General features: G+C 41.7%; 1 protein-coding gene and 1 long non-coding RNA gene across 5 annotated transcripts in view; one reads left to right on the top strand and one right to left on the bottom strand.

Moving 5' to 3' along the window:
• Gm42253 overlaps positions 1-4743 on the top strand; it is a 5923-nt gene extending 1180 nt beyond the window's left edge. For 2 of the 3 annotated variants that reach the window (XR_881099.1, XR_881098.1), the window contains 3 exons: positions 1-47; positions 621-703; positions 4128-4743. The exon at positions 1-47 is cut by the window's left edge. This is a non-coding gene — a long non-coding RNA (predicted gene, 42253). Of the gene's footprint in view, positions 48-167; positions 326-620; positions 704-4127 lie in introns of those variants that run through there. The other variant, XR_881104.1, reaches the window with a different exon arrangement.
• Positions 4744-35964: 31221 nt separating this feature from the next.
• Rab2a (RAB2A, member RAS oncogene family) lies at positions 35965-108198 on the bottom strand. Of its 2 annotated transcripts, NM_021518.3 has the most exons (8): positions 107759-108023; positions 82444-82515; positions 71074-71141; positions 65630-65712; positions 65104-65196; positions 61174-61285; positions 39225-39293; positions 35965-37259 (listed from the first exon to the last, which is right to left on the bottom strand). In NM_021518.3, exons 1-8 carry the CDS (start codon positions 107802-107804, stop codon positions 37164-37166), a joined length of 639 nt encoding a protein of 212 aa, NP_067493.1. In that variant the 5' UTR covers positions 107805-108023; the 3' UTR covers positions 35965-37163. The 2 variants fall into 2 exon arrangements, with proteins under 2 accessions (NP_067493.1, XP_006538189.1); XM_006538126.4 differs by lacking the exons at positions 35965-37259; positions 39225-39293 and adding an exon at positions 41467-54272 and having other exon boundaries at positions 107759-108198.
• Positions 108199-144179: the final 35981 nt, after the last annotated feature.

The raw sequence follows: 144179 nt of genomic DNA, 5'->3' as shown, positions 1-144179 counted from the left end.
AGCTTGAGGTGACGTTTCTACATCTGCCTTCTGAGTTCTATGGCCAGGTTAGTGTACCTCCACAGTTGACCCTTGGTCATCCATGCTTTCTGGTTGGCTTTTGTTTCTTTGTTTTAAAGAAGTTTGTTTTATTTTCTTAGGGCTGTGTGTGTGTGTGTGTGTGTTAGTCCATCTGTACACACACACACACACACACACACACACACACACACACGCCAGCAGTGAAGTTACAGGTGATTGTGATCCATCCAGTCTAAGTTCTGCTATCTACATTTACTTCCTCAGAAAGCAGCAAGTGCCCCTAACAGCTGAGCCGCCTCTCCAGGTTCGTTGGTTTGTGTGCTGAGACAGGGTTTTATGCAGCTCAGGCTGACGTCAGTACACAGCTAAGGATGACCCTGATTTCACAGGGTTACAAGCGTACACCACACCCTCAGCCTGCAAACATCCATGTCATTTTGTGTACAGGGATTCCCTTCAGACTAGAATTGTCTAAGGTCTTCGGGCACATAGCTCATTGGCATGAATAGAGGCACACACATTAGTCTTCTTGGTGTCTGGTCACTTTCCCACCCTCTTCCTGAAGACTTTTCTCCCTCTCAGTATTTTCTCCTTTCTAGGCAACTGCTGTATGGTACCTGTTCCTCCAGGTCATGCTGTGGCTGGTGCAATCCCATCATTCAGTGTAGGCCAGTGCTCACAGGTAACCTTTCAGAAGATGGAGAAAGGAGGAAGAGCCAGGTTTGCTAGGAAGGAGTTTGGGGACTATTTGCATTAGCAGACAACAAACATATTTCAGTTGACAAGAGTATTGTCTTTTTTTTTTTTTTTTTTTTTTTTTTTTTTTTTTTGAGACAGAGTCTCTTGGATCCCAGGCTGGCCTAGAACTCACCATATGGTGCAAGCTGCCCTTGAAATTCCCATTCCCTACTGCAGTCTGCTGAGTACAAGGGTTACAGACTTGCATCACAAGGCCCAGCATCCTTTTTTATTGTTGGCTTGCTTTATTCCACGTGTCCCTTTGACTAAGTGGCATGTCCCTGGTGACCAGTCTAGCAGCAGCTGTGCCTGTATTTCTTTGGTCTGTCATGCTCATACAAGGCTCCACCACAGATGGAGTGAAAGAGGTAGTCAGCCCGTCATGGTGGTTACATGTTTGCAGGGTGTTCATTACCCATAGCTGTGATAAAATTCCTCCACAAGAGCAGTTTAGAGGAGAAAGAACTTACCTTGGCTCACAATTCCAGGTCCATCATTGCAGAGAAGTCAAGGCAAGAAGAGCTTGAACATCTTCACATCCCCCATCCAGAGCACATGCTCACTCATGCTCTCTCCTCCCCCTCCCCCTCCCCCTCCTCCTCTTCCTCTTCCTCCTCCCCCTTCCCCTCCTCCCCCTCCTCCCCCTCCCCTCCTCCTCCTCTTTTCCCTCTTCCTCCTCCTCCTCCTCCTTCTCCTTCTCCTCCTCCTCCTCCTCCTCTTCTTCTTCTTCTTCTTCTTCTTCTTCTTCTTCTTCTTCTTCTTCTTCTTCTTCTTCTTCTTCTTCTTCTTCTTCTTCTTCTTCTTCTTCTCTCTCTCTCTCTCTCTCTCTCTCTCTCTCTCTCTCTCTCTCTCAATATAGTACAGAATCTTCTGCCTGGGGAATGGGTCTTCTCACTTCAAATAGTAGAATTAAGACAATCTCCCACAGATGTGTCCACAGGACAACCTGATCTAGACAGTCCCTCACTGAGACTCTCTCCAGGTGATTTAAGATGGTGTCAAGTTGATAATTACAAGTAACCATCACTGTCCGTACCTTAATACAGAACCGACTTCAACTGACTTTTTCTTGTCCCTGAAGTCTCATGTTTATTGTATAATACAGTCCAACTTTAAAAGTTGCAATAGTCTTTAAACATTGTAATACATTAAAATTAAACTCCCAGGGCCTGGAGGGATGGCTCAGTGGTTAAGAGGACCAGCGTTTGGTTCTCACCTCCCACACTGGCTGGTTCATAACCACGCGTAACTGCAGCTCCAGGGAAGGGGAAGGGGATGAGAGGTGGGGGTTGACTCCCTCTTCTGGCCTCTGAGGGAATCTGAGGAGATTCAGATACACATACACATGCCCAGAAATAAAAAGATTGTTTTCATTTTTAAAGTTCAAATCCCTTAACCACAAGAACCTATAAAATAAAAACTAAGTGACATCATTTCAACATATAAGGTCACAGAGAAAACTTCCTTGTTCCAAAAGGAAAGAACTTGGCATAAAACAATCACATCAGAGTTAAAACAAAGCAGGGTAAATACACATTCCAGAATACCATGTCCAGCATCTGGGGCACAGGATATAGTTAGCTGAGTTCCAAAAGGCTTGGACAAAAGGCAGTTCCAACTCTATCTCTGCTAGCTAAAGTACACACAATTTCTCTCTTAGGCCTAAGCCAACTCCACTCCAAATTGCTGCTTTCCTTGTACGATGTCTGAGTCCTAAGATCTCCAATATTCTTCTTTCTCCGACTGTAGGCCTCTCCATAGGAGTTTGAGCCAAGCCACATAATGTCTGTCCTTAACTGTACTCTTTCTTGCATCTTTCATGCCTTCAAAATCACATGGACAATATTTATGGCATCACCCGGTTCTGTCGTCAGATGAAGATGTAGCCTGGACCACAAAGGCTAGTGTGGCATCAACTTCTGCTACTGACCCCAAGAAAACACTTTTCTAGGCAGTAGATTTTGAGGACCAGGGAACTCCTTTAGCCTAGGCATTCTGACATCTTTCTTTCTTTCTTTCTTTCCTTCTTTCTTTCTTTCTTTCTTTCTTTCTTTCTTTCTTTCTTTCTTTCTTTCTCCCCTTTTGTAAAGATTTATTTATTTATTTATTTATTTATTTATTGTAAGTACACTGTAGCTGTCTTCAGACACTCCAGAAGAGGGCATCAGATTTCAGTACAGATGGTTGTGAGCCACCATGTGGATGCTGGGATTTGACCAAGACCTCTGGAAAAGCAGTCACTGCTCTTAACCACTGAGCCATCTCTCCAGCTCGAGGCTACACTTCTGAAGAAGAATTTTCTCTTTTCCCCAGGAACTAGTAACTTCATAAGATCCTGGACTGGGGCATGAACCCCTTGCCCCTCCATGGCAGGGTGTCTATAGACCCAGTCTTCTGCTAACCATAGCTTCTGATAACCATAGCTGTTAGAAGCCAAGAGTGCTATGGCCATGTCATTCCTGGAAGAGTTTTCCACAACACTCCACCCTATCCTCGTGCAGACTTTCCCCACCCCTTTCTGCCATGTTCCCCAAGTTTTAGAAGAGGTGATACACGTCCCATTATTATAGACGAGCACTCAGTAGTCACTTATCCTCAACACCTTGGCAAGTTATGAGTCTCTGCAGTTACTGCAACTGCCAGCCTTGTGAAAAGAAGCAACACTAGTGACTCTGACCAGAGTCAACAGCACTACTAATCTTTGGGGCTAAAAACAATTATTTAGAAGGAGTTTTGACAGGTACATTGTATCTGGTTAGCAAACAACAGCAGTAGCTTCCTCTCTGGATATATGCTCTCTCGGCCATAGGCTTTTGACCAAGTTTACAATACGAATAGTTGGCACTTTGGACAGGGTTTTACTGTATACGCCAGGATAGCCTTGAACTCAGGGTAGGGTAGACCTGGTTGGCCTAAAACTCAAAAGAGATCCACTCTGTCCCCAGAATGCTGGAATTAAAGGAGTGTGTTACTACCCAGGGCTAGCATTTTTTATTAGTGGCTAATAAATGGCTTATTAGCCTTCTGAAACTCTGACAAGGAAATATACAGAGAAGCAATGGGGATGGGGGCAGCAACTACCAAGCCTGATCAAGCTACATTGCACCGCTTCATGACTGATATCAGTGCTCAGTGCTGACACTCAGGTATCCTGATTCTTGGGCCAGAATACAGAGAGTTACCTGACCCCAGATCAGTTAGTTGTTGGGTCTAACACAAACAACAACAATAGGAAAAGCTAATTACTATCTGATATTTCTCAGATCTAAGCACTGACTTACGGTGGGTGCTATCCCAGAACCCCATGGGTTTTGTTTTCTGTTTTTGTTTGTCGTATTTTATTTTCAAGGCAGGCTTTCTCTTTGTAGCCCTGGCTGTCCTGGAACGCACTCAGTCCACCAGACTGGCCTCCACTGCAAGGTGATCCTTGGAAGCCCCTGCTTCCCAAATGGTGGGATTGCAGGTGTGCACCGCCATCACAGGCTATCCCAGATCCCCAAGGTAAGATGAAAACGCCTCAGCCAAAGTCACATTCATGTATGTGAGCTACTGATCACCAGAACTCTTCTGGCTATCATTTATGTGGCTGTGATAAAAGGTCCACTACCGAGGCACTTTGTAAAGAAAGACTTGATTTATTCGGGATTATGGTTCCAGAGGAAAAGCGTGCCAAAACAGAGACAGAAGTTGAAGTTTCTGGAGGCTTTGAACTCCCAAGGACCACCTCCATGATGTACATCCTTCAGCAAGACTACACCTCCTAAACCTCCCCAAACAATGTCACCAAGTGGAGACCAAGGGTTGAAAGCTCATGAGACATTCCTCATTCAGAAATCACAGTAGCTAAGCCTGGCCCTCCTTTAATTTACACTCATCCGCGGTGGAACAAGATAATCCAAAACAAAGCCTATTTTATAATAAACTTAAAAAGAAAGGATTTATTTATTTGTTTTATTTATGTGAGTACACTGTTGCTGTCTTCAGACACACCAGAAGAGGGCACCATATCTCATTACAGATGGCTGTGAGCCAGCATGTGGTTGTTGGGAATTGAACTCGTGTCCTCTGGAAGAGCAGTCAGTGCTCTTAACCCCTGAGCCATCTCTCCAGCCCTATAATAAATTTTTATTTCTGATGCAATTTCAATTAGTAAGTGAAAGACAGCCCATCTGTGAGCAGGACTGTGTACCCCTGTCATTGAGAAACCTCAAGTGACCCATGGTGAGTGGCTGTCCTAAAATTTCTTGCCAATGTGTAAAAACATTTAAAACATAATGTCAAGCATGTGCTTTTACACATTGGGTTTCTCTCATTTCTTAGTGCTCATAAGATGGCCACTTTATTTCATGACTCTGGCACGGGCTTGTGTTTTAATATTTTGAAATTATTATTGGGAGTAGGGGTGGCTTTTCTCTGTTGTTGGTCTTGGACATTCATTTCATGTAACCCACGTGGCCTCTACCTTCCAAGTGCTAGGATTACAGGGAGGCACGGTACAACACGCGACATTGATATATTACTGAAGATTGATGCATGTTAGATAAGCAGTCTACCAACTTAACAACACCCAGCTGTAATGTGTAGCTTTTGCAACCCCGCTTTAAGTTTTGGGAATGGGCCATGCTACCAGCCCTCACTCAGATTCCCTGGATCCATGGATGAAAAACACAGACAGACAGACAGACAGACAGATACACACACACACACACACACACACACACACACACACACACACACACACACGTTGCTCAATTTCAACCTGCCTTATTGGCTCAATTGCTGGGCACTACTAATCTCCCTCGGCTAGTGTACCCTTCCCAGTACTCTTAGTTAACACCTCTCAACCTGCCCTAGCTTCAGTTCCTCAGTTACCTTTAGTCCCAGCTCTACACTAACCTCCCACCTTGAGAAGTGGCCTGTGGCTGCTCTACCTGAGATCTCACATGACTGGTTGGCTTTTCTTCCTCTGAAGCATGGCAAAAGCTCCTTTCCTCTCTCCTGCATCTGCTAGCTTGCATGCTGGGACCCAGAGGTCCTGCCTATTCTGTCCAGCTCATTGGTCACTAGCATCTTTATTGGTGGATCAAGAACCAATTGGGGAACAGGACCTTAGCATGAGAAACTCCCCTATACCAGCCCCAGATTCCTAATTTCTGCACATGTTCTAAGTCTTTTCAAAAATCCATAATGAAGGTTCTTTTATTTTCCTTTTTGAGTGGTGCCTGAGCAAGACAGCCCCCTCTTCTGCCCACTCCACTACCTCGAACTCACTGTTGAGGCTTTCCCCCTCTGTGTTGTTCTCTGATACACCAGAGGACTCCCTCAGCCTCTCTCCCACATGCTCTGAATCTTGCCTATGCTACTCTTTCAGGTGAGAAAACTTCACGAAGACTTCCTAAAATTCCTTCCCTGAAGGCTTCCTTTCTTAGCACATTTACCACTTTACAGTGTATTTTACTGCTATTTTTTACATTTGTTCTTTTTTCTTTACCACTTTGTATTTTATTTATGAGTACTCTGTTGCTCTCTTCAGACACACCAGAAGAGGGCATCGGACCCATTACAGCTGGTTGTGAGCCATCATGTGGTTGCTGGGAATTGAACACAGGACCTCTGAAAGTCAGTGCTCTTAACCACTGAGCCATCTCTCCAGTCCACCACTTTGTATTTTAATTGATACTCTGCCTTTCCAAAAATGAAGTTCTATAAAGCCAAAATTCATGTCTGTATAAGTGACTTTTCTCATTAATGTGACCCAAATATCTGCCGTTAAACACCACCACCACCTAAGGCAGGAAAGACTTATTTGGCTCAGAATGTCAGGGGCATTGCTGCCCAGCGTGACAGGGAAGGCGCGGTGGAGACAGCGCTCCATCCAGAGTAGAGGAAACTTGAGGTGGCAGCTTGTTTACATGACCTGACATGGCCAGGAAGTGGAGCATTCAGGCCAGAACCAACACAGGTAGAACCCTTAAAGACTCAGCTCTCCTCACTAGCTTAGGGCAGATGGCCCCACTTCTAAAGTCTCCACGACTACTCAAAACAGTAACACCTGCTGGAAGCAAGCATTCACACACATGTGCCCATGGGGACCTTTCCTATACCAGTTAGAGCCCATTTGCCCCCTGTGCATGTCTCTGGTGCTTGGCACAGTCTCACACAGTAGGATGCTGGGAATGGATCCTTGAGAGAGTGGAAATTTCAGGTTTGTTTCTTCAGACAATTCTTTCTCAGGACCCCCTTCTAGCTTTGCCGAATTTAGTCGATCTAAAATTGAAGTATCCTTTATTCCAAACTTCTTCATGTTTAAATAGATCAGATCAAATTCTTTAATTGATATTTACATGTAAGCATGCTTTTACTGCACACTACACAGCAGATATGCTCCTGGAAGTTCAGTGGATTAATATTATTGGATTAATATTTAATTATTTAAATACAGACTAAGCATGTGATGCAATTCCATCTCTTTGTTAGTTACAAGGCTTCTCTTTTCCCTTTGTATGGCAAATGGTCATTCTTTAAGTTATTTATCTTAGAAATATCACTTGCTGCTGGAGAGATGGCTCAGTGGTTAAGAGCTCTGGCTGCTTTTCCAGGGGATCTGGGTTCAATTCCCAGCACCCACATGGTAGATCGCAGCTGTCTGTAATTCCAGTTCCAGGATGCCCTCACACAGACAGACATGCAGGCAAAACACCAATGCATATAAAGCAAACAAGCAAAAGAACAAATAAAGAAATAGAATATTGCTTTCAAGCAAGAAAGGTTTAAAATGATCACTTCTCCCTATATAAAATTTAACTTTAAAATTCCCACATTGCCCTCTACCCCATTAAAAGATTCACTGAAATACATCCTCGTCCTTGTCCTCGTCGTCCTCCTCCTCCCTCCCCCCCCCATGTGATCCCACCATCTGTGTTTTGGATGTGTGTTAGGTGAGAACTGACTTCTCCCAGCCCCTACTCGTGCTTCCCTCGCTCCAACCACATTTTCTGTATTTGGCTTTCCACACTTGCAAGGGCCTCTTTCCTTTCCACGTTCAACATATTTGACAGAAGTGTTGTACCTTCCAAAGAATGTACCAAAGCCAGTACCAAGAAAAAAGTGTCATGCAGCACATTGCTCTGTCTGGGTTTACAGGGGCAGCGTGGCTTCGGTTTTGTTAAAATCACACACACACACACATATCTATATATAAATATATATATATAAATATATACAATACATATATATACATATGTATTTTCCAATCATCACATCATGTGGTATAAATATATATAAATATATAAAATATATATAATACATATATATATATATAAATGTATATGTGTGTGTGTGTGTGTATTTTCCAATCATCACATCATGTGGGATAAATGAAAATATTTTCTTCACAGTAACACAACCAAAGAGATGTGCTCAATGACTGGGGCAGCAGCAGAGGAGGCCTGTTCTTGGACACCTGCTGTCATGGGCCATCTTAGGGATCCTCTTGAAGACGCTCTCAGATGGGAAGTACATTGGGGGATTACACATGCCCTGGCTCTTAGAGGAACAAGAGTCTGTGTGTGATGTATTGTAAAACTGTTCCGAATTCGATGGAATCCATTTCTCTTATGGTTAGGCATTAACATAAAAAGCAGCATTCAATTATGTTTTATCTTACTCACTGTACTGGCTAGTTTTGTGTCACCCTGACACAGCTGGAGTTATCACAGAGAAAGGAGCTTCAGTTGAGGAAATGCCTCCATGAGATCCAACTGTAAGGCATTTTCCCAATTAGTGATCAAGGGAGAAAGGCCCCTTGTGAGTGGGACTATCTCTGGGCTGGTAGTCTTGGTTCTATAAGAGAGCAGGCTGAGCAAGCCCGGGGAAGCAAGCCAGTAAGGAACATTCCTCCATGGCCTCTGCATCGGCTCCTGCTTCCTGACCTGCTTGAGTTCCAGTCCTGACTTCCTTGGTGATGAACAGCAGTATGGAAGTGTAAGCTGAATAAACCCTTTCCTCCCCAACTTGCTTCTTGGTCATGATGTTTGTGCAGGAATAGAAACCCTGACTAACACACCCACTGTCACGTTTAGCAAAATAGTCAAATTGTCCCAACAATAAATGCCTGTGCTTCAGTAATGAAATCAGGCTTCCTTTAACAATGGTATTTCATCTGGGGATCATGATTAAAGCATTAGTAAGTGTTCAGGGTGTCTGCTCTTGGGAGCTTTCACCAGTGCAGAGAGAGGCAGACACAGCTGGAAAGAGGGCAACTGGGGAGCTAACAGCAAAATCTTTACGATTTTGTGTGAAATATTTTAAACTTCTTCAGCAGTAAATTGGAGGGTTGTTTGTTTGTTTGTTTGTTTTGCTTAAAAAACAAAAACAAAAACAAAAACAAAAACCACCTGGTGGAGGAGTATGGTCTCCTTTGTTACTGTCAGTGAAGCACCCCAGAGTCTGTCATCTGAGCCACACCACGTGGGTCTTTTCCCAAGCCCATCCCTTGACCAACAGGACCAGGATGTGATGTGACCGTATGGTCAGAAAGTCAACAGCACGCACACAGTTGCAGTCTCCAATCTCACCTGGACCCCCTTAACCTGAGCGTGCGTCTTAAGAAGTTGCAGCGGTGGTAAGCGCACCGCACCAGGTCCTCCAGCCGCACCAGGTCCTCCAGCCGCACCAGGTCCTCCAGCTGTAGCTCAGTTTTTGGGAGTCCCACAGCTGTCTGGGTTTGTTTCTTAGGATTTCCAGAACAAGGTGTCACACTGGATAACTTAAAACTACAAAAGCCAATTCTCTCCACTTTTGAATGCTTGACACTGAAACCTAGTTGCAGGCAGCCCTGTGCCCCCGTAAGGTGCTAAAATATCCTTTCTGGACTTTGGTTTGCTGCTGTGGTCCCCTGCAAGCCTTGTGTGCCATCCCCATGGCTACACTGTTCCAGTGTAGTTTCCTGTTGCCCAGCCGGCCCACCACACATGATGTCTATTTTATTTTATTTTATTTTATTTTATTTTATTTTATTTTATTTTATTTTATTTTATTTTATTTTATTTTATTTTTAAATAGAGTCTCACTGTGAGGACCAGGCTGACTTCAAACTCACAGAGGTCTGCCTACCTCTAACTCTCAAGTGATAGAATTAAAGATGTGCGTGTTGTCATCTTATGAGGATGCTACATTGGATGACCCAGTGTGGTCTTTCAGGCAAGGAGTTTTGCTAGGTAAGGTCACATGGTATAGTATGGAGACTGGAACATCAGTATATGGTGAATATACTATGGAGACCGGAACATCAGTATATAGTGAATATAGCTCAACTCATAAGAAAATCCTCTTCACAGTCTCAAAGTGAACTCAGTCTCCCCACTCATGGGGACAGAGAGCTAACGAGTAACACAGAAGATTGGCCCGGTCTCCATGTGAGGGCCAAGGATCTGGATGTGAGGAGGAGCTGCTTCCGGTTCGGGGGGGGGGGGGAGACAGGGGGGGGGATCCAGGCAGGGACAGAGGAGAGCAAGTCATAGCAGCTCAGGGATCTTTCCAACCAGGCACTATTCATTCAGAGTCCACAGCTCCAGGATGTGTGGGCAGCAGCCACCAAGTGCAGACACAGTGAGATGCAGGCTCACTTGAACCCACGACATAGACATTAGAATGCAGGAGCCATCCCCAGCCCTCACTCCCAGGCATCGAACGCTTCAAATATCCATGTGGTCAGGTGGTTAGAGGAGTTGACTGGGTAAGAATCAGAGGCATCCAGGTGCAGGGAAGTAAGAGTTTCTTGTTAGGGTTCAGGGTCACGAGGGACACCTTATTTTTTATATAAAATCACACTAAGTCCTCACCAGGTACTGAGTACCAAGCACATGGGGGCAACTTGATTCAATGCTTTGGAATTTGGGGAAATCTTTATTACTTAACAATATCCACGAATTAAACAGAGGTGGGACATTAATATTGGAATTAGACATCTAGTTTTGCTCTTGCCAATCAGTCACAGGTGCTGGAGTGACAGGTCCATGGGTAAAATACTTGTACAGAATCATGAAGGCCACAGTTTGGGTGGGCACAGTGGCTCAGAGGGCAGAGACAATGATTTCTGGCCAAGCTGGCTGGGAAGACAAGACACCAGTCCTCTGTTTTCCAATCCACTGAGCCACCCAGCCTTAGTGAATCAGGTGGAGCATGAGGAAGACTATTGATGTCTGCCCTGGGGCTCCACATGCATGCAGGGGTGTTCATACACACAGAAACACACACACACACACACACACACACACACACACACACACATGCTTGAACAGTCATAGACATTCAACACAAATTGTCATTAAAGAATAAAATAATTACGGTGCCTTGAATTTTATTTTTAATTTGTATTTATTCATTCTGGAATAGATAATATGAAGAATTACTCAGGACGTTACAGCAGAGAGCATCCACAGAAGCAATATCTGACATTAGAAAAAAAAAAGCCATTTTATTTATTTATTTATTTATTTAGTTTTGGTTTTTTGAGACAGGGTTTCTCTGTGTACCCCTGGCTGTCCTGGAACTCACTCTGTAGACCAGGCTGGCCTTGAACTCAGAAATCTGCCTGCCTCTACCTCCCAAATGCTGGGATTAAAGATGTGCATCACCACCGCCTGGCTTATTTAATTTCTTAAACTTATTTATTCTCATGATTAGTGTGTGTTGGTGCAGACAGGTGTGGTGTGCATGTAGAGACCAGGGAGTGACATTTGGGAAAGGTCACCAGGCTTGTCCAGCAAGGAAGAGCCATTTTAATGCCAAAAATGGAAGGGAATGACCCTAAAGAAAAAGAAAGTTACAAAAGGAGCAGGGGTGTGTGTGTGTGTGTGTGTTGTGTATGTTTGTGTGTGTGTGCGTGTGTGTGTGTGTGTGTGTTTGTGTGTGTGGTGTGTATGTTTGTGTGTGTGTGTGTGTGGTGTGTATGTTTGTGTGTGTGTGTGTGTGTGTGTGTGGTGTGTATGTTTGTGTGTGTGTGTGTGGTGTGTATGTTTGTGTGTGTGTGTGTGTGTGTGTGTGTGTGTGTGACACCGAGCAGCAAGAGACTGTTAGGAAAGCAGCTTACTTATTTTTGTACATGCTATGAAGTGGAAACTTCTAGTTTCTTTGAAAGCTATGTCACATGGTTTGCTGGGGCACACAGGTGAAAAGATGTTTTCCTGAAGCAGACACAGGTAGAAGGATGTTTAGATATAGCAAACAGGTGAAAGGACACTTGATGAAGGGGTGTAAATATGACCCCACAGAGAGTGGGAGTTGAGCACTCCCATTGGTTTGGTTTGTTCCACCTTGCTATTCTTCACTAATAACACACTTCACTAATAACACACTTGCCTGACATAGTGTTGCTGAGCTCAACTTGTGGTAACAACGCCATTGAGAGAAGCTAACCAAAGAACTTCTCCTGAGGTTCCTGTGGCAGCTTGCCACTTCTGAGGCCTCACCTCGGGCCTGTTGGTGAGCCTAAGGGTTCCTTCAGTATTGAACTACAGCTGCTGGGTTGTGCCTGGTGTCTGCCTGCCTAGAGGATTGGTCTGCAGCTGCTGAGTCCTATTTGGTGTTTGCTCAGGGACTGAACTGCTGCCCAAGAAGATGGAGCTCACCTCCGAAGAACTATTGCTGAACAGGTCCACTTCCCCCATATTTTCGTAACTTTTCTCTTCCACTACCTCTGCTGGGTGGTGGGCTACAGGAGAGGTTGAACTCTTATTAAAAGTAGGTTGCAAAAGACTTATGCCTACAATGCTATTTAAATCAGTCAGCCTATGTAGATCTGGTTGGCCTTGAATGCACTATTTTTCTGCATGAGCCCACTGAATGGGAGGAATTTAGGGCCATCTGATGGATGCAAACCTTCCTTATTGATAGGCTTACATTGTTTTCAATGTTTTGCTGTTGCAGATGGTGGGTGACATCACAGTAAGAAGGCTGGTGAAAAGTGGGACTGGAAACATGTGGAGGGGGATTGTGGGAAAGCCAGAAGTAATGGCATAGGTAGGAACAAGAAAGGCTGACAGTGTGGCTGTGGGGTGAGCCTGAAACTGTGCACATTGTCACAGAATCCCGGAACAAAGAGAATAGTACAAGTTGTCTTGCAGACCAGGTTTAGAAAGTCAACAAAAGCCAGCGTGTTGTGAGGAGCTTAAGGTAGGACTTATTAAGTCACAAGCTCTGACTCTGATGAAAGTCATTGGTTTTTAGTGGTTCCATTCTTAATATGAAAAAATATCACATATTATCAAACAGTATATTAGTATGATATTTGCCTGGCAAATGTTCAGTATTGAATGCTGTTTATTTTTTATTGGATATTTTATTTATTTACATTTCTAAAGTTATCCCCTTTCCCAGTTTCCCATCCAGAAACCCCCTATCAAATGTTGTTTATTTTAATTGAATCAAACACATAGTGAGAAATAGTTGCTGTCTATTTATTTAGTATGTATGTGTGTGTGTGTTTTTAAGAGATTTATTTATTTCATGTATGTGAGTACACTGTTGCTGTCTTCAGACACATCAAAAGAGGGCATTGGATCCCCATTACAGATGGTTGTGAGCCTCCAAGTGGTTGCTGGGAATTGAACTCAGGACCTCTTGAAGAGCAGTCAGTGCTCTTAACCACTGAGCCATCTCTCCAATCTTGTGTGTGTGTGTGTGTGTGTGTGTGTGTGTGTGACATTGCTCCTAGATAGTAGTGTTTACTACAATATCACATAGTCCCCAAGTTAAACTGTATGCTTGGGAAAATTTTAGAAATCTTGGTAGAATTGTGAGGCTCATGGTAGTAGAACAGAAATATGGAAATCTGTGACACAACAAACCTTTTATAGAACTGGTTGTGGTGGTGACCAGTTTGAAACCCTCTTAAAAATTTTATTTTCAGCCGGGCGTGGTGGCGCACGCCTTTAATCCCAGCACTTGGGAGGCAGAGGCAGGCGGATTTCTGAGTTCGAGGCCAGCCTGGTCTACAGAGTGAGTTCCAGGACAGCCAGGCTATACAGAGAAACCCTGTCTCGAAAAACCAAAAAAAAAAAAAAAATTTTATTTTCAGGAACAGATCCTTTTATGCATATACAGATTTACTCTAAAATGACAGCATATAAATATACCGAGGACAGGACAAACATGATACTGAGATTTTGTTTTTTTTAAATTAGGTATTTTTTTATCCTAAAAGTTCCCTATACCCTCCCTCCTTCCTTCTCCCTTACCCACCCACTCCTGCTTCTTGGCCCTGGCATTCCCCTGTACTGGGGCATATAAAGTTTGGAATACCAAGGGGCCTCTCTTCCCTGTGATGGCCGACTAGGCCATCTTCTGCCACAAGTGCAGCTAGAGACACGAGCTCTGGGGGTACTGATTAGTTCATATTGTTCCACCTATGGGGTTGCAGACCCCTTTAGCTCCTTGGGTGCTTTATCTAGCTTCTCCATTGGGGGCCCTGTGTTCCATCCAATAGCTGACTGTGAGCATCCACTTCTGTATTTGCCAGGCACTGGCATAGCCTCAAACGAGACAGCTATAACAGGGTCCCTTCAGCAAAATCTTTCTGGCATATGCAATAATGTCTGCATTTGGTGGCTGATTATGGGATGGATCCCCAGGTGGGGTAGTCTCTGGATAGTCCATCCTTTCATCTTAGCTCCAAACTTTGTCTCTGTAACTCCTTTCATGGGTATTTTGTTCCCTATTCTAAGGAGGAATGAAGTGTCCACCCATTGGTCTTGATTTTCTTGTGTTTTGCAAATTGTATCTTGGGTGTTCTATGTTTCTGGGTTAATATCCACTTATCAGTGAGTGCATATCTTTTTAAAATTTTTTAATTATTTTCTTCATTTACATTTCCAGTGCTATCCCAAAAGTACCCCATACCCTCCCCCCACCCCCCTACCCACCCATTCCCACTTCTTGGCCCTGGCGTTCCCCTGTACTGAGGCATACAAAGTTTGCACGACCAACGGGCCTCTCTTTCCACTGATGGCCAACTAGGCCATCTTCTGATGTGAGTGCATATCTAATGACTTCTTTTGTGATTGGGTTACCTCACTAAGAATGATATCCTCCAGATCCATCCATTTGTCCAAGAATCTCATAAATCCGTTGTTTTTAATAGCTGGAAGTACTCCATTGTATAAATGTACCACATTTTCTGTATCCATTCTTCTGTTGAGGGACATCTGGGTTCTTTTCAGCTTCTGGCTATTATAAATAAGGCTGCTATGAACATAGTGCAGCATGTGTTCTTATTATCAGTTGGAACTTCTTCTAGGTATATGCCCAGGAGAGGTATTGCTGGATCTTCCGGTAGTATTATGTCCAATTTTCTGAGGAACTTCCAGAGTGGTTGTACAAGCTTGTAATCCCACCAGCAGTGGAGGAGTGTTCCTCTTTCTCCACATCCGCGCCAGCATCTGCTGTCACCTGAATTTTTTATCTTAGCCATTCTGACTGGTGTGAAGTGGAATCTCAAGGTTGTTTTGACTTGCATTTCCCTGATAATTAAGGATGTTGAACATTTTTTCAGGTTCTTCTCAGCCATTCAGTATTCCTCAGTTGAGAATTCTTTGTTTACCTCTGAACTCCATTTTTTAATGGGGTTATTTGAATTTCTAGAGTCCAGCTTCTTGAGCTCTTTGTACATATTGGATATTAGTCCCCTATCAGATTTAGAATTGGTAAAAATCCTTTCCCAATCTGTTGGTGGCCTTTTTGTCTTATTGACAGTATCTTTTGCCTTACAGAAGCTTTGCAATTTTATGAGGACCCATTTGTCAATTCTTGATCTTACAACACAAGCCATTGCTGTTCTGTTTAGGAATTTTTTTCCCTGTGCCCATATCTTCGAGGATTTCCCCTACTTTCTCCTCTATTAATTTCAGGGTCTCTGGTCTTATGTGGAGGTCTTTTATCCACTTAGACTTGAGCTTTGTACAAGGAGTTAAGAATGGATCAATTTGCAATCTTCTACATGATAACCTCCAGTAGTACCGGCACCATTTGTTGAAAATGCTGTCTTTTTTCCACTGGATGGTTTTAGCTTCCTTGTCAAAGATTAAGTGACCATAGGTGTGTGGATTCATTTCTGGGTCTTCAATTCTAGTCCATTGATCTACCTGTCTGTCACTGTACCAGTACCATGCAGTTTTTATCACAATTGCTCTGTAGTACAGCTTGAGGTCAGACATGGTGATTCCACCAGAGGTTCTTTAATCATTGAGAATAGTTTTTGCTATCCTAGGTTTTTATTTTTCCAGATGAATTTGCAAATTGCCCTTTCTATCTCAGGGAAGAATTGAGTTGAAATTTTGATGGGGATTGCATTGAATCTGTAGATTGCTTTCTGCAGAACAGTCATTTTTACTATATTAATCCTGCCAATCCATGAGCATGGGAGATCTTTCCATCTTCTGAGATCTTCCTCAATTTCTTTCTTCAGAGACTTGAAGTTCTTATCATACAGATCTTTCACTTCCTTAGTTAGAGTCACACCAAGATATTTTATATTATTTGTGACTATTGTGAAGGGTGTTGTTTCCCTAATTTCTTTCTCAGTCAGTTTATCATTTGTGTAGAGAAAGGCCATTGATTTATTTGAGTTAATTTTATATCCAGCTACTTCACCGAAGCTGTTTATCAGGTTTAGGAGTTCTCTGGTGGAATTTTTAGGGTCACTTATATATACTATCATATCATCTGCAAATAGTGATATTTTGACTTCTTCCTTTCCAATTTGTATCCCCTTGATGTCCTTTTGTTGTCGAATTGCTCTGGCTAGAATTTCAAGTACTACATTTAATAGGTAGGGAGAGAGTGGGCAGCCTTGTCTAGTCCCTGATTTTAGTGGGATTGCTTCCGTTTTCTCTCCATTTAGTTTGATGTTGGCTACTGGTTTGCTGTAGATTGCTTTTATTATGTTTAGGTATGGGCCTTGAACTCCTGATCTTTCCAAAACTTTTATCATGAAGGGGTGTTGGATTTTTGTCAAATGCTTTCTCAGGATCTAACGAGATGATCATGTGGTTTTTGTCTTTGAATTTGTTTATATAGTGGATTACGTTGATGGATTTCCACATATTAAATCATTCCTGCATCCCTGGGATGAAGCCTACTTGGTCATGATGGATGATCGTTTTGATGTGTTCTTGGATTCGGTTTTCGAGGATTTTATTGAATATTTTTGCATCGATATTCATAAGGGAAATTGGTTTGAAGTTCTCTTTCTTTGTTGGATCTTTGTGTGGTTTAAGTATCAATGTAATTGTGGCTTCATAGAATGAATTGGGTAGAGAACCTACTGTTTCTATTTTGTGGAATAGTTTGAGAAGAGTTGGAATTAGGTCTTCTTTGAAGGTCTTATAGAAGATACTGAGATTTTTGAAGTGTACAGCTTGTCACATACAATTTTCAAATGGAAATTCCCACTGGTGGTAATAAAGCCAGGAGACGGATCAGTCAAAAGAGCTTGTGGGAACCGAGAGTGAACAGGCACATCTCTGGACTAAGTGATGGAGATTTAAAGTCCTTAAATGATGTTTATACTTCATGAACAAACACCCCAGTTTCTATGAATATATTTTAAGGAAATTATTATTGATGCACTTCAAGTTTAGCAATAAGTGTGATAAAGTAAACACAGGTTATTTTGCTTCAAGTAGCTGTAATAGAAAGAAATGATGATTACTCTCACACAATCAACCACCAAAGAGCCACAAACATAGCAGGACAGCAAGAGTCACTGGGATTTCTAAGACCTGGGTTTGTGGCAGTACATTTCACCTTCCCAACAACTGTGAGGTAGGTGCTTATTACTTGTGTCTGTAGTGGAAGAGTAGGAGAGGGGGCACTCAGTGCCTTGTTAATAATTGGAAGAACCAGTATTGTAACTGAGCAGTCTACTCCTGCGTCACCTCCTACCCATCACAACTGAAATGATTATGTCAAGGTTCCCTCAAGGAACAAACCAGATCAAATTTATTAGAGTGGTTACAGGCTGTGGTCTGCCGTTGGGTATCTCCAAACAGAAAGTCCGTGAGACTGGATGTCTCAGAAGTCTCCCTTTGGTGCTGGAGTCCTAGAGAGCTGCTATTCTTCAGTCTGTATTGGAATCCCAAAGAACTAGGTTCAAATACCAGGGAAGGAAGACCTTAGCAACAAGACAGATGAACTTGCTAGTGAGAGTGAAGGCAAGCAGGCAAAAATCAAAAGCTTCTTTCTTCCATGTCCTTTTCTGTGGATGCTACTAGAAGGAGTGGCCCAGACTTGAGCTAGATTTTCCCACCTCAGATGATCCAATAATTAAAAAAGAAATCCCTCAGGTGTGTGGAGCTGTTTGGGTTTTGGTTGATTCTAGACATAGCCAAGTTGATAACCAAGACTGGCCATCACAGTAACAACTGAAGGCCTACAATGCAGGAAGTATGCAAAAGTGGTGGCAGCCAGGGTCAAATCAATTTTGATAAATACATGTATGTGTATGTTTGCAGAATGTTAGTAAGACCCAAGAAAGACAGCTTGTCCTCTTTATCTTTGAGTTATGCTTCATTACAGTAAACCAAACAACTGTAGATCAAAATATTTTTAATTATAATTTTTAACTGGATATTTTCTTTATTTGCATTTCAAATGTTATCCCCTTTACTGGTTGCCCCTTCCCAGAAACCCCCTATCCCATCCTCCCTCCCTCTGCTTGTATGAGGGTGCTCCTCCACTCACCCACCCATTCCCACCTTCCTGCCCTCCATTCTCCTATACTGGGGCATCTATAGGACCAAGGACTTCTCCCATTGGTGCCTGACAAGGCTATCATCTGCTACATATGCAGCTGGAGCCATGTGTACTCCTTTGTTGATGGCTTAGTCCCTGGGAGCTCTGGAGGGTCTGGTTGGTTGATATTGTTTTTCTTCCTATGGGGTTACAATCCCCTTCAGCTCCTTCAGTCCTTTCTCTAACTCCTCCATCGGGGATCCCATACTCAGTCCAATGGTTGGCTGCAAGCATCAGACTCTGTATTTCTAAGGCTCTGGCAGGGCCTTTCAGAGACAGCTCCTGTCAGCATGCACTTCTGGGCATGCACAATAGCGTCTGGGTTAGGTGATTGTATATGAGATGGATCCCCAGGTGGGACAGTCTCTGGATGGCCTTTCCTTAAGTCTCTGCTCCACATTTTGTCTTTATATTTGCTACTATGGGTATTTTGTTTTTCTTCTAAGAAGTACCGAAGAACCCACACTTTGTTCTTCCTTCTTCTTGAGCTTCATGTGGTCTATGAATTGTATCTTGAGTATTTGGAGCTTTTGGGCACCACTTATCAGTGAGTGCACACCATGTGTGTTCTTTTGTGATTGGGTTACCTCACTCAGTGATATTTTCTAGTTCCATCCATCTGCCTAAGAATTTCATGAATTCATCGTTTTTAATAGTTGAGTAGTATTCCACTGTGTAAATGAACCACATTTTCTGTATCTATTCCTGTGTTGAAAGACATCTGGGTTCTTTCCAGCTTTTGTCTATAATAAATGAGGCTGCTGTAAACATAGTGGAGCATGTGTCCTTATTACATGTTGGAGCATCTTCTGGGTATATGCCCAGGAGTGGTATAGTCCTCAGGTAGTATTATGTCCAATTTTCCGAGGAACCACCAAACTGATTTCCAGGGTGATTGTACCAGCTTGCAGTCCCACCAGCAATGGAGGAGTGTTCCTCTTTCTTCACATCCTGCCAGAATATGTTGTCACCTGAGTTTTTGATTTTAGCCATTCTGACTGGTGTAAGGTAGGATCTCAGGGTTGCTTTGATTTGCATTTTCCTGATGACTAAAGATTTTGAACATTTCTTTAGGTGTTTTTTGGCCATTTAATATTTGTCAGTTGAAAATTCTTTGTTTAGCTCTTTACCCCATTTTTAAATAGAGTTATTTGATTCTTGAGAGTCTAGCTTCTTGAGTTCTTTGTATATATTGGATATTAACCCTCCATCGGATGTAGGGTTAGTAAAGATCTTTCTCCAATCTGTTGGTTGCCATTTTGTCCTATTGGCAGTGCCCTATGCCTTACAGAAGCTTTGCACTTTTATGAGGTCCCATTTGTCGATTCTTGATCTTAGAGCCCAAGCCATTGGTGTTCTGTTCAGGAAAATTTCCCCTGAGCCCATGTGTTCAAGGCTCTTCCCCACTTTCTCCTCTATAAGTGTCAGTGTCTCTGGTCTTATGTGGAGATCCTTGATCCACTTAGACTTGACCTTAGTACAAGGAGATAAGAATGGATTGATTTGAATTCTTCTACATGATAACTGCCAGTTGATCCAGCACCATTTGTTAAAAATGCTGCCTTTTTTCCCACTGGATGATTTTAGCTCCTTTGTCAAAGATCAAGTGACCATAGGTGTGTGGGTTCATTTCTGTGTTCTCAATTCTATTCCACTGATCTACCTGCCTGTCTCTGTACCAATACCATACAGTTTTTATCACTACTACTCTGTAGTACAGCTTGAGCTCAGGGATGGTGATTCCCCCAGAAGTTCTTTTATTGTTGAGAAGAGCTTTTGCTATCCTGGGTTTTTTGTTGTTCTAAATGAATTTGCAAATTGCTCTTTCTAACTCTATAAGGAATTGATTTGGAATTTTGCTGGGGATTACATTGAATCTGTAGATTGCTTTCAGCAAGATGGCCATTTTTACTATATTAATCCTGCCAATCCATGAACATAGGAGATCTTTCCATCTTCTGAGATCTTCGATTTCTTTCTTCAGAAACTTGAAGTTCTTGTCATACAGATCTTTCACTTGCTTGGTTGGAATCACACCAAGGTATGTAATATTTTTTGTGACTATTGTGAAGGGTGTCTTATCCCTAATTTCTTTCTTAGCCTGTTTATTCTTTGAGTAGAGGAAGGCTACTGATTTGTTTGAGTTATTTTTATATCCAGCCACTTTGCTGAAGTTATCAGTTTTAGAAGTTCTCTGGTGGAATTTTTGGGGTCACTTAAGAATACTATTATATCGTCTGCAAATAGTGATATTTTGACTTCTTCCTTTCCAATTTGTATCCCTTTGACCTCCTTTTGTTGTCGAATTGCTCTGGCTAGGACTTCAAGTACTATACTGAATAGGTAGGGAGAGAGTGGGCAGCCTTGTCTCATTCCTGATTATAGTGGGATTGCTTCATGTTTCTTTCCATTTAGTTTGACATTGGCTACTAGTGTGCTGTATATTGCTTTTCCTATGTTTAGTTAGGGGCCTTGAATTCCTGATCTTTCCAAGACTTTAAACATGAAAGGATGCTGAATTTTGTCAAGTAATTTTTCAGCATCTAATGAAATGATCATGTGTTTTTTTCTTTGAGTTTGTTTGTGTAGTGGATTACATTGATGGATTTTCATATATTGAACCATCCCTGCATCCCTGGGTTGAAGCCTACTTGATCGTGGTGAATGATCATTTTGATGAGTTCTTGGATTCGGTTGGCAAGAATTTTATTGAATATTTTTGCATCAATTTCATAAGGGAGATTCATCTGAAGTTCTCTTTCTTTGTTGGGTCTTTGTGTGGTTTAAGTATAAGCTCAATTGTGGCTTCATAGAACGAATTGGGTAGTGTCCTTTCTGTTTCTATCTTGTGGAATAGTTTGAAGAGTATTGGTATTAGGTCTTCTTTAAAGGTCTGATAGAATTCTCCATTAAATATATCTGGTCCTGGGCTTTTTTTTTTTTTTTTTTTTTTTTTGGTTGGGAGACTATTAATGACTGCTTCTATTTCTTTAGGGGTTATGGGACTGTTTAGATGGTTGATCTGATCCTGTTTAACTCTGGTACCTGGTATGTGTTTAGAAAATTGTCCACTTCATCCAGATTTTCCAATTTTTTTGAGTATAAGCTTTTGTAGTAGGATCTGATGATTTTTAAAATTTCCACAGGTTACATTGTTATGTCTCCCTTTTCATTTCTGATTTTATTAATTTGGATATTGTCTTAGTACCCTCTGGTTAGTCTGTCTAAGAGTTTATCTATCTTGTTGATTTTCTCAAAGAACAAGTTCCTGGTTTTCTTTATTCTTTGTATAGTTCTTTTTGTTTCTATTTGGTTGATTTCAGCCCTGAGTTTGATTATTTCCTGCCTTCTACTTCTCTTGGGTGTATTTGGTTCTTTTTATTCTAGAGCTTTCAGGTGTGCTGTCAAGCTGTTAGTGTAAGCTCTCTCTAGTTTCTTTTTTGAGGCACTTAGGGTATTTTGGAGGTATTTAGAGCTATAAATTTTCTTACCACTGCTTTCATTGTGTCCTATAAGTTTTAGTATGTTGTGTCTTAATTTTCATTAAGTTCTAAAAAGCCTTTAATTTCTTTCTTTATTTCTTCCTTGACCAAGTTATCATTGAGGAGAGCATTGTTCAGCTTCCATATGTATGTGTGCTTTCCATTGTTTTTGTTGGTATAAGACCAGCCTTAGTTCATGGTGATCTGATAGAGTGTATGGGATTATTTCAATCTTGTTCTGTTGAGGCCTGTTTTGTGACCAATTATATGGTCAGTTTTGGAGAAGGCACCATGAGGTTTTCAGAAGAAGGAATATTCCTTTACTTTAGGATGAAATGTTCTATGAATATCTGTTAGATCCATTTGGTTCATAACTTCTGTTATTTTCACTGTGTCTCTGTTTAGTTTCTGTTTCCATGATCTATACATTGCTGAGAGTGGTGTATTGAAGTCTCCCACTATTATTGTGTGGGGTGCAATGTGTGCTTTGAGCTTTAGTAAAGTTTCTTTTATGGGTGCCCTTGCATTTGGAGCATAGATGTTCAGAATTGACAGTTCATCTTGGTAGGTTTTTCCTTTGATCAGTATGAAGTGTCCTTCCTTATCTTTTTTGATAACTTTTGGTTGAAAGTCAATTTTATTTGATATTAGAATGGTTACTCCAGCTTGTTTCTTGGGACCATTTGCTTGGAAAATTGTTTTCCAACATCTTACTTTGAGGTAGTGTCTGCCTTTGTCACTGAGGTGTGTTTCCTGTATGCAGCAAAATGCTGGGTCCTGTTTATGTATCCAATCTGTTAATCTATGTCTTTGTATTGGGGAATTGAATCCATTGATGTTAAGAGATACTAAGGAAAGGTGATTGTTACTTCCTGTTATTTTTGTTGTTAGAGGTAGAATTATGTTTGTGTGACTATCTTCTTTTTGGTTTGCTGAAAGATTACTTTCTTGCTTTTTCTAAGGTGTAGTTTCTTTCCTTGTGTTGGTGTTTTCCATCTATTATCTTTTATAGGGCTGGATTTGTGGAAAGATATTGTGTAAATTTGGTTTTGCCATGGAATATTTTGGTGTCCCCATCTATGGTAATTGAGAGTTTTGATGGGTATAGTATTCTGGGCTGGCATTTATGTTCTCTTAGGGTCTGTATGACATCTGCCTGGGATCTTCTGGATTTTGTGGTCTCTGGTGAGAAGTCTGTTGTAATTCTGATAGTCTGCCTTTATATGTTACTTTAGCTTTTTCTCTTATTGCTTTTAATATTCTTTATTTGTTTAGTGCATTTTGTGTTTTGATTATTATGGGACAGGAGGAATTTCTTTTCTGGTCCTGTTTATTTGGAGTTCTGTAGGCTTCTTGTATGTTCATGGACATCTCTTTCTTTAGGTTAGGGAAGTTTTCTTCTATAATTTTGTTGAAGATATTTACTGGCTCTTTAAGTTGGGAATCTTCGCTCTCTTCTATGCCTATTATCCTTAGGTTTGGTCTTCTCATTGTGTCCTGTATTTCCTGGATGTTTTGTGTTAGGAGCTTTTTGCATTTTTCATTTCTTTGACTGTTGTGTCAATGTTTTCTATGGTGCCTTCTGCCCCTGAGATTCTCTCTTCTATCTCTTGTATTCTGTTGGTGACTCCTGATCTCTTTCCTAGGTTTTCTAACTCCAGGGTTTTCTCCTTTTGTGATTTCTTTATTGTTTCTATTTCCATTTTTAGATTTTGGATGTTTTTGTTCAGTTCCTTTGCCTGTTTGATTATGATTTCCTGTTATTCTTTAAGGTATTTTTGTGTTTCGTCTTTAAGGCCTTCTATCTGTTTACCCGTGTTCTCCTGTATTTCTTTAAGGGAGTTATTTATGTCATTCTTAAAGTTCTCTATCATCATCATGAGAAGTGATTTTTACATCCAAATCTTGCTTTTTTGTGTGAGGGTATAGCCAGGACTTGCTATGGTGGGAAAATTGGGATCTGATGTTCCCAAGTAATTTGGTTTCTGTTGCTTATGTTCTTATGCTTGCCTCTTGCCATCTGATTATCTCTAGTGCTACCTGCCCTTGCTATATCTGACTGAAGCCTGTCCTTCCTGTAATCCTGGTTGTGTCAGAACTCCTTAGAGTCCAGCTGTCTCTATGATCCTGAGATCCTGGGTGTGTCAGATTTCCTGGGAGTCAAGCTGCCTCTGTGATTCTCAGTTCCTGGTGTGACCAAGCTCCTGTGATCCTGTGATCCTGTGATCCTGTGGCGTGTTAGAGCATCTGGGAGTGGAGCTTCCTCTGGGTGTTGTGGGACTGGCTGAGGAGTTTGCGCTCAAGGTAAACTGGCACACACTGGAAGGAATCTGGGCCACTGGTCAGGTGGGGTTTCTGTGTCCCTGGATTCTGCTGGTCCCAGTTACTACCGGGGGTGTTGGAACAGATATTGTGTCTTTCTCACCCCTGATCCTACAATCCTGGGCATGTTAGAGCACCTGGGTGTGGAGCTCCAAAATATTTTTTTAAAAATGTGTCTACACTGAGCGTATATAGATTCCCTTTTCTTCATCCTTAAACAGCTCAGCACAACTATGTACAAAGCATTGGCGTTGTATCCAGAGTTACAGGTCCCTTAGAGACAACCTACTGTGCATGGGAGGATGAGTGCGACTGTAAGCAAGTGTTGTACATTTTCCATGGGGAACTTGAGCATCAATCAGACTATTTTGGCAGATTTGGGGGTCTTGGGACTGATTGCTGAGATGTCAGGAACAATGTCCAGGAAGACACTAAATTGTTTTCTCTGAGTCATGGGATTCTAGGTCTTTTGGTAAAGCCTGAATTGCCCTAAGTTCTTCTGGCACAGTGTAGTACCAGAAATTTTGGTTTCTTTAAAAAAACACAGAAATATTACAAGAATGTTTTTGTTTTAATCCTGGGTGTGGATTATGGTGCTGCTTCAGATTGTCCAGAGTAGCTGACTATGATTTGCCTCATGCTCTGGTGGGGGTGTAATTTTGCCAGCTGCATAAAGTTTCTGCAAATGCGTGACATTTGGAATTCTGGGGATTTTTCAGATGGTATGTAAATGCTAGGTCCCTGAGAGGTGGGGTGGGTTGTGGGTCGTTGGTTGTTGGTTGATGATCATTGTTGGTTGTGGTTTGTTAAGTAGTCTTGGGCAAAGACTCAAGAATGGTTGGTGAGATGAATCAGCAGTTAAGAATACCAGCTGCTCTTCCAGAGGCCCTGAGTTTAATTCCCAGCAACCACATGGTGGCTTATGACTATCTGTAAGAGATCTGATGCACTCTTTTGGCATGTAGGTATAATGCAGACAGACCACACCTACATTTAATAAAATAAATAAACAAAACAAAAATGTAAAAACGTTAAAAAAAACAAACAAGAAGAAATTAGATATCCTGACACTGAAAATCAAACTTGCCCCAAGGAACCCCTAATTAGCAGGATGTAGTCTAATGGTAATGACACCCCTTTCCAGCCCCTGAATTTATTCTCCTTTTTCCCCTTCTATTCTTTTTCTCTTTTATGTAGTATTAGGGGGTTGAAAGGTGGAGAAGTGTGGAAGAAAAGAATCCAGAATGTAGCAAAAGACAGGCTACAATTGGCACCCGGACCTGGGGCAGACAGAATGGGAAATTTGATTTCAGACATTGTAGAGAAATAGGATGGGTTTTTTTCTTTCTTCTTTTCTTCCAAGACATCAGATCAGCAAAAATTTATTGTAACTGCTACCTCTGGGACATCCCCTGCTTTTCTTTTCTCCCACAGGGAATTCTCTGTTTTTTGTTTTTGTTTGCTTGTTTGTTTGTTTTTTGGGTTTTCTTTTCTTTTCTTTTCTTTTCTTTTCTTTTCTTTTCTTTTCTTTTCTTTCCTTTTCCTTCTCCTTCCTATATTGTTTCAAAAAAGGTTGGGAGAATGGCTGTGCAACTGGAACACTTTTGGGTGGAAATGAGGGGCCTGAGAAACGAAAAGTGACTGAGCCAGGAAAACAAAAGGCTTCACCCTGCTCTCTCTTTCCTCAATGGGTTGCAGAGTTGGATGTGCAACTGGAGAAATGGTGGGTGAAGGTGGAAGCGCCGGGGAGACTGGGAACAAAAAGGCTCCAAAAAGTTCCGTTCCAGGAGTTTCCTGCAGGAGGAAAAAGGGAGAGAAAGAGCACCAGAGGGCAGCTGGGTCAGGAAAAGGCTGAAAGGCAGGGGACAATCTGATGAAACAGCTTGTTTAGAGTGAGAAGATTAATCTTGAACCAATCACGCCTGAGTGGGGGATGGGGTAGCCTGGGGTTAGAAAATCACCACCAGCTTTCCCAGTAGATGTACAGAACATATGATGGGGAATGAGGTATGATGAGGTAGGATGATATCCTATAGAGATGATAGATCTAAGGCATTTTAACAAGGCCATGGTTTCAGATGCAATACACTTGGGAATTCTGAATAACTAGACTACTCAAAATAAAATTATTTCCCAGGACTGGAAGGAATTGGTGAGAGGTGGACTAGAAGCAGGTCTGCAGTTGTGACAGTTAACATGGTGGAGGAAAGAAGCTGCCAACATTGAACCGTGAAACAGAATGAGGAGACTTAATATAGTAAAAGATCAGTTGCTGGGTGAAGGGCAGTGCTCAAACATACAAGAACAGATTCAATTTGATGATGCTACTATAGAACAATGTCACTTAGCAGTTTAAAGAGCTTGGGACAAAGTTGAGTTCAGGAAAAAGTGTACCTTATTTACTGAGATTGTACAAGGCTCTAGAGAAGCTTTTACTGATGTTTTACAAAGATTAGTCTCGGCTGTGAACAAAGCCATCTCAGACTCAGACGTGACACAGGTGTTGATACAGACCTTGGCATTTGAAAATGCAAATACTGAATGTAAAAATGATATTAGACCATTAAAGGTGCAGGCAGCACCAATGGACAGATGAATAAAGGAGTACCGCTGATATTGGTTCTAAAATGTATCATACTAATATCCTATGTCAGAACATTGCTAGAGGTCCCTGATATCAAAATGCCTGGTGTTTCAATTGTGGGATATATGCTCATTTGCAAAAAGACTGTAACCAATTTGCTAAAGGTCTCAGATCTCAAAATGCCCAGTGCTTTAATTGTGGAAAATATGGTCAAAAAAATGTGAACAAGGCATCTCTAAGGGCAATGTTTTTATAAATATCAACCAGAAAGAAGGCCTAGACTTCCTGGGGGGGAGGGTTGCAGATAATATGTCAAGGGTTGCCATTGGACCAATGAGGTCCAAGAGAGTGATCGAAGGAAATTTCTTATGTTTATACTTTTCTACTACACATAGCACAATTCATAGTTTAAAACAGAAGTGGGATATAGTGACAATTTTAGAATTTTTGTTTCTTTAAAAAACATAGAACTATCATAAAAATATGTTTTTGTTTTAATGCAGATTTGGGCTATGAGGATGCTTCAGACTATCCACAGTAGCTAAACATGATGTTCTCTGGCAGGGTCATGAGTTTTCCAACTGCAGAGAGTTTCTGCAAAATATGACATTTGGAATTCTGGGGACTTTTCAGAGGGTATATAAATGCTAGAGCCTAAGAGGTGGGGTGAGTTGTTGGTTAGTTGTTGTTGGTAATGGTTTGTTAAGTAGTCCTGTCCAAAGAAACAACAAGAAGAACTTAGATCCTCTGATGGTGAAGAGCAAACTTGCCCCAAGGAACTCAATGTCCCTAATCAGTAGGATGCAGTCTAACAATAATGTGGCCTCCTTTCCCACCCCTGACATTATTCAGGGATATCTTTCCTTTCTCCTCTATCCTTTTTCTCTCTTATCTAGTATTAGGGGTTGAAAGGCTAGAAAAAGGGTGGAGAAGAGAGGAAGAAAGAAGAACCCACAAAATAGCCAGAGACAGTACAGGCCAAGGATTTCCTGGTCTTTCTGCCTAAGGACGATGCCACTTGTAACATCCAGAGACTCCAGCAACAAAGGGCCTGAGTTATTGGCTGAGCCTTGATCAAGTGGAAATGTGTAAGACTAGGAAGGGTGCTACTCTGCAGCCCGATTCCATCAACAGCTTGTAAATAAGAAGTGCTCTTTCAGGGTCTCACTCTAGCTCCCAGCTCATGCCATATGTCATCTTTCCCCAGCCCCACCTTCACCCAGCTGGGCTCTGGACAAGTGTAGCACTTGATTTTCCTTTAGAGGCTGCCACCCGTAGTAGCCACATTTGCTGTGGGCCCAGGCTTGGCCAGGTCCAGACAAAACTCCATGCTCATCATTGGTTCCTGAGGGTGACTGTATCTGGAGACAGGACTTTTATGGCAATTAAGTTAAAATGTGGTCATTAAGATGGACCCTAACCCACAGTGAGTGGTGCCCCAAAGAAGGAAAGAACTGGATGTAGAAACACGTGTAAGGTGTGAAGAGACAAGAGATAGGATGCCAGATACAAGCCAGGGAGAGGGAAGCTGTAGCAAAGGGATATTACATAGCTAGCATAATGCTCTCTGCCTTTAAGGTCTAAAATGCATTCTACCTGACCAGTCCATCCCTCCTGCATGGGTTGGTCCTGGGATACAAGCTCACGCTCCTCCATCATCGCACATTTCCTTAGGAAAGATCTGAGGAATAAGCAGGATCCTGGCTGCAGCCTTTGGCAGAGCCATCACTGGTTATGGTCCTTAGTGAACACTTAAGCAATATTAATTAGCAAGACAAAGTGAAGATGGGTGCTTCCGCACACAGCACCGTCTGCTCGGGAGAAAGATTGGAAGGGAAGGATCATACCTCAAACTCGACAGCCCTCAGTGTATCCAGCTGCAAGGAGACGGTGCAGGCTGGCTTTGTGGTTAGTCACTGTGCTCCACAATGTGAATTCTCGGCAGCAGCCAATGTTTTCTCAGGGGGACTGGAATGTGGCAATTTTAATTCAGAATTAATTGCCAAATGTAAGAGTGTCTTGGCCTTTTCCAAGCATTGCCTCCAGTCGACATCTCCACTCTTCTCACTGATGCCTGTGCCTACATAGCCATATTCAAATCACCTCAAATGATGTGGGGATCTCAAAGGAGAACCGTGACACTCGGCCCACAGCCACTTACCACTCATTCTTACTCTCCATTGTCAATGTCAGTTTCCCTGTACTCATGTGCCTTACAGTCACTAAGAAAACAGATACCAACACATGCTGGCGAAGAGGTAGACAAGGAATCCCTTAAACACTGCCAATGAGAAAGGAAGCTAGCCTGGCCACTGCAGAAGCCGCAAATTTTATTTTTGAATGTTTCTTTAAAAGTGAACAACAGGTATGCCATTCCTGACTATTTATCTGAAAGACTCCAAGTTTAACTCATCACAGAGTCACTTGCCCTTCAGTACAGACTGCGGCATCATTCACAATAGCTAAGTTACTGAACCGACCTAGGAATCCACCAACAGAAGAATGAGCAGGGAAAATGTGGTTTATATACACCATGCAAATTCTTTTTAGCCATAAAGAATGAAGCTATATCACTTGTAGGGAAACAGATGAGACTTGAGATAATCACAAACATGAATTAAACCAGTCTCAGAAACATGTCAGGTGTGTACCACCATATACAGCCTAACTAGGGTTTGTAAAAGCGCTTGAAGTTATGTCTTGAAGGGCCTAAAGACCTCACACCAAATCTTTGTGGGATTTGACAAAATGAGCACTTAATGGAGCCCCCATTGGGGGTTCAGGGGTTTGGGAGGGGGCGTGGTTCATCAGGATGTCAGAATACTACGTCATGACGAGTCTGCACTAGCTGCACCAATGCAGAGAAGCTGTTCTTGGGCTGTGATGCAGCAACTCCAACTCCATGGCCAAGCTGCCCTCTACAGTTAACTGCAGACACCCCTGCTTAGTGTTCTTACTAGCATTGCGCTCAAGGCATGCACTCACAGATCCACATGTATATATATGTGTGTGAACTTTTATCACCCGTTACTATATTTTCTTTGTGGCAGTTCTGGTGATTAATTGTAGGGCCTTGTACATGATAGAGAAGTGCTCTACCACTAGCTACATTGCATAACTTCTCTTGAAGCAAGAGCTCAGTCAGTTGTCCCGCTGGTCTTCACTTGCTGGCCTTCTCTTGTTTCAGTCTCCCAAGTGGCTGAGATTACAGGTTTGAGCCAGTGACCAGCTAAGTTAACAGTATTTAGAAATGTATTCATCAAGGAATGATGTGAGTGTTGGTCTTGGGTATCCATCTATAGATACTGGGCAAGTACTGTGCCACTGAGCTACACCTCAAGCCCCAAGTTTAGCTGTCTTTTGTTATTGTTTAGAGACAGGCTCTTGACAGGTAGTCTAGGCTGGCCTTAATCTTACCATCTACTTCTGCCTCCTAAGTGCGGATCACAGGCATACATCACGCTGCCTGGCTCAGGTTTAATTTTTAATTATGCAAATATATTCGATGATGCAAACTACTGAGTAGCTGACTAATTTAATTAGAGATCTATAAAACATTTTCTGTGATGGCCTTTCTTATACCCAACAGAAGTTTATTCATTAATTCTATGTGTATGGGTAAACATCATGTTTACATGCATGTTTATGCATCATGTGAAGGCAGTTGTCATGGAGGCCAGAAGTGGATATCAGATCCCCTGCTCCCGGAGTTGTGAGCTACCATGTGGGTGCCACGAGTAGTAGCCAGAACTTTTAACCCCCGAGTCAATGGTTCTCAGCCTTCCTAATGTGGTGGTCCTTTAATACAATTCCTCATGTTGTGGTGGCCCCCAACCATAAATTATTTTCATTTCTCCTTCATAACTGTAGTTTTGCTACTATTATGAATCATAATGTAAATATCCATGTTTTCTGATGGTTTTAGACAACTCCTGTGGAAGTGGTGGTGACCTACAGGCAGAGAGAACCTCTACCCTGAGCCATCGCTCCAGCCCCTGTGCACTTATTCGTTAAGAGGTTTAATAAGGGTTAGAGATGTAGCTGATTAGAAGAGCATTTGTCTAGCATGCTCAGGGCTCTGGGTTCAATTCCCAGCACTGAAGGAATAAGTAGTCTAATAAAAACCACTGGCTGCATCTTTCGCATTCCTGAGAGGAGTGCTTGATTGGTCCTTTGTACCTCTAGTTCTATGTGTTATATTGGTGTTTTACAGTAGAAGCTAAGAGCTCTCAAGAGGCAAAGAGCCATTTGGGAACTAGTTTTTCCTTCTTCCACACACACAGCAGCAGGCTGAGATGTGAACCTGTGGGCGCATGTGACTCCCACAACGGTCTGCGTGGTTTCTGCTCCATCATAGAATTGGCTCCTTGTTCGTGCTCTTGCTAGCACGTCATGAGATTTCTCTTCTCCTACCCTCACTTTTCTCACCTTCCTATCGACAAGATATCTTCTTCTGCTTGTTTTTGGGTACCTCCTCGTCAATGGAGGATTAGTTCTACTTTGCAAGGGGCAATGGCCCACCTACTTGCCTTGGTTTTCTGTGCTTTTCCCCTGTTTATTGTGAGGAACCGGGCTACATCCTTTGCATAACATGGGCTCCAGTTCCTTTGGGATGAGAAGCTATTTGTGTGGTGGCGCACATCTTAAATTCCAAGGCTGGGGAGGCAGAAGCAGGTGGGGTTTCCGTGAGTTCAAGGTCAGCCAGTCTACATATGAAGTTCCAGACCCTGTCTCAAACACCAAATGAGAAATTAAATTTGCTCATCAGTGGACTTTGAGATGAAAAGATTTATCGTCGATTATCTGTCTGAATCTATGAGGGTCCTTTGAAGTGAAAGAGAGAAAGGAAAGAGAGACAGTATTAGAGAAATGTGGTATGAGAATAATTTAACCGGCCATCAGTGTTTGAACATGGAGGAAGGTATACAAACCAAGAGATCCTTTAATATGGAAAGGCAAGAACGTGGACCAGCCCTTAGCTAAGAGCTCAGAAAGAAACACAAACACCTTGGTTTTAGTTTAATGACAATTTGAATCTGTAGTCCCGTGTGATTTGTGGGCATTAAGTTCCACTTCTGGTAATTTATTAGAACAGCAATAGAAAACTACTATACTGGATTTAAAAAAAGATGGAAAAACTCATTACCCTCTTAGAACAGAATCATGCTAATAATTAAAACGAAGCCTGGGTTCCCTCTAGGGAAGCACTTTGCACACTACTTGCACTTGGGAGTATGCACTGCCTTTTGTGCTGGCATGGAGGCAGTGATTGTCTTCATTTACACTGTCCTTGTCAGATGACCTTCTACATAGAATGGGGAGTGGAGGAGCCCTGAGTGAATGATGTGTTGAGTGACATGGCATGGCCATGTTAAAGAATCCCATGCCTCAGCCCAGGTGGCATATCCTTCCCTGGATCCAAGTGTACATGTTGATAATGTGTGCAGGGAATGTTCATTGTAGCTTCCTCATCCTGCATATTCATGGGCTGAAGACTCCTCTATATACTGCTCCTACTAAGATTCGCTAAACCTGCCTCCCTTCTCTCTGTTGTATGTAATAACTCCACTTCCCTGTTTAACTATATATAACAAACACGCTGAACTTTTGGGGTACTGTGGCTTCCCCACTGGGGAGCCTAGTGTACCTGATCCCAGCGTTTGCGTGTCCATATCTTTCTATTCTTCATTTACTCACTGTGCAGACAGATCAATCCCTGGACAGTGTAAGGGTGCAGAGCAGGAGTTGCCTCTCTGTTTACTAATCCATTTGTTTGCATCATTGTAAGCTCACAGGCATTCCTTTCCAGTTTACAATCCATCCCCAGCATTAGCTTCTTGATGGTCAGAAGCAGCAGAGACCACTCCTCCATCCTTGGGCATGCCCCTCCCATCATGTGTCAAACACTTCCTAATTTGTCCTTGACAAATAAGATATTCCAGGTGTATTTAAAAAATTTCTCTGCCCAATACAGAAATCACATTTTTTTTTTTAAAAAAATATATACTTTGTTTTGTTTCTTGAGACAGGATTTCTCCATGTAGCCCTGGCTGTCCTAGAACTCTGTGGACCAGGCTGGATCACAGACACCCGCCTGCCTCTGCCTCCGAAGTGCTGGGAGGCAGCCAGATGTATATTTTTAATGAGTTCTATGGGAGGATGGCATTTAGAAGTCAGCATCTGGACAGGTGTGCTACTGGCATCTGTTTCTGGGGCATCTTGGTGGACAAAGATGGGAAATACATAATGTGCATGTTTGTGGTATGTGCTCACTCAGTATCTATATAACAAAACTGATGTATTTGAACAGGAAACTGCAAAAGCCTTCTACCTTCTTCACACTGAAACCATGGGCACAATTGTGCCCCGAGTATTTGCCACTCTTTCTGAGAAATCACTACCTATAATGTTGATCAACTCACGTGAAGAAAAGGCAGCTCTAGACTTGGCAGCCCATAACCCTCTGTAAAGTGTTACTTACCACCGGTCTCCGCAACCTGGCATGTTGGGCTTACTTCCCTATGCTTTCAGTGTCCTAATTAATGCTCTCTTGAAAAGTAGCTAGGCTCATAACATACGGTTTCCCCTTTGCATTCCTGGTGTTAAAGTTGGTTTTAGTTATGTTTGAGGTATAAGAAATATTTGGAGTCTACACTATAGAAAAATGTGAACTGAGATTAGAGCTATTTCTTCTCATCTCCTTTGCCTAGTTCCCAACTCTGACTCGAATCCATTCTGTAAGGAACCATCCTCCACTTTATTGATCATTTTTGCACAGAGGTGTGGGCACATCTGTATTTCCTTGGATTGCCTTACTATAAGGATGGCTTCTCGCTTAACTATACATGCCCGAAGTCACACTGGTTCCTTGAGATCAAGTGCTCCAGCTGTGTGGGGTTGCACTGAGAGACTGCATCTTGCTCATTACCTTATAGGTAATTTCCACTATTCGCAGCTCCTCCCAGTGCCACAGGGTAGCCTTGTGCATGTGCTCTTCTGTATTGCTAACACCAACAAGGCTGGTCTCAGAAGAGATCTGGACAGCTAAGACAACAGCAAGAGAAGGTAGCTTTATTACATCGCCATGGTTATCTCCAGAATGTCGGAATTTGTCCAGTTTCATGGGAGAAACTGGCAACTTGACTTCCCTTGAAATTTTTAGGACAAGTTGTGGGAATTAATTCTCTCCTTCTACCATGTGCCACCCAGGAATTGAACTTAAAGTGGCAGGTTTGGTGGTTGGCACCTTTACAAGATGAATCATTTTACTGGTTTTCCACAAGATTTTTAAAAAATAAACAAATAATCATGTGTACATAAGGTATTCAATGTTAGTAGGGTAAAAATGTTGGGGAAGCAAATCAACACATCTATTATTTATCTTAAAAACTCTTGGGCCTCAGGGATGAAACTTGGGCCTCACATTTGGTGGGCATGTCTATACAACTGAGTTACATTCCTAGGTTCCATCTTTGCATTTAATTAAAAAAAAGATTTGTATGAGTGTTTTGTTGGCATGTATTTTTTTTTAATTATTTATTAAAGTATACAGTGTCCTGCCTGCATGCATGCCTGCAGCCAGAGGGAGGCATCAGATCCCATCACAGATGGTTGTGAGCCACCATGTTGGCTCCTGTTGGACTCAGACAGGACCTCTGAAGGAGCAGCCAGTGCTCTTTACCTCTGCGACACCTTTCCAGCCCTGTTGGCATGTATTTTATGTGCACCAACACATGCTAATGGAGGCCAAAAGAGAGACTCAGATTCCCTAGAAATGAAGTTATAATGGCTGTTAGGAGCCATATGGGTGCTGGAAATTGAACCCAGGTCCTTTGCAGAGCCATAAATGCTCTTAACTGGTGAGCAATCTCTCCTAACTAGTTTACTTTTTAAAAAATAACCTTAATTTCCTTTATGAATTATCTTTTAACTGCTCTCATTTTTCTATCAAATTTTTGGTCCTTTGCCCTTTAATATTTAAGAGCCATACTCATGACTACAAAGCTAATGAATACTAAACTGTATGCTGGCATTTCAAATAGTGTCCTATCCTAATTTCAAATGAGTGAGTAATGTTATCTACTAGACGGCAACAGCAGGCGCCATGCTGGCCTCTATTAATACCAAATCACATGGGAACTGTGTTCATCTGTGTTCATCTGTGTTCATCCCATGTGGTACGGTTTATTCTACTACCCGTTTTAACTTTTAAAACTCTTATGTGAGAGATGATGGTGAGCTCATGTAACCCGCAGTCCCTGTGTAGAGAGCAGGAGATAATTTGGCGGGGAGTGTGTTCTTTCCTTCCACCTGTGGAGGCAGTGCCACTGTGTACTATATGCTAGATAGCCTATAAACTCCCAGGTAATTCTCTGGGTCTGGACACACAGCAAGTACCTAGACTACGAGACAGGGTTTTTCTGTGTAGCCCTGGCTGTCCTGGAACTCACTCTGTAGACCAGGCTGGCCTCGAACTCAGAAATCCGCCTGCATCTGCCTCCCGAGTGCTGGGATTAAAGGTGTGCGCCACCACCGCCCGGCGCTGATCCTACTTTTGTGTCAACTGGTTATTTTAGAATATCCTTAAAGACAAACTGAAAACTCAGTTGAGTGTGGTTACACACAGCTGTATCTTTAGGTAGCTGGGAGGCAGACTATGAGTTCATAGCCAGACTGAGATACATAGTGTGAGGTTTCGAACAACACGATGGAAACACAACAGGTTCAGTTCCCATGCACCAGTTGGCTGTCTAGACTGCGTATCTACCGAATGTTACTCCTTCATCCACTGTGTCTTAAAGTTAGAAGACAAATGACAACAGGGTCTTCACTGAAGGCTGCATGCTGACCACTGGAGTTGTATTTGTTTCCATGACTGGTTGTTATTAAAATATGACCACATATGATACAAAAATTGATGCAAGATCCATAAAAGGCAGCCATTACAGTACGATTCACCGGGGTACTGGTGCTGCGTCTCCTCTGACAGGACAGTGAATGTGCTCATCATGAGAAGGACACTTTTGTACATAGGAGTTTATTTTGCACTGCTATAACAACTTCATTCTAGACCAAGGGAGAAAAACGAGAGGATAAAACCACCACAGTGAGTAAACAACTAAAACTTTTCTACTTTGAACAGGATTTTCCATCTGGTAGATTTATTTTCATATCCCCCTCAAAACAGACAGTAAGCTTACCATATTTTAAAGATTATAGATAGGTTGCCACTGAAAGAAAAAAATTTTACACAGTCACTGTACATCAAGGTTGACAAACTGCCCTGCAAGAAAATATACTTAGAAACTGTGTGAAGAAAAGGGACCATTATTGTGTCTAAGGGAAGAGTAAGTGGCATGGCGTGCCTTCTCCGAGTGGGCCTTGCTCTTGGGAGTTGTGTAGTGTTGGAGTTTCTGTTTCTGCCCGTCCCACTCATTACACTGTGTTTTACCCAACAGCACTCATTAAGGCAAACAAATCCTTTTGTGAAGCGGTCTCAAGAACTTGTGGACAAATAGCTTTTGGCATTAAAACAGGTTAACACACACACAGCCTTTAGTAATACACAGGAAGCGTAGTTTTCTTGGACTAGTGACAAGAAAAGATGAACATGCTCGTTAACGATGTCAAAAAGTTGAAAAGTCAGTGTCCAAGCAATTCCTAACAATGCTTCTGTAGCTTCAAGCTCCGAACAGTGGTAGAATTTATGCAAATGCATTAGAGTTCAAGCTTGGCAAATCACACCCAAGCAGGTTATTAAACTATATATACAGAAAGCAAATGATAAATACAGAAGTCAAAGAGTTCTGGTTTTCCTTATATCCTTGAAAGTTGACAAACTTTTTGAGGACAGTCCTATAATATTAAACATTAGGTAACCACAGGTGTTGGGAAACCTAACTACACAAACTGATTTAAAATACTCACCATGACTTTGTAGTGTTTAATACAATTCAGCTCGTAGTTAAGGGCACAAGACAACATTTAACAAAAATAATCACATCAATTGACCTAGAAATCAAATGCAAATAGATATGAATACAATCTCCAAAATCTGTCTTTTTAAGTGAACATTAACCATTTATTCAAAGTTATACAAGAATCTGAAGGATTAAAGTCTCCTGTGACATAAAGCCATTTCAATAGTTTCATGTCTCAGCTGAGCATGAGGAAAGAGGGTGACAGAGTGCGTGGCTCCACTGGGCAGCTAGCCGGTAACACCAGACTCAACAGCAGCCTCCCCCTGCCTGCTGTCCGCCTTGGTTGCTTCCATGAGATGCGTTGGTAGCAGCGTGCTGAGGGCCAATTTTAATGCCGTTTGCCTGAAGTACAAGAGAACAGGACTGTAAATAAAGCAGACTCAACCAGGCAGTAGACTAGATTATTATTTTTTTTAAAAAAATTCACATAATTCTTAGTGATTTAATTTTGCCAAACAACTCTAAAAAATATTTTAAGTAGGTTTTTTGAAATGGGGTTGTTGCTTCTTTTAAAAACAACACAGAGGAGATGTGTTGGAAAGAGGTCGTTTTAGAACTGGTCAGCAGAAATCAGATAGTGCTGCTTGTCAGAGGTTCACAGCGAGGAGAGGACTTGTAACAATTAGTATATGGGATGCTTATCAAAGAGTAAAGCTATCCAAAGCCTTCGCTACTCTAACTGGATTTAAAATCTTTCTTTTAGACAGCATTTCTGTTCCATGTTGAATCAGCTGTGCAGGCTGAGGAACATGAGTGTTCTGTGCCATCAATAATTTCTGTGATCCCCAAAGACATGGCAAGTTGCCAAGAACCCACACACAGAGTGGTTCTTTCATTCGTCAAATTCACACTGTGTCTTAACCCTCAATCCCTCAAGTGGATTTTACCTAAAAATACAACACTTTGAGAAAAGTAATACAGTAGCTGCAGAAATGAAGCTCTTAAGGAAACTCTGCGTCACAGTAAATCTCAGATTTACGGTGCTTGGCAGTTATTCTGCAACTGTAGTAGCCTTGGGGCTTCTGGCACTGGCTCACTATTGACAGTGGCTGATGTGGTTTCTTTTCGCTCTTTGACTCCTCTTTAATAAAAAGCTTGCCCTATGGCTCATTGGTTCTGCCCCCTCTGGGCTGGTAGCAACTTCTTGAGGAATCAAGGAGTCAGCCTTGGCATCAGGCCAAATAAATAGCATGGCCTGTTGGCTTCTGACAGCACATTACAATCAAAGCTGCACAAAACACAGTAAAGCAGTTAGCTACTGTATGAAATCAGACAGAAACAGCACATGTATCCTTTAAACAGAGGGCCAATTACTGTTCAATTTATAGGGGATTAGTCTCTAAATGGTGTCACCTTTAAATTAACTCAATAAGTATTGCCATGTAAGTCTAAAGGTAAGATTTAAAGTCACACTATTCTAAATTAAAAAAAAAAAAAAAAATCAGGTACTTTTTGGAAACCAAAGGTAAACTGCTAAGAGCCTCATATAGGTACTGGCCAAGAGCATCTTTTAGATGTCTTTAATACAAAGTAACAGAAATGCTTATATGAAAGTAAATAACATATTCTATTTACTTAAACGTTTTGAAGTAAGGATAAACACAGAGAGGGGATTTAGGTAAAAATGACAGCTAGTGGACATTCACAATCATCTAAATGACACACTTTGTCCCAATCATGCTGATCAAACTGTGTTCAAAATAACACGAGAGAAAGCTATGCCAACTGTTAATTATGTATATTTATTTGGTCTTCTGAAAAATGTGTTTTGCTCTAATTAGAGTATTTCCAAATTGAGAATTGCCTTCTTTCATACCAGCAGAGACCATGTTGCAAGAGTCCACAGGCCATGCATTTATTTTGGATATCTTACTCCCCAAAGAATAAGTCCATGTGGGTAAACGCAGGTTTCCTTTGCAACTGAGGTAGTTTACATTCTTTTTCACAGTTTGCAATGGATAAACAGGGCCTTTTATTTTAGTCCAATTCCGTAAGTGATACTCTACTAGCATATGGCACCTAACTGAAGTGCTCCACACACAGGTAACATAAGCACCTACCTATTGTACTCTATGTACCATAACTGAGCACCTAACTGAAGTGCTCCACACACAGGTAACATAAGCACCTACCTATTGTACTCTATGTACCAGGCTTTCAGAGAGACGATTGCTAACTAATGTGCCAATGGATGACCAACTGAACCATTTTAGAAATAAAAAATAAATAATAAAATCAGGACTCCAAATACTAGGTAGATGTCAATTCAAAGTTAGTGTTTAGTGAACAATATTTGCATATACATACCTCATTATTAATGTCAAAGACCCCTTCTTGGATTTTTTCATAAATTTCTTTTGCTGTGTTAATAAATGCCTGAAATATAAAGTAGAAAAATTGGTTTATATTACTCAAAATTACAACAGTAAAGAAACATTATACACAAGCTCTACAGGACTGGAGAGATGGCTCAATGATTAAGAGAGCTTACTGCTCCTCCACAGGACTTGAGCTTGATTCCCAACACTCACACTGAGCGGGTCACACCGGCCTGTAACTCCAGCTCTAGGGAATCCGATGCCTTCCGCTGGCCTCTGTGGGCACTGCCCTCTAACCAGGACGCTGAGAAAGAACTCTTGAGGGGTAGATAAGCTGCCTCAGATGGAGGGTAAAAGTACTTGCCATAAACGCTTGATCATCTCAGCCTGATCCCAAAAAAGGAGAACAGACTCCACAAAGTACCTTCCATACCGAGGCATGAGTGTGCCTGTATACACACACACACACACACACACACACACACACACACACACACACACACAAATGTTCTTGACAATATCATAACAATTGGTACATAAAAATTAATTTTTTGTATATTTCTATTAATGACAAAACCTTGATCACCACAATAGATGCATAAAAATCAATGATAAACTTCAACAACTTCTCATCCTGAAGCCATCCAGTAAAGCTGGAAGAGAAGGGAAAGCTCTTGAGTGATGCAGTATCTAAAGCGCAGTTCTCAACCTTCCTACTGCTGTGGCCTCCTTTAATACAGCTCCTCGGCTTGTGATGTTAGTCCACTGCTACTTCATGACTCGAGTTTTCCACTGTTCTGAACTGTAATGTAAATGTCTTATACGCAGCTGTGATGTGCGACCCACAAAGGGGTGGAGACCTGCAAGCTGAGAACTGCTGATGTAGGACAAGGCACACTTCATGGCATCCTCCCTGGGAAGACCAAAAGCTTCCCTCTAACCTGAGGACGCAAGGATTCGTGCCAAACTTCATTTGAGTCACAAACACTATTTATAATAGCCAAAATACAAAACAACATGAAGTATTCCTGCTAGTGAGTGAAAACTAAAAAGTGGGCTTCTGCTGGAACATTTAGCCATTGAAAGGATGAAGGTTTAGTCTTCACCCTTTATACTGTGGTTGACCCCTGACAAACACGCACAGAACATACGAGACATATATAACTTGGGCTGGAGAGACATATGAGACATATATATTTGGGGCTGGAGAGACAGCTAAGCAGTTAAGGGCACTGGCTGCTCTTCTGAAGGTCCTGAGTTCAATTCCCAGCAACCACATGGTGGCTCACAACCATCTATAATGGAATCCAGTGCCCTCTTGTGGTGTGTCTGAAGACAGCTACAGTGTGCTCATATACATCACATATAATTCAATCCCACTTATATGTAATGTCAGAACACTCAAAGTCACAGGCAGAGAAGCCAGCATTAGTTACTGCAGGTTAGGAGGGGGAAGGAGAGTGAATGTCCACTAGCATTTCTTTGTGGGGGTCTCAGAAATGTTCTTGAATTATTACACTGTGGTGATAGCTGTGCAATTCTGTAGATAATTAAATTTAACTAAATGTACAATGAAAAGTGTAGCTTTTATGGTAAGTGAATTCTATCTCCAAAGCAAATTATCACCAAGGAGGGGAAAGAATGTCTTAAGAAATGTGTGCAGGAGAACCCATTTAACTAGAGACTTTACACACGCCAACATGTTTGCGCTAGCTGATTTCAGAGGACAATGTTCTACATGGGACTGCTTTTGCCATACTTAATATGCAGTCTGAAAGACAGAGTCACAGTCAGGCCAGGAGATGGCTCAGCAGGTTAAAGTGTTTATTATAAAATCCCAAAGACTCAAATTCAATCCTGGGAACACATTTCAAAAGCCAGATATAGTGGCCCATGTCTAGCAATGGCAGCATTCCTACAGTGAGACAGAAGGCGAGGCAGCAGCTGGGATCTATGTGTGCAGCACAGTGGCAGAAAGTGCAATGCACGCACACATAACTCATGTGTGCTCGCTCTCTCACATCCACTCTCTCAATACATCTATAACACTAAGAAGAAGAGACTCAGGGTTTGGATGATAAAGGGACACTGTTCACATTGAAGAGTTCTGCCCTGGGCTACACAGTGCACTACTACACTGAAGAAAATTGGGACGAGTATGAGAAACTACTCATCAAATTACGCCTGTAAATTATTCACAAGTATCCTATGTTTATGTAGTCTATTTAAGGTATTTTATGTGAATATCATCAGTGCTACAGAGGGTGCTCAAACTCTGATAGGGTCTAAACTATCAGATTTGAGAGAAGTAGAGTATTAACCAGTGTGATGAGGAAAGACGTCTTCAAGTAGTATTTTATGAAAACTCCCAGGAGGTCTTCCGAACCACCAGCACAGATCTGATGGACTCTTTAAGTGGTAAAGGGCTCACAGAGAGGTAGAAATCCTACCTCTCCTCATTTAGACACTGGAAACATTTGACGGCTGAAGTTGCTATCGTAGCTTTTGCTTCCAATTAACAGGACTGTTACGTTTTCACCTTCAAGGCCTTACAGCTCCCCAGAGCAATCAATCTACGGCAGCTCAATTACTGTACCAAGCACACCCCAGTCAGCAAAGGAGATCGGAACGACTGTGGCAGGGACACGGCGGTATGAATATGCATACATTCTAAGTGGCCGATCAATTCATTGCAGAGGGTCATGAGAATTTGCCACAAAATAATGAGAATAATTAATCACTGATGAGTCACAAGGCACTTAGGACGCAAGCACGGTTTTCATGTGTGTTGGCATTAAGGTGAAGGGGAAACTGGTTTTCAGCCAACTAAGAACTGGTCCATATTCTTCAAAACTGAAGTTATCCTTATAAATAAGTAAAAATTTAACTTTATTGCTAACAAGTCAATTACAATGATGGCTTCAGAAACCTAGCTAACTGAATTCAAAGACACAGACTCTGTGAGGCTGCAACTCTATTGGAGCTAACACAATCTCTCTCAGACAGACTACAAGGTTCCATATATGTAGGGCACCATTTATGAGAGGGCTAACATTGCCAGACAAACTGTAAGGTCCTACATATGTAGAGCACCCGCATGTGCATGCTAGCACAATGCCAGACAGACTACATGTCTCATAGATATAGAGCACTATGTGTGAGAGGGCTAACATTGCTAGACTTCACAGAAACAAGCAGTGCTAATCGTAACCTAGTACAGAGAGACTCATCCAGTTAAACAAACTGTTGTTTGGCTAACTTGTTGAGAAATCATATTAAACCAGGCACAAGAAAGCTATGCTATGTAGAAATTTCCAAGTTACTATACTAATTTTATCCCCTAAGCAGTATTTACTACTTTATTACACACTTTAAAAAGCATAGTTGTAACACATTTGAGATGTATTTTATATCTGGAAGGCATGAAATTAATTTTCTTTGAATTGAAATATATAAATGGTTATAAATTTTTCATTATCATTCAGTCTCTCAATGGAGTAGTTGTTGAATAATGCCACCTCTAACTCTAATTTTCTGATTAAACACCGAGGACATTAAATTTTTTTCTACCTAAGTACAATATAGAAAATATGATATAAATGCAGTTTTTGATACTTCAAAATGAACATTTACTATATACTATTGGTGACCAGTGACTGATTTAACGATGCCTTGGAATGTGAAATCCAGCACGCCACACGCAGACATCAGCACACCAATTTTGAACTGGCTAGCATGAAGATTCTCCAAATACAATGAATATTAACCAGCACTATTAAGACTCATTGGTGATCATACAAACTTCTAAGTACTGGAACCACACAAAAGTTCTCTCTTTTCAAGATTCAAAATTTTTCAGTAATGAGAAATATTCAAGGATATACTAACAAACTGGCTGGGGTTAAAATAATAATTTTGATGGACATGGCTCAATGGTTAAAAGCACTTGGTGCCCTTGCCAGGGAACCTACGTTTAATTACCAGCACCCACATGGCAGCTCATAACTGTCTATAATTCCTGATTCCAGGGGATCCAATCTCTTCTTCTGACTTCCACAGGTATCAGAAGCACACATGGTGAACATACATACATACATAAATGTAGAACACTCATACATACAAAATAAGAATAAATATATATTTAAAAATGCTAATTTCACTCTTCATTTCTTATCAATCTTCACAGATATTTGTCAAGTGCTAGTTCATACTGTCAATTTGACAAGCGTTAGGGCTACCTAGGGGACAAGCCTCTGAGCACAGCAGTTAGCGACTGTCTAGATTAGGTTACCTGAGGTGGGAAGCGCATCGTCAGCTGGCAGCAGCATTTTATGGACTACTGTTCTGGACTGAATAGGAGGAACAGTTCTAACACACAGCCCAGGTCTGATTCTCAGTGAGGGCCAGTGATTCATCTATCTTCCTGCCTCCTCACTGTGAGCACAATGTGCCTCTGCCTCAAGCTTCTGTCATCCTTACTATAATGCATTCCTAAATTGGGAACCTTCCTCCCTTTTGTTAGGTATTTGTTTCCTAACAACATGTAAAGTATCTAATGCAGTTTCTGGTTTTGTTTTTTGAGGCAAGGTCTCACGATACAACCCCAGCTGACCTCAGACCCTTGCTTCAGACCCTGGGATTACAAGAGTATACCATAGTACCTAGCTGAAATGTTGGGTTTAGTTTATATAGATATCTTTGAGGGAAAATTCTTTTTTTGGCTTTACTAAGAGGAAGGGAGCAAGCAACAAGGCATTTTTTTTTTTTTTTTTTACCCCAGGGCAAAAATTTTCTAAGAAACTGATGTCAAAGTAGTTCATCCTAAGTTTTGTAAAATAATGTCCTGGCAGACACGTGTTTGTGAAGCACAGGTAACTCCCTATGGCCAGCAAGTGGTATGTTCTGCTCCTGTGCACTGCTCTGTCTTAGCTCTGTAATCCTGCATCACCAGTCTTTCTCCTTCACCATCTTTTGAGTAGTTGCTACCGTCGGTCCTTTACATTCATTTTCTTTATTTGTCATGACTTTTCTTGCCTTCTACTTCAGGCACTGATTTCCAGCCCTTGGTAGCAGTTATCTGAATGGAACTGGTCCATGGCAAAAGTGCAAGCACCCGTCCAGCCAGCCCAAGTCACCTCTATCTAACAACGTTACAGATGCAGGGCTGTGGTATAGCACGAGTAGGAGAGGGCATGCCTACCTAGCATATACATGGTCCTGGGTTTGATCCTCAGCACTTATAAAGCAGATATGTCTATAATCCCAGCACATGGGTGGTGGAGGCAGGGGGATCAGGAATTGAAGGCCAGCTTTGGCCTCACAGTGGGTTTGAGGCCACCCTGGACTACATGAGACCCTGTCTACAAACAGACAAAACAAACCAACTAACCAAGCACCACCACCAGACCCACTACAAATGGGGTATTATTCAAGAACAACGCTCAGGTACTAACTATCCTGATGCTGTTGCGTGCATTACTGACAAGGGCACCGAGTAAGTGATGAGTAGACACCATAAGAGAGGGCGCACTTTCCACTGCTGCTGAACTAACACCAGTTGGCTGGGAGAATCTAAGCACAAGAGCTTATATTGTAGGCCAGGAGAAAAGGGTTTTCTGCATTAACTCATGGAAGATGAGTGCTGGGCAGTACTGGGTCCTAACACACAACATACATGACACACACATGACACTCTGAGTGCGCTGGAGGGATGTGGGGAAGGGATGATGCAGCACACTTTTTATTATGGCTTTACAGCTTTTAAGTCAAAACAGCAGACTAGCATTGATTTCCTTACATATCATACTGCCACCTGGTGGCAAGATAGACATGACATCACTTAAATATATTGAACAGATGCTAGAGAAGGTGTTGTGTAAGACAATGACTTTGTAGTGTTGTAGTCAAAAATCTTTAATTTTCTTCTCAAATTCTGGAAGCAATTACATGTATCAATCTGTCTGTGCGAAAATAACCAATAATCTATGAAGTGCTTACTATTGGCACGCCACTACACTAAGTATTTTATATAGTTTACATTGTTTCCCGAAAGAAATTAAAATATTTAGAAAAATAGAACAATTAAACTCCTTTCAAGAAAGCTTATAGGTATGGGATGATGTTATGCCTCTGAAAGATGCACACCAGTTCCAGGGGAACGAGGTTCTTCTGGGTCAAACCCCAGCAGCATCTCTTACTAGGGTGTGGCCTGAGATGCAGTGCTCTACAGGAGAAAGCGCACAGGTGCCTAAGTCAGCAAGCCCTGAAGATACTGCAGAGTAATGAACGTGGTCAATACTCATCAGAAAATTAAAATATCTTGATTAAAACCATTAAAAAGAGACTTAACTACAAGTCATGCACAGAGTGGGCACTGAAGAGTAATATATACTGAGACAAAGCAAGTATAAACTGATGGGAAGACCTATGAAAACACTAAGCAAATTGTAGTATGAGGGAGCTTAAATAAAGACCTCATTCAAATTCTCTAACTTTATCTGGATCCTATGTACTTGAGTGCCAGAGGCCTTAGATCACAGTGGCTTTCAATCCCTATCTCAAGGCAGTGTTGCTGGTGGGGCTACTCTTTGGGATGAGGTAAATAAAGAGTAATGGAGGCTAGTCAATCTGCCTTAACTTCTTCAGCTTCCTGTTTCACTGGGAGAGGACCTGCTGCCTCTGTTCTCTCTATCAATGGAAGGGCAGGATGAAATCATGTACATTTAATTTACATGAAAGAAAGTCAGGCTGTGCATGACATGACAGATAGCAGGTGAAGTTCTAAAGCTGTACAAAAGTCTGGGTAGTTGATGTCTTATATATATGCATGCTTATAAATAAATGTCCTCTGCAGATGGATGTGATGATACACATGAATGTTCCTTGGTTAGCAAAGTGGATGCAACTTTCAAGAGGACCATCTAGGCTGGAGAGACAGCTCAGTGGTTAAGAGCACTGACTGCTCTTCCAGAGGTCCTGAGTTCCCAGCAACCACATGGTGGCTCACCCATGGTGTAATGTGTTCTGATGCCCTCTTCTGGTGTGTTTGAAGATAGCTACAGTGTACGCATATACATAAAATAATTCTTTCTTTTTTCTTCTTCTTCTTCTTCTTTTTTTTTTTTTTTTTTTTTTTTTTTTGGTTTTTTGAGACAGGGTTTCTCTGTGTAGCCCTGGCTGTCCTGGAACTCACTTTGTAGACCAGGCTGGCCTCGAACTCAGAAATCCACCTGCCTCTGCCTCCCAAGTGCTGGGATTAAAGGCGTGTGCCACCATGCCTGGCAAATAATTCTTTTAAAAAAAAATGGACCACCTTTAAAGTTTCCAAGACTGATAGCCAAACCAGAGGTAGGGAAGCTAAGTGGCAGTTATGATAGTAAGCTTTCCTCCAGGGATAGATGATCCAAGTCTGGCAATATGCTCCAATTCCGTTTGTAAAGTCCTCTTCTAGGACTTCAACACAGACCAGAGTGTATAGGACAAGAAAGCCTGTAGTTTACAGTCACATTCCAGCTGTCTAAAGTACTTCTTCACTACCTAAACAATTACTAAGAAGCACAGCCTCTTATAATGTAAGCAAGGGCCCTTGAAGCAGTCCTCTTCCTAGTTAGTACTATCTTCTCAAATCATGTGCTCTCTCTCCATGGTCATAGAAATCTGCCTGTCCTGTCTTTTGGTGGGTTGGCAAGTTAGCTCCATCTGTCTTAGGACTCCCCCACTGTGTTTTCAGCTACTTGCTTAGCTCTCTGGTGCCTTAGCTGCTAAGTCAAAACATTTTAATCCTGACTTGTCAATAGGTTGAGGTTTTTTTAAAGTAATTAATATATTTTTTTGTCACATAAAAATTTTCTATTACACTGTATTTTAAAAGTATTTGCAATTTAAAACTTTTAAATTAATTTAAATGAATACATAAAACCATAAAAATTGCACACACACCATATGATGTCTGGGCATGCTTGTATGTAATACAGTTAGTGTAGTGTGGGCTAACCTCCTTTTCCTTTCTTTTTTGAGCTGGTTTTAAAGTCAGCATATGTGATAAGCTTCAAGAAATGAACAGTGTGGAAATGAGCAAGGGAGTTCAGACATTTCTTTGACATGTTAACTGCCTTTGGATATAGATCAGTAGTAGGATCAATTGCCAGATACTACAGGAGTGCTTCTAAGTTTTTTGAAGACCCCCTCCCAATACTGTTTGTTCTACAATGGCTACAGTCTCCTATAGTCCAACCAAAAGTGTGGGCCGATGTCCTTTTCTTCACATTACTAGCATCTGCTGTAATTTGACCTGATCTATGTCATGAAGGCCAAAAGAGATGATGGTAAGCTAGAGAGAACAACCCTTCCCAGAACTCTATGGACTTTTGTGCCTTAGAGTTTATTTCCCTTTGGTTTCACACACATTTGTAATCTTCTAGGCAAAATGAATTTAGGGAGAAAAAAACTATCAAATAGTTCTAAGAATAAAATTGGGTGGTGGTGGCATATGCCTTTAAATACCAGCACTCAGGAGGCAGAGGCCGGTAGATTTCTGAGTTCCAGGCTAGCCTGATTTACAAAGTGAGTTCTAGGAAGCTAGGGCTACACAGAGAAACCCTGTCTCAAAGGGGGTTAACAGTGCTCTTAATCATCCAGTCATCACCTGGCCTCCAAAGAATGCTCAAGTTCTATCAGAGAAACCCATGTTTATTGGTGCACTAGTTACAATAACCAGGGAATGGACCACCCTAGCATCAAAAAAAAAATTCTCTCTCTCTCTCTCTCTCTCTCTCTCTCTCTCATATACACACACAGAATTTTATTCAGCTATTAAGAAAAATAAAATCATGACATTTGTATGATATAAATTTCTAGATTCAGAAAGTCAAATTTTGTGGATTTTGTCATATATAAATTTAAATATTTATGTACTTATATATGTATGTATGAATATATGGATATAGGACATTAGGTCAGAAAAAGACCAAGAACAGAAAAGTGGTTTTAAGTATGGGGAAAGAAGTTAATAAAATACATGTGGCACAAAACCAATAGAAAACCTAAAAGCAAACACTGACTTTGTGTGCTGGCTGATAGTGTAGGGAGACACAGTATCACAGAGGGCACCCCAAAGAAGGCTTGACCTAACCATGTCCCTGAAGGGCATTTCCAATGCAGAGGACACTTCTGTGGAGGAGGGGATGCACTTCACAGAATTCCACTTTAACACACAGTGTACATTGTGAGTTGCTGGCGACCAAAGGGCCTTGGCTGTCAAATGACAGAACCTGACGCTCAGACTGTGGGGGACCACTACACAGTTTTAAAGAAACTGAAGAACAACAATCATTTTCCACCTTTTGGATGCTCTCAGACAACAGTGGAAGACTGAAAAATGGAGACAGGAAGTCTTATTAAGAAGCAATCAGGGTCAATAAAGCAACAGGAAGGCATTACAGACTAAGGGGATGAGTGACTGAAGGGATAAGCAGGCGTATATTGCAGGCTGGACTACCGCAGCAAAGGACTCCAGCTCAGTGGGGATGGGTTAAGTCTATGGGTCCGAAGAACATTCACAAAGAGCTCTCTAGGGGTATAGAACTTGGGTTTAAGGGGCACCTCCACTCAAGTCTTGAGAATTTTGGAGAGCCATAAAGAGGTGGTAATACCAAGCTAAAGAAGGTATTTATAAGAGTAGTGAAAGGTATGCAAGAGACTGTTTACTACGGTAGGAATGGAAACCCATCTGTTAGCTATGGAGATCATAAAGGTAGGATGAACATACCAATGGGGAAAGAATTCAGATGAGCAACTCAGTAAGAAAAAGGACTAGGGAAACTCTGATAGGAACTAGAAGAGAACATATCCAGAACCGAGGGAGGGTTTTATTTTGAAGGCAGCTAAACGTTGATTATATAATTACATGCCCTGGCCAGGAGCAAATAAAAAAGGAAGGGATGGAGATCCTGAGGTGGTTTGAAACCACGAGCTTTACAAGGGTGGGGAGTGCCCTGTCAGCCTTTCCTGTGTGGTAAGTGAGGTGCAGCCTGCACTGCAGGAGGCTTGAGCAATGTACATAATATCACTGGAGAAGCCTCATCTAAGACAACCCATTTTAAGAAAAGCATGTGAGATATTTAGATCAGGAGAAACACTATTTGTTCCTTCTGCCACATGTCAAGTCAGAGAGAGAGAAAAAAAAAAACCTTGAGGTATTGGGCTGTGCTAACGGATGAGTAATTTCCCCAAAATACCTGGGGGGAAGGATGCTTAGAAAATTAGAAGTTAAATAAAACAGCAATTTTCTCTGAGACAAGGTTTTACTCTGTGCTTAAGTTAGCCTCAAACACAGCAAGCCTCCTGGCCTCAGCCTACTGAGAGCTGATATCACAGGTATGAGTCACAATAGCAGCTTTTTTTTTCAGGAGATTTTTCTACAGTGGGTTCTCAGACATTACTACTCTACTATAATTTCTGGTTCTTGAGAGGACGCTCATCTAATTCCTCCTATACTTGTTGGCCCTTGGAATCCCAAACAAAACAATTATTACCGGCATTCTCAACTATGTGGCAGTATAAAGGGGAATGACAAGAACCTGCAATGCCTTGGTCTATGTGCTCTGTGCACAATGAATATCACACATGAAAGCACGGAAGAAAACACACTCTGCAACTGACTGCAATATTACTGTAAGCATGTATAGTACTTGGATCTTATGTGACATTTACCAAAGGCATCAACGGTGACGGATTAGGGGAAACACAACAAGAGTATTTTGGTCGAAACTGGTTGTTTTGGGTTTCTTCTGCTGTGATGAATGCCATGACCAAAAGCACCCTGGGAAAGAAAAGGATTCATTTCTCACGCTCAGATATAAAGCCGTCCATCACTGTGAGGAAGCTGGGGTAGGAACTTGGAAGGAGGATCTGGAGCATAGACCACAGAGGAGTGCTGCTTCCCGGCTTTGTCCCCACAGATTGCTCTGCTTGCTTTCCTCTACAACTCAAGCCCCCGATGGGCCTAAGGCCCACCTGCAACAATCATTAGTCAAGAACATTTGCCTCTGTGCAATTTGACAGAGAGATTTTCTGTACTGAGGCTCTCCTCCCTCCTCAGACAACGTTAACTTGTGCCACGGTGACAGACAACCAACCAGGGAAATGAAGTCTGAGGGTGCTTCTACCACACTTTATGAGTGTATTCTTTCAGTGTTCACAGTTACCACCACAACCTGTATAGAATGTACTTAGTAAAAGCAATGCACTCTCATAACAATCTGCTATGTAAAAATCATGATGTATCATTTGGAAATAAATACATAAAACTAGCAGATTGCTAACAAAACCATGTTTATAATGGAAAAGGCTTCCCATGTTTGTATGATGTTTCTATGTACAAATTTTGCATGTGTTAATTTTAAATATGTGATCCCTCTACTTCTTTCTTTCCCTACATCTATAGATGTGTCTGAGAAACTCTTATTTTCATAAGTAATACCTTATTTAGCCAGTGGGCCCCACTTTGTTTTCATCTTCTTTATAAATTAACTTCAAGTATTTATATTGTTTTGGTACTGTTTTAAATTTAAGATCCTAGTTCAAGAAAGAGGGCCTCAATTCTGGTAAGAGCAAAGCAGTTGGCGTATCTAGGTTATTACTAAAGAAAATGCATGAGAGTAGAGAGTTGCTGAAGAATGGTGTTGGCGGTTCCTGCACCGAGAGGATGAGTACAGTAGGGCGGGGACAGTCAACTTGGAGTCATGGCTTGTGGTAGGATTTTCCCCATCCAATTACATTAAAATATTAGTGCAGCAGGAGGCCTGTGATTGGACAGGGGAAAAGGGAGGCAAAGGTAAGGTTGCAAAGACAGAGAGCGACTCAGGTGGAGAACAGAGCAAGATGGAGATGGACAGACAGGATGATTCAAAACCAGTGTGGCTTTGAATTGCCACAGGTAGATATGTTATTATATATGGATAAAATAATGGGGATAACTTGTCTCATCTAGGTGGGCAGCTTATATCATCAGTTGGCACAGAAATTATTGTGTGGGCATCTTGTGAACGAGAATTGATCTATAAGTCTGACTGGTTAATTATAAGCTTCAAGAGTTTTTTTTTAATGGGTTCCTGGAATGTGGGACCCCCGACCACTGAGGTTTATGGCTGAGAAGGAACTAGCAGCCCCAGAGACAAGGGAACTGGAGCTGGGAAGACAACCACCGGTCGGTCTGGTTGCTGTTGAGGCTAGTCTAGAGGCAGAGGCAGCGGGACCCAGGCAGAGAGTAGCTGTCAGTAGTGCAGGAAGCCTGCCGGTCCATTTTAATCTTTCCTGCAACAATGGATCACCATCATGTTAGAATACTGAGGTTCCTCACTGTAGCACCCATGTCAGAAGCAGCCCACTAAACAGAAGAGATGTAGTTTTTACTTCTTTCAGGTAGTAAATGAAATAAAGCATTTTTAATATCAAAATTACGGTATTAACCCACACGCCCCGTTCACTAAGAAGAGCTGCTGCTAATTCAGCTCTTGAAGTTTGTGTTCCATTATTCTAACTCAGCCGTTGTCAACTAGGACTAGTGACACTATGGACCAGACAATGGTCCTCTGCAGTTCCCTCTAATCCTCTTTTGTCCCTAAATCCACCTTTTATGAACGAAATCATTCAGCTGGCTAATAGTAAACAGTAAATGTATAGATTATATAAGCTTATTTCCACTTAATGCTGAAACAACAGTGGTGTTATGTTTTAAATATTCTAATTCCTTCAAAGGAAATATAACCCACATATCTTGGTTTCTACTTGTATTACAAAAAGCACATCTTTGTTAAAATATATAAAAGGAAACAACAGACTCATTTCTAAAGACCAACAAGATTCCACTGGGACTGAGCCAGTACATAATCATATAGACTTAATTTTCTAAAAAGAACTCATAATCAGATGGTCCATTAATCAGAAAATAGGGACATTTATGAATCACTTATCTTTTATCTTAATTATCTTTAAATGCACCATACATGTTAAGAGATGATTCATATGTGAGACATTTACTCATTTGGCTGTTTATATAGCCGGGACTTTAAGCATAGGGTCTCCAACAGGTAGGACAATGTTTAACCATTAATACCCTGACTTTGAATGGTTTTGCTCTTCCAGCCACACATGAGACTGCTTAGACAACTGCAGTGTCAATTTTCCAAAATGAGCTAATGGATAAATGTGTTTGGCTTTCAAATGGCTTTTACTTAATGATACAATTAATTCTGCTTAAAAATATTGCACACATGGGGGTTGGGGGCTGGAGAGATGGCTCAGCAGTTAAAAGTACGTGTTCTTGTAGAGGACCTGGATTTAGTTCCCAGCACCCACAAGGCAGCTCAAACCATCTGTAACTCCAGCAACAGGCATATATGTGGGCAAAAGACCACACATAAAAATTTAAAAATCTAAGAAAAAATAAAAAGTATGCCATATAGACCATGAATAAATAGTTGGATGTCTTACCTTCAAATCAGGTCTCTTATTCCATACATACTAGCTGTCTTTTTGTTTTTATGAATATTAATCTAACATCTTCAATTACTGTGGAGACATTCTCTATCTATCTATCTATCTATCTATCTATCTATCTATCTACCTATCTACCTATCTACCTATCTATCTATCTATCTATCTATCTATCTATCTACCTATCTACCTATCTACCTATCTATCTATCTATCTATCTATCTATCTATCTATCTATCTATCTATCTATCTATCCACCTATCCACCTATCCACCTATCCACCTATCCACCTATCCATCTATCCATCTATCTATCTATCTATCTATCTATCTATCTATCTATCTATCTATCTATCTATCTATCTAATACAGGCCTGAATATTAACTCCATCTTGTTTGGTACATGGTAAACACATTTAAGAGGGACTGAACTACAGAAAAAGGTACTCTTTTTGCAAAAGGATACGTGAAAACTCCAAGTGTCACACTTAACATAATTTTATTAACCTAGTAATGTGAAAATAAATTTAGTATTCAAGAATTTATAAAGTATAATTTAATCTTTAGATCCCCCTAATAAAACTTTATAAAGGACCAAATTTAAATGAAGTTGTTATTAGTATTTTAAAAGAAGATTTATTTCTATTTCATTGGTTTAAGTGTTTTGCCTGGATGTGCGTATGTGCAGCACATGTGTGGCTGCTCACTGAGGCCAGAAGATAGCATCAGTTCCCCATAACTGGATTGACACAAGACTGTGAATCACCATGGGTGTTTGGAACTGAACCCAAGTCCTCAGGAAGTGCCAATGCTCTTAACTATTAAGTGACTTCTCCAGTCACAAAGTTAGTTATTTTGTTTAATTTTTTTGATCAACCTTTTTATTGAAATAATTGTCAACTGATATAAAATTGTATGAAGTAATACAACCACCCAGTGGCTTTTCCTTAGTTTTCCCAATGGTGACTTCCTAGGAAATTATAGTACACTATTTACAAACAAAATACCAAAAAAAAATATAGTAAAACAGAATAAAGATTATTATTGTAGCATGTTGTGTCAGTTGTATAGTAATGGCCCCTTAGGCTCATATATTTGAATGCTTAGTCACCATTCAGGGAGTGCAACTCTTTGGTAGGATTTGAAGGATTAAGAGGTGTGGCCTTCTTGGAGGAAGTGTGCCACTGGGGGTTTGAGGTTTCAAAAGCCCATACCAGGTTCTCTTCCTGCAGGCTGTGGATCAGAGCTCTCAGGAAGCAGAACTCTCAGATACTTCTCCAGCACCAGGACTGCCATGTGCATGCCCGCCATGCTCCCTGCCATGATGATAATAGACTAAGTCTCTGAAACTGTAAGCAAACCTCCGATCAAATGATTTTTTTTAATGGGTTGCCTTGGTCACAGAATCTCTTCACAGCAATAGAACAGTGACTAAGATAGACTCTTAAGTGTTGTCTTTTTATAGTCTTAACACTTCCTCCCATGCAACACCCTCCTGCGTCCTGGCAGTGATTCATCTGTACTGTGGACTCTGCGTTCATCACCTGAAGGAAAGAGGGCAGAAGAAATCACACAGTGGACAAGGCTTAGTGTTTAAGTGAGTTTAGTTACCTGGAGCTTCATCCAGTATTTTCATATAACAACAGTTTTTCCTATTTTATATTTTAGTAAGGAAGTTTCCTTAGACCCAAAAGGTGCTTGCTAGGTTATTTCTAGCTTGGGAGTGTTATGAATGAAGCTGTTATGAATATCGGCCTATAGGTTGCTGTGCAGACAATCATTTCTCTTAAGTGCCCATGGGTATAATTGCTATGTTGACTGGGAGCTCCATTTTAGTGTAGACTGCTGAGGTGTTTTCTAGAGTGGCTGTGTTACTCAGTCCTACCATCCATGTGAGTGCTCTCCACCAGCATATGGTACAGTCATCCCTGGTCATCTGGGCTACTTTGATCCCTATCTCCTTAAAGCCTCATTTGTTTGAGACAATGTCTTGCTATGGAGCACTGGCAGGTATGGAACTTAAAATGCAGACCAGTCTCCAGTAGGGGTCATCTGCCTCTGCCTGAGTGCTAGGATTAAGGCGAACACCACCACCACACAACTGATTTTTTGGTTTTAAAGTCTAGAGTTAGTCTTTTATTGGATCTGGGCTTAAAGAGTGTTTTATCTTGGTATGTAGAACTGTCATTTTTTTTTTTAAACATAAGAATGCTTTACAGAGCACAAGTTCTGAAAGGTCAATTTATTAATTTTTCCTTTTAAAAGAGTTATTCCTTTGGAGGTAAGTATCTGCTAAGATATAAAACAGCTCAAAGTTTTATACTTGCTTTCACAAACCACTGCTGAGTTTATTTTCTTGTATAACATGTGAGGTTCCTGGGGTTTACCTTCCACTGCAGGAGCACTCTTTGTTATTAGGTGCTCTCATCACTGTGCACCCTGTGCCTTTGTTAAGTCAGCTGTTTCTGTGAAAAGATTTCTAAGCTACTTATTACTCTGCTCTCCCCATACTCATATCTAGCCTTCATGAGCTCCGGTCTTAGTGGTCACAGCTATGTGACACCTGAAACAAAGTAGTGAGACTCACCCTGTTTTTCCTTCCAGGTTGTTTTGGTTACTGTAGTCCTTTTGCATCTCTGTATGTATTTTATATTATTATTTTCTACATCTACTAAAAATGGAATTTGCTTTGATAGAAATACTTTTAAACCTTTATGTCAACCTGTAAAGTAAGTGTCGTTGTTTTAGTCAGTGTTCTATTGCTGTGAAGAGACACTAAGGCCATGGCAAGTCTCTGCCTTTTTTTTTTTTTTTTTTTTTTTTTTTCTGAGACAGGGTTTCTCTGTGTAGCTCTGGCTGTCCTGGAACTCTCTCTGTAGATCAGGCTGGCCTTGAACTCAAGAAAGAGCTCCACTGGGCCTAGTGTAGGCTTCTGAAATCTCAAATCCCACCCCCCAGTGATGAGGCCACACCTACTCTAACAACTAGAGGTCAACATTGGTTGTCATCCTTAGTTCCTTTTCAAGCTCAGTTTTAAAGGTTTTTTGAGACAAAGTCTCTGTGTAGCCCTTGGCTGTCCTGGCCCTTGCTCTGTAGACCAGACTGGCCTGAAACTGAGATCTTCCTCCTCTGCCTCCCAAGTACTGGGACTAAAGGTGTCTGTCACCATGCCCAATTCTACCTTACTTTTTGAGACCGTTATCTCTCAGTGAACCTAGTACTCACTGATTTGACTAGAGTGGGTGGCTCCTGGGATTTGACAGTTTTTGCCTTCCCCAACTCCCAACATTGGTTTTCAGGCATGTGTGATGAGTCTGGCTTTTCTGCAGATGTAGTAATTCTAACTCAGGTCCTTTTGTTTGCAAGTCAAGCACGTGACCCACTGAGTCGTTCGTATCTCTAGCCTGCTACACCGATTTTTAAATTTACAGCTAAGCATTTAATTTTTGTGATTATAGATGATACTGAAATGTGTACATTTTTCCACTGTCAGTACTTGACAGAAATATAGTTATTTTTTGTATTTATCAAGTGTCTACCAACCTTGCTGAAGTACCCTTAATGATTCTAGACTTTTACCTTGTAAATTTCTGGAGATTTTCCTACTAATGTAATCATGTCACTCACAAAAACAGTTTTGGTTTTTCTGTCCTGAGCTGTACACCCACCCACCCACCCACCCACCCACCTTCCTTCCTTCCTTCCTTCCTTCCTCCCCCCTCCCCTCCCTCTCTCTCTCTCCCCTCCCTCCCTTTTGTATTAGTGATATTAGCGTGCATGCTAGCTAGACCATCCATTAACATATTCAATAGTGCAATTATGACCAGACATAGACACTTTTTCCTTGTTCCTGAATTGAGGGACAGGGCATTCAGCTTATCATTAACTTTAGTTATGGTGTACAAACACACACACACACACACACACACACACACACACACACACTCTCTCTCTCTCTCTCTCTCTCTCTCTCGCTAACATGGTGAGGAAGTTCTCTTCAAGTTTATTTTCTGAGATTAAAATGAACAAGTAAAGAGCAGGGGTGGGTGAGTAAAACACTTTCACATGCTCTCCATTTTCCACGCGTCAACTGCAATGGCCAGGTCACAGTGATTCAATTCTGGATGCTGAGCAAGCACTGGTTACTTTGGAGAAATTCATTTGGGCATGATGTATATAGCTTATATTTATATGAATATATGTATGCATATTGAAATTTTACTTGCTAGAATTTTGTTACCCAGATTGTTTGTGATCCTCCTGCCTCACTCAGCCTCCCTAGTAGCTGGGATTATAGGAATGAACCACCATGCCCAGTGTTACTGCTTTCTTGTAAATATTTTTAGACTTATGATTTATATATCATTCCTTGTACATCTCTCTAACATCTTTCAAGTGCAGCACAGGTATTGCACTCTACAGACATAAGTAACCACCATCTACTAGTGCACTTGTTTTACCAAACTGAGTAAAGTTTAGAGATTTTGTTCTCTTTGTTCCCCTGACTACACTGATAACTACTTTGAGCAAGGTCACTTCAACCATCAGACATACTTTATAACACTCAACAGTGCATTGTACTCATCTTTACTTTCATTAAGGTTTTTTTTTCCCCCATTTTCTAATCATTTCATTTCCTATAGACATTCTTCTATGGTAGATCTGCAGTTGACAGATGTATTTATCTGACAATGCCTTGAGTCTCCCTTCCTTCCTGAAAGACATTGTTGTAGGTACAGGATTCTAGGTGAGTAATTGTTTACTTTCAGCTCTTGAAAAATGTGTCATTTTCTTCTGGTTCCCATGGTTTCTTGTGAAAATATTCTTATGTGAATGTTTTGCCTGTATATATGTATGTGCACCCATATGCGCAATGCTCATGGAGGCCAGATAAGGGCGTAGGAATCCCCTGGACCTGGAGTTACAAATGACTGTGAACTGCTACATAAATGCTGCAAACTGAACCTAGTCCTCTGCAAGAGCACAAGTGCTCTTAACCACAGGGCCACCTCCAGCCTGTCTTATGATGTTTGATGAGAGAGCTGTCACCTGGACCTGAATTGCTGTCCCACACTTCAACCCAACTGGGGTTTACGTTTTCTTTTTCTTTCACTTGCAGAAATTTGACCATACAGAGCTTTCTTTGTTATGGATTTATCTGGTATTATTCTGCTTGGGTTGGCTTGGTTAGAATCTGTATATAACCTGCCCCTGATCCTTATAATCAGTCATGTTTTTGTTTATTTGTTTTAAATATTTAAGAAGCGTATTTTTCCCTTCTTCTTCTAGGATTAATGATACATAACGACCTTGGTTATGGTCCCACGAGTCTATTTGGTACTATTCATTCTTTCTCCCATGTTATTTTTTCCCTGTACTTCAGAATCTGCTTTAAAATTTATTTTTGGGGGATGCTAGGTATCAAATCTAGGGTTTAATCCATACTAGAATGCTATATCACTAAGCCACATCTCTAGTCTATCACTGTAGTTTAAACTGAGTAGTTTCTATTGTCTTAAATGTTAAAAAAAGGATTTAATTTAATTTTAGGTTATGTATAGATACTTTACCTACTTATATGCATTTACATGTGCATACATTGTCTACAAAGGCTAGAAGAGGGCAGTGCACTCCCTGGAACTGTAGTTAAAAGGTTAGGTGTCTGCCATGCAGGTGCTGGGAACTAAATACAGGTCTTCTGGAGGAACAAGCACACAGCCAGTGCTTGTAAGCCCTGAGCCATCTCCCCAGCTCCAGCTTCTATTGTATCATCAGGCCAATTGCTATTTCTTTTCTCAGTCACACCTGTATCAGACTTACTAATTTCAATTATTATAGTTTTAAGTTCTAAAAATTCTTTTGACAAGGTTTGGTAGTCATGCTTCAGGTTTATTTAACTAAACAGCACAGGATTCCAGTGTAGGCCAACATACCCAGCCTCTCTTACTCACTCAGAGTGGATCTTCCTGGTGTAGGTGTGCCGGGAATCTTCCACCTGATGCAAGGAATTTTGAGGACTAAGTTATGAGACTCTGGATTGCATTTAGGCCTCTGTTCTATGGCTTCCTCTGTTGATACTGTAGCTGGGAAGTGGTGTTACCATTTCTTTACTGTAAGTAATACTGGGAAATATTAGTCTAGTACTGGATATGGCCCCTGTTTTCTGTATTGTCTGGGTACAGTGAATTTTTGCCCTCCCCCATCTATTTATTTATGTATTTTATGTATATGGGTGTTTTGTCTGCATGTACATCTGTACACCAGAAGAGGTATCAGATCCCATGGGACTATAGTTACAGATGGTTGTAGGCTGCCATGTGAGTTCTGGGAACTGAACTCAGGACCTCTGAAAGAGCAACCAGTGCTTTTAAACACTGAGCCATCTCTCCAGCCCCTGCTTGTCTGTTTTTTTGAAGTAGGGACTCACTGTGTAGCCAGACTGGCCAGAATCTTACCAAGACCCTCTGTCTAGCCCTCTCCCTTTCTTTCTTAGTGGTACTGGATATATGGACAGGGACCCATATAAGTCAGATAAGCACTTTATCATACCCCAGCCTAGAATAGCATACTAAGAGCTCTCCAGGAGCTGCTGTATCTAGGGGCCCCCTCCCCGATACTTTGGGCTTTGTCTTGTACACGGCAGCAGGGAAAGTTAATCTAGTCTATCTTCTCAGTAGCAGAAGTTAGCTACCAAGTTAGTGTTAAACTCATGCACTTCTACTTGAGTCTGCCTCTTGAGTGTTAGGATTACAGGTATGAATCCCTACGCCCTCGATCTCACATGGCTTTACATTACTGCAATAGCCATCCGTCTTAAAATACTTCATCATAATATATTTAACTTTTGGGAGGCAAATTAGTTTTCATTGTTAAGTAAAATGCTATTTTTGTATTTGGCAAATTCCTCCTCAGATGAAATTTAAACAATTAGTCTATAAATCACAAATATAATTTATACAGTCCTGCTCATCTACTCCAGGAACACAGCATTTCCTTCAAATACTCAACTAAAAGGACAACAGCAATTTACTGCTTAAAATAAACACTATATTCGTTAAGAAAAAAAGCATGCAAAGGCATCAGAGGCAGAATTAGAAGTTTAAAGTTTTTCCATGAATTGAATGAAGCCTTGTTATCTGACCTCACAGTGTGATTCTTCATTAATCAGCTATGCCTTAGATGTCTTGACACCCTTCCTCACCAAAGCCTGGCCTTATGATTTCAAGTACAATACCTCCAACAGAGGAGAAGCTCTCTGAGACAGATATGGTCATTCGTATGTATGTATGTATGTATGTATGTATGTATGTATGTATGTATGTGTGTATGTACACATTTCTCGTTGAAGACAAGCAAAAGTGTGAAAGATTTCTCACTTGGAGGTCTGTGTGAAGAGAAATGTATGTTATCAAGCTGTAATTACCTTGACAAACAAGCACTGGTTAGTGCCTGTACACAATGGGTTTAGAATCATCACAGAGTTCCTCATCAGGTATAGAGAAGTCTATCTCACCAAGGAAGACTTCCTCATTGAATAAACCAGTGTCACAGAATTACTACAGTTAGTTTTTGCATTCAAGGGTGGGGATGGTTTGTATATGCTTGTCCCAGGGAGTGGGGCACTATTAGGAGGTGTGGCCTTGCTGGAGTAGGTGTGTCACTGTGGCCATGTCAGTCCTCTCCTGTTTGCCTTGGGAATGAGATGCAGAACTCTCAGCTCCTCCCCCATGCTCCCACCCTGATGATAATGGACTGAACCTCTGAACCTGTAAGCCAGCCCCAACTAAATGTTGTTCTTTAATATGAGTTGCCTTGGTCATGGTGTCTGTTCACAGCAGTAATACCCTATCTAAGCAAGGGTTAATTAGAAAACTTAATATTTAATAATGAAATACTATTTCTAAAGTGCTATGCAAGCTGATGCACGGGGCCCTTCCCTCAGCTACACTTAAAACAATAAGGTTTTTCCAGCCACTGTTTTCTAGGGCCCCTTTCAGTCATTTTTATAAGCTGTTCTCATTCATGAGGAAGAAATTCAGCATTACTTCAAGTAAACTGCTTTCTTAGCCTCATTTCTTCTTTTGATAAAATACAAAATATAGTAATTCTAATCATCTAGTGTAGTACATCCAAATAATATAATATAAAAATGTATTCAGAAAACTAGTAGTTCAGGATGATTAGATCAACAAAAAAATGAGATAATATAATTTTCACCCATTAAAGACAGCAGGATTCTCATGAAGTGATACTGCACACAGATATACTGACACATGCAGGCCACAGGGCTTCAGAAGACAATGTAAAAAGTCAGATAGCAACCGTTTTATTTTAATATTCACCAACTACTAGAAACTCAAGTTTACAAAATAAAGACCAGTAAACACAATGCCAAGGTCTACAGACCATACCTATAGGCCAATGATGAGGCCCTCACTAACTCACCTCCTCTACATTAGACGCAGTCTTGGCAGAAGTTTCCATGAAGATAAGTCCATGCTCTCGTGCAAAAGCTTCACCTTCTTCCTTTTTCACTTCTCTCCTAGATTCTAAGTCACTGAGCACAGAAGAGGAAGAGCTGTGTTAGTAACCAACATATGTGTGCAAACAGAGGAGCCAGTAAGTGGAAAATGCACCACAGAACTCAACATTACACAGACCATCTTTTCAACAGTTTCATACATAATAATTAGCTCCATTATTCAGGGTGTTATGAAGGTCAAAATGTTTGAAATAAATCGCCTACTTTCAAGTGACTAGAATTCCAGCAGAAAAAGATTCCAGCTGAGTCCCGGAATGTTAAGATGCTTATGCAGTGGGAAGGCAGCTTTGGTATGGTGCCCCTCTTCAAACACAGTATGTTACCAGAGCAGAAGGTTACCTGGCTAAAAACAGTTGAAAAGAGGATGACTAACCCCACCCCCTCATCCACTGTCCACAGTGCCTGAGTGTCTATAAATGAGAGAAAAATATCTGGCACCCAACTCCCCAAACTTTGTAAAATCCAAAGTGTTAAAGAAACATGGGTTCGATTATTTATCTCGGTTTAATCCTCAGTTTCTTCTTAAAGCAAAACCAACAGAAGATGGGCAGGGGCAAACAGAAGTCTAAGTGATGAGTCAGGGTGGTCTCCTTGCAGTTTTTTTCATAAAGAACAGGATTAGGGCAGGAAAGAGTTTCTTTAAGCATGCTCTAGGATAAAACTTCAAAACCTTTGCTATTAGCATTTATGTAAACGTACTGGCATGGTTGGCTAGTTGGTCTGTCTGTCTTTCACTCACTGTAATTATTCTGAACATGTATCAGTAGTTCATTCCTCTTTACTGCTGACTTACATTCCTGTTTTTGCTTCCTGGTCATCTTAAAGTGACTAGTTCTTTTGTCAAGAGCTTTTGCCACAGTGTCCTGCATTGCTATAGACCCAAAGGGACATCACCGAGCAATTTAATGAAATCTTTTCTCACTTGAATTTCAGATAGGTATTTTTCTCATAACAGAAAACTGACCAAAGAACCAATGTAATTCCAGAAGCCTTATAAACCTTGCTGGCCATGGAGGCATATCCCTATAGTCTCAGCATGGGGAAATAGGCAGAGGCTCACTGCAAGCTCAAGAACAGCATGTGGTCTAGAGTAAGTTCTAGGCCAACTAGAGAGACTTTGTGAAAACAAAACCAAAAACGACCAACAGAACCTGCCCTCCCCATGCAACAACACAACAAATATTTCAAAATCTATATTAGTAAAAGCAGTAGACCCTCCAATTTTGTTCCTCTTTGTCAAAGTTGCTATGATTAGACTATAGTTTTCACATAAAAAAATATATTTTTTAAAATCAGATTATGACTAACCCCCTAAAACATACATTGAAAAACTATCTTAAAAGTACTTAGTTTTCATAAGCTAGATGTGGTGGCTCATACTTATATTCCCAGCATTTTGGGGGTGAGAGAGGAAGACAGGAGGCACCCCTGGCTACAGAGTGAATTTAAAGCCAGCCAGCCAGAGATACACGAGACACAGTCCTTTTTTAAAAAAAAATTCTTAAGTTATTTTCTTTATTTCTTTCTCTCTCTTTTTCCTTTTCTTTTCAGATTTATTTTTATGTATGTGAGTCCACTGTAGCTGTCTTCAGACACACCAGAAGAGGGCATCAGATCCCATTACAGATGCTGTGAGCCACCATGTGGTTGCTGGGAACTGAACTCAGGACCTCTGGAAGAGCAGTCAGTGCTCTTAACTGCTGAGCCATCTCTCCAGTCCCATGAGAAACAGTCTTAAGACTTGTCAATGTGGTGTATGTTCTCTTTTCAGTTTGTTTACAACATTTTCGTCTTCTTTTAGCACCGGAAGGATCGTAGTATTGTCACATGTTCTGATTCTGACAATGTGATCACTACCCATTTTACCTATTTTCTCAAAAAACAGTTTCTATTTCTACAGCCAGGCATGGTGGTACACACCTGTAATCTTAGCACTGAGAAGGCTAAAACAGGATTGTTAGCTTCAGGCCACAGGCATACACAGACACACTGTTCTCAGTCTCTCAAACTAAAACCACTTGTGGGAAGCCGCAAACGCTATTACAAGATGGCGCTGGTTTCTATAAGCAGACACCCATGAATATGGGTAAACAACCAATATGCGCATGTGCATAAGGGTTTTTTGCCGAGTCACTGCCTGGCCCGAGGCATATTAATGAGGTACTGGTAGCATAACCAATCAGGTATGGACATGTCACTCCTAGGCCTATATAAACAGCGCCATTTCTGGGGCTCAGGGTCTTTTGCCTATGCACTTCATGCTCTCCCAATAAACGTGTTGCAGAAGGATCCTGTTGTGGCGTCCTACTTGCTGGCGAGTCTGGCGTCTCACACCTGATGTCACTGTTTTCCTTTCTCTTTGCTTATACTGGTATTTGTTTTTAAAACAGGGTCTCACTGTGTATCCTGAAGTGGCCTAAGCCTGTGATCCTACCTGCTTCAGCATTCTGCAGGCTGGGCCTCCATACTTACCCATCTTTTTAGTTTGATAAAAAGATGTGATTCCTCCTGATATATTCATTCAGTGTTATAATTTCTCACTACTGCTACCACATTTCACAATTTTTCAAATATTGTAGAGATAGAAGTTTATTTCTGGAAATTGATAATAACATAATAGTTGCTACTAGTAGCAATGCAGGTGTGAACTACAATTATCAGCCCATGAACATCCTTTAGTGTTCATCTGTCTGTATATTCATTTGGCATTCCTTATATTAATGTGTGTGGTTTTCTGCATTCTCTTTTGGACTGGCATATATCTAAACTGGTTTCTTCACTAAGTAATGAAATAAAAATTTGAACATGCTTGTTATTAATTATCCTTTTACTTTTCTAAATATATTTTCTGCCCACAGTATATATTTTATAACCCTGAAGAACAAATGAATTCTACTTCTACCACTTAAAATTACTATTTGGTGGCCACTCCAGCCAGGAAAGCAGGTAGGCTAAACCCAGACTCTCCCTCTTTCCCTCCTCCCTGCAAATCCAATCGTCCAGTCTCATCCTTAGTTCTGCAGCAGACCACCTCTATCACCTAGACCTTCCCCCGCTCTTCATTTATCCCAGCTCCCAGCTCTAGCAGGCACTTCCTGGGAACTCACAGGCCAGGCCAGCTAGGGAAGCAGGTAAGCTACTACTGCAGATCTTGCCCTTTCCCTCAGCTCCTCTACATCTAATTTGAGTCACATCCAGACCTCTGCAGCAGACCACCTGCTTCAGCCTCTCCTCAATCTCTGCCCCCTTTCCCAGAGGATCACACAGAACGTCTCCTGCAAACTTCTCTCTCTTCCCTCATTGCTTTATGCCAGCCTCCAACTCCAGGAGGTACTCCCTAGGAACTCAAAGTTCATTCCAGCATGAGAGGCAGATAGGCTAACTGCAAATCTTCACCTCTCCCTCAATTCCTCAAAATCCAATCCTGCTCCTTAGCAGTCCACCTGATGTGGCATCCCCTCACTCTCTGCTCCCATTCCTAAGGAACTAAACAAATCCTGGCAGAACACGGTTTCCCTCCCTCCTGTGGACTCCCTCAGCCCTCCACTAGCCCATCCTCATTCCTAAGTGCCAGTCCCCAATACCTAGAAACACATTCCACCTGGAGCCTACAGTGGTCACACCTAGAAAGATCCTGGAATTGTCTACCAGGCAACACACAGCCACCACTCTCCTAAGAACCAGAGGGTAACAAAAACCAAGGAACAAAACACCAATAACGGTAAGAGCTAAAGATAAAGACTCAGGATTTAAATAAAACTTTAAACTTAAGTCAGTAGCGACATTGCTCACTTATATTAATGCAAGTTAAGTTCTAAGTTAACTTCTTTTACCTTTTATTTCCAATAAGCATGATGACCATGTTGGAATTGGAATGCTGACGGGCATCTTCTAACCAGGTTGTCAAGTGGTTGAACGTGTCTCTCCTAAGCATAAATGGTGGTGTGTGATTACAGTTTTCAACAATTCTCTCCATAGAACCCAGTAAGCAGCCTATTTTCCCCCAAAATTAAACATGTTAGCCATAGCCACTCATACTATGAGAACCATATTTAAAGCAAGGTATTTGGGTTTAGAGCTCACTGATTACATTTCAGTTAGAATAAACACAACTGTTAGCACAGTTTAGAAAATTTCAATGACTATATAATAGCACCAAATTGGTCAATCCAGGGCACTTATTTAAATAAAAAAGAACTGAGCTGCAGATTTTGAGAATACATTTAAATTTGATTCAAGACCCAGTTTTAAAGGTGAGTAGCTAAAGCATAAAGGGTTTTTTATAGTGTTATTGTTAGTATCCACACTTATTTAGAACTAGTCTCCTGGTACTGAGCTGAAAAGCTCACATGTACTCACCTTGTAATATCATACACTAGTAAAGCCCCCGCTGCACCTCTGTAATATGACCGTGTGATAGAACGAAAGGACTCCTGCCCTGCCTGTGAAGAAACAAAAGGTTGAAAAGTTTCTTTTAAAGTGATATCCTTTGTACATTTCCATACTCCATGTTAATATATTACATACTGAACATAAGGGAAAGGCAGTCATAAACAAAGGAGAAAACAGTCACTAGCCTTAGGAAAACCATCATTTAACAGCACTACTGCTCCAGTCACCAGGATGCACAGGCAGCAGTCCCCCTTCCCTACCACTCCCAAACAAGACCCCTAACCCTTTTTGGCAATCCCTGACAACCCAATTTACTGAATGGCTTCACAATACATGAATCGTTATTAGAGCAGAGAATGGACTCCTAGCAACTAAGCCCTGAAGACAAATTTGAAAGGAAGCAAATAACCCAGAGCCTCACATTTGAATTCAATAACCCACTCCCCGGGGCAGCTGTTGACACTAGAATAAATAAAGCCCATTGTAAATAAATGATGAATGACATCTTTACGCCCACCATCTGCTGGTGGAAAGGTTGTCAGAAGGCCAAGGATGCAGATTTTATCAGTTATACCATAAACTGCAGTGGGCTTTCAACAGCCACAAGATGGAATTCTTTGAGCAATCATTTTATTATGAAAACCAGAAAAAGGCTCTGAATTGGATTTATATAATTTTTCTTCACACAATCAATTTCCTCTGCATCTGATATATAAAACTTGTCAAAAGGCAACTGGATGTAAATATCATCTTTATATCCTGTGAAACAGGCACCAGAGATTAAGTCCAGTTCAAAACATTTTCTATCTCATAGTATTAACATTCTGCTAAGCAAGGCTGAGGAAGGCTATAACTATAGAAATAACTTTTGTACTTAAAATATATGAACATGAAAGATATTTAGATTTTTATGCTCTGAGTCTTGAATTTCTGATGCAAATATAAAATCTTTCTATCATGCTCTGATTTGTTTTAATATCTTCTTTTGTTGACCCTTCAAGACTATTCCCTGCCTTGAATGTCACTCACTCTCAGATCTGGGACTGGTACTCATATGGCACTCAGAGAAAGCATGCTGAAAGAAACTGTATCATCAAGTACCTTAGCCACATGCATAAGATGGTCAGTGTACCTCTGCACACAAGTGGACCCACTCAACGACAATAACTTCCAGACTCAAGTGAACAAGCCCTCTCCCACGAACCAGTTCTAATACTTAAATGAAAGCACAAAAGCCATTGCATGGAAAAACAAGCAAAGATCAACCAGTTCCTTTCACATAGTTTGAAGTTAAACAAACAAAAAAACCCTAGAAGGTATGACAGCCACAGCTCACGCCCGCCATGCTACTACTTAGAAGGGCTGAGGTAGGGGGATGGCTGTCGGGCTTAGGCTAGCCTAGGACGTAAAGTGAGTTCTAGATTAGCCTGGGTTACAACAGACTGGGTCTCAAACACAACAACAAGCAACACACACACACACACACACACACACAGGCTTATACAGTGATTTTTTTTCCTTCTGGTATCACCAATATTCTAAATATCTCTAACGTTTCTCTTATTTCCGTCCTAAAAGCCTATTCTTATCCCTCTACCTATCTATCCACTTTCTATTCCTTAGAGGATCAGTTCAAATCCCCCAGGGTTTCAGAAAGTGGAGGCCTTTGGCTACTACACTGCACATTCATCCTTCTCTCCTCACACATCTAAAAGCACTTCCATGTGGTTTTTGTCTTAACACTATTGATTAAATGAAATGAATACAATGCTCAAATGCACTTCCTCTTTAGTCCCAGCAGGGCTAACCTAAGTGAGTTTATAGAAGGCACTTTAATATGTTATCTTGATTGTTCCCAAAGAGCTTTCCATTCAAAACTAGTTTGTGAGAGGCAGTATCACAATAATACTTATTTCTGATGGTTAGCCATTCACCTAACAATAAAACTCTAGCTATGCAGACAAGAACAAAATTAACAAAGAAAGTAAAACGAAAACAAGGTAGATATGAAAATTTTGTAAGAAAAAGTTATTTTAAACATTTGGGAGGAGTGGAAATGTGTAAATGACATCCTAACACATGGTGACTAACACATGGGGTATGGGAACAATTCCTTTTGATTATGAGTCTCTCCTAGCCCAGCTGGCCTTGCACTCCTCATCTTCCCGTCTCAGCTCTCTGCATGCTATCATTGTTTTCCTTTCTTCTTTAAGGTATGAAGGCATGCTTAGGAAACACAGCAAGTAGTCTGGATCACAATAAATGCTGCCTAATCATGTGTGTTCCGTAAGGCCATCAGGTAAGAAAGCAAACCACTTTATGTCATGCTTTTAATGCAGCAGAAAATAATTCCCTTTGGTTGGTGTGGTGGTTTGAATATGCTTGGCCAATGGGAAGTGGCACCATTAGGAGGTGTAGCCTTGTTGGAGGAAGTCGGTCGCTGTGTAGGTGGGCCTTGAGTGCTCAAGCCCCGCCCAGTGCAGAAAAGAGCCTCTCTGGGCTACAGGTGGAGGACAGTCCCTTTTTGCTGCCTGCAGATCAAGATGTAGAACTCTTGGCTCCTCCAGCACTATCTCTGCCTGCATGCTTACCATGCTTCGCACCATGATGATAATGGACCAAACCTCTAAAACTGAAAGCCGGCCCCAATTAAATATTTGCCTTTATACAAGTTGCCTTGGTCATGTCTCTTCACAGCAATGAAATCCTAACTAAGAAAACTGGAGATCATAGGTTTAAATCAAGACCTTGATCTATGAGATACATACCTTCAAGCCCTTCCATGTAGGTTTTTCCCCCTTTCCATTAGTTTCTCTGAGACAAAGTCTAATGTAGTCTACACTGGCCTCTAATTCATATAGAGTTGAGGATGATCTTCTATTCCTGATCTTCCTGCTTCCACCCTCCCAAGTGCAAGGACTAGGGGCATGTGCCACCGTGTCCAGGCTTTCCACGTAGTTTTGATTTGAAGTCATGTTGCCTCAGAAAATCCAAGTCAAAAAAGTGTTGGGGTAGCAGCACAACTCAGCTGGTATAGTGCCTGTCTCACAAGTGTGAGGACCTGAGCTCAGATACCCAGTCTTCATATGAAAAGCTTGGTATGGTGGTTTGTGTATAATCCCAAGACTTAGGAGGTAAAGTGAGGAATCCATGAAACTCACTGGCCAGTCTAGTAAAACTGATGAGCTCCAGACTCTGACACAACAAAAGAAAACCAAGATGGACCATGATCAAAATACCTGACATTGACCTCTTGCATCCACATGCACACCAACACGAACCTGTATCACATGCAGTGACACAGTAAAAACCCTCATGAAACAGATACATGCTGGGTGTGGCGGTGCACACCTTAACCATAACACTATGTCAATCTTCTTTCTACAAAAATTGAGCTGATTATTTTTGCTTTGGGAAAGTAGAATTAACTTTTATAAGTACTATATTGTTTATCCTCATTTAAAAAATCTTACCAATATTATTTTAAAATGAACTAGAGACTGAGGATATAGCTTAGTGCTTATCACTTGCCTAATATACATAAAGTCTGTGTTAGATGCCTCAATACCAGAAATGAAAGCAAAAAAAACCCAAGTATCTAATAAGTTTCCCAATTTTAATGTTTTTTTTTCAGATTTCCCCTAGCTTTATTTGTAGAGGTTATCCAATAGTTTTTTAATTACATGGCACACTTATGAGTGCATCCCTGAGCTCTTCTGTAGTACTTTCCTCTGTTTTGTAGATCCGAGCAATCTCAGGCAGAAAAGGACCATCTGGATTGGGATCACACAACAGAGAACAGGACAAAAGTCCTTTTGAAATAGTGCTGGAGACCACTGTGACCGTAGAATATTATTCAAATATTGCCATTACTGTTAATATTTGGATGATAAATTCTTGTTGTAAATGCAGTCTTACGTGGTTTGAAGGGGTAATCTGTTGAGAAATTGTCTAGATCCATCCTGGTAGGGGCACTCATTTGGCCCCATTACTGTAGCCTACCAATGAAACATATCATCTCCAACAGGACCTGCTGTTGAACACTGCTGAGGATCTCCAGCCAGGTCACTCAATTCCTTGTGAATTCTCTTCAGAGCCAAGGTGGGAAACTACAGCAACGGCCCCTGGGGCGGGGACAGGGGAGGGGCGAGGGGGCTTGAGACCCAGTGGCGGCCCCTTTATGAGCTGATGCCAAAGCCCTCTCCTCGGCCGGCCGCCGTGGATCCCTCTGCCTGGGAGGAAGAGCCCCAAGCTCTGGGCTTGCCAAGCGCCTTACTGTCCCAGAGCCCGGGGAGGCACGGGGGTAGGGGTGGGAAGCGGGCGGTGCCAGCGGGATGGGTCCGCCAGAGCGCAGGGTGGGCCCAGGGTGAGGGGCAGGTCGGGAGGTTCAGGATTGGTGGGCCTGGGAAGGAGGGAGGGTCGCCCCTATGAGTACCCTACAAGCTGATGCAGGCGACAGCCCCAATTTTAATTTTTAATAAAGTACTCTTTGTACTAATAACCCATAAACGCTAAAGCTCTTAAACTGGCCCGTTTTAAGCCTGTAGGGGGTTTGAAAGCTGCTGCATTATGGTATTCACTGTAACTTCACCTCTATGCATCTAAAAAAATTCACTAAAACAATTTTTAAAATAGGAAAAATAGGTTACTGAGTATATTGTAAGAGGGTTCATAAGGGTGGGCAGTAATTAGAATAATGTTTACAAATGCTAATAATGTCCTTATTCTGGGTTCATATTAGAAAACAGCATTTAAAACCATATAGATTACATGTGGCGTTAGCTCACTAAATGGGAAGTGATAGAAATAGGGTTATTATTAAGAGGCTTCCAGTGATCAGGACTGAATCAAACTTAAAATAATACACTCTCAGGATCACTAACTACACAAATAACAGTGATATTTTTACTTTTCACCACATTTACTCCTTAAAAATATAGACTTGGTGATTATTTTTCTTAAAAATACATTTTTAGGGGCTGGAGACACGGTTCCATGGTTGAGAGCATTCGCTGTTCTTACAGATGACCTTGGGTTTGGTTCCCAGCGCCCACATGGCAGTTCACAAATTCTAGGGCTTCCAATGCCCTATTCTGCCTCCACGGGCCCCTGTACACATGTGGTATATATAGTCTTATGCAAACACACACAGATACATAAAAATGAACATTTAAAAACTAGACATATATACAGTTCCTGGAGTGTTTATATTCAAATCACAAGGCCTAAGGATTCACACAGATTTGTCTACCAATATTCAGTTCCTGTAGGCACATTTACCTGTTAAAATCACTAAATAGTAAGAAAAATCTTTTCTAGTTCATTTCATTTCAGGGCTGTAGAAATTTGGTATCTAACATATTTAACCTTAACCAAGCATGCAAAGGCACTCTTATAAACGCTGCACTTACTGTATCCCAGATCTGGAGTTTTATCTGTTTCCCATCAATCGTTATCATCCGAGCACCAAACTCTACACCTGAATAGAACAGAAAACCATTTGTTAAAGGAACTAAGTTGAAATATTTCACACTTGACTATTAAAACACAGAATGCTTGTTTTGGAGATATGTGATAAGCACAGCTGCTGGAAGCCATCACTTAAACCAGATCATTCTCTTATCTAGACTCTTAACTAGACAATCCAGATGCTAGGGCATGCTTTCCTACTGTGTACATCCAACTCTGCAACCCCAGCACTTTCGAAGCTAACACAGGAGGGATTCCTGTGAGTTTTAGGTCATCTAGACCACACAGCAAAACCACATGTTAAAAACAAAACAAAACAAAACAAAAAACTACAGGCCTGGGCATAGTGGCACATACCTTAATCATCTATGGGAGGCAGATGCAGGTGGATCTTTCTGAGTTCAAAGCTAGCTTGGCCTACAAAGTGAATTCTAGGATAGCTAAGGCTATGCAGAAAGACCCTGTCTCAAAAATAGAAAAAAAAAATCACAGTTACAGTTAGGCAGGGTAATGCTTGGAAAGCCAATATTGAGAGGTTGGAGAATCAAGCATTCAAGGCCATCCTCAGGTAGAGAGTGGGATTGAAACCAGCCTGTGTTAGATGAGAACCTCTTCCAAAAAGCAAAGCAAACAAGAGCACATATTCATTTTAGCACCCTAGAATCCTTTTAGCTGTGATTAGGAGGTAAGATAGAAGGAAAATTTGTATCCCGAGATATACAGCTTGCCATGGTTTTCACCTGATGTTTGAATACTTATTCTATTCTTGGGATACATACAGTCAAGATCTAGACACTAATGAGTTATGCTCATGATTTTTAGGCTCAGAAATATTAGCACTCTAGAGAAAAGAGAACACGGGAGTCATGAGGTACTAGAATGAAAAATATAAAACTAAAAATTATGCTACAGAAAACATTATAGTGTTTTCACATCTGTTCATCTACACACACATGTATACTCATAGCATATATACTTTTAAAAATATCTCTTCTGGCTACAGACACATATAAAACCATCACCCAATGGCATAAAAGCCCTTCAAAGAAGTCAACAGATAAGCCAACATGTTTTTTATTTCTCTATGCGTGCATATGTGTTTGTGTATGTATGGACCTCACACAGTGCATGGAGAGGACCAGAGACAACTCCCAGAAGATACCCCTCTCCTTTCATGGGTCCTTGGGATTAAACTCAGATTGCTAGGCGTGGTAGCAAGAACCCTCAATCACAGATATGTCTTATAGGCCTAATTTTATAGGCCTACAAATATACCCATATTCACAATAATTATTTAAAAATTTAAAAATTGACAAGAACAATAACCACTTTTTTGTTACTTTGATTGACAAAATTGGAAAACAGCAAGCTGAATAAAGGCTAGGGTGAAAAGCAAAGGGTTCCTTCACTTGGGAAGTGGAGACAAGAAGATCAAGAGTTCAAGGCCGTCCTCAGCTACACATTGAATCTAAGACCACATCGGGCTACATGAGACCCTGTCTCAGGAAAATCAACATCACTTACAAATAAGAAGGAAGGGAAATGGGAGAGACAGAGAAAGGAGGAGGGAGGAGGAGGAGACAGAGACATTAAGGGGTAGAAAATGTGGATAATTTTTTTTTGTGAGGAATTTTGTTAAATGAAAGCAAATTATTTAAAGAAAAACGTCATAAAAAACAACCACTTAAAACGGAAAAGCTAATCATGCCTGGAGAGAACAAGCCGCTCAGGTGGGCAGGCAGGCAGGCAGGCAGGCAGGCAGGCAGGCAGGCAGGCAGGCAGGCAGGGATTTGTGAGCATGCTGTCTGTCTGTTAGGGATCTGTGAGCATGCTGTCTGTCTGTCAGGGATCTGTGAGCATACTGTCTGTCTGTCAGGGGATCTGCAGAGTCCTGAGCAAAGGCGTCTGAAAGTGGAGCTGCTGGAACCTATGAAAACGTATCTTGACTTGCCCACCCCCCTCCCTTTTTTTTCCTGAATGAAATAAAAACCAAGGTAATCTAATAAGAGTGAAAATAGAGAAAGTATTGCATGGTTAAATATAAGAAAATATGGCACAGTTTTACAGACAAATGGAAATAAGGTAAAGCTATCAGCCAACATAGAAAATTCCCTTGAGTTGGTGTCTAAGAAATTAAAAATGAGATTTGTTAGCATGTTTTCTCCAGCCATGTACAATGGTATACATGTAGAAATGGAGCAGATAGACAGATTTAATCTACAGTTTGCTCACAAAAGAACATAGAAACAGAGGGGATAGGGAGGGGAGGAGGAGGGAACAGAAGTGCATGCAGGAATGGTAATGATTATACAGGAAGTGACCAGATGAGTGACAAGATGGTGCGATCAATGGATTACAGATGGCACTGGAATCTAGAGGGACTGACTTTGAAGATGAGAGAGATGTATGAAACTGAAATTATTGGGTGGTTCTAAGTAAGAGCAAGGTCCTGGCTGTGGTCTGGACACCTAGTAGCTGATGTAGAGTATCCAGGTCAATTGCAGTGGAGGAAAAAAAGGACCAAGAGTGGCAGAGCTGACGAAGTCTATAATCAGTATTTACCTCAATGTTTAAGTTTCTATATTACATCCGTGATGATGGTCCAGGCTGGCCTCTAGATTTTTTTTTTAATGCAATCACACCCATGAAGCTATTTATAAACAGCTGTTTTTGTTTATCTTAACAACTTCCAGAGACAAAGGATAAACAACATATGAGACTATTTCCTAACTGTGATGGTCATTTTGGTTGTCAATTTAACAATATCTGAAATCAACTAAAACCCCAAAATGGCTGGGAACTCCTGTGAGGAAGGAAGCAAGCCTTGGTCTTTCCAACTTGTTCTTGTCCTCACTAACAAGTCCATTTCTTCACTGGCAGTAGAGCCTACTTCTTTGAGATTCCAGCTAAGACATCCAGCCTTGTGGACTGAACAACTATTGGATTCTTGGACCTCCCATCCATACCTACCCATTTGTTGGATTAGCTGGACCACAGCATGTAAGTCATAGAGACTCATCCTATAAGTTGTTACTCTAGAGAACTCTAATAACTAACCTAATCTTTTATTTCTTTTCATCTATCATTTAATATTTAATGGAAGATTTATTTGTGTGGGAATGTGTCTGTGAGTGTATTTAGAATATGTGCAGGTGTGCATGCCTGTGTGGGCATGGAAGTCCAAAGAGGGTGTCTATGGGTACCGGGATAGAACTCTGGTCCTCATAATTGCACAGCAAGCACTCTCAACTATGGAAACAACTCTCAAGCCCTCTGCTATTTAACACTTTCTTGGTCACTGTCTCAGTTACTCTTTTATTGCTGTGAAAAGGCAGCACTGACCAAGGAATCTTTTGTAAGAGAAAGCCTTTAACTGGGGGCTTGCTTAATTTAGGTTAGTCCATTATCACCATGATGGCAAGCAGACAGGCATGGCACTGGACAGTAACTGAGGATGTTACATCCTGATCCATAGGCAACCAGCAGGGAGAGAAAGACTGGGCCTGTCATGGGATTTTGAAACCTCAGAGTTCATTCCCAGATCCACTCTAACAAGGCCACACCCTCTAGTCCTTATAATCCTTCTCAAACAGTTGTACTTTCTGATGACTAAGGATTCAAATATATGAGTCTATGGGCGACATTCGCATTCAAACTTAAATATGTCACTGTCCATGGGGCAAACCCACCTATGCAACAGCATGAAGACACTCAGCAAATATTCCTTTCAACCCGCTGAATGCAGCTTCCCTGAGCAAAGCACATAGAAGCTGAAATGCACACATCCATCTTCCATAAGGTTTATGTTAGCTTTTTAGGAAAAACAATTCTGGTCATAAAGTTTTAAACCACGACTTATTCACCACCTAAGTTGGTGCTGGGTATCACACCAAAACTCATTTACTTTGGCTGTTTCCAGCATCTCTGTGTCTTTTCTGAATAAAAATACTTACAATAATAGATATACAATTTCACTTACTATAACTGGGAGCTACAGTCTGGGATATGAACAGTTTAGAAATAAGCAGAAGTGGCAAGCCAATTCTGTACTGAGGAGCTCTGAGGAATAAAAACTCCTGGGTGTTCAGTGGAGAGCAAATAGTCTCAACAGGGCACACTGTCTTCATGGGTTAGAGAACAGCAAGAGAAAGAGTTGAGAAATCAAACTGACAGAAACCATAAGCTCAGGAGCCAGGGTTTATAAAGAGAATAGAACTGACTGTAATAGAACTAAGGAAAAAAAAAAAAAGATAGCTAGTGTGGTGGTTTGAATGAGAATGGTCCCTGTACTGGCTAGTTTTGTGTCAACTTGACACAGCTGGAGTTATCACAGAAAAGGGAGCTTCAGTTGAGGAAATGCCTCCATGAGATCCAACTGTAAGGCATTTTCTTAATTAGTGATCAAGGGGGAAAGGCCCCTTGTGGGTGGGACCATCTCTGGGCTGGTAGTCTTGGTTCTATAAGAGAGCAGGCTGAGCAAGCCAGAGGAAGCAAGCCAGTAAGGAACATCCCTCCATGGCCTCTGCATCAGCTCCTGCTTCCTGATCTGCTTGAGTTCCAGTCCTGACTTCCTTTGGTGATGAACAGCAGAATGGAAGTGTAAGCGGAATAAACCCGTTCCTCCCCAACTTGCTTCTTGGTCCTGATGTTTGCGCAGGAATAGAAACCCTGACTAAGACAGTCCCCTAAGGCTCATCATTTGAATGCTTGGTTCTAAGTTGGTAGAACTACTTTGAAGATTGGGAGGTGTGGCTTTGTTTTGTTGTCACTGGGGATGGACTTTGAGGTTTTAAAAGCTATTCCAGGTCTAGTCTCTCTCTCCCCATAACTTGTAGATTAAGATGTAAATGTTTAGCTACTGATCCAATGCCATGCCTTCCTGTCTGCCACTTTGCTTCCCACTCACCCTCGGACACTCTAAGCAAGCCCCCAATTAAATGCTTTTTCTTTTGTTGTTTTGTGTTATGGGTCTGACTATGTAGTTGTGGCTGTCTTGGAACTCACTATCTAGACCAGGCTGGACTTGAACTCACAGAGATCCACCTCTCTCTCTACCTCCCAATTGCTGGGATTAAAGGTGTTTGCCACTAAATCCAACTAGATATTTTATAAGTTGCTTTGGTCATGGTGTTTCTTCAAGCAATAGGAAAGTAATTAAGATAACCACTTAACATTTAAGGGTTAAGGAACTGTAATGGCAATGATGTGACTAAGCATCTAAATTCCACCACTAGGACAGTTGGTATGATGAGCAGGGTGACCCCTTGGCCTAAAATCTGAGCTCACCCACATCTGTAGTTCCCAGTTAAGATGTGGGTCTGTACCAAATTGAGGCAGTGAACTTTCTTTTCCAAAGAACTTGGATTTACATTTACAAAAACCTTTAATCTTCTGAATGATACAACTGTGGAGCTGATCATAGTAAGCTCATCATAGCTTGTCATAGATAGGAAAAAAACCCAACCCAAACCAAACAACACCCCCGCAAAAAACAAAAAAACAAAACAAACCCAAAACGGAAACGTCCACTGGGCACAGGCAGAGAGAAATAAAGCAGGCATACGTACATGCGGGGATGGGTGCAGAAGCAGAAGCTCCATCTCCTTAAAAGCTTACTCGGGCCAGACCCAGGTGCTCCCTTCCTTCCTTCCTCAGCTTTTATGGGACACACAGAAGTACTTAAAACCATAAAGCCTTGATCTGCTTAATCTGTCAGGTGCATTTTGTTACTTAAGAGGCAATATGAAAATCTCCAGTGCCAACATCTCTATTTCCCTCCAGTTGTTGGTGAGAGAGGTGCAGAGCCTTACAACAGTACAAGCTATTGCCACTGTTCTAGGCACTAGATCCTTTGGTCATAGGGCATGAATCCATCCAGCTGGAATTGACCTGGAGGCTTCCTTCCCACTGGTTAGCTTTCATGGTGCCAAAAGGTGCACAGAAGCCGTAGGGCAGACAAGAAATATTACCCAGCTACAATTACTATAACTATAAAAACTGACTGGTGCAATAGCGCCATGAATATCATGTAGATAATCAATTACTTTTTGATTGAATTTAAGGCTCATTCCACAAGAGAAAACTTGTGGCAGGTTCTGTAAATCTGGCCAAGAACACATGACAAAGGAGGTCAGAGGCTGTAAAGAAGAATCTACTATTACTTAACTATGTGTATCTTTTGTTTTTGGATGTATTTATTTTATTTATATGGGTGCACTGTAGCTGTCTTCAGACACATCAAAAGAGGGCATTGGATCCCCATTACAAATGGTTGTGAGCCTCCAAGTGGTTGCTGGGAGTTGAACTCAGGACCTCTGGAAGAGCAGTAGGTGCTCTTAACCGCTGAGCCATCTCTTCTGCCACCTATTTAAGTAAATGGACATAATATCAAATTGCCTTATAAATCCTTACGTTTATACCTATAGAACAGTGTAGCTTTCAGCCAGTCCTTAACAGAAGCTTCTTTCTGCAGTGCACAGGGTTTATTCAGAAGCTCACAACTGGTCAAGTAGAGATTCAATGACTACGGAGTTCCTGACCTGTAAATGAGACCCCTGTATCACACCTACCTCCAAGCCTTAGGGAACAGGTGGAAGGGGTCCAGAAAAGACTGCATTGGAGCAGAGTGTTGGAAAGAACCTTCTGGACACGAGACAGCTGAGAGGCATCAACTTACTGCAGCTGTGCTCACTTGGACATCTTACCAAATTTCATCATGGAAGGAAGAAGGAAGGGATCAGGAGGCCCTGCCCCTCCCTGAAGGACAGTTAATGGTGGCTGGAAGCAGGGGTGCCACTTTCTTCTGTTTTATCACTAGTAAGTTGCCAATGCTCCAGTAAATAACTTTCCATCCATGCTTATGCAGGCAACCTTATTTTACCATTAAGAAACAAAAAGATATGAAAGTAAGAGAGGGGCTTGCTGGGAAGGGTTTCAATGGGAAAAGAGGAATTAACAGGGTTATGGGCAACAGGAGCTAAAATTAATCATACATACATACATAGATACACATACATACACACATACATATGTGTAAACATACATACATACATACATACATATAAAACTGCCAAAGAATAAAAAACAAATTCTAAAAAAATGAAAAAAAATATTTGAGAGTCAGATGTTAAAAAGAAAGGTATACCAACCAGGGTCTTAGTCAGAAAGGCAGAAACCACACTTAAATACTTACTGCCTAGTATACACAATTTGTTGTAACACAGAAAGAGGCAAGAGACTCAAAGAAGAGATGGGGACTCAGCTCAGAGATTAGTCACAGCAGGAAATTGCTGCTGTTTCTTGACCAAGGTCATGGGGAGAGACTCAGGAGCCACAAGACAAGGGGCAGGGGCTCAAGTAATGGGGAACACAAGTCAATCCAGGCTAAGAGTGAAGTGGAAAAAGATCTCTGACGTCTCTTTTCTTTTAGCCTCTGATTTTCCAGTGTCTGCCATCAGCCAACAACCTAGAGTGAAGCCAGTTGGCAGCTTGCGAATTTCAAACAACTTTCTTTAGTCTCTCTTCACAAGGATAGTATATGCCATTTTCTGATGGGTTCAGGTCCATTTACTCTACTGGGTACACTGCAGCAACTTAGAGATTTATGCATATGAGTCAGTGAAAAGGAAGAACAACTTTTAGAATACTGTTTATTGAAAACAACTGGCTAGTCATTTTAGGACATGCTCTCTCCTACAACTAGCTACCATGATTTCAAACCCATTGAGGAAAGTAACAGTTAAAAAAATAAAAGCCATGGAACTAAACTTAAACAGAATTACCAATTCCACCCATCCTCACTGTATAGACTAGAAATTATCCAAACAAGCGGATTATGGATATTCCTGTTGTGATGGTTTGGATGAGAACACCCTTCACAGGCTCACATCTGAATACTTGGTCCCTAGTTGGTTTAACTGTTTAGGAAGGATTAGGAAGTATGGCTTTGACATTTCAAAAGGCTTGTGCCACTCCTACTGTACTCTGCCTCCTGCTTGTGGTTCAAGAAATGAGTTTCCTGCTGTTCTTGCTATCATGCCTTCACTCCACCATCAGTGAATAACCCTTTGGAATCATAAGCCCAACCAATGCTTTCTTTTACAAGTGTCCTTGGTCATGATATTTTATCACAGCAATAGAAAAAGCAACTAATACATCTTTTTAAAAAGTATCTTTTACTCTGAAAATTTCATATATGTAAACTGCAAGCATTTCCTCCAGGCTCTACTCAATACTTAGCTAGCAACAGCCAGGTACATGCCTAGCTCGCTATAAAAGGACTATTTGCCCCCACCCCCAATCTTTCCTCTCTCTTCATCTATTGTCTTTCCTCCCTTGTACCCCCAGCTGGCCTCTTCTCCTCTTTCTCTCTTCTCTCTTTCTGCCCCTCTCTGTCCCCTTCCTTTCTCTGCCCCTTCTCCCTTCTCCAGACCCCCTTCTCAGGTCCCAAATAAACTTCCTTTTATATTAGGTCTGTCTTATGGCTGATATCTCAGAGGGATGCCTCAGCATGGGCCAGCTAAGGTACCCTCTCCTGCAACCTCATACCATGTTTTATAAAACACAACATAAACAATGTATCTTGATCATATGCACCCTCAATTCTCTGTTCCCAGTGCTGAATTCATCCCCTTTCCAGATGCATGTCCTTTCCACTCTTTAACCTCTGAGCCCAGTTGGTTTAGTGCTGTTATTGGAATGCTAGCATCTTGTTTAAGTCACCAGAGCCACAGTGAGTTCACACTGTGTCCAGGAGATACTGCTTCCCAGCAATCTTCTCCATTTTCTAACCCTTACCTTTTCCTACTACCTCTTTTATCTAAGCCAGGGGCTTGGGGTGGATGTTTGATATAGATGTCCTTCTAAGGACTGAGCACTGATAGTCACTTACTTATTCTCAGCACCTGACCAGCCATAAGGCTGCATTAACTGTTAAGGGAAAGACTAACTGTACAACTATTTGGAAGGCAGCTTGATATTATATTCATCTAACAAGACAACAGTAATATATCTGAGGCCCTAAGGAAGCCAGGGCCTATGACCTCCCTAGCCATGGGCTTTTGACCAGATTTACAGTTCAGATATGTATTGCTTCCTGTGGAGCAGGCCTCAAATCTAATCCAAAAGCATAGAGTTGCTGCCATAACATTTGTTTGTGCCACTGTTGCACAAAAGTGGGCACATCTTGCCTGAAAGGATATCATAACATGCAGGATGTGCTGCTGGGTAATAGCACTGACAGTTTGTCCCGGCTCCAGACAAGCTATAGCATTTTCCAGCATTAGTCAACAGGTGAGAAGTTTCCAGATCAGTTCCAGTTTGATTTCTTTATGTCCTGCAACAATACTGTGTTGTATCTTTAGCAACAGGGTTGATCATGCTATTAAGTTCTTGTGGGTAACCAGGAGCAATGGTAACAACCCGAGTTATTGTGGGTACTTCTGGAGGGAGGAATCTTATGCCTGGTACTAAGATTTTCATTTAATCACCCTTGTTATCTGGGGAAAGCACTGTCTGTCCATGTAGATCAACTCCAAAACCAAACCATACCAAACCAAACCAAACCAAACCAAACCAAACCAAACCAAACCAACAAACAAAAACCACCACCAACAAAAAAACCCACCACCAAACAAACAAAAACCAAACCCAAACAAAACCAAAAAACGTTACAAAGTAGAGGGTTTCTAAAAGGTTTTCACACATCCTTAGTTTTTGTTAACTCTCCTCTCAACAGTCCTTTGGTTTTGGTTTTTTGAAATAGGGCTTCATGTTGCCTAGACCAGACTTCTCCTAGATCCTCCTGTATTTACTGTTAGTAAAGCGTAAATAAAATAATAAAATGAAGAGACTGAGTGTAGAACACAACTGTAACCCAGAATTCAGGAGGTGAAAGCAGAAGGCTTACTGCAAATTCAAGCTCTGTCTGTTTATTCTTGGAGATCCATCTTTAACAGTAACATAACAAACATACCCAACTCCCAGACACAACTAGGAATCAGTGAAAGAATGTCACTAAACAAAAGAACTGAGATTTCCAGTTACTCCTTTTTTCTATGTTTAACTCAATCCTAGCAGGTTGCAGCATAAAAGAATCATCCAGCTAGATTCCTTACCTATCAGATCCCCACCCACTTCTCTCTCCTCTCCCCCCTCCTTCCCTCCCCCTCCTCTCCTCCCTTCTCTTCCCCTCCCTCTCCCCTCCTGATCCTCTCCCCTCCTGATCCTCTCCCCGTCCCCTCTCCTTCCCTCTCCCTCTCCTCCCCGCTCCCCTCTCTCAGTGAGTCTCAACCTTCCTAATGTTAAAACATTAAATCTTTAAAATGGTTCCTTAAATTATGGTAACCCTCAACTACAAAATTATTTTATTGTTATTTCATAACTGTAATTTTGCTACTGTTATGAATCATAATGTAAATATCTGATATGCAGGGTATCTGATGTATGAACCCTGTGAAAGGACAGTTCAACCCCCAAAGGAGTTGCAAACTACAGAGTGAGAACCACTGCTCTAGATTATCTATCCACCCACCCTCCACTCACCCACCCGTCCAGCTACTGAGAGATCATTTTTAAAAGAGACATCTTGCTACATGGGCCTGGCTACCCTAGAACTTGCTATGATGAGCACACTAACCCTGAACTTGGGGTGAACACCTCCTGTTTTTGTTTCCCAAGTACTGGGTTCATGGGTTTGCAGGATCAGGCCACCATGCCTGACTACCGATGTAATTTTCAAACAAATTGTATCGATGTAAAACGTTTAGATTTTACTCATTTTAAATTTTAAGCTTTGTGTATCGATAAAAAGCAGTATTAGCACTATGTAAACTAACCATAACTACACCTAGTGACTATTTGTTACTAGTACCTGCTCATTTACACTTCATAGCAGACAAACGGTCCTGGTTAATGACAACAGGCAAGCATGAAGTACGGCCACACTGAGAGGTACTGCTGTCTTCACACACACATAGGAAAGGTGAAATGGGAAGTGGTGAAACAGTTTGCCCACATACTGGTAGACTTGTTGTAATTTCCAGTAAGCACCCAAAGTGGTGCAGTTTTGTCTCTTAAAAATGTAATTCATAATCAAATAGAAATTCATAAAAATTTAATATTAATTCCTTCATATTCTAATCCTGTATGAAAAGTTAGTATTTATTTTTAACTATATATTTATTTCTAAAGGCAATAGAGACTGAATTCTGCACCACAACAACTCTAGTTTCACTGCTTGTTCAATGGACCCACTAGTATACTATGCATAAGCTATTCAAAGCATCTCACGTTCTCTCTTTCGGAAAACTTACCAATTGTGAGGTCATGCACCGGCTGAAACCTCTTGTCTGTAAACTGTAGCAATAAGCACGATTTACCAACACCTGGAAATTAAAACATGAATAAACAAACAGTCAGAGAAAAAATAACCCACAGAAATTAAGACTGATCTTACAAAAGCATCAGCAGGGTGTTTGCTGCTGTGAAGAGGCGGTCATCATTTGCACGCGTCAATTCCTTAAGACAGCCCTGTGCCTTTCCCTCTCGTTAGCTTTCCATGCAAAGGAGGCGTGGCGGCTGAAGCTCTAGAACAGCAGCTAGGTCTCAGTGGCCCTCACCACAGCACCTCCCAGGACAGTCGGGTAAGACTTGTGTTGTCCCCTGTGTCATTTATAAAATGGGGACAAGAATGCACGTTTACCACAGAATTGGGAGGATTAAATCAGTTAATACATAAAGCACTTAGAACACAGAGTAACTCTAGAGCTCATTTACTATCTAATTTAACTAAAAAGTCTAAATCCAACACATTTCTACCAATCGTTTCACTCTTTAGGCCAAGCTCCCCCTATGCACCTGTGCTGCCTGAAGCCCTTCACTCCTGTGCACCAGCCCTCTTCTTCACAGGTGGCCCAGCCTTTCCTGTGCGGCCTGAGAGCTAGCCAACCTATTTATCTCCACGGCTATGCTTCTCTTTGTACTGAATCCCTTCCTTCAGTGGACAAATCTTCAGGAATCTCACATTCAAAACACACCCACATCTCTCAAGGGAGGATAACTTACTCTTGTTCAGCAAATGCAGTTGCCACATAGAGCAGTTAGTAAGCTAAAACTCAGTGTTAGCTTTGATTGAGATGGCTTCAGAAAAAACGAGAAAGTCCAAAGCAGCAGTATTTTGAGAATGTGGAAATGCCAGATGTGTTTGGAAGGCAAAGACTCTGCTTTCCTCAGCAAACAGTTAACCACCACCTTCCCCCTCTCCCTGAGCTGACTACTTCCATTCATGCCTCTAATGCCTTTCTTCCATTAGCTGGATGTGATCTTTAATGGACTTCTAGTTCTGAAAAGGCATTTACTACTAATTTTAATTTACACTATCAGTTATTTAAATGCCTATTTTCACCTCTTTCATAAACAAAGCTCCTTGGGGAAAAGATCTGACATTTAGTCAACTTCTTCCAAAACATCTGATATGGAAACTACTACTCATGGTGCGCATGGATATCTATGTGAAAGTGTGTGCCATGAAGCATGGGGGTAGACAAAGGACAACTTGCAGCAATTGGTTTTCCTTTTCCACCATGAGGGCTCAGATCAGCAGGCTTCCTGGAAAGTATTTCCCTGCTAAGCTGATAATGCTACACTTGAAGGCCTTGAGTTAGGTATTGTGACCTCTCTGTTTAGCACAAATGATGCATCTACAGTTCCGTAACCATTAAGTCTGCTTCTCGTCTTCTTTTCCTGTCCTGGTTTAGGTAGCATAGGCTGTCCTTGAACTCGAAGCGAAGCAATCCTCCTACCTAAGCCTTTTATTTTACTCCTTAATTTAACTTAGGGTCCAAGACATTGATTGTTCACTTTGTGGGACATAGTACTCTGAGAACCAAGTACATAAAGACTATGTCTGTAGCAAACACTTAACATGGAGGCACATTAAAAATCAGATTCCCGAAGCTCCACCCCAGATATCTGTAGGTCAGTCTTAAGGCTTGAAGTTTTATCTACTTAGTCCTCAAGAGAGTTTGGGCAAGGAGTCCTTTGCAAGAAACACAGGATTCTTAAGAACCCAATGAGTCATTTTAGGACTTCTGGTAATTTGAAGAGTCTTAAAAATTGGTTATGATCCTATTTTTTTCATAAATCAAACAACTTACATTCAAAATACGAAGGGGGAAAAGTCAAGGGTATGGAAAGCGCTAGGGTCACTGCTAACTAGCACAGAGCAGTGCTGTACAATAGTCCTACAGGAGAAAAGAAGAAAGAAAGGGGTTGGTGGAGAACAAAACTCCACTGAATGAACACCTAGCCTAGGCTAGAGCTTGTTTAATTTTAGTTTTCTAAGACTAGTGTCGTGCTATGTAGCCTAAGCTGTCCTTGAATTTACACCAATTTCCCAGCCTCAGTCTCCTGGAAATCTGGGATTAGAACCCTGAAATATAAAATTGATACAATTTATACAGATCCTATAGTAGAAATGCAAGTCTAACTTAAATATTAGAATTTTATTTTGTAACCAGAAAAAGCTTTTTAGAAATAGTCTTATTATATGTAACTTCATTATAATAAATATTTATTAGTCTTTCCTTTTAATTTAACTTTAAAATCTTTTTTAGTTTTTAACTCATAAACCTTGAACAAAAAAGTTATAAAAATTTAGCTCAATTTCCCTGTCTATAAAATGAGAAAAAGAAAATCCTGCAGGAGTGTCTACATACCTGAAAGCACAGGTAAGACTACCACTTCTCTTCAAATTCCTGGCCCAAGAGGGACACTAACAGAGCCATCAGGACACAGGAACCAAGGATCAGCTGGGGACAGGATCCTTCTGGTCTCTGCACCCCAGAGCTGACCTTGTACCACACTCTCCATACCCAAATTCCAGGAGAGAACTGGTCTCCCAGGAGTACTGACACACAGGCTTGCAGGAGGGACAAGGCAAAGTGAGAGACAGCAAGACCAGCTAACACCAGAGATAACCAGATGGCAAAAGGCAAACACAAGAACATAAGCAACAGAAACCAAGGCTAACTGGCATCATCGGAACCTACTTCTCCCACCACAGTGAACCTGCGTTACCCGCAACATACCAGAAAAGCAAGACTCTGATTTAAAATCACATCTTATGATGATGATAGAGGAATTTAAGAAGGACATAAATAACTCCCTTAAAGAAATACAAGAGAACACAGGTAAACAGGTAGAAGACCTTAAAGAGGAAACACAAAAATCCCTTGAATTACAGGAAAACACAACCAAACTGGTGAAGGAACTGAACAAAACCATCCAGGATCAAAAAATGGAAATAGAAACAATAAAGGAATCACAAAGGGAGACAACACTGGAGTTAGAAAACCTAGGAAAGAGATCAGGAGTCATAGATGCAAGCATCACCAACAGAATACAAGAGATAGAAGAGAGAATCTCAGGTGCAGAAAAAATACCATAGAAAACATTAACACAACAGTCAAAGAAAATGCAAAATGCAAAAAAGCTCCTAACCCAAAACATCCAGGAAATCCAGGACACAATGAGAAAACCAAACCTAAGGATAATAGGTATAGAAGAGAGTAAAGATTCCCAACTTAAAGGGCCAGTAAATATCTTCAACAAAATTATAGCAGAAAACTTCCCTAACCTAAAAAAAGATGCCCATAAACATACAAAAGACCTACAGAACACCAAATAGATTGGAACAGAAAAGAAATTCCTCTCGTCACATAATAGTTTAAACACCAAATGTACAAAACAAAGAAAGGATATTAAAAGCAGTAAGGGAAAAAGGTGAAGTAACATATAAAGGCAGACCTATCAGACTTCTCACCAGAGACTATGAAATCTAGAAGATCCTGGGTAGATATCATACAGACCCTAAGAGAACACAAATGCCAGTCCAGACTACTATACCCAGCAAAACTCTCAATTACCATAGATGGCAAAACCAAGATAGTCCACAACAAAAAACAAATATATACAATATCTTACCGCAAATCCAACTTACAAAGAATAATAAATGGAAAACACCAACAAGGAGGGAAACTACACCCTAGAAAAAGCAAGAAAGTAATCTTCTTTCAACAAACCCAATAGAAGATAACCACACAAACATAGAAATAACATCAACAATAACAAGGAGCAATAATCACTATTCCTTAATATCTCTTAACATCAATGGACTCAATTCCCCAATAAAAAGACATAGACTGGATATGTAAACAGGACCCAGCATTGTGCTACATACAGAAAATGCACCTCAGTGTCAAAAACAAACACTACCTCAGAGTAAGGGTCTGGAAAACAATTTTCCAAGCAAATGGTCCCAAGAAACAAGCGGGAGTAGCCATTCTAATATTAGATAAAATGGACTTTCAGCCAAAAGTCATCAAGAAAGATAAGGAAGGACACTTCATGCTCATCAAAGGAAAAAAATCTACTAAGAAGAACTATCAATTCTGAACATCTATGCTCCAAATGCAAGGACATCCAGAATTATCAACTGAGGAATACCAAATGGCTGAGAAGCACCTAAAGAAATGTTCAACATCTTTAGTCATCAGGGAAATGCAAATTAAAACAATCCTGAGATTCCACCTCACACCAGTCAGAATGGCTAAGATCAAAAACTCTGGTGACAGCAGATGCTGGCAAGGATGTGGAGAAAGAGAACACTCCTCCATTGCTAGTGGGATTGCAAGCTGGTACAACCACTCTGGAAATCAGTCTGGCGGTTCCTCAGAAAATTGGATGTAGTACTACCGGAGGATTCTAAAATACCTCTCCTGGGCATATATCCAGAAGATGCTCCAACATGTAATAAGGACACATGCTCCACTATGTTCATAGCAGCCTTATTTATAATAGCCAGAAGCTGGAAAAAACCCAGATGTCCCTCAACAGAGGAATGGATACAGAAAATATAGTACATTTACACAATGGAATACTACTCATCCATTAAAAACAAAGAATTCATGAAATTCTTAGGCAAATGGATGGAATTAGAAAATATCATCCTGAGTGAGGTAATCCAGTCACAAAAGAACACACATGATATGCACTCACTGATAAGTAGATAGTAGCCCAGAAACTTAAGACTACCCAAGATACAATTTACAAAACATATGAAGCTCAAGAAGAAGGAAGACCAAAGTGTGGATACTTTGGTCCTTCTTAGAGGGGGGAACAAAATACCCATGGGAGGAGTTATAGAGACAAAGTATGGAGCAGAGACTGAAGGAAAGGCCATCAGTCATCAAACCCAGACACTATTGTGGATACCAACAAGTGCTTGCTGACAGGAGCCTGATATAGCTGTTTCCTGAGTGGCTGTACCAGTGCCTGACAAATATAGAGGTGGATGCTCTCCGCTAACCACTGGACTGAGTACAAGGTCTCCAATGGAGGAACTAGAGAAAAGACCCAAGGAGCTGAAGGGGTTTGCAGCCCCATAGAAGGAACAACAATATGAAACAACCAGTACCCCCAGAGCTCCCAGGGACTAAACCACCAACTAAAGAGCACACATGGAGGGACCCATGGCTCAAGCCACATATGTAGCAGAGGATGGCCTTGTGGGTCATCAATGGGAGGAGAGGCCCTTGGTCCTGTGAAGGTTTGATGCCCCAGTGTAGGGGAATGCTAGGGCCAGGAAGCAGGAGTGGGTGAGTTAGTAAGCAAGGGGAGGGGAGGAGAAATCAGGAAAGGGGATAATATTTCAAATGTAAATAAAGAAGATATCTAATAAAAAGAGAAAAAAATTAAAAGAAAATCCTATCAGGGCTATGATTTGCGTGGTTCAATAGTAAAGCATTGCCTAACATGCTCAATGCCCTGGATCTGGTACCCAATAATACTAACATACACACTCATGCATGCATGTACTTATGCACAAGAAAGAAAGAAAGAAAGAGAGAGAGAGAGAGAGAGAGAGAGGGAGAGAGAGAGAAAGGAAGGAAAGGAAGAAAACTAAATAAAGAGAAAACTGTTCCTCTCTAAAAGGAATATCAGAGGTTCAAATAACAAAATTTAAAAGTATGCTGAAAATTCAAAAATTCAATACAAGTATTAAAGATTCTTCAAGATGAATATAGAAATAGAAAAATTAAAAAAAATTCTACTCAAATTTATTTGGCCTAGTCAAAAGTTTTAAACGTCTATTTTAAGAATATCTTTTAAAAAAATGTTTATGTTGGTGTCTCTAAAAACTAGCTTTTCAAAACCTATCAGCTTCTGGCTAAGGAAAGTGACTTCAGGACTGTTTGCATGCTGTTGGCAGGCTCCAATACTGTTCCCTTCCAGAAGAGCAATCTTCATTGTTTTTTAAAAAATTTAATTTGATTCAATGTTTTACTTATTCACTTTACTTCCCGTTCACTGCCCCCTCCCAGTCGCCCCCTCCCACAATCCTCTCCCCACTCCCCCAACCCCAGGTACTTCAAGTCTGGGTGACTAGGCACTTCCTTTTCCACTGAGGCCAGACAAACTAGAAGCACATATCCTACATAGAGGCAACAGCTTTTCAGACAGCCCCTATTCCAGTTGTTCTCAACCTACATGAAGACCAAGCAGCACATCTGCTACATATGTGTGGGGAGGCCTAGGTCTGGCCCATGTATGTTCTTTGGTTGGTGGCTCAGACTCTGAGAGCTCCAATTGTTTTTTAAATTTAACTTTATTTATTGATTTGTGTGTGTGTGTGTCTTTCCATTGTCCTATCTGCACACTACTCTGGTGGCTGATGACAGCAAGCTGAGCAGATATGGTTTGAAGACACATGACAACGTTTCAACCCATAATCTCACCTGGAAAAAAGGGCACTGCAGATGTGTCTAAGAATTTCAAGAAAAACTAATCTGGAACTGAGATGTGGGCTAAATCTAAAGGCAGGTGGCCTCATAAAGAAAGGAAAATGTGAACTGTAATACATAGTGGAGTATTAGTAAAGATTAAGGCGAGGAAGATAAAAGAACTGGAGAGGATCATGTTAGACAAAAGAAATCCAACTCGGGAAGACACACTTTATTTCTTCTCCGGTATGTCCTATCAGGGGGCAAAAAGAAAAAACAAAGAAAAAAAAAGAAAAGGATTATTAGAGAAGAGGAAGAAAGAGAAGGAAAATAAGGTAAGAGAGGGTGAATATGATCAATGTGTGTTTTGTACATGCACGAAAATGCAACAAATCTGCTATTATATATATTTCTCTGTGTTAATAAAAGGGGCAAAGCCAGCACTAGAGGCAGAGGCCAAAGGATCATGAGTTTAAGTTCATTCTTGGCTTCAGAGTTTGAGGCCAGCCTGTGCTGTAAGAGGCCTTATCTTAACAAACCCCCAAACTACACAAAACCACAAAGGACAAACAAGAATGAAACAAGGTTAAAGAAACAAAGACATGGGGCAGAAAGCCAGGAAGATAGCCATACTGCTATAAACAAAATAAAAAAGCCAACCAAGAGGGCTAAAGAGATGGCTCAGCGGTTAAGAGCACAGACTGCTCTTCCATAGGTCCTAAGTTCAATTCCCAGCAACCACAAGGTAGCTCACAACCATCTGTAATAGAATCTGATGCCTTCTCTTGTTGTGTCTGAAGAGAGCAATGGTGTGCTCATATATGTAAAATAAACAAATCTTTAAAAATTTTTTTAAAAAACAACCAACAACTAAACACCCTGAAAATATAATAGCCCCTCCAAAAGATAAAAACTATTTACTGAATGCTCACCTGCTATGTTCTAGGTACTACTTCACTACTTGGTCACAGAAATATAGAAATTAATGCCATTAATGCCACATTACCAAAAAAAAAAAAAAAAAAAAAAAAAAAAAAAAAAACCAAAAAAAACCAAAAAACCAAAAAAACAAAAACCTGTAGTTTGAACAATGTAAGAAATGTAAAGCATGAAAAGCAAGTACACTGACAAAGCTGAAAGACTGCTAAAGAACCAATAAAACACTGTGCTGCTGATGCCTGTAATCCCAGTGCACGGGAGGCTCAAGCAGGAGAATTGCTGTGAGTTTGAAGCCAGCCTGTGTTACATAGTCTTAGGCAAATCTGGGCTTTACAGCCAAGTTCCTATATCTCAAAAATGTTGTTTTTTGGAGGGTGGGGATATAAGATGTCATAAAGAACTCAGCCCTGCCATGCAAACCATCTACCTTCTGTAAGGATCACAGAACATGGGAATACTTCTAGAATGCAATCAAGGAAGAGAAATGAGGTAAGCAGGGAGCTTCAAATGAACGTCTATGTGCCCCTCTGCCAATATCACTTACATAGTTGATCTTTGTACATTAAAACTATTTTTACGGCCAGGCGTGGTGGTGCACGCCTTTAATCCCAGCACTTGGGAGGCAGAGGCAGGCGGATTTCTGAGTTGGAGGCCAGCCTGGTCTACAAAGTGAGTTCCAGGACAGCCAGGGCTATACAGAGAAACCCTGTCTTGAAAAAACAAACAAACAAAAAATTATTTTTACTTTTGAAATAGGATTTTACTGGATGGGCCATGTTTAGTCCCAAATTGTAATCTCCTGCCTCAGATTTTCATTACTGCAGTTAGTGTGTGTGTGTGTGTGTGTTTGTGTGTGTGTGTGTGAGACCTTACCTTGTCCTTAAGTCTTCAGAACCACATGTTCTATGACGGTATCCATAAAATGAGTAACGCTTTCTAATTTGTAAAATATGGACACTTTCTGGCTAAGTGGTTCATTATTTGGCTTCTGGGGAGAACACAATATCCTCTACATTCAAGGCTGGGGAGGAACCCTGACATTATACAGTATGCACCTAGCAGCTGTTGGCTAAGGGCCCACAATGACTACACAGTAGAGAGCACTGCCAGTTTACTCCTGTTCTTTGTTCCCAGTGCTGGGGCACCTTTTTGCCTATAGTTCCTCAAAATCCCCATTTTCTTTTTCCCAGTCTTTGACTTCAGGATACCCATCCAGACATCTTGAAGCATTTGTTAACATGTTTCTTTGGGCTCCCAGGCCACAATTAGCTCCTGGGCCATGGTAGATGGAATTTTCACTTGTTCTTGCCCTTGATCAGATGGACAGTTTTGGGGATACTGCTCAGCTTCTCTGTAGTGCATTTTGTGATGGAATTTCATTTTTGTCATGACTAGGTTTGGGTCATGAGTGTTTGAGAGGAAGTCCACAGAGAAGATTCTTATTTTTAACCATCAAAAAAGTAACTGTTCATCGTGGTTGTCGCAATTTGTCAAGTTTCTCCACTGCAAAGAAAGTCCCCCATCTACACCATACTGCACTCATTAAGACTCCACCATGTGGGCACGTGCACTTCAGAGGCTCTATACTTCTCCTGTATGACACCATTTTCACCTCCACAGCCAATTTTCAGACCTTTTATATTTTTGCAGTAGTATATATAACGTTTATTTAAAAATAAAGAGCCTGCATTTGAAGTGCCTATTCTTTAGAAATTTTTTTTCACTTCCTGTAATGTCTTTTTCATTTTTACTATATTAGCTTACACAAATAAGGTATTTTCTAACTCTTACAGTAATATTCCATTTTCCCCCAATCTCTACTACATACACCTGTGCCAGGGAGGTAGAAGGGGAAGGTTATTTTAACATCTGATACCCCTGTTATGCTATTACAAGTGGTCACTCACAAGCTGATGTCTCAGAAGACCGTCTATATTCAGTTCCTCATCAGACACCTTATCATAGCTGGCTCTGTTGAGCCTCCTCCACCATCAACCCTGCGCTGAGTACTAAATGCAGGACCTAGTGCTTGCTAGACAAGTAGTGTTCTGCTACTAAGATAAGCCCCAGCTCTGTTGATTCTAACCCTGTAGAGCAGGGATTTATCTAATTATTCAAAGTAGTGTCTATTCTTATTTTTTTAAGTATTAGGTGAGCCTTCTGTATTTCAATGTATCCCACCAACCAACAAATGTTAGAGATGACTAATATTTATTAGACTAGATTTAAATTCTGTACAGCACTGACAAGGAATGCTGCTTTAGGCTTTCAAGCCCTGTTTGCTCATATGACACTCTTCATACTACTGACCTAATGACATCTACCGAAGAGAAAGAGGACGACAACGTGGAAGCATGCTGCTGCTTTTCCTTTTCCTAGAACCTAAAGACAAGTCTGACATTTTACCCATTCAGGCCTACTTTTTCAACCACTTAGCAAACTGTACCTTCACTATCTGAGTGCAATCTAGCTTTCGCCCTCTGGTGCAGTTAACACTTACTCTTTGGTCATTTGACAAAAGACCAAAGAATAAATGGGATTACTCTAGTAGTCAAGACTCAGAAAGCAGATGCTCAGTCAGTGCTGAGTTAATGTTACATTTGCATAAAAGAACAGAGACTACTCACTTTTCTATGTATATGAGTAAACTGTAGCTGACTTCAGACACACCAGAAGGGGGCACTGGATTCCATTACAGATGGTTGTGAGCCACCATGTGGTTCCTTGGAATTGAACTCAGGACCTCTGGAGAAGCAGTCAGTGCTCTTAACTGCCTAGCTATGTCTCCAGACTCTCAACTTTTTTTTTTTTTTAAAGGAACATTTTTCAGACAGGAAAGTATTCTAGGGAATAAAGTGGGACTGTGCTACATGAGAATCTCATGTCTGCCATGATCTATCCTAAATTTTTTTTAGATGTCTTTATTTATTTATTATATGTATGTACACTGTAACTGTCTTCAGACACTCTAGAAGAGGGCATCATTTTTGTTATGGATGGTTGTGAGCCACCATGTGGTCGCTGGGATTTGAACTCAGGACCTTTGGAAGAACAGTCAGTGCTGTCAACCGCTGAGCCATTTCACCAGCCCAGATCTATCCTGAATTTACAAGTGATTTTCTTTTGAAAAGGTCAACAGGAGGTAGTCAACTGATTCCCTGCTAGTGAGATCAGAGGATCTGCAGAGGGGCACAACTCAGCTTCCAGACAGCAGCAGCACTTGGCCCTCTCTATGGCCAACTCCCCTAGTATTGCCTTAGCTGCCTCTGGAGTTTCTGCAGGATCCAACCCATATAAGCCCCTCAGTAAACTGCTATGGCTGACCTGAGCCTCACCCCCCCTACAATGACACCTAGGTGCCAGATCTGTTCCTTTATGCTCTGTCTAGCTGCAAAGGTAGAGGCCCTTCTCTTAATTTTTTTCCCCAGTTTTATTTATTTTTATTTAGGCTGAGTGCAATGTATCTCAGGCTGGTCTCAAATTTGGTATGTAGCTGCGGATGACTTTAAACGTTTGATCTCCTACCTATCTCCTATGTGCTGAGATTGCAGTGTGCCGACCCAATGCCTAGTCAGTTTTTATGTGATGCTGGGGATTATACCCAAGGCTCTACATACAAGGTAGCTTTGATAGAGCCACACCCTCAGTCCTTTTACCATGTTCCTTAATTATTTTCTCTACCCCATAGGCAGTCTTCCCCCATCTTGACTCTAATTTCATTACAGTTAAGGATTCTTGATTTTGTTCCTGATTTGTTCAAATTTTTGGTGATTCCTGTCAGCCAGGTGAAATCTGACTCATAACTTGGCATGATTAAAAACATTCTTCAGTAAGATAAGACAAATTCAACTGGTGAAGTTGGAAGATCTAGAATATAGATTAAGTGTAGAAAAGCTTAGTTTAAGTGTAATACATTTACAAATACAAAGCTAGATATACTTTAATTCAAAAATCAGAAAATAGGACTAAAAAGGAAGGCTCAGTGGTCAAGAGCGCTCATTGCTTTTGCAGAGGACCCAGGTTCAGTTCCCAGCACACACACAGCAGCTCATAGCTGTAGGGCTCCAAGACCTCTTCTGACCTTCACAGTCCCCTAGCATGATATGGTACAGACATATATACTCAGGCACACACACATCTGTATAATTTAAAACTGTAAAAAAAAAAGTATAATGAATAAAAAAAATGGAAAACAAAAGAATTTAGTACTTTGCTTAGGGAGTAACATGTGTTAATCTAATAGCAAGTAAGGCAAATAAATATTCTCAAAATAATACTATGCCTGTTCCTTTCTTCCTCACATCTCATTCTACTTTCCCCACTGGTTTGCTTCAATCATAGAAAATGACAAGTGTTGGAGAAAAACCAGGACAAACATAATGACCAGAGAGTCCTCCAGGATAACTGTGGTGGTTTAAATATGAACGGCCCCCATACAGTCATGTGTTTGAATGCTTGGCCCATAGGGAATAGCACTATTAGGAGGTGTGGTCTTGGTTGGAGGGAGGAAGTGTGTCACTGCAGGAACAGGCTCTGAGGTCTCATATGCTCAAGCTACACCCAGTGTAGCACACAGTCCCCTTCTGCTGTCTGCAGATCAAGATATGGAACTCTTAGCTCCATTTCCAGCACCATGGCTGCCTACACACTCTCATGCTTCTTGCTATGATGATAATGGACTGAACCTTTGAAACTGAAAAGGCCAGTAAATATCTTCAACAAAATTATAGCTGAAAACTTCCCTAACCTAAAAAAAGAGATGCCCCTGAACATATAAGAAGCCTACAGAACTCCAAATAGACTGGACCAGAAAAGAAATTTGTCCTGTCACATAATAATCAAAACACCAAATGCACTAAACAAAGAATATTAAAAGCAATAAGGGGAAAAAGGTCAAGTAACATATAAATAAAGGCAGACCTATCAGAATTACACCATACTTCTAACCAGAGACTATGAAAGCTAGAAGATCCTGGGTAGATGTCATACAGACCCTAAGAGAACACAAATGCCAGTCCAGACTACTATACCCAGCAAAACTCTCAATTACCACAGATGGAGAAAGCAACATATTCCATGACAAAACCAAATTTACACAATATCTCTCCATAAATCCAGCCCTACAAAGGATAATAGATGGAAAACACCAACACAAGGAGGGAAACTACACCCTAGAAAAAGCAAGAAAGTAATCTTTCAACAAACCCAAAAGCCACACAAACATAATTCCACCTCAAACAACAAAAGTAACAGGAAGTAATGAATTTTCTTTAATATCTCTTAACATCAATGGATTTAATTCCCCCAAAAAGACATAGACTAACAGACTGGATATGTAAGCAGGACCCGCATTTTGCTGCATACAGGAAACACACCCCAGTGACAAAGGCAGACACTACCTCAAAGTAAAACGTTGGAAAACAATTTTCCAAGCAAATGGTCCCAAGAAACAAGCTGGAGTAGCCATTCTAATATTGAACAAAATCGACTTTGAACCAAAAGTTATCAAAAGAGATAAGGAAGGACACTTCATACTGATCAAAGGAAAAACCTACCAAGATGAACATCTATGCTCCAAATGCAAGGGCATCCATATTCATAAAAGAAAGTTTACTAAAGCTCAAAGCACACACTGCACCCCACACAATAATAGTGGGAGACTTCAATACACCACTCTCAGCAATGTACAGATCATAGAAACAGAAATTAAATAGAGACACAGTGAAAATAACAGAAGTTATGAACCAAATGGATCTAACAAATATTTATAGAATATTTCATCCTAAAGCAAAATAATATACCTTCTTCTCAACACTGCATGGCACCTTCTTCAAAACTGACCATATAATGGGTCACAAAACAGGCCTCAACAGAACAAGATTGAAATAATCGCATATACCCTATCAGATCACCACGAACTAAGGCTGGTCTTAAATACCAACAAAAACAATGGAAAGCACACATACACATGGAAGCTGAACAATGCTCTACTCAATGATAACTTGGTCAAGGAAGAAATAAAGAAATTAAAGGCTTTTTAGAATTTAATGAAAATGAAGACACATCATACCGAAACTTATGGGACACAATGAAAGCAGTGGTAAGAAGAAAACTCATAGCTCTAAATGCCTCCAAAAAAGAAACCGAAGAGAGCTTACACTAGCAGCTTGACTGCACATCTGAAAGCTCTAGAACAAAAATAAGCAAATACACCCAATGGGAGTAGACCACAGTAAATAGTTAAACTCAGGGCTGAAATCAACCAAATAGAAACAAGAAGAACTATACAAAGAATCAACAAAACTAGGAGCTTGTTCTTTTGGGAAAATCAACAAGATAGATAAATCCTTAGCCAGGCTAACCAGAGGACAGAGACAGTATCCAAATTAATAAAATCAAGTAATGAAAAGAGAGACATAACAACAAAATATATCTTAAAATAATTATTCCATTTCTTTAATATTAACAGCTAGAAATATTAAAATCATGTTTTATGGGGAGAAAAAAAAAGAATCAATCATGAGAAATTTAAAAAGCTTTTCTTTTGTTTACCTGAAACATAGCTGGGCAGCAAAGTGGCACATACCTGTGAGCCCAGTACCTGGAGGACAAGGTGGTAAAATTGCAAGTTTGAAGTCTGTCAGGTTACACAGTAAAACCTCGTCTCAAAAAATAATATGGAAAAAAAGTAAGGCCAACTGTATTCTATTATAGACCTATTAAATAAAAGCTTCCAGAGCTGGGAAATAAAGCAAAAGAAACAACACAAAAGTAGACTTGGTGCTGCATTCCTGCAACTTTAGAATACAAGGGACTGGGGTAGAAGGATCACTGAGGGCTCATGGTCAGCCTGGACTACACAATAACACAGTGTCTCAAAATTAAGTAGCTTAAAAAGAAAACATTCTTTCATGATTCTATGGAAAGAGGTAGATACATATATTATTACTATGGAATAAAATCTATTGTACATGACCTATAAGAAGTATGTTAAGATATAAATGGTTTGTGCAAAATTAGAAGCTGTAAGCAAAATAAACTATTTCATGTACTAAAAAAGTAACAGTAACAAAAACAAATTGTTAAATTAGGAAAATATAGACTAGTTAATTAATCCACATAATTATTGCTAAAGTTAGCTTGTTAAATTTAAGTCCATGACATATACAGGAAGTTCAGATTAAACACAATCACACTTATGAAGATCTCTGGCAACATCTATAAAAATTAAATGCAAACAGCAGCTGATCCAGAAATTTGACTTCTGACACAAATGTACAAGCTACCAATACTAACACTGAAGACAAAGGGTAAAGTGGCTGGATGTGCTGACACATCTTTAATCCCAGTGCTCTGGAGGCTGAGCATCTCTGATCTCCTTGGAAGCAAAAATGGGAAACTGATAGAGACTGGCCAATCAGATACTGCTGCTCAGAACTTGGAATCTTGAGAGGGTGCTACAGCACCAGGGTCATTGCGAGAACAGTCCACAGTTGCCACAACACAGATGAAAGAGCCCAACAGAGTCACTGGCATGAATGTACCATCTTCTTAAGCAGGCTGTATGATACCACGAATCTGGCTGTGTCCTATTTTTCTCCATCATGCCCATTTTGAAACTTGATTCTACTATCTTCCTCCAAATTCTGTGAACTACCCAAGGTTTTTGCTAAAATCTTGTTTAAGTAGTTCTGGTTTCTATTAGACAACACAGAAGTAGACTAAGATCAGAAACAGATTTAATTATGATTTAACTATGCAGAAATTCTTAAAAACTAAGACTTATACATGATATTACAAAAGACAACTAAAAAAGTATAATAGTAATTTCTGCACAATTCCATTGGTAAAATTAGGATACAAGGATCAGACAGAATTATTTGTTTTAATTTATAACTGGTAAGTCACTCTGTTATGCTACTGACTGAAGTAAAGTTTACAGAAGTGATTAGGGCTATGCATACTTTTACTTCCCCCTTTGAAACTGGGTTTTTTAATTTTATCCAAACAGATGTGATAGCTCTACCAACAGATTCATTTTTACAAAACAGGTCTGTAGAACTACAAAGTTTCTTCCAAAAAGGGGTTCAAAAATGAGGGAAATCCTTCATGTGGTGTCTTATGGTTTCTAATTGCTCTAATAAAGCCATGAACAAAAGCAACTAGAGGAGGAAAGGGTTTATTTCATGTTCTAGATTGTAGCTACCCAACCTTACTTAAAGTGTTGCCATTTTATCCAGGGAAGTAAGGACAGGGACAAGGTAGGAACCTGGAGGCAGGAACCTATGCAGAGGCCATGGAGGAATGCTCTTGCTAAAAGGCTTTGCTCCCTCATGGTTTGCTTTGCCTGCTTTCTTACAGTACCCAGCACCACCAGCCTAGAAGTGGTACCACATAAAATGGGCTGGGCTCTCCCACATTAATCACTAAGAAAATGCACTAAAAACTTCCCTATAAACCAATCTTATGGAGACTTGTTCTTCAATTGGAAGTCCTGTTTCCCAAATGATTTTAGCTTGTGTTAAGTTGATATAAAAGTGGCCAGCACACCATAAAAGCAAGCACAGAGGAAGTCCAAGTCCAGGCAGAGGGTGACTACTGCCCAACCATTGGTTTCTGAAGACAAACTGGTAAAAACTGGAATGTCTTTCTCTGATAGTCTTTCCAATCTTGGGTAGTTCAGGAAGACATCTTGAGACAGAAAAGAACTTTTTCAAGTTTATTAAATACAAAGGGCATCAAGATCAAAGTAGCTACTATTTTGTAATCATCTTGTTTTCAACTCAGGGAGTTAGAATAAAATCAGCAAACTAGTCTTTTTAAATAGGCAAAACCTACCCCACTAGTTTAATTTTAGGAAGCTCAATGAAGGGAACAATTAACTTTAAGTATTATTATTAGTAAGCCACTTTGTGGTTAATAAAGCACCTGTACATAGTTTTATATCAAGCTCAAAAAACAAAAACAAAAGCCCAGTAAAGTATGTAAATTTGGTATTCTATAAGATGCAGAGACCTGAGCTTAACCAAGGTCATACAGTGGAGACACCACACCAGTCAGAATCTTCTAATTATAAAACTGACTCTTGGAAAGTGTCCAAGAGTGGTGTAGGCCAAAATAGCCAGAGGGACTTGTGATACCATTTGACTTCTACGTGTTTAGCAGTTATTGCTAAAAATGGACAAATACCTGTCTTCAATAAAGTTTATTTCATTAATAGTAGTTAATTCATTTTGAGATAAAGCCTTGATATTGTCAGGCTTGTCTGGAACTATATACCCTAAACTGGCTTCTAACTCAGAATCAGCTTCTGAGATGCTGGAATTACAGGCAGATGACAGCATACCAAGCATGAACATCCTTCTTACACTAGCATACAAGCAGTAAATAAATAAGAGACACTTAACTGACACCTGAATCCAAACATTGTTATGAAGTTAGAGAGAAGAAATGGGGCTTGAACAGGTACTTGGCAGACATTATATCAATTTTATAAACAGAAAACTCAGAAATTTATATTTTCATCCCACAGAACAATGGTCTTTATAATGTTCTATAATGTCCGAGTGACATAACATATCTTGGGAAATGTGATATTCATATTATTGTTTCCTGTGTGATATGTGCTATAAAAGCCATATGTTTGTCATCTATGTCTTGATCCTTGTCTATCTAACAGTGGTACCTAATAGCAGAAATTAATTCAAATTCTTCAATGATTACATACAAAACATTTCATTTTTCAAATTATAGACTCAAAATAAAAATTAAAATATTGTAATAGATTACATAAAAAAATTATAGGAATCCATACCTCATGAAAATGTAGAGAAAAATTGACTATGAAGTAGTCAGTCCCAACTGGTACAATCTACAACATAATCCTACACCTGAGGCTCAGGGACATCACGGAAGGGAGCAGAAAGACTGGCAAAGCTAGAGGGTCAAGAACTAAATTTCCTGGTATGGTGATATGTGCAAGGTGGGGTGGGGTGGGGGAGAGATAGACAGCAGAGATAAAGGATCCCTGCAATTTTCTGGCTAACCAGCCTAGCCAATCTGGTGAACTCCAGCTTTATCAAAAGACCCTGCGTCAAAAGACAAAAACTCTCTCTCTCAAGAAAAACCTAGGTGGAGAGAGATGAAGACATCCACTGTTAACTTCTGACTTCCACATGGCATATGCCCACAAATCTACACACATGTACCCATACAAATAAATGCACACATACATTGAAAAAAATCACTAGTGGAGTTGAGATGGATGGATGGACTGATGGAGAGACTGATGGATGGACAAAAAGACTGTAAATCATCTTAATATGAGGAAACTTATATAAACCATTTAGATACAACAAAGGGAAAAAAATGCTAAGTACAAGAAAACACAAGAGAGGCTAGGAACACTAAAGACAAGCCATAGCAAACTATTTAAAAGTACCACATGGTCACAAAGAAGGTAAGCAGAAATGTCCGGGAGCTGGAGAAGGAAATCAATATATTATATTAGGACACATAGAAGGCAAAAAAATAAATTTGTTTGTTTTTTTAATCTGGACACTAGGCAGCATGGTCAGGTCTGGGTTAGTTTTTAAAACAAAAGTGAGATAATTATAGAAACATTCAAGCAAACAAGACAAATTCATAGTCACACACTGTGATGGTCTGAATTAGAATGGCACCCCTAAGCGTCTATGTTTGAATACTTGGCACCCATTTGGTGGAACTGTGTGGAAAGATTTAGGAGGTGTGGCCATGTTCTTGTTGGAAGAAGTGCGTGGTGTGGGCTGGGGGGTGGCCTACAGGCTTTGAGGTTACAAAAGAAAGGCGTTCCCAGTGCTCTCCATCTCTGCCTTACAGTTGTGTATCAAAATGTAACTTCTCAGCTGCTCCTGTGGAGACGCCTTTGCTCTGTCATCATGAACTCTAACACTAACTCTCTTAGAATGTAAGCCCAATTAAACATTTTCTCTTCTTTTTAAAAAATTGGCTTTTCAAGACAAGATTACTCTGTGTAGCCCTGGCTATCCTGGAAGTCTGTAGAGCAGGCTGGCCTTGACCTCACAGAGATTTGCCTGCCTTGGCCTCCCTAGCGCTAGGATTAGAGGTGTGCACCATCACTTCTGGTTTGTCTGAGTGCAAGTACTATTTCTTTAAATAAGGGGACTAAAGGACTATGAAGCACCAAACAGCAACTCAAACCAAGAGATTAGCAAACCCACAAAAGACAATCTGATAAGGGCTTAGGAAAAGCAAAGGAATCTTTACAATACAGGAGAAACTGCAGATTCTGGAGTCAGAAAGGCCAGAGTCTAAAATCCAACTTAGTTATGTGCAGTGTTGTACTATGACAGCTTCCTAACCCCCAACTAAAAACAGAGTCTCTCCATGGACACTAATGTTCCGATACAATGAGCTACAACATCAGAGAAACTGCCCTATACAACCAGTTACAGCAGCTAGATGTGGTGGTAAATGACTGTCATGACGTCCAGCACTTGAGAGGCTGAAGAAGGCAGAACTGCTGCAAGCTCAAGACCAGCACTGAGTGCATGAGACCTAGAAATTAACAACCAACCAACAAATGCAAAATCAAAGCAAGACTGGGAGAAGGGAAGGTTTGTTTGGTTATCCAGGTGGACCCAAGGTAATTACACACATCTTTAAAAATGGAGATGCCTACATTAACCAGAGATGGGAGACACAAGAAGATTTAGATAGGCAGGTCATGGCCCAGGCATGGTGGTGCATAACTTTAATGCCAGCAATCAGGACTTGAGGTCTGTGAGCAATCTGTGAGTTTGAGGCCAGCCTGGTCTACAAAGCCAAATTCCAGGACAGCCAGAGCTGTTACTTAGAGAAACTCTGTCTCAAAAAAACAAATCCACAAGCAAAAACCAAAAAAAACAACCTTCCTCAAACCAAACCAACAAACAAAAAAAGACAGAACACAAGAAAAAAAATGTGGACAACTAACTGTCTGTTACTACCTTTGAAAAGAGGGAAAAAAAAACCCAACAGTGCATGCACTCTCTATATATAATATCGATACGGTTATGGATATGGAAAGCTAGGAAAAGCCAAATGACAGCCATCAAAGAAACAGGGATAGGAGCCCTGCAGCTACAGCTATTGGAACTAAGTTCTGTGAACAACCTGTATGAGAAAGGACTTTCCAGAACAGAACCCAGCCTTGCCAAAGGCTTGCCTTTATAAGCCAGACACATCATCCACCTGAACTGCTGAACGCTAAGATAAATTTGTTTTGTATGGGCTGCTAGTTTTCTGGTAGCTTGTTACAGTAACAACAGAAAATTAATATATCCTATATTCCCCATTTATACAAAACACACCAATCGCTGTGCCCTTCAATGTCTAGAAATGAAGAATTTGGCCAGTGCCATGCTGTGTGCCTAGCAACACCTACATCTCACACATTTATCATTCATGAAAGCACTGTCTATGCCAGGCACCATCCTGCCTTCAAGGAGTTGGCTGCAGGAGCATAGCCATCAATATTCATCCTCTTTTTCTCTCCCAATTTGGTCACAAAGTCACTATCAGCTATGCCTGAAGATGAGAGTATTTAAGATAATTGGGAGAAGCCTAACTTTATCACCTAGCATGGTGATGCACCCCTCTAATTCCAACACTTGGGAAGCAGAGGCAGGTGATCTCTATGAGTTTCAGACCAGCTTGATCTATACAACAAGTTCCAGATTATCCAGGATATATTGTGAGGTAACGGTAAACCTGAAGGAGGTGGGAATAGATGCCAAATGGGAAGGAAGCAGGCCACCAGTGTCCAACAGCCCAAGGTCTTTGTTATACAAGTACTAAAAATAAGTCTTTCTAAACAACATAGCTTACCTTTCTTCATCTGTACAATGAAAGCAATGAATATGTTGAAAGATTAAAAAATAACATACACAGTGGTACAAGGCAGTAATCCCAGCGTTCAGGATACAGAGGCAGGAGGATCTGAAGTTGAAGCCAACTTATGCTACAAAAGGGAGACCTTAACTAAAAATAAAAAAAAAAAATACAAACTGGCGCATGCCTTGTAATCCCAGCACTTGAAAAGTCTAAACAAGGACTGGTGAGATGGCTCAGTGGGTAAGAGCACCCAACTGCTCTCCCAAAGGTCCGAAGTTCAAATCCCAGCAACCACATGGTGGCTCACAACCACCTGTAATGAGATCTGACTCCCTCTTCTGGAGTGTCTGAAGACAGCTACAGTGTACTTACATATAATAAATAAATAAATCTAAGCAAGAAGATCATTTCAGCATTATCCTTCCCCACACGAAGAAACTGAGGCTACATAAAATCTTTCTATAAAAACAAACAATAAAACCAAAACAGGACACCCCCTCCCAAAAAACAGACAAAAAAATAAGGACTAGATAAATCTGCAACCCCAGCACTGAAACTCTGGAGCAGAAGAATCATTTCAGAAATTAGATCCTATCTCAATCAATCAATCAATCAATCAGCAAGCAATCTCAATCACTCAATCAATGAATCAGCAAGCAAGCAAGCAAGCAAGCAAGCAAGCAAAAGTGAATAAGAGAATCCCTCAAACCAAGGGGGTAGACAACAGGGCACTGATATTATGTAGAAACTATAAAAAGCCTTAAGAATTCTTTATGGCAATATACCACCCAGAATACTTTAAGAATAAGAAAAAAGAAAAAGAAAAAGAGAAAAATCTGCAAAGCAGCAAGTAAGAAAAGTGTCAAGTTTAAAACTTAGCATAAAGGACCACCACTGACCAAGAAGAGTCATGCTAAAGTACTGCTCCTGCCAAGGTTTTAAGAATAAAAAGTCACCCTGGAACTAATAAAATATCATCTCAAGTGCTCTGAATGAATGAATGAATAAATAAATAAATGCAAGAAGTAAAAGGAGGGATTACCTGGGTGTGGTAGCCCAGGGAATCCATCATCTTTTACTTATAAGAAAAGAACAGCTAAAATGTTGAGTATTTTCAAGCTTGTAAATAAGCAAAGTGGATGAAATCAAGTGGGAGAATTTAACAGGAAACTGGTAAGTTAGAGATGAGATGTGGAGGATCTATGCGGCTGTCTTCTACAGTACAGACACAGCCTCCCAGCCTGAGGCAGCAAAGGGAGGTGGCACGAGCTTTGCCTGTGGTAGTAAGTAGTAGCCTATGAGATTTACTCAACAAGTAATTATTGCTAATTGAAAACTTCCCCCAAACACTCCAAAAGATGGAATACAGTTGACAGCGACTATGGAAACCTGGCTATGCACACAGGTAGCAACATGGACATAATATTCCAGTATTAAAACATAAGAAAGAAAAGGGGGCGCAAGTATAACATATTCCTATAACTTGCTTTTTGCACCCCATTTGCATTCAAACCATACCATTCCACTCCACCAGCAGTCTGATTTCTATGAGCTTAACACTGGAGACAACTGTGGAATCATGGTACCTTACTGCTAGGTGGCTCTTCCTCGTTGCAGGAAGGAAGACCTTCTCCATTTCTTTTCCTGTTCACTAAAGGTCACCACCCACTTCATTCCAGAAGGGCAGCTCTGTCAGATCCCCAGGTGTCAACAGTTTTACATGTGAACCAGTTGCACCAAAACAATTTTCACCAAATAAATAAGACCTTGCATTTTGGGGTGCATGAGCTGTAATTTTGCTCTGCAATTGTCTGACCTATGGTACATCCATCAAACCCTGATATCAAAGCAGGAGTGTGAAGACAAGTAAGGAACTCTGAGAAGGAGTTTCTCAGACTGGGAGCTTATTTATAAATGTATTAATATTTTGAGGCTTTTTTCTCCCCTACAAGATTCCTTACTTTGGTGCCTTGAGAGACGGCTCAGTGGTTAAGGGCACTTCCTGCCCTGTCAGAAATCATGGAGTTAGCTCCCAACAGCCATACACAGTGGCTCAACTCTAGTTCCAGGTGACCTCATGTGACACCCTCTTCTGGTCTCTGCAGACATCAGGCATGTACATGGTATAAACACACACACACACACACACAATCATCATCATCATTATCACACACATTATATGCAGGCACTCATGCACACACATAAAAATTTTTAAATTTAAGACTTCATAATTTCAACAGTTCAAATAATAAAATCTCGGACAAAGAGGATTATTTGTGATTAGTTCTCAAGCCTCTAAGCTAGGTCACCTACTCTGTGCTCTTATTTAATTTCAGTTCAAATGTCACCTCCCTAGTAAGAACCTCCCTTCAAGGCACACAAACGTTTCAGCCAACAGTGAGAAGAAAAGCCTTCCTAATAACAAGGATCATTTAAAATGCTGGTGGAGTGAGAAGACAGTGGAGGAACAGAGAATGGGGAATGGGGCAAGAAAGACCACTCTACTCCAGCAGGGAAGGAAAGGCAGGTTTACCACAATCTAGGCAAAAGAAAAAAGGGCATTTTAACTGCGAGTAAACACAATTGGCTTGTGAATGTGTGTATCTGATGAGGGACAGGAGGACTGATTATGAAGTTAAAAACTGACAGACATGTTAGGTTCCTGAAATAGGCTTTTTCTGTTAATAATTATGCGCTTATATTACTAGACTAGGCTTGTTCAAAGCAGAAACACTTTCCACTTTATAAATCACATTATGCCTGCTAGTGTACTCTCTATGAAATAAAATGATAGCCCTTTTCAAGCAAAAGCACTAAGCAAAAAACTAGTAGATTTGGGATTAAACTTTGAAATGATTAATGTGTGTAGTAGAAATACAGTCCATTCGGCTCCTGATTAATTAACTACATGAGACCTACCTTTGACTGGGTCCATCCTAAAGCATACAGAACACCTTTTCTACCCCCAAGAACTACGTAAGCAAATGCAGATGCCTACACAAATACCTATAAAATAAGTCTGGAATAAACACCAGGAAAACTATATAAATTGAGAAATATAATCCAGAAAATAAGCAGTTACTTCTAACCAAGGTACCAGGTGAATACTGGCATATATAAGAGGTCAAGATATGTTGATTCTGCAGGCATTATGGAAGGCCGGGGCAAGGCTTTAATTAAAAGATTAACAACATTTCTTAGGGAATGATAATGGCAGAAGGCAGGCCAAACAGAGGGAGGAGGAGGGAGCAAGGAAGCCTCAGAAGCCAGCTATTGGGCTCACAGGCAACAGCAAGGTGATGCAGTAGGAAAGAATGCTACAAGAGCAGGAGGTACTTTAGTTCACTGAGGACCAAACTAAAGCAAGAGCTTGACAGAGTAGTTCAGATGAAACTGAGGCTAAGCTATACTAGTTGAACTGGAGTGTGGACCAAGTGCTATCTACAGCCCAGTGAGCAGTCAAAGGCCAGAACTAGGTCACACCAGAATGCCAAGAAAGGAGTGTCTTCCCTTCAAACCACAGGGACTGTTTACGGATGGGGACCATTTCCTGAGAACAGAGCGTCAGCTAGTTAGTATCTGTCCTCCCAGTATTCCCTGCACATTACTAAATACTAATAAAAACACGATACCCTGCAAATACTCAATCTAAATTGTGCTGCTGCTGGGACAACCAAGTGGTCAGTTATTCCTGTTTCACACACCCAGGCACACTGTAGTTAGTCTGACATCTCCAATTTTACTTGTTTTTTTTTTTTTTTTTTTTTAAAATAACTCAGTGCTTTTATTTTAGATACCACTTTTCCAGTTTACAAAATATGGCTTTATCCAGTACCTTGCATAGAAAACCATCCAGTTTCCTTACACACACACACACACACACACACACACACGGCTGAAAAACTGTATTAACTGCAGGAAGTTTGTGTTAGGTAGCAATCAACATACTTCCAGAGTTACTTATAGAACCTGCTACATCATAGGGCAACCTCAAGATGCTTCTACATTTACAAAGTTGTGTAAGGGGTCCAGGTTGTGCAACACTCACCACTGAAATCAGACTCTAGTGTATTAATAGTTTTAACACCTAAATAAGCTTTACGTTTATTATTAGATTCGAAATATGGCCCAAATCGCAGGTATTCAAAGTATTTCATGAACAGCTTGCTTATTTGCTTCAGAAACTTATGAGGATGCTATTTTTAAGTGGGAACTTTTTTTTCCTTTTTTTTTTTGCTACAAATGTACACGAGGTCACCTGAAAATTAACAGTTGTGATCCTGGACTTGACAAAACCGAAAAAAAAGAAAAAAAAATCAGTAGTAAGTCAGCATACCCACAGTATGCTCACACCCAGCCCACTGACCTGCCTTGCATTACTATCAAGTCAAATAATGCCAGCATACACGTGGCAAAAGTCGCCAGAGCTCAATGGTGCTTTAATGATCCCGAGAAGAATTGCCCTGCCATCGAGTCATGTGATCTCACTTATTCGGACTTGGAGATTGAGGATATTTCCAAAAAAATTTAGGTTTTTTTCTTTTCCTTTTTTAATTTTTTTTTTTCCTCCCCAAAAGGCTGTCCCACTTCAGGGTGCGCCTTGCCAGGGCCTAGACGGAAGCGTGCAGGTCGGGGAGGTGGGACCAGGGAGAAAAATCTGGACCGGGGCCCGTCACGCTCCAATTCGTTCGACTTCCCTCTCTCTCCCCGGGCCGCGGAGACAGTCGAGGCGGGGGCCCCCCGGGGACGGCCGTGCTGCTGTCACACTCTCCGGGAAGTGGCAAACGGCTGCCGCGGGCCTGGCTGCAGCGGGCCCGGGCGGAGCAGGGAAGGAAGGCCCAGGCAGGCCGCGGCCGCTCGCAGCGCCCACGTCACCAGCGCCAGCACTGCGGAAATGGAGCGGCGGCCAGGGGACCGAGGGAGGATGGGAGGAAGGGAGGCGCTGCGCCCCCGACCCGCGCCGCTCGGCGCCGCCGCCGCCGTTTGCCCCGCCTGCCCGCCCCGGTCGCCCCCGGCCCGCCGCCGGCCTCACCTGTGTCGCCGATGATGATGTACTTGAAGAGATAGGCGTACGCCATGGCCGCGGCCGCTCCGTGCCAGGCTCACGGCTCCTCCTCCCGCTGTGCGCCTCCTCCGCGCCCTCACCGGCGCCGCTCGGCCGCGAACCCGGGCCCCGCCCGCCGTCGGTCGCCGTCAGAGCCAGCAGCAAAGGCCGAGGGGCAGCGGGACGAACTGACAGCGCCGAGCGCGGAGCACAGCGGCCCAGCCCTTCGGAACAATAACAGCCGCGGCGCCTCCGCCCCGCCTCCGCGCCGACCCGGAAGTGCTGCCGCCGCCTGCGCCGCCGGAGGAGAGGGGAGGAGCCGCGGCCGCGCCCTCCGGTCGGAGTCCCGCCTACCCCGGAGCCCCGCCTACCAGGCCGGGGCTCGGGGAGTCGCGAGGAAACGGAGCCTGCTAGGTTCAGTCGCCGCCCTCTCTCTCTCTCTGTGTGTGTGTGTGTGTGTGTGTGTGTGTGTGTGTGTGTGTGTGTGTGTGTGTAATCGTGGTATGTCCCTATAATGCTGTTATGTCGCTCTTAAAAAGATGTAAAAAAAAACCCAACTGTATAAATATTGAAGTAAATATACATTTGCATGCTGTTTATCAGACCAGGATTCTAAGTGCAATGTTGTGTATAGGTGTAATGTGTACAATATATGGCTTAATCATGTTTTGTGTATGTATTGTACGAAAAACTGAAATAAATACAGAAGCAACATGAAAGGAAATACCTGGTATGACATGATGGAATTAGTAAAAAACATATGTGTGTGCATGCAGTTTGAAGGTACTTTTGCCTTTGAATATATTCTGTATATATTGCCAGTGCTGCCAACTAGAGGCAAACCCAGTTCTTTAAAAGCCCAGATTTTAAAGAAGGTGGAGGACAGAGTTAGTTTACTATCTGAAACAGTTTTCTAGAGAGCCCACTTACAAGAAAGTGACTATCAAAAGGACAAAGGTTACTACAAGTAAGCCATGCATTTATAATCTCAGCACTTGGGAGATAGAGGCAGGAGGATCAGGAATTCTGGGTCATTCTTTACAACACTGAGGGGTCAAGCATGAGACCCTATCTAAAAAAAAGTGTGTCCCCAAAATGTACAGATAAAAGCACTTGCCATGCAAGCCTGTCTTGAGTTCATTCTCTGGAAACCACAATAGAAGGAGAAACACACACACAAAGTGAGAGAGACAGAGAAACAGAGAGAATATAGCAGAATGATGTTCGTGGATCTGTTCAGGAAATTTAAGAGTTGTGTAAGGAAGCTGATTTAATGCTTCCATCTCTCTTCTGTTGCTGGAGGAGGAATGAGTGGGCTTTTGTGGCTTTCGTGGCCAGCCTCCTGCTGACTGTCATCCCTTCCCTTGGGAATCAACCATTCTGTGATTATAGTTGATGGTACCATGCTAGGATGACTGAAGTTGGTTGCTACTTCATTTGCACAACTGACAAGCAGGACCTCACTAGGTTTTTCTTCATTACTAGGGAGGTGGTTTGCTAAAGGCTCAGGAACTTGATGTGAAAAGCAACTGAAAAAAATGGGGTTCACTGGTCTTTGGGACCTTCCCCGGGTGCTTCAGGCTTGAGGCTGTTTTGCCTAAGGGACTTCACTCAAGTCATCTTTTCTGGGTGTCTGTTCAGAAACTCGGGTCCTTACTCTCAGAGTGTGGTCTTTACTATCTCAGCTCCCGAAGGACAACTCTGTAGACTGTAGGAGCCTAGCCTCCTTTGTAATCAAGAACAGTCCCTAGAGCAGACAGCTAGCCAGAGAAGTTGTGGCAGGCCATGCAAGGCCTTGTGTGCTGAGATATACACATATAGAACTCTATACAGGAGACACAGGGAAATTATGAAGGGAAAGAGGTACACAGAAAAAACCTCACAGCCATATATACACAGTGCTAGAGGCAATGTGGTGGTATAAAGAGCTTAGGAAACCTGGCTTCTGGTCTTGACTCTGTCCTGATTGGATGGTTGTGACAAATTGTTCTTGCCTTTCAGTGTATGGATCTGTACAAGGCTGAAGTTGGTCATTTAGGAGGGCTGCTTTACATTGGAATGTGCTTGGCTGTTTGTCTGTCCAATCTCCAGATGTAAATGTACCAGTTAAGGTAGTAATCCTACCCCCCCCCCCCACCGTGAAGATACCAGGGCTATACAGGTGTCCCAGGTTCGTGTTCCTGTACGGGGCTGCTCTCTTTTAGTGCGCAAAGATTGCAGAGGCCACTGCACCACAGCAGTACGATCAAGTGTGAGTGGGGACCTGATTTTCTTTATTTCTGAGTTTTTTGCTAGATTGTTGTGTACATCCAAGAGAGTGGGCATGTGTGTGCTATGGCCCTCTACCAGGCCAGCGTACAACTTCTTGGAATTGGACTCTCCCAAAACACTTGGGTCCCAGGGGTCAAATGCAGATTGCCAAGCCTGGTAGCAGGTGTCTATCTGCTGAGCGGTCTCACCAGTCCAAGCACTTGATTTTCATATCTTCCTCTGAGCCTCAGATGAGGGTGGTAGGTGCTTTGCAGATTCAGTGTATTGGCTGGAGATAAGGCTCAGTAGAAGGCTTACTGTGCAAGCATGAGGGCTTAAGTGTGGATGCCCATCACTGGAGAGGTGGACACAGGCGGATCTTACAGATCAGGGAGTACAGACAGCTGAATTAGTAAGCTCCAGATTCACGGAGAGACCGTGCCTCAAAACCCTAGGTAAAGAGCCAGTGAGGAAGATAGCCAGTGCTGATCTCTGACTCCTGACGCAGATGCACACGCGCTGGGACACACATGCACGTGCGGACACACGAAACACAAACTGAAAAGTAAGAAACAACATATAGAAGAAAAAAATTAAATATTGTAAACATTATAAAAAAATAAAGCTGAAGGTTGCTGCTCAGTATTGCAGTACTGTCCCCGGAAGGACTAAAGCCCCGAGGTTCCATCCCAAGCAAAGTAAGGATTTTAAAGATTTATGTTACTATTTTTATTTATATGTATGTGTGTGTCTATATATCATGTGTTTGAGGGCTCATAGGAGCTGAAGTTTCAGAATGCCGTGAGCTTCCTGATGCGGGACATGGAAGCCAAACTTGAGTCCTCTCTGGAAAACCAGCAAGATTTCATAACTGCTGAGCCTCGGTTTTTAAAAATAAAGATATAAAATTCTTAAGTACTGCATACTCTCTAAAAATTACTTTAGGGAAATAAAAGTCTAACCACTGTATCAGTTCATGTTTAAAGCCAGCCCCGGAGCTGCTCAGGGGGTACCCATCTGTAGTTCCAGCACACTGACTGGGGAGCAAGCATGGATTGGAGGCCAGTGTGAGCGACACAGCAAGACCCCAGGCTCAAAGCGGGAGGCAGCCTTCCTTTTACGTTTCTCTTTTCTGACATTTATAACACTTTGTTTTATTTTCTCCAATCATATATGTTACCTTAAATTTTCTTGTAGTGGGGATATAAATACATGTCATTTAAGACATTTTATTTAGCCGCTAAAAGCCAAATGTATTTTTTCAATTAAAATCCCCAGACTAAGTGTTAGTAGACCTTCTGGAATTTTCCATTGGTTTTGATTTTCAGCTACTTCTGTGCTCTTAGGAATGAGCCCCAGTCATCTCTTCTCTCAGTTTTACACCATATCTGGTGGCTTGATGGTTGGAAACTGTGAGATTTAAGGACTATTATGACTATGTTTTTTTTAAATAACTCCTTGTTCAAGTTCTCTTTAACATTTAAAAATATAATGCTATGTTAGAATTTTGTATTTAGGGTCCCAACCCAAAATTTTCCTCTGATTTTGAATACCCTCAGGATGCTGAGAAAGGAGGGAGGAATGTAGACTAGGAAGAAATATGGAAGACTATAATTTTTTTCTTACCCTGTCTTCTAAAATGCTATGAAAACACAGTGTACATATTTGCACTTGTACAGTTTTATGGGAGGCATTCTTTCAGAGGACTATGAGCCAGAAATAATCAAGAGCCATGTGAAATGTCCTCTTTCAGACAGTTCTATGTAACCTATAGAAATGATTTTCTAGCTGATACTTGATAAGCTCAGTACCAATTCTGGAGGAAGAATAAGCTTCAAAAATACTTTACCACTGTATCTATTGACGAGCTTGGGTATATATTCCTAAAAACTACATCTGGGTTCCATCAACACAAAACTATATAGACTCTGCAATGAGGAGATCACGCGCATAGCAACCAATATTCAACACTGAAGCCAACCTCACAGCTCTGTGTTCCTTCTTACTTTTCTCAAAGAACTGTAGGTAGGTGTGAAATGAGCCCACCAAGGGGCCTTCCTTGGAGGACATGGGGTCTCACTGCACAGAGCATGAGTAGCATTGGCTACTAAAGGCTACAGGAGAGGAGTTGTGTTATCTTAGAGACCTGCACTATGTCCTGGGAAGTGGGAGTGGGTTGTTCAGACAGAGCGTCTTAGGCTGTTAGTTTCTACACTGGCTGCCTTACATAGTCCTCCAAGGGCATCAACCCCTTTTCTCTGCTTTGCTATTTTGCTCATTCACCCTTTCCAGAATAGTGGGGACAACATTCTTAATATTCTCTGATTCATTTCTTATCTTAGTTACTGTTCTACTGCTGGGAAGAGACACCATCACCAAGGCAACTTATCCAAGAAATAGTTTACTAGGGGCTTGTTTTCAGTTCTGAGGATTTAGTTCATGACCATCATGGCAGGGAGCATGGCAGCAGCTAGGCAGTCATGGGACTGGAGTGGTAACTGAGAGCTTACATCTTGAGACAGTAGTCACAAGGCAAAGAAAGAGAGTTAACTGGACTTTTTCTTTTTTAACCTCAAAGCCCGATCCCAGTGACACACCTCCTCCAACAAGGCCACACCTCCTAACTCTTCCCAAACCATTCTATCCACTGGGTACCAAGTATTCAAACATAGGAGCCTAAGGGGACCATTCTCATTCAGGCCACCACACTTCTCTTTGCATAACCCATTGAAACCACTTTTCTGTCTACCGCTCCATCCTGCTCATCCTTCAAAATACATACGAATACATATTTGGTTAGTTGATTTTGTTTTGCCCTGCTGGGGTTTGGACTGGGTATTGAACCCAAGGCTTTGCACATGTAAGCAAGGTCTCTACCACTGAGCTACAGCCCCAGGTTCCAAAATCAGAAGTGGCAAGCTCACAGCCTTAGTCAGCAGTGTGTTTAGATAAATAAAAAAACTTTCTTTTACGTGTAAGCTAGAAGCTCTAGGGAAGGATCTAAGTGCATGGGCCAGAGGAACAATTAATGACTGGAGTAATAGTAATCTCATTTTTATAAGACAGCACTTCATAAATATTTGAAATAATAATTAGTAAAATCTTAAAAGCAGGTAAAAATCAGAATAGCATTAGCTCTCCCTGCCTCCCTGCAACTCTGAAAGAAGCTGTCAGGAGGTGGTCCACTGTTGGATTCGGGGAGACCTGAAATGAGTCTGTTTTTATCCCAGTGACTAATTGACCTTGAAACACTCCTCTTCAAATCTTCCATCTGTTCAGCAGAGACCGTCTGGCTGCTCACATACTAGAATTACTGCAGATGGACTCACAGACTCTAAAAAGCACATTACAGCCAGGAGAAAACATGAATACTATATTTCACATGTATGATTCTCTACAGTGTATCTGACTGTATTAAAAGATCCAGTTCTTCCAGAGCTCTCAGCTGAAGCTGGGTCACGTAGTTAAGAGATTCTTTAAAACAACAGCAGCAACACCACTAACTGCTACAGAACCTTTGTATTTGATTGATTGGTTGATTGTAGTGTGTGTGTGTGTGTGTGTGTGTGTGTGTGTGTGTGTGTGCATATGGAGGCCAGAAATCAACTTCAACCCCCAGATGTCTCCGCGTGTCATCCACCTTGTTTCTTTCTGTGAGGCAGGGTCTCTCACTGGGTCCTTAAGCTCAGTTTTTTCAGGTAGACTAGGTGGCAGGGAGCTACAGAAATCTTCCGGTCTACCTCCCTAGCTCTGGGATTATAATTACACCACTTTTTACACAGGTGGTAAAGATTGAATATGGGTCCTCATGACTGTGTGGCACTTTAGGAAATCAACTCTACCCCAGCCTATTCTACAGAACCGTGTAACATGCAAAAAAGTTTATTTTATGCCTTGCAAGTTGGTGTCAGCAGACATAAGACCTCCCAGGCTTCCCAATTGCTTGCTTTCCTATTTTGAAACTGTTGTCATCTTTAGGATTTGGTGCCAAGGATTGAACCATTGCCCCATCCATGCTAAGTCCGTGCTCCACTACTGAGCTGTCTTCCTCAGCCACCCACCCCGACTTTGTCTCCAGTACATTCTGTGTTTGGTGTTAAACTCTACATATCCCTTGATTTGGAAGATTAGGAATTAGGATGCAGCATGTGAAGAACATACCTTATACACGTTCCGATGTATTTTCTTTTCTCTTTAAAGATTGTCAAGTGTTGTAAGGAGGGATCTGCCTGTCTCTATTCTCAGGACAATGAGAAGCAAGCTCTGTCCCTGGGAGAAGCGAACCCAGAGAGACCTGTGGCATCACAGGTTAGCACTCTTCTATATCCTCCCTTTGCTGTATATTCTCTCTGCTTCAAACAGTCTCCTCCCAATTCTCAACACATGGAACGAGAGGAAAATGACCATGGCAGAGGCAAAAATCCTTGTACTTTGGTCAAAATCAGGCACTTCTCCAACTTGTCCTCTGACCTCCATATGTGAACTGTGGAATGCACATGCAATCACTCACATAGGAAATAGATAAATTAAAACATGCTGGTAAAATTTTTAATTAGTCTGTATTCACATAATATTTTAAATATGTACCAAGAATCATTACCCTCCTCTCTCCCCTGCTACCTACCTCCCTCTCTTCTCCCCCCACCCTCCTAGCTATAGTAGGTAAGGCTAACCTCAAACTTGTAGTCCACCTGCTGCTCTGTTCTGAATTCTAGGATCATGGACATTTGCTACCAGGTCTGTCTTTGATCTTCACTCATTTCTTAATTTAAAATATCTAGAAGTCATTTCTTAAGAACACTAAATATGGTGATATATGCCTTTGATCCCAATATCTGTGAGGCTGAGACAGGTCATTGTGAGTTCAAGGCCACCCTGGGCTTCATAATACTAGGGCAGCTACAGCAATGCAGCCAGACCCTGCCCCACCCCCAAAAGGAACGAAAAATGAATAGATTATGAAAAAGTAAAGCATAACCCTAGACAAGAAAGTTTTGGGGTTTTCCACATTTGGGGTTTTGTGCATCAAGAATCTATGCTGGTGCTATGCCCATCTATTCCTACAACTTGGGAGGCATTGGTACAAGGATTGGGAGTTTTGGGTCATCCCCAGCTCATAGTGAGTTTCAGGCTACCCTGGGCTACAAGACACCCCATCTTGTAACAAAACAACAAACAAAATAAAATCCAAAACAGAAATCTAAGACTAGTTTTGCTGGGAATTCTGTTTTAAGGAACCATTGGGTGGCATTTCATTCCTCGGCCAGGGCAATGGGATGGTGATGGCTGTTGGCAAAGGTCTCAGTTCTTTGCCAGGTGACTCTCTCCTTACAACCAAATGAGTGTTCTCATGGCAAGGCACTAGATTCTTCCAAAGTGTGCATTCTGAGACAGAACAAAATAAACTCTCAATATTGTCTTATGTCTAGCTTCAAAACATGCTATTAATTCTGTGTCCAGTTGTTCCCATAGATCAGCCCTGGGACAATGCAGGTGGAGGCATTAACACCAGATGCAGAGGCACTTGAGAGTCATCTTGGTTCCTAACCATTATGAGCCCGAAGACATAGAGAAGTGACAGGTGACTCCGAGCTGTCCAGTGTGGGCACCGGAAACTGAAGTCAGGTCCTCTACAAGAGCAGTACATGGTTTTAACTGCTGAGCTGTCTCTCCAGCTCCTCACTGACAATATTTTAAATAAAAATAGGAAAAACCCTGAGATACTTCACTCAGTTTTGTCTGCCTCTTCATTCTACTTATTTTTTTTAATTTTTTTTATTCTGCCATTGATGGGTTATATGTGGGATATGGATATGCCACAGGATCTAGGACTTGAACTCAGATCATAGGACTTGGCAGCAAGTACCTGTATCTGATGAGCGGACTTGCCAGCCCATCCTAACACCTGTCACTCCTCATGTGCTTATGTGTACAGGTGTTTACTGATACCAAGGAAAGGTTAAGTTGGGGATACATTTAGATCTGTAGATTATATTTAGTTATTCAGTATAAAAATGATTTCCAGAAACTCTGACCCCATGTGCTGGTTCACACAACACCTCATTAGGTGAGGATCTATCACCACACGTACATACCCTAACATTTTCTTTCTCATCTTTCTCCCTCCCTCCCTCCCTCCCTCCCTCCCTCCCTCCCTCCCTCCCTCCCTCCCTCCCTTCCCCCCTCTTTCTTTTCTTCCATTTTCTTCCTTCCCTCCCTTAGGGTTGTCTTTTAGATATGGTATCTCCGGTTGCCCAGACTTGCTTAGTGCTATGGCTTGAGCCTAGCTTAGCCTTGACCTTAAATTCATTTTCCTTTTCCCTCCATCTCCCCAATACAGGCACTTGCCACCGTGTCCAACGAAGGGTGCAGACTTTTTCAAGGACTTAACTGATTAGGTTTGGCTCACTCAAGATAATTTTCTTAATTTAAGGTCAACTGACTATGAAAGTACTTGCAGTTTAGAACAGCACCTTATTTGATGTTGAAACAGTGAGAATAACAGGAGATGGGACCCATCACATACAAAGATGTGGCTATGTCCAGATATAGGTGGTATGGGTGGGGATTTGGTCCCAGGACCCTCAGGGATACCCAAATTATATAGGCACTCAAATCTTGTTTATAACACGGCATAGAATTTGTATATATCCTATGTACAATTTTGAAGTGGGAATTTCTGGTTTGATTGGAGACTCAGTTGTGCCATGCGATTTTTTTTTTTCTGGAAGCTATCTTATGAAAGAATGTTTTGCTTAGAACAGATACATAGTGTTTTTCTGGAACCTGCCTAGTGAAAGGGCATGTGATATTTTGCTGAAGGGGACACTTGAGAGAATATGTGATGTCTGGAAAGACTGGATGATGCTCTGGCATTGGTCCCTCTTGCTAGTCTTCACTGAGGACGCTCTGACATTGGTTTGCCTTACTTTCTTCTCCGATCTCTGTTTGCTGTGACTTCATGAGAGAAATGCTCCAGAGAACTTTTGGTGGTGGTCCGACTGCTTCTTGCTGCTTCAGTGGACTTGTGCCTATCGACAGAGTCTCACAGTTTCTTCTCCATCTAGCCACTGTTGCCGATTCTTGTTTGGTGTTTTGCTAGTGGACTGGACTTCGAACAGTGAAGATTGGAATTGTCCCAAGGAACTACTTTTAAACAGGTTCATGTTCCCCTTGTCCTATCAGCCATCTTCCTCCCTTACCTCTGGTGGATAGTGGGCTAGAAGGGAGGTTTAAATGTTAAGAACCCTTATTAAAGTAACATCTGAAAAATCTAAGCCTACATATGCTTGTGTCTACTTTATATTATCTTTAATACTTATCATTTGTTCTACATAAATAGTTGCCATGTGCAGTGGTTTAAATAAAAATGGCTCTCATAAGCTCATTTGTTTGGATAGGGAGTGGAACTCTTTGATAAGGTTAGAAGGATGGCCTTGTTGGAAGAAGTGTGTCATTAGGGGTGGGCTTTGAGTTTTCAAAAGCCCATGACAGGCCTAATTTGTTCTTTTGTCTGTCTGTCTTTCTCCTTCTCTTTCTTCTCCTCTCCCTCTCTCTTTCTCTGCCTGTCTACAGATCAGGATGTCGTTCTTAGCTGCTGCTCCAGAATCTTGCATGCCATCATGCTCCCTTGCCATGCTGATAGTAGACCAAACCTCTAAAAGTGTAAACAAGCTCCCAGTTAAATGTCTTCTTTTTATAAGGGTTGCCTTGGTTGTAGTGTCTCTTCCCAGCATTAGAACAGTGATTAAGACACCATGATATATTATTTACAGAATAAAGACAAGAAAAAGTTTATTCATTTGATGCGGATGTACCTTTTTGCTGCAGTCTCCGCTTGCCGCAGTCTCTGACCAGCAGAGATAAGAACGACACAGACACCAAGTCGGGTTCATGCAGCCTTTTCCTTTACTTGCAGCCTTTTCCTTACTTGCAGCTTTTTTTTTTTAATTTTTATTAGGTATTTAGCTCATTTACATTTCCAATGCTATACCAAAAGTCCCCCCTACCAACCCACCCCCCCTTTTTGGCCCTGGCGTTCCCCTGTACTGGGGCATATAAATTTTGCGTGTCCAATGGGCCTCTCTTTCCAGTGATGGCCGACTAGGCCATCTTTTGATACATATGCAGCTAGAGTCAAGAGCTCCGGGGTACTGGTTAGTTCATAATGTTGATCCACCTATAGGGTTGCAGATCCCTTTAGCTCCTTGGCTACTTTCTCTAGCTCCTCCATTGGGAGCCCTGTGATCCATCCATTAGCTGACTGTGAGCATCCACTTCTGTGTTTGCTAGGCCCCGGCATAGTCTCACAAGAGACAGCTACATCTGGGTCCTTTCGATAAAATCTTGCTAGTGTATGCAATGGTGTCAGCGTTTGGATGCTGATTATGGGGTGGATCCCTGGATATGGCAGTCTCTACATGGTCCATCCTTTCATCTCAGCTCCAAACTTTGTCTCTGTAACTCCTTCCAAGGGTGTTTTGTTCCCACTTCTAAGGAGGGGCATAGTGTCCACACTTCAGTCTTCATTTTTCTTGAGTTTCATGTGTTTAGGAAATTGTATCTTATATCTTGGGTATCCTAGGTTTTGGGCTAATATCCACTTATCAGTGAGTACATATTGTGTGAGTTCCTTTGTGAATGTGTTACCTCACTCAGGATGATGCCCTCCAGGTCCATCCATTTGGCTAGGAATTTCATAAATTCATTCTTTTTAATAGCTGAGTAGTACTCCATTGTGTAGATGTACCACATTTTCTGTATCCATTCCTCTGTTGAGGGGCATCTGGGTTCTTTCCAGCTTCTGGCTATTATAAATAAGGCTGCTATGAACATAGTGGAGCATGTGTCCTTCTTACCAGTTGGGGCATCTTCTGGATATATGCCCAGGAGAGGTATTGCTGGATCCTCCGGTAGTAAGATGTCCAATTTCCTGAGGAACCGCCAGACTGATTTCCAGAGTGGTTGTACAAGCCTGCAATCCCACCAACAATGGAGGAGTGTTCCTCTTTCTCCACATCCACGCCAGCATCTGCTGTCACCTGAATTTTTGATCTTAGCCATTCTGACTGGTGTGAGGTGGAATCTCAGGGTTGTTTTGATTTGCATTTCCCCGATGATTAAGGATGTTGAACATTTTTTCAGGTGCTTCTCTGCCATTCAGTATTCCTCAGGTGAGAATTCTTTGTTCAGTTCTGAGCCCCATTTTTTAATGGGGTTATTTGATTTTCTGAAGTCCACCTTCTTGAGTTCTTTATATATGTTGGATATTAGTCCCCTATCTGATTTAGGATAGGTAAAGATCCTTTCCCAATCTGTTGGTGGTCTTTTTGTCTTATTGACGGTGTCTTTTGCCTTGCAGAAACTTTGGAGTTTCATTAGGTCCCATTTGTCAATTCTCGATCTTACAGCACAAGCCATTGCTGTTCTGTTCAGGAATTTTTCCCCTGTGCCCATATCTTCAAGGCTTTTCCCCACTTTCTCCTCTATAAGTTTCAGTGTCTCTGGTTGTGATAAAAACTGCATGGTACTGGTATAGAGACAGACAAGTAGACCAATGGAATAGAATTGAAGACCCAGAAATGAACCCACACACCTATGGTCACTTGATCTTCGACAAGGGAGCTAAAACCATCCAGTGGAAGAAAGACAGCATTTTCAACAAATGGTGCTGGCACAACTGGTTGTTATCATGTAGAAGAATGTGAATCGATCCATACTTATCTCCTTGTACTAAGGTCAAATCTAAGTGGATCAAGGAACTTCACTTAAAACCAGAGACACTGAAACTTGCAGCTTTTTTACTTACAGCTCTTTTCACTTACAGCTCTTTCTACTTAGGGCAAGGGCTATATTTATACACTAGCAGCAACTGACCTCATCTTGCTCCACACCACCTCATCCAATCAGAATCACACACGCTCCAGGCATGAGCTCAGGTCGGTCACAGATAGGCTGACAGATCCGGATAACGAGGAATAATGTAACTTGGCAGGCAGCTTACACATGCAGTTTCACTGTGCATATTCGGCAGGAAACATGTGGGTTTCACGGGCCCTGGCAATGGGCCAGGGCGCCATCTTGGCCCATGCGGCCACACCTGCTTCCTGCACCTTCTTTATTTTTCTTTTCCCAAATACTATTGGTCCACAGATACTGAGACCAGGGATATGAAGGGCCAACTAAGTTTATTTTTCCAGCCACAGGAATCTGGCTGACAGCAAGAGACATAGCTTAAAAATCAGCTTGCCAGTTGTTACCCATCACCTAGGAAAGCCATAGCAGGAACCTGAGCAGAACCTTGAGGCCAGAACCAACAGAACTCTTTTCCTGGCCTTCTCAGGTGCCTTTCTTATACAGTTCCTTCCTGTGTTTGCCCCAGCAAAACACCATTCAAACGACTTTCCAAAGAATCCTTAAGTTTCCACTTCAACCATACATAACCAAGGCAAATTGTAGATAAAAAACATTTAACTGGGGGCTTGTTTCTGTCTTCATAGGTTTAGAACAGTATCCTCGTGGTGGGGAGCCCGGCAGCAGGCAGGCAGGCATGGTGCTGGAGAAGGAGCTGAGAGCTTTACATCCTGATGTATAGGCAGCAGTCACAGTTCGAGAAACTGAGCTTGATGAGAACCTTTGAGACCTCAGAGTTCACCCCCAGTGACGCATCTCCTTCAACAAGGCCACACTTGCTAATCCTCAAATAGTTCACCAACTGGGGATGAGCCTCTGGGGTACACTCTCATTCAAAATACTACACGTTCCTTTGCGCTCTCCTTTTCTTTTGCATGTTCCATACTGGCATTGAAATGACACTCTTAGCCTAGGTTAGCCCTGGGCTTTGATCCTCACATTTCCACCTTGTGAATGCTGGGATGGCAGGCCAGCTCCAACCATGGTCAACTCAACTGCTTTCCTTTGGCAATGACATTTTCATGGTAGGAAGTCTAGGAAGCTTCTGGCCTTGAACTGGTTTACTGGCTCTCTGGCTTTACCTACCCTGACCACATCCTGTTCCTTTTTGGCCTTTGAAAACACTTGTACTTTTGACTCAATGGTTTTACCTAATACTGAATAGTTGATGGGTGGAAGGGCTCCTGAATTGAGCTTAGTAATTAATGCAAATTATTTATTATTTATTTGCCATTCTAGGGTTGCAAACTAGGGCTTCCTTTGTGTAAGGTAAATGCCACACCACTGAGTTATGCCCTAAGCCTGTCCATATCAATTGCAAAAATCACTTGATAACTTCATTTTTTTAAGGTTTTGAGGGACAGAGAGCCTCTGAAGGATAGTCATTTCAGATATCAGCAAATTTAAATTACCATCAAGTTCTGGTATGGATTCCAGTCTGGATCTTTAGTTTTACAGTCTGTAAAGCACCCAGTTTAATTGATTACTGACTATATGACTTAGCCACACAATGCAGCCCATCTGTGCCTCAGTTTCTTACCTGAGATATAGAAACAGCGTCACAGTCACAAGACCGATGTTCAAGGGCTCTGTGGTGGGACCTCTCAGTGAACATGTCATGTATGTTTGGAATTTCCATCGGTTGGCTTTTAAGACTAATGGTCAGAGGACAGCATACTGCCAAGCTAATAGATAAATCCTTATTATAAAATCCAATGACTAGGGATGGTGAGCTTGCACTGCAGGCACAGGGGCTTGTGGCTAAGTCTAACCACCTTAATTCAACCATCCAGATTCACTTGGTGAAGAAAACTAATTCCAGTAAGCTGTTTTCCACACATGCACTGTGGCACCTGTTGTAATCCAGTGCACACACGGACACCAAACAAATAAATGAAATGAAATCCAAAGGCTATATTGTTAGTTACATATTTCCTTGACACCCCAAATAGGAGAGGTAGTGCTTCAAAATTGGACTGCAGAGGTAGGTGTGGTGGTGCAAGCTGATAACTGCATCGTTCATCATGCTGGGGCAGGAGGATGAAGAGGTCAAGGGTATCTAGGCTATCTGGCAAGGTGTTTCTCAAAGCAAATAACTAGACCGAGAAACAATATAAGGTACTTTCTCTTTAAATTTTTCAAAAGATGTATTAATTTTTTGTATGAGTATTTTGTCTGAATGTATGGATGTTTACCACATGTATGTTCACAGAGGTCAGAAAAAGGCACTGGATTCCCTGTAACTGGAGTTACTACAGTGTGAATCATCATGTGGGAGTTAGAAAGTGATCCTCAGTCTCCCGAGAGATCAGTAAATGCCCTTAACTTTTAAGCCATCTCTTCAGTCCGATTTTCTTTAATTGGCAGTGGGACTTGGTGTAGAACATATGCTAAGCATTCGCATGGCCCTGGGTTCAAATCACCAGAAAGAAAGATTCAGCAATATCTTATTTTATTTTATTTTAACTCATGCTCTCTTCCTTCCTTTTTTCTTCTTTCCCCTTCCTTTCCTTCCCTTCCCCTCTCCTTCTCCTCCTTCTTCCCCTGTTATAGTGTTTTCTGTATGCTGTGCTTTCCCTCCTGGCCCCAAGCTCCCAGAGTAATGACTCTGAGACTCAAATATATACCTAGGGCATATAGCTAGGCATATTCCTTTACTAGCTCATAACTAATAATTCATTTATCCTGTCCTGAGTAAGCCACACGGCCAGTTACCTCTGCTCAGCTTTCAAGCCTCTCTTCCTTAGGGCCCCCTGTGCTTGATTCTATCCCAGAATCCCTCTCTCTGAGCCAGAATTCCCACCTCTCTATTTCTTGCCTAAGATAATAGGATAACAGAATTTTTATTAACAGTGATGCAGTACAAAGGATTCTCTCTCCATTCCCCCTCCCTGTCTCCATTCCCGTCCCCTCCCATTGTATGTAGTCTAGGCTGGCCTTGAATTCTTGATTCTCCTGGTTCTATTACCTGAGTGCTTGAGTTATTTTTTCCTTTGTAACAACAGACTTTTTAGCAACCTGGGAAAACATCTGCTGCCTTATCAAAGCAACTGATGTGCAAAATAAAACAAGAGGAATCCGATGCGGGTTATATTGAAATTACCAAAACATCCTAGATGCAAACGCTATCAGTATACCGTATGTGTTGCTTCTTAGAATCCTTATCTGCTCCACTTGCCCTTCTAGGGATCCACCTCCAGGGCCTTGCATATACCAGGCAAGGGCTGTACCACTGAGCTATACCTACTCCCACGGGAGGTTTTTAAAAATAAAAATGAGGACGCATACATCAGACACTGAAACAATAATAATCTTTGGTCATGTGATCAGTAACAAGGGTGGTGTTGGTCGGAGGTTGAATAGACAGTTGCTGGGCAGATGTGTTTTTTCAAAATTCCTTTTCCTACAAGCTTCCGTGGCCTCCATGCAAGCCAGTGGCTTTTGTCTGTTGTTGTTTTTTATAGTCTTGTGAGTCACTACAAACAACCTGGGTAAGCAGCCTTACTGCATAACCCTCGGGGCTTCACCTCTTTTGTGTCTTGCTTTGTTTTTTGGAGGCGAGTTTCATGTTGCCCAAACTCATCTCAAACTGAGTAACTGAAGCCGACCTTGAACTCTATCCACACGGCTTCCCTTTGGGATGGTACTTAGGCACCATCAAATCAGACTTCACTTTTTTTTTTTTTTTAATTTACTAAAAACGTTACATAAGTGACTCTGCTGACTTCTATGTTAATTTCCACAGCTGACCTTCAGTTAGGGCTAAAGAAAGGTTAGATTACCCCACCCCCATCCATGTGGTTCCTAGACAGAGCTTATTGTTAAAGGACAAAGTTCTAACGGGTTGTCTAAAAGAGATCCATTAGCTTTCTTTCTGATCGCAGAATCGGGTAACATGTTACTCCATATTCCATGCAGTAAGCTTTCTAGTGAGGAAACAGAAAGGAGTGGCTTTACAGAGCTTGATCTGGGCATGGTGGTCCATGCGTGTCATCCCAGCCCTTGGGAGGTAATGGCAAGAGAGTCCGAGTTCAAAGCCATTGTTAGCTAGGAAACAAGTCAAAACAGTAGCCTATTCCTGCCAGAGTCGAGTGTCATTTTAGCTATTTCTTTACAGAGATTAAAAAAGAAAAGGAAAAGCAGCTGTCTACCATTTCAGGTTACTTTTGTATCAGGATTACAGTAGTGAGAACTTCCTTATAACTATTGCAGAAACTGGGTTGTTTGGGAGATTTGGCTGCTCTCTCTCTGTCTAATTGGGATATCTCAGAAATTCAGATAAACAACTTAGTTTCAATTTGGTTCTGTGCACAGTTAGGAGGAAGGACTCCATTTTGATTTTGTTTTGTTTTGTTTTGTTTTTACGAGACAGGGTTTCTCTGTGTAGCCCTGGCTGTCCTGGACCTCACTTTGTAGACCAGGCTGGCCTCGAACTCAGAGATCCGCCTGCCTCGGCCTCCCAAGTGCTGGGATTAAAGGCATGCGCCACCACACGGGGCTGATTTTTAGCTTCTTCTGTTGAGAATCAAGGGCCAACTCCTATACTTTTTATGCAGCCTTATACAAGATGTGACAGAATGTTTGTTTTTCTAGCGATGCATGTCAGTCTGTAATTCACTACACAGCCCAGGCCTTAATGAGAGGACAGAAAAGAGCATCTGATTCCCTAGAACTGGAGTTACAGACTTTGTGAGCCGCCACTGTAAGATCCCATCTCAATGTGTTCCTTAGACCCCTAGAAACGAAGCCCAGCATGGAGTTCTTTGTTCTTTCACCTTCAGCCTAAGAGAATGATGACCACTGGGTGATCCACCCAGGCACCTGACCCATAGTGTAAGGGACCAAGAATGTTTGCCAAAGGTAGCCTGTAACCTTTCCATGAGAGATGAGCTGTAATTCACCATCCCCATTCTTACGATGTTTACTCAGCTTTTCCATTCTTTGTGGTCTTATCCTCCCCTCACTTTGCAGTTTATTCTTTAAAAACCCTCAACTACAACGGCTGGGGGTCAATCCCCTCTGGCCCTGTGCTGGTTACGAGCTCGGCCTCAGCATGCTGATTCCCGAATAAACCTCATGCGATATTGCATCAAGAATAGTTTCTTTTGAGTTATTGGGGCGTCGGCTCATCCCAGGGCTTGAGCGAGGGTCTCCCTGAAATGGGGGTCTTTCACCACGTGGTGTTGGGAATTGAACATAGGTTTTTAGGAAGAGCAGCCAGTGTTCTTAGACTACTAAAACATCTGTCCAGCCTTGAAAAAAAGTTATTTTTTGAGGAGGTTAATTACTGGTTAATACATTTAGTATAGAGAAGACAGGGACACCGTGATGGTCAAAATCCAGACAGGTTTATCATTCAGAGATAACTGGAAAACACTGCTATGCGTTTCTTTATAGAGCTTAGAGGTGTTGATGATATGAGGGTGTTGAAGGATGGATTGGAAGGGCTGCAGACTTGAAAAGTGACACCTTCAAAGGCGTCACTTTGATGGAAGTCAGCTGTAGAGAACAACAGGGAGCATCAAAGAGAAAAGCTTATCAGTGTTAGCCCGAGGGAGGGTGGCCTATGCTGCAAAGGGAGAGGCCAAAGGGAGAGGCTGGCAGTGGCAGGGCCAAGATGGCATGCATAGTAGTCCATGTAGTCTACCTGGACTAGAAGGGATGTGTGGAGAAAAGGGGAGTAAGACAGAAGGCCCATGTGTGAGCGTGTACACACACACACATACACACACACACACTCCAAAACAACAACAACAACAACAAAACAATGTCTTAGCTCATTTTCCCTGAACAAAAGCAATCCAAGGAAGAAAGGCTTCTTTTACTTCCCAGTTTCAGGCTGCAGTTCATCATTATCCAGGAATCAAGGTAGCAGAAGCCTGAGCCTGCTAGGATGCCACATCTCCAGTTTACAGGCTGAGGGCTGTGGTTGTCAGCGCTGGATGATTCAGTCAAAGCTGGTCCATCTAGTCAAGGCCAGGCCCATAAAGTGCTGCTGCTCCCATTGAGGGTGGCTCTTCCCACCTCCTTAGCCCAATTAAGAAAGTCTCTCACAGGCATGCCTGTAGGCCATGATCTAGTCAGCCCTCACTGAGACTCCCTTACCACCTGACTCTAGCAAGTTGATAGGAACTATCAAAGCAAACTAAGACACACACAACCCCCACCCCCAAACAACCAAAACTGAAATTTTGAACAGAAAGTTCAGAAAGTTGTGAGATTGTGAAAGTACAAACAGTTTTATCTATAGATCCCAGGCTAGGACACCCCAAGCTGGGGAGAGAGAGAGTGGGGAAGGGTAGGTACAGCCAGGTGTTTGTAATCGCAGCACTCAGAAGGCAGTGGCAGGAAAACAGTTTGAGGCTAGCCTACCAGCAGGATTCAAAACAAACAAACAAACAAACAAACCACCACCAAAAACTCACAAAGTATAAAAGGGGGTGGAGCATAAGTTATGAGCACTGGTTGCTCTTCAGAGAACCAGGCTCAGATCCCAGCACTCACATCAGGTCGCTCTTAAGCATCTGTAACATAAGTTCCAGGGATTTGACACCCTGTTCTGGATTCTGCAGGTACTTCGTGCATATGGCACACTTGCAGGCAAACAAAGCACACACATATACAGAAGTAAAGGTGAATTTTAAAAAGTTTTTAAGCAAAAGCAAGCAGTTACAAATCCCATGGAGTCACACTGTGACTAAGTGTGGTTACTATATCAATATGTTGCGTGTGTGTGTGTGTGTGTGTGTGTGTGTGTGTGTGTGTGTGTTGGAGTGGCAGGGCTAGTTAGGCAAGGATGTGTAGCTTTCCCTTTGAGTGGTAGTCACCAGAAGCAGCTGGGTGGAGCACCTGAGAGAAGCAGAAATCCCTGACTACTTTCTGCACCATGAAGCCAGTGACTCAAATGAGGGTGATCTCCAGGCAGAAAGACTTTAGGGCTTGAGCCACACCCTTTACTTGTTTTTTAAAACAGCCTCATAGCATAGCCTAGCATCCAACTAGCTATGTAGCAAAGAATGACCTTAAATTGCCCCTTCTTCTGTGTACCATGCCTGGTTTTATGTGGTTTTGGGGACTGAGCCCAGGAATTCAGGAATGCTAGGCAAGTAAGTGACTTATCAACTGAGCTACATCCCCAGGGCAGGCTTAAGGGCCATATAAGGGATGGTATCAGGTAAGATATTTACCTTGTTAACAATTGAAAAGGAGGGGAGATGGGGAAAGGATTGTGGGAGGAGGAGACCAGGAGGAGTAAAGTGAATAAGTAAAAAGTAAATAATAATTTTTAAAAAATTGAAAGTCAACACTGGGAATCTACTATCCACTTTCATTACTTCAACAATAATGGTCAATTGCTGGGTTTTCCACCTAAAAATTCCTTGGGGCTGGGTGAATGATGGCTGCATCCGAGCTGCCTTTCTGAGAGGCTCTGCTTGCTTCTAGTATTTCATTTGCAGGTTGCTGTTGGCCTCCCCCAGCGCAAGGGCAGGCCTGCTACCAGAGTGCTCAGCTTCCTGCACAGAGCCCCCCACCCCTGACCCCCCACCCCCCAGCGCACTTTCCCCATACATCTCATTGGTCCAGACTTCTTGCTTACCCTGAACCACTCTTTCTGATGGTTGGCTTACACCCTGGGATCCAGGCACCCTAAAGCAAAACACCGGTGTGCAGGGATGACTGGGTGTCTGGGGCTGCCAGAATGATTACAGCTGAGCTCAGAGATGCTAAATATATCAAGGTGCATGGGATGTGTCTGAAGAGGGAAGAACTGACCAGCCTCAAATGTCAATTGAACCTGTTGCTAAGAAACACTCCGTAGATAAGACCCATTCTAGAAGGTAGCCCGCTGGCTGCATGGGAGAATCTGAACATAGAGGGAAGAACAGAAGAAGCCTTCAGGGAAGGTAGCCAGCAGGAGCTACCACAGAGATTTCACATTTTGAAGAAGGGAGCCTGGAGTATAAATCTTGGTTCTGTCTTTTTTTTTTTTTTTTTTTTTTTTTTTAGCTATGTGGCCTTGGGGAAGTTAACAAACCTTGAAAATGTTATTTCTTGACTAAAAGAAGTGGCGTAATGTACCCGCTCGTGAGATGACCAAGAGGATGAACGGCTGAGGAAGTGTAAAAGACCCAGGTCTGTAGAAGGGCTGAGGGCCTGTTGTTCCTCTTCTTCCTGCTCTTAAGGAGATTCACTTACGTTGAGCTCCTTTATGCACTGTAGAGTGATCAGTATCTTGCCATTTGCAACAAATGTTTTTGGAGATGTTAACATCTTATAATGAGAGCATGAGCCATCATTTAATCCATTAGATCAGGAACATTACAGATGGTCTGAGCACAATGACTTCATGGCACAGATGGCTCACAACAGCAAGTCTATATTAGGAAGAAAAATAGACATAGCAGTTTTAGCCCTGGCTTTCAATTCCTCCTTAAATATACTATTACTATAGGAAATAAATGCATATGTATGTGTACTTGTGTTTGCCTTGCTATATGTTTCACTTAGGCCATATGACTTTTCTTGATTCCTGTGGGAAACGAGGTTTCTTACCTCTCTAGACAAGCAGCTTCTGGAATGTTCCTTAGGCTTCTGCTCTCATAGTCTTGTGTCTGTGTTATTCGTTGGTGTTTTATACCACTGGGATATTGTTTCTTATGATTCTCATGGTTGGTCATGTGGTTCTTGTCTTTTGGTGTTGGCTGGTGTGCTAAGATAGTCAGATTATAAGACTGGTCTATGGTGTTGGCTACCTGCTGGGAGCTCTCTGGGTTGTCGGCCATTGCTGTCAGGTTAGTCTTCACAGGGACCTATTTCTGACACCTTCACACAGGCAGACACGCTGGCAAAATAACCAATAAATATTGTACTGGCTAGTTTTGTGTCAACTTGACACAGCTGGGGTTATCACAGAGAAAGGAGCTTCAGTTGAGGAAATGCCTCCATGAGATCCAACTCTAAGGCATTTTCTCAATTAGTGATCAAGGGGGAAAGGCCCCTTGTGGGTGGGACCATCTCTGGGCTGGTAGTCTTGGGTTCTATAAGAAAGCAGGCTGAGCAAGCCAGGGGAGGCAAGCCAGTAAAGAACATCCCTCCATGGCCTCTGCATCAGCTCCTGCTCCCTGACCTGCTTGAGTTCCAGTCCTGACTTCCTTTGGTGATGAACAGCAGTATGGAAGTGTAAGCCAAATAAACCCTTTCCTCCCCAACTTGCTTCTTGGTCATGATGTTTGTGCAGGAATAGAAACCCTGACTAAGACAAATTGGTACCAGCAGAGTGAGGTATTCCTGCGACAACCTGACCATGTTTTGGGGAGGTCTGTGGAAGGACTTTGGAACTTTGGGCTTGAAGATCCATTCGTTGTTAAGAGCTCTGTCAGATGTTTTGTAGGTGCTTGGAAGATAATGTTGAGAACAGTGCAGAAGATGGAGGCCTGGCTTGTGAAATTTCAGAGGGAAAATTAAAGACTCTTTTCAGGGCCATTGCTGTTTTGATTGTGAAGATTCTGTAGTTCTGGTTAGCTGGGGCTGAAGAATCAGCTGTGATTAACAAGATACCAGAACTACTAAAGCAAAAACTTTGCATTACTGGGACTATTGATGCTGGTTAGCTGGAGCTAAGAAATTAGCGGTGACTAAGAAGAGACCAGCATCACTGAGGTGACATCTTCTGGGAAGTGTTTTCTGAGAGCACAGTGGCTGTGTTCCAGATATAGCCAAAGTTGTACCTTGTGCTGTGGCTGGACTTGGTAATGTGTAAGGGTCACCCAGGTGGTACTGGTTTTGAAGGCATGAAGGAGTTGAGCAGAGCAGCTGAGGCTTGGCACTGTGAGAGGGCATGGAAGGCCATTGGTGAAAGTGCAGCCTCAGTTGCAATTGATGGCCCAGGACTGAAGGGGTCATGCAGTGTTTTGGAGATGCCAGTACCATGAGATGACCACCAAGAGCAGCAGCAGCAGTGGAGTACAGGCATCTGGAGCCTAGAAGATGACGAGTATGCTACAAAGGGCCTGGCTGGAGAAGTGACCTAAGCCCTTGGAGGAGCCCAGAAGATTGTAAGTTGGATCCCAGACATTGGACGGTTGGAGATTGACTTTTGCTTTTGATTGTGACTGTGCCCTGATATTTTCCCTCTTGAAGGAAGAAACTGTTTTAGTGGAGCCCACAGTTAAGAGACTTTTAATTGCAAAAAGACTTTGGATATTAAAAGAGATGTATATTTTAAAGAGATTGAAATTTTAAGAATATGTAAAGACTGTGGGACCTTTAAAGTTATTTAGATCTTGGAGATGAATAAGAATGTAAGGGTTGAGGCTTACTAGTGATGTGTTTGTGTGTCAAGTTGACAAGGGGTCAATTGTACTGGCTAGTTTTATGTCAACTTGACACAGCTGGGGTTATCACAGAGAAAGGAGCTTCAGTTGAGGAAATGCCTCCATGAGATCCAACTCTAAGGCATTTTCTCAATTAGTGATCAAGGGGGAAAGGCCCCTTGTGGGTGGGACCATCTCTGGGCTGGTAGTCTTGGGTTCTATAAGAGAGCAGGCTGAGCAAGCCAGGGGAGGCAAGCCAGTAAAGAACATCCCTCCATGGCCTCTGCATCAGCTCCTGCTCCCTGACCTGCTTGAGTTCCAGTCCTGACTTCCTTTGGTGATGAACAGCAGTATGGAAGTGTAAGCCAAATAAACCCTTTCCTCCCCAACTTGCTTCTTGGTCATGATGTTTGTGCAGGAATAGAAACCCCGACTAAGACAAATATAAAAGAAAATTAATTATATACTTGTATATACTTTATGTACATATATACACATGTATATATGTATACATGTATATTATGTATATATTATATATATACATATATGTGTATATTAAAGTGTAAACCAAATAAGTCTTTTCCTGCTCAACTTGTCTTCATCATGGTGTTTCATCTCAGTGATAGTAACCCTAACTAGACCAAACTTAAAATGCAACCTGCATGCTTTGAAGGTGACCGTGTGGCTGAGAAATCTACAAGAGGTGTGGCTCTTTATTGTGTGTGACAGGGATTAGTGCAAAACTACTCTAGCCAGTATTAGCTAACACTATTATTTCTTTGGGGGAAGTTGCAGGAGAGAGGAGACTGGGGTGCACTTTCACTGCAGGGAGAGGAGTCAGAGGTAGGAATCAATCATGGTTATGGACTTAATCAGTTATCAGTTTCATAATGAAACCACAGTAATGTGCTGAAAGGGTGCTGTTCCATGTTCTTTTCTGGATTTCAGGTGTTCTAAGCATGTTCATTTCCCTTTAAAATTGTATTAGTGTATGTACATGTATGTGGGCACACATGCCTTGGTGGTAGAAGAGAACAGCTTGTAGGAGTTGGGTTTTTCTTCCACCATGTGATTCCAGAGATGAAACTCAGGTCAGGCTTAGCAACAAGTGTCATTATTTACTGTGCCATCTCATTTCATTGGTCTTACAGATGGGAGAGGGGAGAGGGGAGAGGAGAGAGGGGGTGAGGGGGGGGAGAGAGAGAGAGAGAGAGAGAGTCTGGCTGCGTAACACAAGTTGGGCTTGAATCCTCCTTTCTCAATCTTCCTGTGGGTTTATAATTAAGCATCTCATACAGCTATGTGCATTCTTTATAATAAAATGTTACTGTAAATACCATGCTCTAGCAAACGATCAGATCTGAGGATGTTATGGAGCCTCTGGGTTTACTAAGGCAGTGAGAAGCGAGGATGTCCTGGGGAAGCCTGACTGTATGAGGTGACGGCTGTCTTGTAGAGGACTTGGCTCTGGATCTGTAAGGTCTCTGCCTGCTCTGCACAGTTAGTGTCAGACTTGAACTCCACACCCAGCTGATGTGATGTGCTTTAGTTGGAGTAGAAATGAAATGGAGTATAAGTCACCATCCAAATATTACTGTTTAAAAGAGTTTGAAAATAAGTTTCTCAGCTGAGTGTGGTTGTTGGAGCTGCCTACTTGGGTCCCCAAACTATGATCTCATGTGTGGTCATAAAGCTTTGAGAAAAGCTCTTCTGTGTAAGAAGTCTGGCTGGGTTGATTCACTGTCCTTTGTTGTGCACTGAATGAAGAGCTTGCCCTTTGCCTGTCTCTGGACCCTGTGAGGACACAGCAACAAAGCACTCACGAGGTGCAAACATTAGCTGTTAGACTGTCGAGAGATACAGTTCTGTTCTTTGTCGTTTGCCTGTTCTGTGATATGCATGTATAGTCACACAAAATGGGCTAAGACAGATGGGCTCTTCCTTTCCCTGCTACGTATATACCGTCTGCATTTGCCTTCCCTTACTCTTTTGCAATAAGATCCCGTTCCCATGATGTCAGTCACCATCACGAACCTGGCGATCCCCTGACTTACTAAGGCTACTCTACCCCTCTGACTCACAAAGCCAAGGACAACTTCACAATGCCTGCGGGAGGCAGACAGACAGGCTTTGTGCTTCTTTCTGGCTCCCGCTCACCCATGCTCAGAGCTGTAAATTCTGCAGTAAAGTCGATCAGTTCTTCTTTATGTTGAGTCCTGGGCGGCCCGGTTTCCATCCAGCCGGTATCAACATGTCACACAATGCAAAAGGATCCAAAATTATGGAAAAGCAGATTGGCTCCAGGAGCAAGGCACACACAAACACTTAAACATTTACCACCACTTTTGCTGTTTAGTGACTTCTCGGTCATTCCGCTCTATGAAGCATAGTTCATTATCATCATGATCAACTTGGGTCTGATCAGATCCTCCTTCTCAACGTATTCACATGACATTCAAGAATAGAATCAAGCTAATAGTTGTCCCTGTAGACTGAAAAGCAGATATTGATTACAAAGACCTGCTGATGTGAAAAACAAACAAACAAAAATATAGAAATCTACATCTGTTATATTTACACGGAAGCTAGGCAGTGTTGGTAGGAGGATTTATGTATTAGGAAGAATGAATGTGCTTTCTTTTCTGTAATTATTTGTATCTGGGGGCTAATCTAGAAATGACACATTGTATAGTGTCCTAGTTCATCAGTATACCTTGATTTGGCTCTCTCAGTCTGACGCCAAGGTCAGTCAGGTTCCATACTCCGTGCTCCGGAAATGTGAAGAACCCTAAGGTACTAAAGTTAGCCCTGGAGAGAGTTGGGGCAGTGCAATGGGTGTGTCAACATGATCCTGACAGGCGAGGGAGCGGTAAGAGAACATTCCAGAGGGCCAGGAAGGAGCAGAGGTTTGGAGCAGGGGTGTCCAGGAAGTGGTTGTGATGAGTAAGCCCTGAATGCGTGGGAGAGCGCCAAGGAAAAAGTGAGCAAAAGCTGGAGTGGGATCACTAGGCTTTGAAAGCAGCAGCTTCCATGAAAAGCCGCCCTGCATGTCCAGCCCCCTGCAGTTCCAGCCCCCTGCAGTTCCAGCGCTGATCTGAAGGAGCGCTGTGTCAGCACCTGCGCAGGGCCAGGGGCCTCACTTTTTCTTAAAGGAAAAGGCTCTAAAACCACAAACAAACCCCTGCTCTGTCCTTGATTCATCCTCCGTCTAGTAACTTTTAAAGTAGCTGAGCCCCAAAGAACACATTCAGAGTGGGTCTTCCTATCACAGTTAACCTGACCTCGAAACTCCTTCACAGACACGCCCAGAGCCTTGAATCTTAGGTGACCCTGATCCTATGAGGATGACAATCCGTCCATCATCTATTCTACCTCATGCAGGCTTTTATACTCTTAACTGTTTGCTTTTTCTCTTCCTACTTTCTATCTGTTGTAGTTGTTGTTTTAGAATGTGAACAACAGCCTTGTAGGTGCTACAGCCTGAGCTACATTCTTGGTTGTGGGATATATGCTTTAAATATCCTGCCCTGGGAGCTGGAGTATAATACCAACCATCACAGCTTATACTGGATACACTCTAAGTGTTTGTTTTTCCTTCTATGTCTTGTATTCTGTTTTTATCTCTGTGCATTCCCTCTCTCTGTCTCTCTGTCTCTGTCTCTGTCTCTGTCTCTGTCTCTCTCTCTCTCTCTCTCTCTCTGTGTGTGTGTGTGTGTGTGTGTGTGTGGTGTTGTGGCTCAATCTCAGGGCTTCATGTGTACTAGGATCTGGGCTATATTCTGAGTGAATGACTGATATCTCTTTAAAAGTCTTGAGTTTGGGGTTAAAGCATAGTTCAAAAGCAGAGGATGTGCTTAGCATACATAAAGCCCTATATTAATCTCTAGCACCCAAACAAAATGAAATACAAAACAAAGAACTTTCAATTTTGTCACTATCAATCAACATCCATTTTAAACTTTTATAAGATAAATACTTATTAAACCAAGTTTATCTGGGTGTGTTGGCAGACACCTAGTTTTAGCACTTGAGAAGTACAAGGAGAGATATGAAACATTGACAGGATGACTTCATGGCTGGCCTGACATCTGAGACCCTGTCTTAAAATGAACAACAACAACAACAACAACAAAAAAAAAGAATACAAATGATTGAAAAGATAATGTTAAAATTCACTGTCATATTTACTTTCCTATTACTATGAAGAGATATGAAGCAACTTAATAAAAGTTAATCAGGGGCTTGCTTACAATTTCAGAAGTTGAGTCCATGACCAACATACCAGGCAGCATGGTATCAGGCAGGCATGGCACTGGAGCAGTAGCTAAGAGTTTACATCCTGATCTACAGTTAGAGGCAGAGAAAGATTGGGTCTGGAGTGGGTTTTTAAACCTCAAAGCCCATCCCAAGTGACACACCTCCTCCAACAAGGCCACACCTCCTAATCCTTCCCAAACATTTCTACCAACTAGGGTCTAAGAATGCAAACATATGAGCCTGTTGGGGACCATTTCTCATTCAAACCACCATGCTCACCTATCACCTAATACTTTAGAATTTATTCAGCTGACATGTTGGTATATGTTTTCATTCCTGTATCAATGCAGTCATTTCTTATCTCTGTGCATAGAAGACTTGGTTTGTGTGCTGGCTAGTTTTATGTCAAGTTTCTACTAACTAAAGCCATCTGAGAGGAGGGAACCTCAGTTGAGAAAATGCTTTCACAGGATCAGGCTGCAGGCAAGTCTGTAGAACATTTTCTTAATTAGTGATTAATGTGGGAGGGTCAAGTCATTGTTGATGGAGGTACCTCTGGGCTGGTGGAACTGGGTTCTGTAAGAATGCAGGTTGAGCAAGGCAGTACTCAGTACTCCTCCATGGCTTCCGCATCAGCTCCTGCCTCGAGGTTCTTGCCCTGATTCCCTACATAGCAAACAGTGCTATGGAAGTGTAAGCCAAATACATTATTTCCTCACCAATTTCTTTTAGTCATGGTGTTTCATCAGAGTAACAGTAACTCTAAGACGGTTTGTAAAAACAACTATAGATTACTTTGTACTGGTTTGAAGTGAAGTGTTTCTGACAAGCTCATGTGTTTGAACACTTGCCCCCCCCCCCCCCCCAGCTGACAGTGCTGTTTTGAAAAGTTGTGGCATTTTTCAGGACTTGGACCAGGCAGAACTTATCACCAGGGTACATCTTTGAAGGTCATAGTCAGGCACTGATTCTGATTCTTTTCTCAGTATCTCATCTGATATGAAGAGTTCCATCACACACTTCCTTTGCCAGGGAGCCATTCTGTCATCTGTCATTTGTCATGAGCCAAAGAAACCATAAATTGGTCCTCTTATGTATTTTGTGATAGTAGTAAGAAAAGTAACAAAACTAGCTCTGTTTGTTTGTTTGTTTATTTATTTATTTATCTAGACTGTGTAGTTCGGGGCAACTTTAGACTTACTGAAGTCCTCCTGCCTTATTCTCTCACATGCTGGGGTTCTCAGTGAAGGTCCGTGAGTCTGGCTCTGTCACATTTGAATCCGTATCTGCTGTGATGGTTAAATCTGATTGTCAGTTTGGTTGAACTGAGATATTTCCCTTAAAGCAGGAAAGTACACTTGTGCATTTGCCTGTCAGGGTGTTTCCAGGTTGCTGACATATGGGAGACAGCATGTGTAGGTGAAGGACCTGCCCTGTACAGGGGCAGTGCCACCCACTGATAGGCTGCATAGGCTGTGGGCCCAGGCAGAACAAATAGCAGCAGTGGGAAGCCAGATGTGCAAGCGCCACTCTTTTTAAAAAAATTATTTATTTATTCTTTTATTTTATATTAGATATTTTCTTTATTTACATTTCAAATGTTATCCTCTTTCCTGGTTTTCCCTCTGAAAACCCCCTATCCCTTGCCCCCTCCCCCTGCTCACCAACCCACCTGTCTTAGTTAGGGTTTTACTGCTGTGAACAGACAACATGACCAAGGCAAGTCTTATAAAAAACAACATTTAATTGGGGCTGGCTTACAGGTTTAGAGGTTCAGTCCATTATCATCAAGGTGGGAGCAAGGCAGTATCCAGGCAGGCATGGCGCAGGAGGAGCTGTGAGTTCTATGTCTTCATCCAAAGGCTGCTAGTGGAAGACTGACTTCCAGGCAACTAGGGTGAGGATCTTATACCCACACCCACAGTGACACACCCATTCCAACCAGGTCACACCTATTCCAACAAAGCCACACCTTCAGATGGTGCCACACCCTGTTCCAAGGATATACAAACCATCACACCACCAACTCCTGCTTCCCTGTCCTGGTATTCCTCTACACCGGAGGCATCAGGCCTTCTCAGGACCAAGGGGCTCTCCTCCTATTGATGTTCAACAAGGTCATCCTCTGCTATATATGCAGCTGGAGCCATGGATCCCTCCATGTGTACTCTTTGGAGGAGACAGAGACAAAGTGTGGAGCAGAGACTAAAGGAAAGGACATCCAGAGACTGCCCCACCTGGGGATCCATCCCATTTGCAGTCACCAAACCTAGACACTATTGTGGATGCCAAGAACTGCTTGCTGACAGGAGCCTGATACAGCTGTCTCCTGAGGGACTCTGCCAGTGCCCGACAAATACAGAGGTGGATGCTCTCAGCCAACCGTTGGAGTGAGTACAGGGTCACCAATGGAGGAGCTAGAGAAAGAACCCAAGGAGCTGAAGAGGTTTGCAGCTTCATAGGAGGAACAACAATATGAACCAACCAGTACTCCCAGAGCTCCCAGGGTCTAAACCACCAACCAAGCTCCACTCTTGGTGAGTGAGCACATCTTGAGTTGCCTGTGGGCAGTGGATGCTCTGCACACCTTTCAACAAATCACACACCACTCGCTCATGAGAGAGCTTCCTTGCTTTCCTCCATGGCTTGACACTTAACCCTGAGTCCTCTTGCCATGAGGCTTTCTGCCTTTTGGACTGAGGAGCTACCAGTATTTCTGGCTCTCTACTCATCACAGGGTCAAAGATCAACCATGTGAGTCAGTGGGATAAATGCTCATACATGTGTATGCATGTACATATATACACTCATACATGTACTTCATGTTGTCTTTGCTCTTGTGGAGAAAGCTGGATAGTTTCATTCCATTCAGTATTTTTCTACAGTGTCAATTATGCTCTCTGAGATGAAGATTCACATTTGGAGTCCAGACTGGCCTGGAACTATTGAGGCTAAGCTAGCCTCAAAGTCTTGTCATCCCTCTTATATTTCAGCCTCCTGTCATATGTAGTATGTATGTATATCCAATCAGCAATGTTGTTGGGTGTATTGGTAGCTCAGTTTTACTTATCACAGTGTAGTATTCTTTGGTGTAGACATACCATACATTATTTATTCATTAACATAACAGTTGAGTCGTTTCCAGTTTGAGGAGATCATAAATAAAGTGGCTATAAATATTTATGCATGGCTTTTGTACCAACATACTTTTCATAAGAAGTTGTTAACTGTTTTCCCCAAAGCATGCTAATATTTTGCATCCCCTCCAATAGTGTAGAACAGCTTAATTTGCTCTACATTTCCATCAGTATTAAAAAATATTAAAAATATTAACTAGCCAAGAGTGCTTGCCTTTAATTGGAACATTCAGGAGAAGAGGTAGGTTGATGTCTATGAGTTTGAGGCCAACATGGTGTACACAAGTTCCAGGACAACCAGGGCTATACAGAGAAACCAGAGAAACCTGAGAGAGAGAGAGAGAGAGAGAGAGAGAGAGAGAGAGAGAGAGAGAGAGAGAGAGAGAGAGAAACCATTTTATGGACTACTTGGTTAGTGAAGCCCTCAAGGTTTCCCAAGCAACACAGACCATTGCTGTTGGTTGTCCACCAGCAGTAGAGTCTAAGACCCACTTGGTGGAGCCACATGCTTTGGGTATAGAATACAGAACCAAGCTGAGATTAAGGTGGAAGCTTCCTTCCTGCTGGCTATCTTTGACAGTGCTAGAAGGGTCTGTGTAGGCTTCTGGGGGAGAATTGTCATCAACAGTCTGACTCAGCTGTGGCTTCTGCATGCCAGACTACCCACCTTCCAGGCAATATGTGCCCACCAGTACCATAGTTGCATGACTGTTATTTTTGGGAAAAAAACAACTGCTTTTGTATTGAATTTGAGGCCCACTCCACAGGCATGAATTCACATCTGGTACTAGAAACCCAGTGAAAAGCCTGTGGTTGAATGTTATAGACCTTAATTGGGATTCTTCTGCTGTTATTTGGACATAATACGCCACCAAATTGCCTTTTAAATATTTATGCTTGTATACACAGGACAGCACTGTCAGCAGTGGTTGGAGAAGCTTTTGTTAGTGAGTGGTAGTTACTGCACAGAGACTCACTGGTCAGTGTGCTCAGAATAAGTGACAGTGGGGTGCTCAGCTCTAGATGGGATGCGTATACCATCCCCTCTAAGGCTTGGCAAGCAACATGGCAGAGGGAGGAGTGTTCTGGAATGCTACTTTCTGGTTGTGATGTAGCCATTACACTTTTGAACTTTCAGAATCTATGATTACCTGCTAAGACCTGCACAAGATCAAGCCCATGACCCTTCAGTTACCAACAGGGGAAGGGCTCACAAGGGTCTGTCCCTTCCTGAAGACATATAGGCAGTTAAAGGTTGCTAGCAGGAAGGGCTTCGTGAGGACCTATAGGCAGTCGATGGCTGCTGGGGAAGGAAGAAAGGGATGGATGTAGCCACTGGTAAGTTGTACATGCTCCCTCCTGTACATAACCCTACTTTAACTTACTCGATCACCAAAACATTACATTCAATTAAAAAAGACATGAAAATTCTTGCCATGCAAGCGTAAAAACCTGGGTTCGATCTTCAGCATGCATGTCAAAAGCCAGCATTCAGTTTCCAGCACCCTTGTAAAAAGCAAGGCATGGGAATGTGGACTTACAATGGCAGGGGAGCAAGGGAGACAGGAAGGTCCCTGGGGCAGGCTGGCCAGCCTACTTAGTGAGCCCCAGGTCCTAGTAGGACCTTCTCCAAAATTTAATGTGGACAGCTCACAAAGAGCAATCCCAAAGGCTAACCTCTGGCATGCACGCATGCTGGCACGTATGTGTACCCTCATACACACATGCACACTAACACACACTTGCACACATAAAAAATACATGTAAAATACATTATATACATGGCTAAAATGTCAATATAAAACTGCTACAGACATTTACTATATATTAATAAAAGCAGGCAAGGTTAACCTCTGGTAGGTGGATGTGGCATCTTATGGTGCTTTTACTTGTGTTTTTCTGTGCCAGCGCTGTCTTTCCTGTCGTGAGATGCTTGGGGTTTTTTTGTTTTTTGTTTTTTGTTTTTTTTTTGTTTTTGGCAGACTGTGGTAGTGGCATTTGCCTTGCTCATTTTTATTTATTCTTAATTCAAATTATTAAACTATTTGAGAATTTCATACACATATACAATGCATTTTGACTATATTAGCCCCATCTTTCCCCTACAGTCTCTCAAAGACACTCCCACATCTCCCTCTGTCTTAGTTTGGGTTTCTATTGCTGTGCAAAGGCACCAAGACCATGACAGCTCTTAGTAAGGAAAATGTTTAATTATGCTGGTTTACAGTTCAGGGGTCTAGTCCATTATCACCTTGGCGGGAAGCACGGCGACACACAGGCAGACATGGTGCTGCAGAGGTAGCTGAGAGTTCTTTATCTGGATCCACAGGCAGCAGGAAGGGACAGCCATGCTGATCATGGCTTGGGCATCTGAGACCCTAAAGCCCACCTTCATGGGGACACACTTCCTTTAAAAAGGCCACACCTCCTAATAGTCTCACTCCCTATGGGGGCCATTTTCCTTCAAACCACTACACCCTTCCAACTTTATATCCTCTTTTCCCCTCTTAATAACTCCCTGCACCCAGCTAGTGCTGCCTGTATGCACGTGGGTATAGGATCAGCCATGAGAGCATGAGTACCCATGAGAAGTCACTCTCCTGAAGAAACCTGTCTCTTCCTCCTCCAGCAGCTATACAATGCCACTAGCTATCAGTCAGGGGTGGGGCCATGTGGACATCCCTCCATCCATGGTGCATACCTGTCTTAATACGATTTGCTTGCATGTTTGCTTTTTAAGACAGGGTTTCTTTGTGTAATGATGCTGGCTGTCCTGGAGCTCACTCTGTATACCAGGTTGGCTTTGAACTCACAGAGATCCTCCTGCCTTTGCCTCTGAGTGTTGAGATTAAGGGTATGTGCCACCACCAGGAATGTTGAATATTTTAAAATATAAATTTAGCTGGGCAGTGGTAGCACATCCCTCTAATCCCAGCACTTGGGAGGCAGAGGCAGGCAGATTTCTGAGTTCAAGGCCAGCCTGGTCTACAGAGGGAGTTCCAGGACAGCCAGGGTTACACAGAGAAACCTTGTCTTGAAAAAAAAAAACCCAAATTAAACAAACAAGCAAACAAACAAATAAATACATTTTAATGATAGATAGACTTTGGGGAAAAGGGTTGGAGTTTGTGAAGTCATAAAGATATATACTCTTTGGGGGAAGTCTCTTTAAGAACAGACTATAAAATTACTTATATGAACTTGGAAGGGCCCCTCCCAGCATATTGAAAGAATCCACGTAAATGTGAGACCCGAAGCTCAGCTTTCCTCAGTATGATAGAAAATTCCCAGGATGGAACACAATTGGCAGCCTGATAACTTGCGACTGTACATTCGTTTTCCTTTTTAATTCTTTTGAGGTGAGGTCAAGCTGACCTAAAACTCAATATCACCCAATCTAGTCTCACACTTGTACCCATCTTTCTGTCCCAGTTGCTCAAGTGCTGGCATTAGAGCCATGAGCCACCACATGCCGAATAAGACAGGGTCTTGTTATCTATGGCACAAGTTTTTGTTTCTTTGCCTCAGCCCTTTGTATTTTGCATTTCCTAGGATGTGCCATTTCATTTATCTTAAGTTGTTTCTTTCTCTTATTTATTTTAAATCTTGTTTTATTTTATCCACTAAAACTCATACTCAGGTGAACAGCTTATAACTAAACCTTGTCATATGTATGTATGTATGTATGTATGTATGTAGCATGTTCTCATTTTCTTGGGATAACCTTCTAGAAGTCTGCTTAGTTGGTCAAATGGTGTGATCATAGTAAAAACACTTATCACCACATTGCTTATACTTCTGGCAGGACATAGGCATCTTTTCCTCCAGTCTGTCACCTTGCTTTTGCTTTATGATTATTTTTTCCATTTGACTTCCATCAAGTCAGAGCTTGAGGTTCCCCTACCCTGACCCCCACTCACTCACCCCCAAACTGCCCTGCACATCACTAAACACCTGCTCTTGTTTACTAAGTGTGTCCTTTATCATCCTCTCCCTAAATAGTCATCATCCACTTGTCTTTTTAACAGACACTAATTTTATTTTATGTGAGGAATGTTTGTGTGCTTGTGTGCATGTATGTGCACCGTCTGTGTGTCTGGTGCTTGAGGAGTCCAGAAGAGGGCTTAACAACCCTGGTAGCACAAACAGATGTCTGTGAGCTGTAATGTACCAAGTCTGCAATCGTTTAGCTGCTGAGCCATCTGGCTAGTCCCTTGCTTGGCTTTAAAGTCACCTCTGGTACTGAGCATTTTCTGAAATTCCCAGAGAGAACCAGGATTTCTCCATATGCTTTGACCCTGGCATCTGAAACACCATATTGTGTTTTGTTTATGTTGAAATAAAGGGTACAATTCTTTACAAGATTGGTAATAATTTTTCCAGAGCATAGAGTCTGACAGAGAATATAGACGTACATTTGTGCAGGTTGAATAAGTAAATGAATTAACTACAGTGGAAAGATAATTGTTTAGAAGTTCAGTTACCTGTGGTTAGTTCTCATTAAAACTCTCACTTATTAATTTAACTCTAGTGAGTCACTAGTTTGCCTCTGGTAGTACAGGTGGCCTTGGGACTCACTGCAGATGATGTGTCAAAAGTTCCAGCAACTAATGACAAAATGGGCAGGCAGGGTGTACAGTGGCTGTCTCCAGCCCTGTCAAAGCTTTCTTGTTGTCAGAATTAAATGTAGGACACTAGTCATGCTGTGTTGATATCGAAAGCTTTGTATGTTTGTGAGAGGCTGAGAGTGCTCATGCCGTGGCAGTTGTACAGACCCCCTTCCCCACAAATCTGGAAGTGTGGAAGAGAAACCAGCTTAGAGAGAAGTCAGGGAGTGGTGCCCCGCCAGGGCAAGACCTGACCTTAGCTTCTGGTGACTGGTGCAGGTCCAAGAAACTTTGATTCCTTTATACCTGGGAAGGTGAGACGTTTTCTTTTGTATACACCCCCCCACACCCAACCTCCACATCCCTCACCCACACCCCTCCTACAGGAGTCCTGCCAGTGAGGGTTATGCCTGGGGTTGATAGATAACAAGAAACCCTGGCGGTTCGTGGGTTTCTGAATCTGTGCTAGGGTTACTTAGGACAGACCTTTGGTTTGACAAGAATTTCAGACTCAGTTTACTTTAACTCTGCTCCTTGTATTCCCCTCTTCTCCTCTCCAGTTTCCCTCCCTCTCCCCTTCCCTGGTTATTCTTGACTATATCTGAAATGAACTGAAACTCAAGTGGTTGGGTATATCTGTGAAAAACTTTTTCTCAATTAAATCATTTGAAATGGGAAGACTCCCTTTTAATCTGGATCTTTTGGGGTGGGAAGACTGTCTCAGGGTTCATTGCTGTAAAGGAACACCATGACCAAGGCAACTCTTATATAAGACAAACATTTCATTAACATTTCATTGTGGCTGACTTACTTCCTCTAACAAGGCCATAACTCCTAACAATGCCACTTCTCATGTGCCAAGTGTATCCAAACCACCACAAAGACCTAACTCTAACTTTCTACTGGTAGCCAATATAGAGGCGATGGAAGAAGGAAGCTTGCTTTCTTTGCCTGCTTGCTCTCTCTTGCTATTAAATTCATTCCTTCACTGGCATTAGAGCCTACTTTTTTGGGGATTCTGGCATATACTGAAGACCAGCTGAGACATTCAGCTCTCTTGGACTGAGCAACTGCTGAATTCTTGGATTTTCCATTGGTGACAGCCATTGCTGTATATGCTGAACCACAGCCTATAAGACACTCTAACAAATCATATGTATGCATGTATGTATGTATGTATGTATGTATGTACGTATGTATGCATGTATGTATGTATGCATGTATGTATGTAGGTATGTATGTATGTATGTATGTATGTATGTATGTATGTATCTTACTGACACAATCCCTTCCCTCTCCTCCTCTCCCCTCCCTTCCCTTCCCCTTCTGTTCCATTACTCTTTTTCTTTCTCCCCTTTTCCTTCCAGTAAACCTAGCTGCTGGGAGTCTGGAGACAGGGAGACCTCCAGGGTTTCTTAACAGTAACTGGCAAGCTCAGTGAGAGAGGTAGAGTGTGATTGAGGAAGACACCCAACCTCGAACCTCTCGCCTCCATGAGCATATGTGCACACATATCCTTACCTACCAGTACACATAGGTATACACACAAACATGTACGCTCTCACACACAAAAGTGAAATAAAAGGTAGGGCTCGGAAGGAGTGCACATCTGTAGCAGAACATGCACAGAACACAAACCAGGCTGGGCCTGCAACCCAAGAGCCCCAGGCAATCAGTAAATAAAACCTACTTAGTTTGAAAAGCAATAGTACATTGTAGACATTGGTGGAGCTGCAGACTCACAGGCCTGTGACTCACATATCACCTCTGATGTTCAATCAATGCCCTAACACTGTCTCATCCACAGATTAATGCCTGGACCCTGGGTCTTTGGAATTATTCACTGTGAGTCTTCAGGGCTCCTCACTGACCAAGCACAGCTCTGAATATAGTCATTTTGTGCTGTTGTCCTTCACTGTGTCCTCCTATGGTT

Source organism: Mus musculus, chromosome 4, assembly GCF_000001635.26.
Source record: "Mus musculus strain C57BL/6J chromosome 4, GRCm38.p6 C57BL/6J".
Classification (NCBI taxonomy): Eukaryota; Metazoa; Chordata; class Mammalia; order Rodentia; family Muridae; genus Mus; species Mus musculus.
This window is presented reverse-complemented; position numbering and strand designations above follow the sequence as displayed.

What these genes read in the sequence shown, in the direction of transcription:
- Rab2a (XM_006538126.4), bottom strand. Translation starts at nt 107,804, where the DNA reads ATGGCGTACGCCTATCTCTTCAAGTACATCATCATCGGCGACACAG. An exon ending in AACTCCAGATCTGGGATACA is followed by an intron (nt 65,713 to 71,073) that starts GTAAGTGCAGCG and finishes GTTTCTTCACAG; the next exon opens with GCAGGGCAGGAGTCCTTTCG. An exon ending in ATGCTTATTGGAAATAAAAG is followed by an intron (nt 61,286 to 65,103) that starts GTAAAAGAAGTT and finishes TTCTGTGCTCAG; the next exon opens with TGACTTAGAATCTAGGAGAG.